This window comes from Nylanderia fulva, unplaced genomic scaffold, assembly GCF_048542155.1.
Source record: "Nylanderia fulva isolate GAGA-0341 unplaced genomic scaffold, ASM4854215v1 Scaffold5, whole genome shotgun sequence".
In the NCBI taxonomy this organism is placed as follows: Eukaryota; Metazoa; Arthropoda; class Insecta; order Hymenoptera; family Formicidae; genus Nylanderia; species Nylanderia fulva.
In genome coordinates, this window is record NW_028190587.1 from 1,793,222 (window position 1) to 1,927,637 (window position 134,416).

At 32.8% G+C, this 134,416-nt stretch overlaps 10 protein-coding genes across 20 annotated transcripts; 5 read left to right on the forward strand and 5 right to left on the reverse strand.

Annotated features, from left to right (window-relative positions):
* Window positions 1-1,541: 1,541 nt before the first annotated feature.
* On the reverse strand, window positions 1,542-69,851 carry Urm1 (Ubiquitin-related modifier 1). 2 transcript variants are annotated; one of them, XM_085486989.1, is made up of 6 exons: window positions 69,700-69,851; window positions 69,551-69,615; window positions 69,410-69,491; window positions 67,414-67,462; window positions 63,982-64,053; window positions 1,542-1,587 (listed from the first exon to the last, which is right to left on the reverse strand). In XM_085486989.1, exons 1-5 carry the CDS (start codon window positions 69,735-69,737, stop codon window positions 63,985-63,987), a joined length of 303 nt encoding a protein of 100 aa, XP_085343115.1. In that variant the 5' UTR covers window positions 69,738-69,851; the 3' UTR covers window positions 1,542-1,587; window positions 63,982-63,984. The 2 variants fall into 2 exon arrangements, with proteins under 2 accessions (XP_085343115.1, XP_029173023.1); XM_029317190.2 differs by lacking the exon at window positions 1,542-1,587 and adding an exon at window positions 63,323-63,879 and having other exon boundaries at window positions 69,700-69,850.
* LOC114941973 (uncharacterized) lies at window positions 69,227-78,099 on the forward strand. Of its 2 annotated transcripts, none has more exons than XM_029317181.2 (6): window positions 69,227-69,562; window positions 70,606-70,984; window positions 71,181-73,555; window positions 73,644-74,417; window positions 74,493-74,707; window positions 74,936-78,099. In XM_029317181.2, exons 2-6 carry the CDS (start codon window positions 70,615-70,617, stop codon window positions 75,063-75,065), a joined length of 3,864 nt encoding a protein of 1,287 aa, XP_029173014.2. In that variant the 5' UTR covers window positions 69,227-69,562; window positions 70,606-70,614; the 3' UTR covers window positions 75,066-78,099. The 2 variants fall into 2 exon arrangements, with proteins under 2 accessions (XP_029173014.2, XP_085343110.1); XM_085486984.1 differs by lacking the exon at window positions 69,227-69,562 and adding an exon at window positions 70,030-70,132.
* On the reverse strand, window positions 75,600-80,931 carry LOC114941970 (uncharacterized). Its single transcript, XM_085487084.1, has 16 exons — window positions 80,661-80,931; window positions 80,415-80,572; window positions 80,217-80,321; window positions 79,910-80,073; window positions 79,663-79,839; window positions 78,665-78,984; window positions 78,339-78,520; window positions 77,813-78,019; window positions 77,556-77,585; window positions 77,262-77,493; window positions 77,006-77,154; window positions 76,805-76,906; window positions 76,495-76,704; window positions 76,256-76,426; window positions 76,037-76,186; window positions 75,600-75,951 (listed from the first exon to the last, which is right to left on the reverse strand). The coding sequence occupies exons 1-16, from the start codon at window positions 80,929-80,931 to the stop codon at window positions 75,769-75,771; spliced, it is 2,811 nt and encodes a 936-aa protein (XP_085343210.1). The 3' UTR covers window positions 75,600-75,768.
* A 1,859-nt stretch (window positions 80,932-82,790) lies between these two features.
* On the forward strand, window positions 82,791-85,310 carry Rfwd3 (ring finger and WD repeat domain 3). The gene is made up of 3 exons (XM_029317281.2): window positions 82,791-83,199; window positions 83,386-83,514; window positions 83,609-85,310. Exons 1-3 carry the CDS (start codon window positions 83,190-83,192, stop codon window positions 85,084-85,086), a joined length of 1,617 nt encoding a protein of 538 aa, XP_029173114.2. The 5' UTR covers window positions 82,791-83,189; the 3' UTR covers window positions 85,087-85,310.
* A 2,139-nt stretch (window positions 85,311-87,449) lies between these two features.
* On the reverse strand, window positions 87,450-90,598 carry Ubc4 (ubiquitin conjugating enzyme 4). 2 transcript variants are annotated; one of them, XM_029317173.2, is made up of 5 exons: window positions 90,289-90,598; window positions 88,710-88,862; window positions 88,320-88,402; window positions 87,976-88,139; window positions 87,450-87,885 (listed from the first exon to the last, which is right to left on the reverse strand). In XM_029317173.2, the coding sequence occupies exons 1-5, from the start codon at window positions 90,349-90,351 to the stop codon at window positions 87,746-87,748; spliced, it is 603 nt and encodes a 200-aa protein (XP_029173006.1). In that variant the 5' UTR covers window positions 90,352-90,598; the 3' UTR covers window positions 87,450-87,745. The 2 variants fall into 2 exon arrangements, with proteins under 2 accessions (XP_029173006.1, XP_029173005.1); XM_029317172.2 differs by lacking the exon at window positions 90,289-90,598 and adding an exon at window positions 89,893-90,267.
* On the forward strand, window positions 89,618-98,864 carry Prps (phosphoribosyl pyrophosphate synthetase). Of its 6 annotated transcripts, none has more exons than XM_029317166.2 (7): window positions 89,618-89,794; window positions 91,705-91,912; window positions 92,564-92,747; window positions 94,395-94,457; window positions 97,284-97,507; window positions 97,599-97,932; window positions 98,070-98,864. In XM_029317166.2, exons 1-7 carry the CDS (start codon window positions 89,728-89,730, stop codon window positions 98,160-98,162), a joined length of 1,173 nt encoding a protein of 390 aa, XP_029172999.1. In that variant the 5' UTR covers window positions 89,618-89,727; the 3' UTR covers window positions 98,163-98,864. The 6 variants fall into 6 exon arrangements, with proteins under 6 accessions (XP_029172999.1, XP_029173003.1, XP_029172997.1 ...); XM_029317170.2 differs by having other exon boundaries at window positions 89,755-89,794; window positions 91,619-91,912; XM_029317164.2 differs by lacking the exons at window positions 89,618-89,794; window positions 94,395-94,457 and adding exons at window positions 91,043-91,434; window positions 95,953-95,976.
* Window positions 98,865-99,158: 294 nt separating this feature from the next.
* On the reverse strand, window positions 99,159-101,176 carry LOC114941963 (metallophosphoesterase domain-containing protein 1). Its single transcript, XM_029317171.2, has 5 exons — window positions 100,986-101,176; window positions 100,618-100,762; window positions 100,210-100,486; window positions 99,622-99,848; window positions 99,159-99,534 (listed from the first exon to the last, which is right to left on the reverse strand). The coding sequence occupies exons 1-5, from the start codon at window positions 101,106-101,108 to the stop codon at window positions 99,407-99,409; spliced, it is 900 nt and encodes a 299-aa protein (XP_029173004.1). The 5' UTR covers window positions 101,109-101,176; the 3' UTR covers window positions 99,159-99,406.
* A 275-nt stretch (window positions 101,177-101,451) lies between these two features.
* LOC114940530 (ejaculatory bulb-specific protein 3-like) lies at window positions 101,452-102,642 on the reverse strand. The gene is made up of 2 exons (XM_029317174.2): window positions 102,403-102,642; window positions 101,452-101,802 (listed from the first exon to the last, which is right to left on the reverse strand). Exons 1-2 carry the CDS (start codon window positions 102,593-102,595, stop codon window positions 101,636-101,638), a joined length of 360 nt encoding a protein of 119 aa, XP_029173007.2. The 5' UTR covers window positions 102,596-102,642; the 3' UTR covers window positions 101,452-101,635.
* A 2,006-nt stretch (window positions 102,643-104,648) lies between these two features.
* On the forward strand, window positions 104,649-108,310 carry Mcad (Medium-chain acyl-CoA dehydrogenase). The gene is made up of 10 exons (XM_029315226.2): window positions 104,649-104,858; window positions 105,206-105,284; window positions 106,215-106,382; window positions 106,521-106,621; window positions 106,827-106,907; window positions 107,011-107,141; window positions 107,222-107,330; window positions 107,423-107,563; window positions 107,660-107,935; window positions 108,050-108,310. The coding sequence occupies exons 1-10, from the start codon at window positions 104,844-104,846 to the stop codon at window positions 108,200-108,202; spliced, it is 1,254 nt and encodes a 417-aa protein (XP_029171059.1). The 5' UTR covers window positions 104,649-104,843; the 3' UTR covers window positions 108,203-108,310.
* A 1,227-nt stretch (window positions 108,311-109,537) lies between these two features.
* LOC146721339 (uncharacterized) lies at window positions 109,538-113,119 on the forward strand. Of its 3 annotated transcripts, none has more exons than XM_085487062.1 (2): window positions 109,538-111,110; window positions 112,869-113,119. In XM_085487062.1, the coding sequence occupies exons 1-2, from the start codon at window positions 110,807-110,809 to the stop codon at window positions 112,979-112,981; spliced, it is 417 nt and encodes a 138-aa protein (XP_085343188.1). In that variant the 5' UTR covers window positions 109,538-110,806; the 3' UTR covers window positions 112,982-113,119. The 3 variants fall into 3 exon arrangements, with proteins under 3 accessions (XP_085343188.1, XP_085343189.1, XP_085343190.1); XM_085487063.1 differs by having other exon boundaries at window positions 112,859-112,959; XM_085487064.1 differs by lacking the exon at window positions 112,869-113,119 and adding an exon at window positions 111,480-111,783.
* The last annotated feature ends 21,297 nt before the right edge of the window (window positions 113,120-134,416 follow it).

Genomic DNA, 134,416 nt, shown 5'->3' on the forward strand with positions numbered 1-134,416 from the left:
CTGTCTCTCTCGCACTTAAGTTAATGTTTTATGATTCGTGATAAGTGTCTGCGTTTGTGTTCTCGGCGGTGTGATAATTAATAATAATCATAGTCGCAGCAGCAAAGTTTATTGTCGCAGATTTTGTTCGTATTCTCGACAGGGATTTCTGCATAATTTTCTACACTTTTATTAACTGTATCATTCCCTAAGAATTATACCGTAAAGAACATCGCGCGTAAAAAGCATTCATCAAGAAAACTTGGCAATAACGTACGATAGATTTTATTGACAATCGGCACTCCTTTTAAATAGCGCTAGTAAAAATTTATTTCACGAGACAGCCAGTATCGCGTCGATCTTAATAGCTTTCTCGAGCAAGAAAACTTGTTATGCAGCGAGCACTTAATGCGCGAACGAGTCAAAGGTACTTAACGATCCATCTGAGAGCGCGTGAGATGTCACGCGCCGAGTGAGAAATGAAACATGATACTGAAAACAGGTCATGAACTAAATGAAATAAGGACAGGAGCAAGGAGATACAAAAGAAAAATCTGGAGAATTCTAAGAACGATATAAATCTGGGATGAACGTGCGAAAATGGAACGCTTGTGAGCATGTAGAAGATATATGTACACGCCCGACATCGTTTTATATATCTTCTTCCTTTTAAGATTTAAATTATATTGTCTCTATGTCTCTATTACACGTAACTTTAAACTCTAAAAAAACTGAAATTTCGTCGGTTTTAATATAAATGTATCCCACCCAAATATATAGATTTATTTTTTATTTATATATTCATATATGTTTCAGTCAAGTCCTAATATATTCTTTATATATGAAAAATTTAAATTCAAAGTTTGATATAAAAACGCGAAATTTAGTGTATCTCCATGTCGAAAGTTTTACTCCTATTTTCAACCTCTATTTTTTATGTTTATTATTTTATGAATCTTTATTCTTTTCAATTTTAAAGGAGTTTGAATTCTATTTGTATCGAAATTGGATTGTATTGAGCTTCTTTACTTTATACATCAAATTGGCAATAAGCGAAGTTTTCCACTTATTGTTAGAGATTTAAAAGAGGAGCTTTTGGCAAAATTATAGATTAAATAGTTTCAAAATAGAAAGTTCATAACAAAGAGTTGCTCAAAGTAGATGTTAGATTAAATATTAAGGTAAAAAGTAGGAGACAAATTTCGACTCGAAAAGATATACCACGTGTCTATAAAAATTTAAATCATGTCCTATTAAATAAATTTACATTTGCCGTAGTAATAAAAGTTTTAGCTAAAATATATTTGATAAATTAAATCTAAAATTAAGTTGCGTTGTACTTTCAAAATATATGCAGAATATAAATACAAGATATAAATAAAACATATAAAATGTCCTTTTGAAAAAGATAAAAACCTCCAAGTTTAGTATATAGACAAGTATCTATATATTTGTATGCAACAAATAAAAGTTGAAACAAGAAAATTTAAAATGATTCATATTAACATCTGCTACTATATACTTGGAGTTTTTTTACTACAAAATAAAAATTTATCACTCACCGATTGATGCATATCAGCGAGAGTTGACTATCTAGACTAGGTTGATCTGTAACATACAAAATATAAAATCTAAATTATGATAAAATTCAAAGTAAATAATATTTCAAAAAAATATTATCGTACGCATCAAATTTTGTATTCAACGCATATAATAATGAACAGGTATTTAATGGAATAATTATACAATTATTTTTGACAAAATTATTGTTTCTACAAGTTCTTACAGAATTCTATACATAAATATTTTTTTTTATTTCTGATTCAAGATATTAAAAAAAAATTAATCAAATAGAGTATGAAAAGAGAAAATAATATCCAAATAATAAATCATCGCAAAATTGTTTCTCTGTTAAAAGACACGATTGATCGATGGAGTCAACGCAAATGAAGTTTGCTCGACTCTTGTCTTCGTGCATATTTACATCTAAGAATGACTCGAATTCGCTTAGGTACGATTTCATATGAGACACCAGGGTGCAATATCATAAGACAAAGTAGACACGACGAGAGAGAAGATTTCTGATGCTAACTTTAGACAATCTGAGAAATGAAAGCTCAACCTCTCGTAATGAACTAAAATCAAGTAATTCAAAGTAATCCAGTCCTCAATGCGATACACGTATGCCACCAGAAGTGAAATGCAATATAGCTGGTAAATGCTACAAGAGAAGACACTCATTAACGACGATCTCAAAACAATCGACCGAATTCTAACCGCTTCAAACCGAACTGCTTATCAGAGCAAAACGTGCTCTCAATTAGCCGAATCTTCAGTGTGAATTCAAAACCGTGCGAACACGTATATGCAGATGTATATGAACATGTATACAGCCATCATCTCGTGTCGCGAAACATTATCCTGTATGTCTTAATGAAATATTCCATTTCGTCGGCGTCGAAAATAGATCGTCGACGATAGTCAACTACGTTATCGATAAAATAAATCTTACAAGTTCAACATTAGTGCGACGTAATAATGCATTATTAAATTAATAAATGATAGTTAAGTGTATCCAGTAGGAGAAAAAATTCGACATAAATTGGATCAAAATAAAAATGCTCCGGAAAAAAAAACACCAATCGCCAATATGCTTCGCTAATATATAAAGTATTTTTTAAATTAAAATTAAATTATAAAATATATTATGGTATTATAAATTTTAAACTTTATTATATAATCATACAAGCTGACAATTGTTCACGGAGAATGTCGCATTTCAAAATAATATGTGCAGAACTTATTGCGAGAATATTATAGTACGTGTACGTAGCATAAAAAATGCTAAAGTGCCAAATCTTTATATAATAAGATCTCTTATTTCGAATTTTTATTATATCTCGGCGCTATATTCCAACGACATAAATGCGGTGCCGCGTTTCTTGGTCGATCGCACATTCGCTATTCCCTGACACGTATTCGATTAAGTTCTCTATTTACGACACGGGTTTTTCCACGAGCTCGTCGACTAGATGAGTAAGTTTATCTTCGCTGTATCCGAGAGGATATCAAATTGCTGAAATAACCAGGATGGTACAAAATCTGGTAAAGAGAACATTGCAAATAACGATCTGTAGACTATAGCTGTTTAAGCTTAACCGGAGTAAGAGCAAACAATCGATATGTTCCATCATTATGATTCGCTGCTCGACTAATTAGTGATTTTTGCTTAGCTATGAAAATCTCAATAATAAAAAAGAGACCATTTTTTTTTTATTTTTAACCAACTTGTAATGAGAGCCCGGCATAGTAGAATACTTATTATTGGCTCTCCAGACTGACGCTGAGTTTCTCAAATGAGACCAGAGAGCTCTATTCTCTTTTCGTCTTTGTCTCCCTTTCTTTTTCTATCTTCTCCATTCTCCCTATCATCCCCCCTATCGAGCTCTATCTTCCACTTTCGCTCTCTCGATGATGGAGATTGAACGTAATTTATTTGCTATTCTCCCAGCCCTCCATTCTGCGCGGCAGGAATTTAATTTTCTGAGCGTTATCCGCGTCCGATGAATCTTTGTACGAAACTCGTGCGTTTGTCGTACGACTTACAAAAGCCACTACGTGTAAAACTAGAAACGCGCGATAATTAGACAAAGGTAGTATATAATAAATAAAGTAAAAAGTATTAAAGAGAGAATTAGAATGATCGACATGCGACAAAATAACGAAATAAAAACTGTAAGAGAGAATATGCCGCGAGGAATATATATGAGATTACAAACGCTTTACAAAACAATAAATATATATTCAATTTCTCCAGATGTACAATTGATATTAAATGTTAAATAACGTTTTCTCGAAACGACAAAAAAAAAATTAAAAAAACTGTGAATAATTCTCTAATTCTCATAAAAATGATTCTTGTAAAATATAAAATAAAAGGCGATTTACAAGAAAGCAACAAATAGGTAAAGCAAGATAAAATCGTATTACATGCAAATAGAACCGCGTTTTAATGATCAAAGAATATATGGCAAAAATATTTTCTCCAAATATATATGGAATCGTAAATGGAGAAATAGGTGGAGATGCGTGTGGCGTTTATGTGGATTGCCTACAGCAGTAAAACGTACGATTTGATAGGAGCCAATACATTCGAGCTTATCATCTTATCGCCAATGGCTATACCGGGCCAGCTAACACTCCACCGCGCGCAGGGGGAGTCAGCCATAAAATACAGAATGAACCCCCTGTCAGGTCGACCGGCATCACTTCACCTCCCTCTTCAACTCATCCCTGGACATTTCGTTCCAACGAACTCATCCCTCACGGTCTGTCTACGACTATGCCGCATCGCAATCGATTTTCACAAACACGTTCGTATATACGAGAAAGTGTCCACAAATACATATATAATTTTGTATACAATCGATAAATAGAGATCATTTTATTTCTACTCTCCCGAAACACACTATGTATTTAATAAGAGATTTTTATCAGTTGCATTTGTCTTCCGTATCTTCTAAAGCTAATAAAAGGCTAATGGTATACATAAGTAATAAGATTCTCTGACAGAAGTAACATACTTAAATATTGATGGTCGTTTTAGGCGAATTGCCTATCGTGGAAATGTTGATGCAACAAACATTTTGAGTAAATTATTTGAGATGATTCATGAGCGCGTTTGCCTTATGGTAACATGGCAATACCTTGAAATTGGAACGACCAATATTGCCTAGTAACTTTGATCTAGAGGAAATGGCATATCGTATGTCGTTCTAATTCCAAGATATTGATGTATCCAACTCCAGTGAATTGCGTTATACAAATGAAGTATGTTTATACTCATTATAATCATCTGCATCATTTTGTATGCATATTTTTATGTATTATTTATGACGACATTATGTTTTAACAATTATTACAAATGTCTTTTCTCTCTGTAAAATTAGCACATCAGCAAATATATGCAAATGACATTAAAAAACGAAAACTGCACAAAATTATATGAAACATTTGTGTAATATTATTATCATAAAAGTTTATATCTGCTTGTAATTTCGGACGACCTACAACAGAACGATCCTCATCCAATGCACAAGTATAAAAAAAAAACAAGATAATGCTTTTCGTTTGATATGTATTTTAATAAATAATATAGTTCTCGAATTACAATAAAACAGGCCTTTCTCATTCCACGCGCGAATTTTCCACATTCTCACGCTACCAATCGCGAGCAGAATATCCATGTAATACAGAAAATCCATGTATGATTAGGTATTTAACACGCGTTTCGATGGATGATCAAATGGACTATTCGCAATCTGGAACGAATGTAAATATTTAATGCGATTATACAAATGCGATTAAAATTCGCTTAATTTATTATTCGGTGGCTGGCAAATTTGTGAAACATTGATTATCTACCCGGATTTTCTCGCGCAACGTCCTTCTCTTTCTCTCTCTCCTCTTTTTCTACTTTTTCATTTACACTATTCGTTTGTAATCTTGAAGACCAATTTCTGCGAAATATTTGCTTGAAGTGCAAAAAACCCGTGTTTAATCGGAAAATGATTGCATTGTTCTGCATTAAATCTAGCCGTTCTCAATATCCTCCAGATCTTCAATATTCTGCCTCTCTTCCCTTTTGTAAAATTCAATTCTTTCGATTGATATAACGAAATGATGATTCTATCGGAAAATTATAGAATATTGCAAAAATCTACAAATTAAATCTTTATTGTGCAAATGCTGTTATACGCGTAAAATTCATGTAATAACTTTAATCACGTCTATTCTGAAAATATGATTTGGAAAATTCTCAGCATAGACGACACTGCATGGCATGCAGTTTATTATGCGCGCAGTTGAAGATTGTCAACAAATAAGTTGAATTCCAGGACATATATAGCAAACTCTTTTGTGTGCGCGCATCTGAAATTCAGATATTCTCAGTAAAATGAATATCGATATCGAAAAGAGGGAATCTTTTCCGCGTAAATTTATTCGCAAGCACATACGCTCGCTCGGTGGTTTGCTATATTAATATATAATGAGCTAGTAAAAGCCGTGTAAAAAGTAAAAGTTTAGTTGTACCGGGTGCTTAAGCGTTATACTTGCTCTAAATTATTGATACTAAAAGCTGAGCCAAGAAGAGTAGCAAATACCGTGACTATTAAAAATTAATGAACCCTTATTAAAAAAAATGATAGAAGATTGTTTATATTAATACCGTTTTTAATGCTAAATTATGTAAAGTTTGCGAAAGAACGGATATTCCAGATAAGAAGTTGAGTGAATTTCCGCGTTATTCGCTGCGAGAGCGCAGAACAACCGACGCGGAAAGAGCACAACAAATACTGTCAAAGTTGATTTCCTCAATTATCGTGCATTGTCCCCGAGCGAATTATCATAATTATCTCCCGGGGTGGCGCAAAGTCACCCCCGAAGGATATTAACCCGCGCGTGCCCGCGTTGCAAAATTTGGAGAACTTTATATTCGCTCGAGCGCGCAATGCGAGAGACTGGAAGTTCCCTCTGTGTCTCCCTCTGCGTACACTATACTACTGATTTTCCGACTCTCGGACGAAGGAAGAGGAACATCGACGTTGGACGATTCGCGCGACTTCATTGTCCGTGAAATTCGACGCCGAGACCCAAGACTCCACATCCCTTTGCGGTTCTTTGTGCAAGACAAAAAAAGATGACGCGGACAAAGTCTCATCGTCATCGATTGACAGGACGTCTTCTGTGTTTACACGTTCCCGGGGGCAATCGACCCCCTAGTCATCTCGCTTCGGTGCGTTCACCCTCAGCCGTTTTTGTGCATATTGAGAGTGTAACACGTTTTCTTCCTGCTTTTACTCTCCCTTCGGTGGATCCGCCGCATCCAGTTTCGCGCTCGAAGATATTGTTTTAAAGCAGAAATCTGTCCCCCGCGAGTTGTAAATTGAGAGAAGATCCCGTACCCTTCGAGATGACTCGGTTCCACGCGGCCGTTCACCCTCGCGACGTGTTAAGGAAAAGTGAAATGGAGCTTGGAGTTTATGGAAAGTGCCCTCCGGATTTTCTCCCGCTATACATATATAGCGTCGAGAATTTATTTATCGGGACGCGTTCGTCTGCTCTCGGGGCGATCGAGCGTCTAATAAGAAAAGAAAACCACCCGATGCACTTAAAAGGGATTACACGGATTGGAGCGAAGCTAAGGCGCATGAACGCGCGGTTTGACCCGACGAGGATCAAGTCACGCGAGAGCGTTCAAAGCTGCACGAAATAATCGACGATCCATTCCCCGGGGTACCGTTGTTCCTTCTCTTTCCTCTCGATTCTCGCATTGCGCCCGGTACGTTGTTCCGTGCTGCGGCTTTTCTGGAAATGACCGCATTAGGTTCTCGCCGTCTTGAATAGATAGTCCGCATAAACGCGGATACTCACGTGGGACTCCGGCAAGAGAAGCCATATTCGCGACCGTGTCGCCGGCGCGACACGTACGTCAAACGTCTCTCGTATTCCGTGGAAAACCTGAGGGAAATCTCCTGCGTTGCAGGATACGGCGGCGGTCCCATTTATCCTTCGACGACTTCCTAGCTTCTCGCGACCGCCGACTGTTCTCTCCCACGGAATCTGGCGCGCCATGTTATCCGGTATATACTCCGATCGTGATTTTCGAAAACCCTTATCACACGATATTTCAATAAGATCGACCTTTCTCGGCTCTCACTTTCGTTTCCTACACCGGGGAAATTGAATTTTTTTGTAGCTTCGCTACAATCTCGTTGATGAAACTCTGTTGCGCGTACAAGTTTAATCTATCGTATATTATATATATATATATATATAGCATCTTATATTGTTTATCGCTTTTATAATATGCGCATATTAATGCGCATATTATCCGCATTTGAACGTATAGTGGGAGATTCATTTAATAGCAAATGTCCCATAAATATTCCCGCATTCTCTAGAAACTGTGGGGAAAGTAGTTATTCATCGCACAGGATTCACCTTGCGGAAGGATAACACGAGCGGATTACAGAAATTTATGCGCACGTCGATCCTAGCGTTAGATTGCACGAACAGCGGACCGATTTTGAGAAATATCCGTTGTAAGGAAGATCACGTATCTTCTTCTATAGGCAAGAAAAGTCATAGATAAGAAGAAAAGCCGATATTCAAGCCTGCCTCGGAACGAGTCGTTCCTTTATTTCGACGTAATAGAGAATCAAGGACCTCCTCGATTATCCATTATTCTCAGAGGAGTCCGACCTTTGTCTCCACGGAATAAAGTGACTTTGAAAAACTTCCGTCTCTCGTTCACGACTCTTCGCAACGTCTCTTTTAGAAGAGAGTAAAAAAAAGAGGAAAAACTTCTTTCGCTTCCATCCACAATTGCTGCCATATCTTCTCAATTATCTAACGGCACGATTATCATACAAAATGTATTTTCAACTTTGCGCAACTCGTCTGGGCTATTAATTTTCAATTTGTTCAACAGAATCAATCGTGTATTGCAAAACGAATTTTCCTTTAAATACGATATATTTATGCATCAAATATTTATTTATTTTATATCTTTTTTAATAACGCAATTTAATTAAAAGTCTGACAAATTAAATGAAATTTCAATACAACAATTAATTCAAACTACGGTGCGCTTTCGATGGCTATCGATTACGCAATAATGCTCAATATTTTGTAAAAGAATGTAGAGTAATGCGAGTAATAATAACTACTTTCTTTGATGCGTTCGCCTCTGATATAGAAACGTAACAATGAAATGAAGAAGAGAATATGTGTATCGAATATAACAGAAAGGAGCACGCGTCTCTCCTGTCTTCTTGTACAACCAGAACCTCTATTCAACGCAGGGAATGTAGCAACCAAGGAAGGATGAAAGAAAATGGAAAATAATGCGAAAGCCATGCCGGGGCTGCTACCAGAGCGAAGAGAAGAGACAAGAAGAGAGAAAAATAGAATAAAAGCGCAGGACAATGAAGGAAAGAAAAGGATGGAAAGATGTGGAGTCACGACTTTAGCCTGAGACTTTTCAGGCAGGCGAGCCATTAAAAACGCTCGCAAAACAACGCTTCGTTATAGTAAACCTCGTGAAGCACTTCTCATCTTCTCTATCCTAGTCTCGTTACTCTTTTTCTTACCCTCTTCTGAGTTGCAAGTGCAATAACAATAAATGAAAAGAAGCAGCTTTTACGATGTCACTAATAACTTTTTATTTGTCTCAGTGAAAAACCGCGCGACAGTATTTAGCATTTTCAAGGGATCCACTCTTTACAGTTTAGCTTCAGTCAGTGCTTGTAGAAATACTACACGTTGTGTCGTAAATATTATTTCAGCATTTATATTAACAGTATAATTTGTTTACTAAAAACATGACAAACATTATAAAATGTTCATTTACTCTAAAAATGAATATTGATAAAAAAGTTAATTTAAAAACATGTTAATATAAAAATCATTATTTTTTCATTAATATTTTTACATATTGTTTCACATATTGAAAAATAAATAATTTTATTTTTATTATATATATGTATATATATAAATCAATAAACAAATATATTTAAAAATAAAATGCTTTTGTTCATAAAAGTAAACTGTTTTTTTAATTAGATTAAGAGATTAAAAGATTTGAATACTCGAGAGAAATTCAAGTAGTTTGTGTAATTCTAAAATATAATATTTTTTTAAAATCAAATAAGAATTATACAAATAAAAAGCTCTAAATATAATTTTTGCACATAAAATAGAATTCCTTTGCATACAAAACTTGCCGAATATAATTTTTATAAAACTATTAAAACCTAACTTTGTGTATTCCTATCGTTATAATAAAAAAAATAATTATAATTGCGATAGGATAATTTTCAATAGGTCAATCGAGCTTTCGTAATGTCTAAATTATAAAAATATGATATGATACCTTCCACATATCAAAATGGGTCTAAACACTATTTCATTAATAAAATAAGCATACCGCGAAAGAATATTTTATAGTCATAACGCAGCAAACATTGTACAAGTAAAATCGCCAGTGCGCTGCAATGAATAAAGAAACCGAAATGAGCTATAAAAAAGTTTCAAAGACGAACAATATCGGCAAAGAGAGTCCGATCACGTAGACTCATCGCAGTCATAAAACAAACTCGTTCCATCTCACTGTTTTCTACGGCTGAGAAAAACGTATAGCCACATACTTATAGACACCCTAACGCATAATGGCGCATAGGGAGATATACATATATGTAAAAAAACGTATGTACACATCGTGTAACAGCGATGGAAAAAAATAGATGATGATAGAGTACCTTTTTTCAAAAAAGTGCGCTTTGTCGTTTCGGATTGAAAGTGTAACATTATTTTTTTTTAAGTACACAACGCGCTCATGCTTACCGTTTACAGCATCATTAAAGAAGAGTCACAAAGGAAACATCATGAATGAGAAATACGAGGAGAGCAAACGGAGCGCGAGCATTTGGCACAGACAACTGAAAAAGTGGTATTCTCTCTTCACTTTATGTACGATGTTCGCGATATTATCGTATAACGAAATGTGCTCCGACACGGCCGTTCATATCTGTTCATAATACGCCTGGATGCAGGCACCGACCGAGTTAATTTTGCGCGGACGCTTTTGTTCACCATTCCTGCATAATTCCGCGCTGTAGGCTGTGCATTATGTGGTAGCTTTGACACAGCAATAATAAAGTGCAAATAAAATAAAGATATTTTATACGCGAAATTATAAGAAGAATATATTTTTTTTTTATAACTCTCTTTATAATAACACTGAATAGTTGCTCTTTATATGTAACACGTAACCGTAAAATTTTTTTCAGTAGAATATAAATAAATTTCACGTATAATTTTAAATGCAAATTCTATTGTAGTGCTGTAGAAATTTAAAGCAATTTTGTAAATTTTGCAACTAAAAATAGTTATAGTGTGTACTATTATTTTTTTTTTAAATTATTTCATAAAAATTTAGACTCCAGTCATTTAACGTTATACATATTTTATACGTTAATTTTTTGTGATAAAATAATACAAAATAATGTTTGATTTATTATTTTATGTATCAGATTCTTCCCGTCTCAAAAATATATTTTTTTCTTTTTCATCTAGCTTCGAATTAATAATGATTAATAATTATTATAATATCAGTAATAAAATAAAATGTTTAACGAACATTACAATACATTAAAAGAAGATACATTTTTATCACATTCTTTTCGAGACAGTAATATCATAAAGATTCGATCAATGTTCTTCTGCGAGATACAGGCTGTGAAAAATGACTGCCATTAATCGGAGAAAAAGGCGGCGGTCCCTGAGCTTAACGTATCTGCGAAAGTAGGCGATAGGACAAGAGTGAAATATGAATATCATGGTCACGAGGGTAGAAAAATTTCTTACATATATACTAAGGCATTAGGATTCACAAGATGATTACATCTCGCAACTTTGTTTTTCTTTGATGCAGGTTTAACGATTCATTAAATACGATTTCGCAGACAGTAAAGACATTGCACACCCACTGATGCGCAATTTTGCCGGGCTTAAAATACTCGTAATTCCTTCCACTGGCGTGCCTATACACGAGACTATGCACAAGAGGAATATGCAAATATAATAAATAAAATCTCCACAGCGCTGAGAACAGGATACAAAGTCGCGTGACATAATGGAGGAACGAAATTACGAGGTAGAAGGTGGATTGGGACAGGGAGGAAATATGGGTCTCGCGGCCATAGGGATAGGAAGACGGTGGCAGAAGTTGCCACCGAGCAAAGTGTCGCTGCGTGCTAAAACGTCGACCGTATAAATCCGACTGGCTCTCTGCCGAGGCGAGCGGTAATAACTACGCTGTAAGGCACCCAGAGGCGACATTAAAGGAGCGCATCGTAAGCCTTGGAGACACTTTGGTATTTAAATGCCGGCGGAGTCCGCGCCACGCGGACCAGGATAAATGAAATCGGTATACGGAGAGAGGAAAGTACCGCGAAGGGATATAAGGATGCAAGGAAGAACGTATAAAGGGTTAAGGATAGACACGTGCGCGCCGATGAAGAAGGGTCGAGTTCGAGGAGAAGGTAGAGGACCAGCGGTAATTTAAACGACACGACGGAACTCCGCGCGGAGACAATTGCCGGGAGGGTATAAAGGAGTGGCGCCCGCGACAATACCACCTTCGCACCGCACTTCGTCGTTGTTCTCTCCTCGTTACCTATCCTATCTCTTCTATTTACGCTCTCGCTCGGATGCGCTGGAACACCGACGTCGCCTTAAATCCAAGACGAATGATCGCGAAGCTACGTCTACACGCTACACGTGGCGTTCCCTTTATTCGCGCCTTATTTGCAAACCAATTTCACGTGCAACACGGAAGTTATGTCGTAGATATGCATCACGGCGCGACTCTCGTGCCGCCGGCAACCGTCTGGCCAAAGTGACATATACCGCCTTGCACGAGCTTATGGCGATATGCGACTATGCTGCTTGATGAGCTCATAAAGACGTTCGAGTAGCGACGACCGAGGAATGGATGGAGAACGCGGTTTCGAGAACTCGATACATCACGATCATCGCGTGTATTATTCGTAGTAACATGAATGATTTATTATTTTTTTTTTTTTTTTTGTCAAAGATTTCATAAGATACTATTTTTTTTTAACATTTCCTTCGTTAAAATTTCAATAACCAAGATAAAAACTCTTGTTAAAGCTTATTTAAAATCGGTAAAGATCATTTAGTAATTTAACAGTTACGAAATCAAAATTGGATAAAATAATGTATGATATAAAAAATGTTTGCAGAAAATGATTCCTTTTTGAAATATTAGTTGAATATAGTTGATTTTACAAATCAGAAATAATATTTCAAATATATATTTCTCGTTATATTTAAAGATTGAATAGTTAAGTATAATTGAACATTGACAAATTTTTGATTATAATAATAAAGAGCAGTAAAATATTCAAATATGTACTTTCATTTTAATTTTTTTCTTGTCTTACGGTTAGATTTTGTCTCTCATACATCTTTACAGCATTAAATTATTAGCAAAAAAAATGATGGTTACTTTTAAAACATATAGATTTGATTTATTATTTTTTCAATTATTTCGCTTTTTGCTATATAAAATAATATTTAAAATGATCAAAAAAAGTTAAATTGATGCAAAAAAGTTTGAAAACCTCTTTAAATATATTATTTCAGATAAAAGAATTTGATATTATTTATTATAAATTACTTTACATTTAATTTCAAATTATTATTTCAATTTAGTAATTTTAATTATTTTGTGAATTTCAAATAAATTTGAACAAATAAATATTTAAATATGTTCTGCCTATTTATTTATATCTATATGATCTCTCTCTCTCTCTCTCTCTCTGTTTTTCTACGAAAAACAAATTTTTAAATATTGTATTCAAATGTGTAAGATGTATTATATATAAATATATATATATATATTATATAAATTATTATACTTTCAAAAGCCTGCATTTTGAAATATGCGCCTTTTACTATTCGAATAAAGTTAAAAAAAACTTGTTCACAATTTCCAATTTGATTTTGTAATTGAAGGAATCTTTTAATAAAGCATTAACTCGAAATTAGCGAAACAATCTGTGTTTGAAAGCGTCATTGATCTAGAAAATCATGTAGTGAATAGTGGATGAAATGTGACGTGTCAGTTTAACAGCTAGTTCTGAAACGTGTAGCAAGGGCGCGATGAATCACGATTCCACAATACGCGATCGCAACATATCCACAATATTCGCAGATTGAAAGCAAACAGGTAATATTTGCGGGCGCTTCGATAAAGTGCGCGTGTTTACGAATTTTTACGCGGTGGGGTATATAAACAACGATGTTGTTACGGGGATGGGGTTACACCTCGAGCCGCCCTGCCGGCTGATGACATTTTCGTATCGGTTTTCTGCTATTTTCCGCGTTCAGTTTCCGCTTTATTCCCGCACGATAAATCCGATCACCGAAGAACTGCTGCTCGCCATCGATCATCCTACATAATCATCACGTACGATCGTTCTGTTATTCCGGATACCGACGAGAGACGCGTAGAAATTCAACGAATCGCTCTGACGTACGACAATGTCGTGACTATAAAATTTCACGAGATAGATGCGTGTCGCCATTTCTCATTCGGCAACTGCCGAAATGGTCCAGTTAACGTCCGATTAAAGAGCCACGCCGCGCCGTTATTTCAACGGCAATACTTTAAAGGTGCGTTTCATTGCGGATATTTTTCACCCTGCACCGTTCACCACGCTATAATGAATATTAGTCTAAACGACTGATGAAAGCGCCTTTAATGGCTATGTGCTTCGTTAAGCAACGGCGAGTCATAAATTGCGAGCTTTAGTTTCATTATCTTTCGGAAATTTATAACAAAAATTTATTTATTTTTCATTCCTAACTAATTGTTAACTGATCTACAGGGAGTAATAAAAAAACCTCGTTAAACTCGAATCAAAGTTTAACATGAAAAATAGAACAGAATTTAATTGAAACAGAGAAACATGAAACAGTATAGATTTATTTCATATTATTTATGTAATATTATATTTATAATATATATTTGTGTATCTCAACATAATTTATATACAAAATAAAAAATTCGATTATTTGTATCGAAATATTATAATATTCTTAATTTTGAAATTGTAAACACCTTATTAGATTAGTTTTTAATAATTAATTTATAAAAAACAAAATGTATTAGTCTGTTTTATAGACCTTTTTACTACTTCAATATATAAATTAAATCTTAAATTTTTTCACACAATTCGGTGCAATAAACGATTCAAACTTTTCGCATAGATATTCCTCATAGTTCATCATTCATGCTACTTTACTATTTTATACGAAAGTTCCTGAAATCAAGAACGAGAAAAAGAACGAGGAATATTTGACAAAGACCATTCACCATCTCACAGATGACGAGATAGAGAGAAATGCAAGCGCATGTACAGGTGCACGTGACGTGAGACTTTCTTATGTGACACGAAATATGTATAAATGCATATATATATATATATGCATACGCGTAGCATAAAAACGTGAGGCGTGTTTAAATTATCGGCGTGATGTTGCTTTATAGCTTTTCTATCAATACTGTTATATGTTCTTTCGATTTTATGAGAATACGTACGGATGCCAAATATAGATGGGAATTATGGGTACAATATGCTCGCAAATTCAAAGCGAAAGCTTTTAATCAAAGACACCGTCCGACTTCTCTGCGTTATGCGGAGAACCGGATTAACGAAAAGCTGCTAAGAGCCATCGATATTCGTTAGAACCTCTTCGCGCATACGTTCTATAAATTAAGCAGATTTGTGGCCGAATTCAGCGGAATTTAACGGTGGTCACATGCTGAGATTATATCAGGCGCGAAGAGAAGTTCGGGATTTGAGATGCAAGTTCGGCAGACCGAGAACGTCTCGCTTAAAACCGGATTTTGCCTCACATCCATGCAAAGCACAGTCATCCCGAGATTAATACTAGCTTCTGCGACTATTGTTGTCAGAGGAAAGCAACGTCGATCCTCGTACCAATCCTTACTATTTTCAACATATTCTTTTCAGCTAATTAGCCAAATGGTATTTCGCGTGAGACACGAAACTCAAGTTTGCCTCTACGCGACTCAAGGTTAATTAAACTTAAAACGCATGAGCTAAATACTTACACTTACCGCGGAAGTGCGTGTTGACACGAGTGTTAGATGTATGAGATTAAGTGAAAGTATTGTGGGTAAGTAATGTTGGATAATTTATACGAAAGGGTATACAATCGCATTTCAAAGAATCATCGCTTCATAATGTTTGGCATATTACAAATTTATGCAAATTTCTTTTCCTTTAGATTGAAATCCAAATATGATTAGTAACACAAAACCTAAGCAATGACAAGAACACATATTTCTAATGCAGGCTTTTAAAAAGAATTATTGAAATAATATTATTTAAACATTTATTTCCTGCAAAATATATAAATATACATATTTTTAATGGAATTTGAAACGTAACTCAAACTATCGTATTTAAAATAATTTTGAAGAAATGATTAGAAATCGCGGTAATTTCGAGTTTTTTTTAAACATCATTTTTTGCATTAACATTATATTCCAAATGTCATATAATGATGATAAAATAATAATTGGAGAAGTGAACAAAATAAATATATGTTTATTTGAAAAGTAACCACTTGGGGGTTCAATACTAATAAAAACAACAAAAATAAAATATTATATGATTAATAATCTGATTTCTAAAATCAAATATTTTATATACAGAGAATTTCTATTAACACACAAATATAAATAATTACTTATATACATTAATTATTTATAATTCAATAGAAGAAGTATAGAAACCGATACGTACATAGTATATATAAATATTAGTCTACATCAAATATTATTTCGTCCATTTTCCCGATTGGAAATTTCTCTGTAGTTCTATAAAACAAACTTATAAAATATTTTCCAGTTAGCTTTTAATCTTTCCTAGTTTCTAGCAGGGTAAACATTATAATATAAGAGAAAAGCGATCTTTCCATTTTGCCACAACAGTTGGCCAAACGCGTTGTACGCTTCTCGAGAATGGCGGAAAGGCCGATAATGGTCGTTGGATGGACTCGATGGCCCTGTCTTCCTGTTCGTTGAACCCGCGAAAAACGCGGGGATAAGGTGGGACACGGTGCGATTTCCGAGTGACCGAAAGCGACGACGATTTACCGGAGAACGGGCCACGCGTTTTTTCCGTCCCATCCGAGAGCGCGCGAATAAGAGGAAACCGCGAATCGACGGACCAAGGATAACCCGCATGCGTCTCCGCGTATTTTCAAGCATTGTCGGCAAACAATGAAACGGTTACGGGACGCGTTAACGGCGGCCATTGTCTCGCGCTCGTGACAGGGGCAAAATGTTCGTGCACAATGGCTTCCTCATACGTCTGACTACGCGCATCCCGCTGTTCCTGGTAACCAGGAACACACACACGCATATAGAGAGACACACATACACATTTCTCTTTCGTGCTCTCTTCCACGCCCGTTTTCGTTTCTCTTTCCCCTTGCCTTTTCTCCGTTTTTGCCCGATCCTCGTTTTCATCGGACAAAACAGACCACTGGCGCGCACACGAGTTTGAGATAACGATGATTATCACGGACTTCGCAATCGTATGCATTCGACATTCTTTCTTGACATGCAGATGCGCGCACTATTGTCGGAAAATTTTCGCAGACTCAGAGTTTTTCATAAATTGCTTTATATACATATCATTGCGGAATATTAAATTATACAAGTATGTTTAAGTATAGAGATTAATTGTTTATTTGATGATTTGTATCAAGGAACTTACCCTTATTCGATTGTGCGAATTATACAATATTTAGATCATCGAAAAATCGAACGTAATAAAAGGATCAAATCGCAGAATCGAATAATAAGGATATTCCGTGATACATAAATTGACAAATGAGTAATTAATTATATTATAAAATAATTTAATATTATGCGTATATATATTTTTGCAATCAAATTTTATAAAAAAAAGTTATATATTACCAAATTTATTCTCTTTTGTGCAATTTATTAACTTCTACGAAATATTGTTGTTTTTAATATATAATTCTTCTTTATACCATGAAAACCAATCAATTTTATCATGTTTTATATTTTTAAATTTTTTATCACAATAATGTACGTCAATATTGATTAATCAATTTTATAAAACTAGATTTTATAAAATATAATTCTATACACATATGTATGTACACATATATGTATGTATATTTTTTATTATATAAAGATGTATGATGTCTAGAAATTTCTATCTACTACTACTATTCCGATAATATTATTAACGCAAACTCAAATCTTTATACATGAACTATGTACATACGTATATGCGATATGTTCTCCGAGGTATATTAATCGTGTTTCCCTAAAATTTGGGAAAACTACTTAATTTAATGCGGAGAAAATTACGCAAGTAAAAAGTTCGGGCTGTTTTATCATGCTTTATTTTTAAAATTTTTGATTACAATGTACGTCAATATTGATTAATCAATTTTATAAAAATAGATAAAATGCAATTCTACACACATACATATATGTATGTATATTTTGTATTATATAAAGATGTATAATTTTTTAAATTGTTGTCTACTACTGTTATTCCGATAGTATTATTAACGCACATTCAAATCTTCATAAATAAACCATACGCGACATGTTCCTCAAGGTATATTAATCGTGTCCGCCCAAAATTTGGGAAAACTACTTGATTTAATACGGAAGAGAATTACGCAAGTAAAAAATTCGGGCTATTTTATCATGCTTTATTTTAAAATTTTTTATCACAATGTACGTCAATATTGAGTAATCAATTTTATAAAAATAGATAAAATGCAATTCTACACACATACACATATGTACATATACATATATGTATGTATATTTTGTATTATATATGATGTATAATTTTTTAAATTGTTGTCTACTACTATTATTCCGATAGTATTATTAACGCAAATTCAAATCTTCATAAATAAACCATATGCGATATGTTCCTCGAGGTATATTAATCGTGTCTGCCCAAAATTTGGAAAACCTACTTAATTTAATACGGAAGAGAATTATGCGAGCGAAAAATTCGGGCGGTTTTATTATGCTTTGTATTTTTAAAATTTTTGATCACTATGTACGTCAATATTGATTAATCAATTTTATAAAAATAGATAAAATGCAATTCTACACACATACATATATCTATGTATATTTTGTATTATATAAAGATGTATAATTTTTTAAATTGTTGTCTACTACTGTTATTCCGATAGTATTATTAACGCACATTCAAATCTTCATAAATAAACCATACGCGACATGTTCCTCAAGGTATATTAATCGTGTCTGCCCAAAATTTGGGAAAACTACTTGATTTAATACGGAAGAGAATTACGCAAGTAAAAAATTCGGGCTGTTTTATCATGCTTTATTTTAAAATTTTTGATCACAATGTACGTCAATATTGATTAATCAGTTTTATAAAAATAGATAAAATGTAATCCTACACACATACACATATGTACATATACATATATATATGCATATTTTGTATTATATATGATGTATAATTTTTTAAATTGTTGTCTACTACTATTATTCCGATAGTATTATTAACGCACATTCAAATCTTCATAAATAAACCATATGCGATATGTTCCTCGAAGTATATTAATCGTGTCTGCCCAAAATTTGGGAAAACTACTTAATTTAATACGGAAGAGAATTATGCGAGCGTAAAATTCGGGCGGTTTTATTATGCTTTGTATTTTTAAAATTTTTGATCACAATGTACGTCAATATTGATTAATCAATTTTATAAAAATAAATAAAATGCAATTCTACACACATACATATACCATATGTATATATATTTTGTATTATATAAAGACGTAGATTTTTTAAAAAATTGTTATCTACTATTACTATTCTGATAATATTATTAACGCAAATTCAAATCTTCATAAATGAATTATATGCGACATGTGCCTCGAGGTATATTAATTCTGTCTGCCTAAAATTTGGAAAAACTACTTGATTTAATATGAAAGATCATACGAGCGAAAAATTCGGGCTGCTTTATCATTCTTTGTATTTTTAAAACTTTTTATCATAATGTACATCAATATTAATGTACATTATGATTAATCAATTTTATAAAAATAAATAAAATATAATCCTGCACACATACACATATGTGAACACATATGTATGTATATTTTGTATTATACAACAAATATATAATTTTTTTAAATTATCTACTACTATTCTGATAATATTATTAATGGAAACTCAAATCTTTATAAATAAACTAGATGCAATATATTTTTCGATGTATATTAATCGTGTCTGCCCAAAATTTGGGAAAACTACTTGATTTAATATGGAAGATCACGCGAGCGAAAAATTCGGACCGGTTTATCATGCTTTGTATTTTTTACATTTTTAATTACAATGTACGTCAATATTGATTAATCAATTTTATAAAAATAGATAAAATGTAATCTTACACACATACACACATATTTGTATATACATTTTGTATTATATAAAGATGTATAATTTAAAAAATTGTCTACTACTACTATTCCGATAATATTATTAATGCAAACTGAAATCTTTCTAAATAAACTATATGCAATATATTTCTCGAGGTATATTAATCACGTCTGGGCCAAATTTGGGAAAACTACTTTTGATTTAATACGGAAGAGAATCACGCGAGCGAAAAATTCGGGCCGCGCCGAAAACGTATATGAGCATTTGGAATCCCACTCTCGCGTGTGCTAATGCGAATTTCTGGCATTACGGACATGAAACATGGCTGTGCCACGCCTGATTCGGGCAGATTCGCATGCACAACTCGCCGTGCTGCCGGCAGGGACACGCGGATTTAACGAGGACCGTATCGGGTGCATCAGACGCAGAGCCGGACGGCATTAAACACATTGAGCCAATCGATCGAGTTCCCGCCCGCGAGAGCAAAGAGCAATGTGAGAAATTACAGGTGGCCTCTCGTGGTATGCTTCTGGTATTAATAATGTATCTAAAATCCCGGCGAGAAAAATGTGACAAATCGACCTATTTCTCTCTTTCTCTCCTACGCTGATATTTTGGACAGTCCGCTACGTAACGCGATAATAAAATGCAAAAATTACAATACAATCGTGGAACACGTGTGAAGGCCCGGAATTTCAATAATATTTCCGAAATGAGATTCGCGCGCGAGTATTGGATGCGTTTATTGAATTCTCTCATTAGTATCATTTTAGGAAGCGACATGGAAGTCATTGAAATCTCACACAATAGAATGAATATTTTATGAACATTTCTGGAGCGATTATATGCTCAATGAAATATTTTTCAATTAAAAAGAGGGAAATAAAAGCGGCTGTATAAAACGCGACGTTTATGCGAATAAAATGTATATGCTCTAAAGCACATACAATATATCTATAATAAAACCGCAAAAATATATATAGCTTTCTATATATAATCATATATTCATATATAGGTTTAAAAAAGAACATAGAGATTAAATATGTTGGTTGTGTCGAAAATTATTCCGCAAATACAAAAATCCTCTGTTTAATGATACAATGACTTTTATGTTCGTAAGGGTATAAAATTGAAAAGTTTTCTTAATACTTTTCTGTAATATACGCAGTGCGCAAAGATTTCGTTGAACGCGGCACCATATAAAAATTAAGACAGCGTTCTTGAGAACTCGAGAATGCGAAAATACGACAAGCTCCAGCAAGTAAATAATACCGTTCCTCGGCAAGAGTCACGTAATTGCTTATTGTCGCCAGGTCGAGTGGCACGAGTTTCTCTCTTAGTGGAGGTCATAAGATTTCCCGGAAAATACGAAAATGAAGTCGCTTAGACGTAACTCTGCTCTCGCATCGTCACGAACATCTCGACTCTCGTTCTCCCGATTTCCCTTTTCGCTCTGTATCCGATCGTGCTCTCCTACGTTTCGTAAATTGCTTCGTTACTCACGAACAAATCCCACGTTAATTAATACCGACTGCTTTTCACGCTGACAAAGTTGTCGCTGATACGATAGGAATTCGTAAAGCCGCGGAATAAGAATATAATTGCGAGGACAAAACATTCTCGACTCTTTTTAATTACTGTGACTTATCACAGTAATTAAAAAGACGTACGTCAATACTTCATATAAATATAAATTTTAATTTTTTATCCGGAACAAAAGCTGTGACCAAGTGATATTTTCTTTTTCACTCGAATTTTCAAACAATCTACCTGTTGCGGATGTAAGAGTCTATCTGCGAAAAAAATTATCAGAGATATTTTCTAATAACTCATCTGAATTCTATTGTTCTATTTATTGTTGTGTTACAATCCAAGTTGCATACGCATTTGTATACTTGGTGACACAAATATACATGTATGTATATAATATATACACACCCGTCTATAAATAAAGGAAAATATAACGGTATATGTATATACATGTGTTATGTATATAATATATAACATGCATACAATATATGGATAACCGGGCGTTATTGGGAAGCAGTTGGTTGAATCGGTATAGGATAGGAAACAAAATATATCGATGTTGTGGCAGTACATGTAGGTATGGGACTGGCCTCGATCTGTCACACAAATCATTCGCTTCGGGTCGCCGCCATGACATATACCTCCACCAGGATACATATCCTGGCACTTCGCATCACTACTTTTATCCTTTATACACGTAAATATACTGTTCCTGAATATTATATATATATATATATATATATAACATGCTGCATGCATGAAACAAAATGATTAGTGATGTGTCTCGCTTGTAATAATCAGTGGACACATTCTCAAATGTAGATTATTGAAAATAATTATTTAAATAATTCTGCTTATAAAAATAGAATATATTACGCAATAATTAAATTGCAAAAATATTTAGAATTTTGAAATTAATTATTGTATATCAATTATTATTTCTTGAATTTTCTCAAATATTTTTTCAAATATTATTCTGTTTGTTTAATATTAATTTATATTAATCTTGTAATTTAAAGAATGTTATTCAAAAGAGAGGAGAGAGATCTTTATTTACAAAGTAATAATCTCATTTTCTTCAGAAATATCACGGTCTTTTATTGTGGAAAAAAACAGGCTATATTGAAGGGTCGCGTACTATCGCATCCTTATTTCACATCGTTCTGGCAGCCTCCGCCAAAACTGTAATCAACATCAACAGCAATGCAAAATGACAAGCCAACGAAAATTATTTTTCTTGGTCGTTATAGCGCATTCTGATAAATAGTTGGTCGTTTCCGTGATATTTTACGTTCCAAGCCAGTAAGGTGCGATGTTTTCCAGAACCATTGCGCTTTTATCGTCGACGAATATTAGGGTCTATTCCCTCTCACACTCTCTCTCACTTCCGTAAAAGCAATAACACACAATTCAGTTTTAACAGCTTGGCTCCGTGTGAGATAAGCGCGTGCCAAGCTGGCACGACTCGTGTCTAGATTCTTCAAATTTTCGAAATCGAAAACACCATCTCTGGTAAGCTAATCATTCATACATTTTTTCATTCTGTTATAAAAATTTTGTCTCCCAATTTTTTTACACGCATACAAAATATTACGCTAAAAAATATTTTATCAAAAAATATTGACACCGTGTACTCTTGCATTAAAAAAATTAACTATTTCTATCTAACGACTATGTGCGTCAATAAGTATTATATTCTAGGTGCAATTATGTTCATATAATGTAAACGGCAAATGTGCGAATGTAATGAAAATGCGAGCGAATTGAAATCTATTAAAGACAAGCGCACAATTCGGAACTTACATCGAATGTCGCAAGAACGAATCGTCTAAAAACCGTGGATGCCTGTTTCTGCGAGATGACTGGCGAAAGAAATAAAATTGCCTCAGACAAATGTCGCGTATCGAAAAACGAAGCGTTGCAACTGAATTGTCAAATTTGACGTGTTGAAAAAGACGATGGAAAGGACCAGACGCAAAAGGGAAGAAACGCACGGAGGATGGACGACCAGAGACCAGGTCACCCGACACAAAGAACGATGATGAATCGCGGCTTGATGATTGTAAGAAACCGCGACACGCACACAAGTCCGGAAGTCTCCGGTGAAACTTCCAATGCATTTTACCTATATCGATCTAATGTATCGACGACCCTAGCAAAAGGATAATAAAAAAATATAATGTATATCCCCCACACAACTGTTGTACGTAACACGTCTCCGTAATAGCAAAAAACTTGTTTTAAACATTTCAAAATGATATATACAATATAATGGCACAAAAAATGCAAGATATCAAAAACCAATACGCATTATTATTTATGGCAATGTAAAAAAATTTAAGAAAATTTAATATATTTTTCTAAAAAGGAAAAAAGATATTACATCGTATTAAAATATTGCATATTATATTTGTATACTAAAAGATGCTACCATAGTATTGCGAAAACTGTTTTATATGTTTCATTTCTTGTTAAAAATTGAATGTAAAAGCACTTTATCCTATTCTGTAAAAACTTGGCCAAACAAACATATCTTTACTATTTGAATCTATAAACCTTATACTATTCACCCGTTCTCTTTTGATCTTTGACGATTTGTACAAATGGTCTACTTCGTCGATGATCCCCGATGTCCGATATTGTCGAGCATCTCGAGCAGAAGTGACATCGTTTGCGAAATTCCGCTTGAACTCGCGCCGACATTCCCCGATAACGAAGGAGACATCTTTCGAGGATAGAAACACGAGGACGGAGAAAATGCGTATAGAGACTACGAAAGAAGAGAAAGAAACGGGGAGCGATAAGAATAAGGGAGAAACGATGCGAGAGAAACTGGGCGGAGGAAAATGAGAAAAGGAGGGATCATTTCTGGTCGATTTTTCAGGGCAAAAGGGAAGCGTCAACCTCCTTTTGAGAACGTCGTTCCGTAACCGGAAGTGAGAACGCTGCGGTATGCCGGTTGACGTTGGAAGAGAAAGATATAGGATGAAAGAGCGCGAGAGAGGGTGGAAGCGAAGGAGAAAGGGAGGTCGAGGTCGCTGAAGGTGCTGGAAAAGTGAAGGAGACGGGGAAATTGAAGCATGGCCGCGTGGAGGCTATGCTGGAAAGGGAAATACTTTATAATTGAAAAGCTTCGCTTAAAATGGGAACGTTTCTCTCTTTATGTCCCGCCGTCATATAAAAGTGAGAGCTCGCCGACGCACGTCGGCCGAATAGAGGGGGATAAACGAATTTATTACGAACAGGTCCCTCTGTTTGTAGACGTATGTATATGTGCGTACGTGCGCGTTAACTTCTCACGAGTACGGAAACGATTATTCCGGCGGAACGGTTTTTCGTGTAATTAAAATTTCCGCGTTTAATCTCCGTTATTGAACAAACGCGGGCGTGAAGTCGGTAACGATTATCGTTCACGCTTGTGTAATTGTAACATCAGCATCAGCAAAACCCAGATTGTAGATTATAAATCGACTCAACAGTTTCCTCAGAGTCATGAGTTTCATATTTTTCTTGTATGTAAAAGTTGTCATAAAAGCGCCAATTTTCGCACTTCTACTCTCGACTGGTTATTTTTATGAAACCTTTCGAGTGATGTGTACAAAGTTTCAAGAATCGCATACATTAGTATCAAAACTTTTTTTTCTTCAAGTAATTTACATTCACTGCTTTCTTAGCACAAAAATTCAAGCTAAAGCTTAATTATCCAGTTATCCAACATCAAAAACTTAAGACTTTTAAATTAAGTTTCTCAAGAATAAAAGGATAAACCTCATTTTTCCGTTCATTGGGGATGGATATTTTCCTACAAAGATTTAATTTAGACCGTAATTACCAAGTTATCTCAAGTATAAAATGAGTCATAAAGTTCCCAGATTAAATTCATACTAACAACAAGTACATGTCATATTTCTTGAATAATACGTTTTACAAACGATACAGTTTCCTTTTCACACATACAATATAAAGAGAAAAAAAGAGTATAATATTATTCTATATGTATTACAAAAGTACCATAATCTTCAGATTCACATATATTGTATTAAATATACATATATATATATATTTTTTTTTTCTCTTATATAGTATATGTTGTTTATAACTCGAGATTAAAACATTTTTTTCCAACAGAAGCACACATTTCGCAAAAGCAGCATACGGTGCCGCAATTATTCCTTCGCAGAATCCAAATTAGTTTCCTGTAATTTGCGTTCGTAAAAACCGCTAACGATCGCTTTCAGCCGGAATCAAATTACCCTAATCAAGTTCGGAGAGAGCAATTCAAGCCACACCATCATCGGCCACGTGTCCACTGACAAATTCAACTATTTTTACTTCTTCCCGACCAAGATCTCGCACCGAGAAGCTCTTCGTCACAAGTATTTTTCCACAAATCTAGTATCACCGGAGACGTGCCATCGTCATCATCGACATCGTCGTTGCCTTCCTCGTGAAAGGAAAGGATGAAGTGAAATTGATTGAACCGGTGACCTCAGAGCTTATATCATCATCTTTGACCGGAATAAAGAAGCGCAGTTGTGTGAGTAATATATTACGTAGAATAAAATTAAGTGCGTATCTTCTGCGATAATTCACTAACTTTTTCATCATTTTTCAAACGAAAAACACGGAGTTAGTTTGAATTTGATCTCGTCAACATTTAAATTTTTGCCATTTATAAATGTTCTATTTTCTCTTAATATTAATGATTAATTTAATTTAATGGTATACTTATTTTAAGTTTGCATATTTTATTTTATTTTAATGCATAAGAAAAAATCTGTGCATGTGCGTGTATATCTTCAAATTATCACGAAGTTACTTTAGCTCACTATATATATATATATACGACTGAAAGAGGTGACAGCAAATATAAAGGGATAGGTAAAGGGTGGCTGGGTTTTGTCTGTTCATTTGGCGAGTAATGAAGTTAGAGCCGAAGCGGCTAACCCAATCATTCGACCACTACTCTCTGCCCTCTCTCTTTCTCTCTCCAACATCTCACCCTTTTCTCTAACCATCCTATCTATTTATCAATCTGTCCATCTTATTACGAATGCTGTCCTATTTATATCTTTTTTTCTCCAATTACTTGAAATTAGAGAACTAAAATCTATTTTTATTCTTGTATATATTTGCCATTCCTGTAATTTTTATTCTACTCAATTTTCCTATTGTTTTTGGTATGCAGAAAAAAGCAAAGCATAATAATACGAAACGAATAGTGTCTGCGTTGATTGATCCGCAATATAAAGTTTATGAAGATTGTAAAAAAAAAATGCAGAAAACGTAGAAAAGAGAATAAGATACAATTTGTAATAAATTTATCGATTATATAAATTGACTCTAGTTTGGAAATGCGTAATTCGTTAACATAAAAAAAAAAATACAATACGCCGCAGAAAAAGCAAAATAAATTTTCGCGAAAATATAAAATATTGAAGTTTAGTGAGCATTTTTTACAGTTATTTATCGTAAATAAACAATATAAATAAAATAAACAATATAATGTATTATATTGTATAACGGAAATGAAATTTTTTTTATAACGCTATTGTGTAACTTTTACTAGATTTATTAATATTAATTCAATAAAAAACACGAACTGAAAAACAAAATTTACGTAACATTTTACAAGTTTTCTTTAATTTAAGCAGTTTTTTTATGAGCATACATGATACCAATATATCATCGTCAAGGCATATATTTGTAAAACAACGTATTCAGTCATGTCAAGACGTGTTATCGATCGAGAGAAATGGCAGGATAAAAGATCGATAATATAAGAAGCAATAAGTCCTTTGACTCAGCTCTTCCTTCTCCCCTAATTTACTCTGAATAGCAGTTGATTGATCAAGATTGAATAAGGCGAGGTAATATTATTACGGAAATATCGATATTAGCTGGCGGATACAGGCCAACTTTTCAATGTGTCAATTTTATACTATAGTTTATAGCTCATGATTATTGAAAATAGTGAAAATAACTGAGGATAAATTTTTTAGCATAAAAATATGCAACTTTAAAATATGTAAACTTATGTGACAATAATATACTAAAAACAAAATTATAACAGAAGAACTAGATTAAATGTTATAAGCATCACAGTGAAATGGAATTTTTGGAGCTAAAAGTAAGTACATTATAAATATATACCTAAATATTCAATAATGATTAAAAACAATTTTTTAATAACTTTTATTAATTAATCTTTTTTTAATGCAAAAATTTCAAAATTCACCCTTGGCCGACGATAATAAAAATTATATATGAAATTTTTCAGAATGTTCAATGGTGTTGCGTAAACAGTGGCAAAACGATTGAATGTCTCAGGCTATGATTGTCCAAACGCAATTCTTGTCTGCATGATAAAAAATCAAGAATTGTGTGGGGACATCAGCGCTCGGGGCGCGAATCAACTGGGCAAGTGAAAAAAGTATATAAGTAAATTATTATATATTATATATAATACCTATATAATTTATATAAGAAAAATTTATATAAACTATATACTTATATTATATCTATTTTACTATTTATTCTAATGTGTTCTGTGTATACGATATAATAGTTATAAGATTATATAATAATAAATATGATCATGTAATATATAATAAAATTATCTAACACCTAATTTATGTATGAAACATAATCATAAATAAAAAATAAATATTTCTTAAAATTATAACTATATATTTAGAGAAATCTTCTTTTTATTAAATCTATCCATTTTTCCTTCTTTTCAGGTCAAATCTTTAATAAAAGAAAACCCATAAGAGTATATGTATTTCTATACATATATCTAATTATAGATAATATAGAATTTTTTAAATCTTTAGATTTTAGTTTAGTTTCTGTCAAGTGCGATAAGATTATATATATATGTGTATATATATATATAGGTATATACAATATACAGTAAACGAAATAATATAATGGAAATCAAATGTTACCGTTAACGTGATACATTTGCTGCAGCTAAAAGAAAAAAACCTGGAAAACGGAAAGAAATGATCTCACCACGAGAGAGACTTTCGCGGGAACGTCAACTACAAGTGTATAGGTTTGTACGTATGAGCGCACTTACACACGCTAGTTACGAGGGATGGACAAATGGCGTCGTCAGCACCTCCGTTTTCAGCAGGAACAGAATCAGAACCCATTCTTCGAGCGGGACCATTCTCTTTCCCTTTCATGCACAGGGGTGTAATGTCCCGACGAAAACAAATGGACGAAAAAATCCACCACAGACAATATCGATTTTCGGTTATCACAATAGAAGGAGCACACCAACAATACGACCATGATCTCAAAAAGAGAAAGAAAAAGAAAAAGACCCGTTATGATATCCGAGTACATTTGCTATAGAAGTTTTACTATAATCCTTATTAAAATTTTTAAAAATTTAGTTGAAAGTACTGTTAGTTTACTACTGCAAATATTTAAGTTTTTAATCATCTTTTTAAATAATTAGATCATTTTAAGTTATATTATTTGATTTACATTCTCTCGTGTTTATAATTTAAATTAATATATGTATGTATAAATATTTAATCTCTCTATTTTAATGTTATAAAATTCATGGTCTAAAATTCATAATAATTGATATCTAAATTTACATAAAAGGTGCTGATATAAATTTAATTAAATAATGCTACTAGAGTAATTAAGAAACTCGAAATATAAAACGAGAGTAGGTTAAATCTATAATTTGTAGAATCATTTACATATATATGATTTTATAAAATAGATTTTGCAAGTTATAGAATTATTTCAGTCCTGTTTTAAATCTTTCGATATGTAATGTATACAGAATGCAATATGTTGGCAGTATAATATGACATTTCCATCGCTTTCAAAGCGCATGATTGCATAATTGTCGTAACACGAGGCAAACTCGTCCGTCCGCGAATGTTCGCATACGTGTTCTGGAAACTCATGCATTCACGAAACAACGAGCGAACGCGACGTATTCAAATGTGAGCCGAGTGATTTGTAGGCGCTAAGGGAAGAAGATGAGCGAAGTGAGCGACGCGCGTCGTCTTCGTGAAAGTAAGAAGATGCGGTACGGGCAAAAGTGCGTCTATGCATTAAAGTATAGGGAGACATTCCTATTATAAGAGTACGCATGCACACGTGTATACGTGTCTACTCTCTCTGGAATCGCGGTGTATATGTGAACACGGATAAGTATATGTAACGGTAGTTGGCACAGATACACGAAATACATTATGCATCGCGGATTTTACCCCGTATAATGCACTTGTTACCTATGCATATAACGGTCGCGGCAGGATGAAGTGTCGAGGGCTGGAAAAAGAATGGAGGAATGCCATAACGGACAGATTACTTTTTCGAGGAAAATAACCCGCCTCGCAAGTCGTCCTCCTCGTGTTTATTCGCGCCTAAGTAAAAGCAGAATTCATCCCGGGTGCAGTAAATTACGTCGCAAAAAAAAAACGAATTTTCATGTTGTTAAGCACTCCAATAAAAGAGAAATGCACGTTCCGCGTTGTTAAGCCACGTATACTTCTTATTCGTAAACCGATAATCAGATCCGGTTTCATAAAGAAAAAGATCTTTGCAAACTTCAAAAAAAGTTAAAAATGGAAAAAATTAATGCAATAAAAAGGCTAAATATCCCTTGTTAATATATAATAAAAATGTAAGAATAAATTACGTATAAAAATATAATTTTCAAAAATTAAGAAAAAGAATGAAAAAAGATATCAAACTCTAGAACTCTTCTTATTCCTCGGAATTAATAAACTTGATGAATTTTCAAACTAAGAAAAAAAGAAAAAATCAAACAAATCAACACTTTTTCCAATTAAATTTTAATATTCTAGAATGTAATGTCTTAACGAGGAAAACCAGATTACGTGTACAAGTTGCATATATTTTATATTGCTTTTGTATTGTTTGTAGTATCTATTGACATTTCAATGTTTCAATTATTCTAAGCTAAGTGAATAACAGCGAAATTCAATGGAAAGCGCATTACGTTATGCATGGATCTGACAATCTATTAGACGGTTAAATCATCATTTATATTGATACGTATGGCACGAGATAGCTCAAGATAAACGGCATCGGACATACATATCTAACAAAACGCCATTAATTGGAGAATACGTGGCCTGACGATTATGTAACGTGAAGTGTGTTCTAGACGGCGCCAGCTGAACATGTTTAATCATAGCGAATCAATAGCTAAACAGTTCCAACGATTAATCGCAAGGTTAGAACTGCGTATCTTATATTCAGGCATGAGAAATATCAATCATTCTCGATAACAATTAACACAAATGCGATATATATCTTAATTATAGTAAATTTTACAAAAACTCCAAAACATACACATCCAGGCACTACGCCTTAAATATCCCCTAACTCCCCAAAGACATTCATTAGTATCATTATCATTCGTTAGAACTAATGCCGAATCAGCGTTGGAAGAAGCCGATAACGTCGGGCAAGCCGCAACAATGAAATCACGGTACAAATGGGAAATGACTCGGCCTATAAATTCCTACTAATGAATCCCCCAAGACGCCGTAACACGTCACGGGAAAGTACGATGTACGGTTTCGGGAAGAAGTGCAAACGAACATCTCTCTCGTGAAGGTTGAGAGGGAAAGCGTAATTGTGTTTCGAAGAGAGTGGACGGCTTTTCCGGCTCAACACGTACGTTATGGAGAACGGGAAAAAGAGAGGGGGTGGCTCCTCTCCATGGAATTTTAATCAGCGTCAATTACTCGCGGGAGTGGCACGTTCTCCTTACATCCGCACTTTCCTCCTCGAGACACAGCGGCAGAATTCAATTTTCCCGCCCTTCAGCTCTTTCTGCTCGAGTCGACTTGGCTGCGAAAACGTCGTCGTCGTCGTTGCAAGAAGAGGAAGTAATAGGCAGGTATTACTTCGAGATGCGAGAAGGTTAATCCCTCCCGAAAGCGCACCTTTTGTCAGTGCTTCCTGCTTTTTGCTTATTCAAAAATATATAAAGTTGGGATTGAGCGCGCGGTTCGACTCGAATCGGATCTTCCATGATACAATCCGGTAATTACCGACTGTCCGAAATTTTCCACCGATGTAATTGGTCATTCAATTACTGCGCCGCGACGAGATTACGGTAATCGAATTACGATGGCTCGTATAATTAGTGCTTCATAGACCAATCGAGCGACACGTCGAAACTTGGAACGCATTCCCTCTAATCCAAACTATTCATCGACTATCACCCCTTTTGAATTCGCTCCCATAATGTCAACCTGTACCGTTATATTCATAATCTGACCTTTCCTCGAGAAATTGTAACATCAATCAGGCTTAAACTATCCGTCTTCACGGTTTGTGAATAACGTGACTATTATAAATATGTATGCCGCATTCTAATAATAAAGTCGAATTAACTCTTAAATGAGTTAACTTTTGAAGGACTTTTCTTCGGGGTAAACTCACGCGAAATCATTGTAAGACATTTCGTTGACGTCAATCTTTCATATCACAAACAGCATAAAATAATAACTAGTAACATCAAGATTTTCGTCACTGTCAAGAATATAATAAAAAATAAACTCTGAAAAATTGCTTGCGATTATTTACATTTACGGTAAAAGATTTCGATTTTAACATTTAAATTGTATTTAAATTACTATATTTGAAACGCTCTAAATAATAAGAACTTGGCTTAAACAAGTTGAAGAGTTCGACTCGATTATAAGCTGAAGAAAAACTGCCATGTTGATATAAAAATTGGGTGAAAACTATTTTGAATAATTGTTCCAGTGTTAAAATCTGGAGGATTGTATGAAATACAATCAAATTAACTCTTAAATGAGAACTTTTGAAGGACTTTTCTTCGGAGTAAACTCACGCGAAATCATCGTGAGACATTTCGTTGACGTCAATCTTTCATATCACAAACAACATAAAATAATAACTAGTAACATCCAGATTTTCGTCACTGCCAAGAATATAATAAAAAATAAACTCTGAAAAATTGCTTGCGATTATTTACATTTACGGTAAAAGATTTCGATTTTAACATTTAAATTGTATTTAAATTACTATATTTGAAACGCTCTAAATAATAAGAACTTGGCTTAAACAAGTTGAAGAGTTGTTCGACTCGATTATAAGCTGAAGAAAAACTGCCAAGTTGATATGAAAATTGGGTGAAAACTATCTTGAATAATTGTTCCAGTGTTAAAATCTGGAGGATTGTATGAAACTTACGTGCGGACCGACGAATTCAGTTTACGATGCCATGAAATAAGAAAGAAGAAATAATACCGCGATGATGCTTTCGCCGAGAATCACAGAAGGAAGAAAGTACGGCCAAACAGGGCCGGAGACAAGCGCAAAGTGGAGGTCCGTGATAAAAGGTTGAGTCCGGAATAAAAGGATCTCGGGGCATGAAGGTCGATTCGAGGCACTTAGAGGCGCCCGTTTCTCGTCGGACACGGCGATGATGTATGGCTCTCAACGATAGAAAATGTTATGGCGGAAGGACTACGACCTCGTTTCCCCTCGTTTCCCCCGTTAGAAGCCCCGAGGCCCTTCGTCGAGATGACGGTAAGAACGGAAGAAGGAAGGAAGGAAGGAAGGTAGAAGCGTGCAAGGGTGAGGAAGCAAAGATATCTAAAGATGGCCGTCATCTCTCATAACTTCTCGAGATACGGTTTTTTACGCGAAAAGGTACGGGAAAGGATATACGGAAAAAATACGCGGAATCCTGCGCACCTGTGCATGTACGACACATAAATATATAATATAAGTATAAATGTATTACGTAACGCAAAATGTATGTACAGATACAGATACGTGTAAAAAAATATATTTATAGATATACAGATAGAGATACACAAATTAAAATGTATATATAGATACAGATATTCAGATACTTTTAAATTATATTTTATCATAATAATGGTAATATGCACAAAATGTACTGAATAATTATTTTACCCTTATTAATATTTTTGTTATATTACGACTTTATTCGTTAGTCTTAACACGTGAAAAATGCCTCAAAGATATCGTCACTCAAACTATTATTGACGATATGTTGATACCTTGCAGTCTTGATCTTTTAAAGATTTAAAGAATTGGGCTATTCAAAAAAATATGTGAAAATGTATCTGCAAATGTATCTATCTGAGATATATATATATATATATACATACATCTTGTAATCCATAGATACCGGTTCGTCGTCGCTGTCTCCATGTTATTACAAGGGGATAAATCCACCCCCTTTCTTTTTGCCTCCCTTTTTCGCCCTCTTGTTCCCTTTGCGCTGGCGACAGTGCACGAAACGAAGAGGATGAGACAAACTAACCGATGATTGGTACCTTATGAAAATTTGTTTGCCCTTGGGGCGAAAGATCCACGATGAATCGGGGATGAATTGGCTGCGCGATATATCGAAAGACGTGTATTTGTAAAACTGGCGACATCAAATATACATTTCGCATGCAATAAGCCGAGTTAATTGGAAAAAAATACGTACACCGTGTATGTAAAGGGACATCGACAAAAAAAGATTAGTTCGTTTTCCGAGTATCGGAGAAAAATTACACATATCTGTAAACGGATATCAATAAAATGTACCTATATACCTCACATATGTATGCATGTGTGTGTGAATAAATATATACATATATAAATTCGTTGAGAATACTTAATGAATTCATGTATACATAAACGCTTACACATACACGCATGCACATGTTATATCGAGTTATCGGATTTTTCTTCCATTTCCACTATTTCATCGAGACTCGTGTATATTCTTTTTGTGCTGTTTTCATACCCTTTCCTTCCCTACAAATTTTTCTTTATCCTATCCTGTTTTCCTCCCTGTTTCTACAGAAATCCGGAGAAAGGCGATTAAATCTCAGCCGACGGCAGTAGACTCCCCACAAATTCTTCGGCTTATGATAAAAAGAAACTCGTTTTGTGATCTCTCGGTTTTGCATCATCTTTCCATTACGATTATCAGGATACGGTTTACGCGGTCGCAATTCTTTGTAAATGGATAAAAGGAAAGAAAACAACGCGCACGAGCTCTTTTCAAAGCGTCCGAATAATCCTGTCTTCACGAACTTATTCCGCTATTCCCTGAGACGTACGAGCTCGACATAAAAGACGTGTATAAGAAGTACGCTATGTGGACACCGTTTCCTTAGCTTCCACTCTTTTACGCGTTACGACTGATGCATATAACCGATCAGCTGTGCTGGCTTTTCGTGCAAACGCGGAATCGTAGATAAGCTCGCACGTGCAAGAAGCAGCAGAAAGCAGTGCTTTCTCTCCGCCTTTCTTCCTACTTCTCCAGAGAGATACGTACAAGAGCCGGGACCGGGTTGCATCGACATCCCCGTCGATACGAGTCCTGAAGAACAGAGACACACATGCCGGAAATGGCTCGAACGGATTCGACGTGTGCGGAGAACGAAATAAGCAAATAATACGCGGAGGCGTACACAGGAAGAACCGGAACCGAACGAGAGATATATAGAACGAAGGGTCGCAGCACTCACATATATATATATATATATATATATATATATATACATACAGCGATTGTCCGAAAACGCCGGCTGCTGCGCGGCCGATCGTGAATGGGACGAGTCGAACCGAATTCTGGCACCGTGCCAAATAAACTCGAACGAGGGATGAATGCGCATAATGTCGCGGGCACACATATACATACGCTCGTATATCACATTCGTTGAATTGTTAAAGTTAAATCCGGAGATCGCAAATCCTTTCTCCTTGAGTTTTCCGGTTGACTATATATACGTTGCGTTCACTCTTTTTTTCAATATCGTTTTATCGCGCTGTAAAAATTACGTTTATTCGGAGTGACAATTTCCGATCGAATGGTAACGATCTAAATTCAACGTACACAAATTGTAATTTATACACACATAGTTTTTAGGAAATTTTCTAAGCTAATTAGTCGGAGATGTTAAGCTTTCAGCGATCTACAAGTACAATATTTACTAAAGATTTAAAAGCTCGATGAGTCGAGGGTAGACAAGAACTCACAGTGAATGAAACTCTAAGACCTATGACATGTATTTAGAAATCTCTTCGTGAAATATGACATCAGTAGGATTTGTTGCGCAACTTCCGTAAGAAACTTATCGCTACAGTTGCATGATGTGTATATATGGTATATAGCAATACTTGAGCAACTTCATAAAACTACGTGTGCGCGTCGCGTTCTTAAAACGCGTTTCCGGGACAAATCCTTTGACGTTCGAACTGCACTTTTTAACAAAGTCGCGTATTCAAACTCGAATATCTGCACTTCGCGAGAAATTGCATCAATGCTCGCGGATATTACAGCTGTGCTCGATGAATGCCGAATGAAAACGGAGGGGCTATAAGATCGCTTAGGACGGGACAAAACGGAATAGGATAAGCGAGCGTGGAGAATACGATTGGACGGCGATATCTAGCATGATTCCAGAATGGTCCCCTATTTCTGCCTCGATCTCTACCATCCGCTTCAATGATAGTATATACGCGACCTGCATTACCTAACGGCAACCAACGCAGAAACGCGTTCCGCAGATAGAAATAAGATTGGCTGACTCCGGCAATCCTTCCCATACGTGATTGTATCACGATCGGTAACAGTCAATACTATCGGAAATTGCTCAAATATATCTTTATACGCTATTGTATCAACAATATCCTGTAGTTATATTAAACTTGTTCTAATCAAACGAATCAAAAGATGTCTTAATTCTTTTACAAGCTCTACAACACATTTATCTCACACTCATTCATTTTCCTCCGTTTAAATCCTTTACTCTCTCAGATTTCAATTATGCAGTACTAAAGAATATTAAATTAAAAATGTAAGAACAAAACAGTAATTCTTATTTTTATAATTTAATCTATATATCTTTATAAACCTTATAAACGTTTCAAACCTTAATTCATAGTTTCGTGAGTCTCTCTAATAAAACAATCCTTTCTTTAAACTTATTTTAGAATAAATTATTTATTTAAAAAATATAAATTAATTATGCGTTAACAGTATAAATCATTTCTCATAAATAATTTAATGAAAACGTGTAGATATATAAATGTGTTTTACACTTGTTTTTGTAAAAGACTAATCATCGTACAACTTGTACAATAATTATCGTTATTAATATAGGAAGAATCGACAAAATATCTGTTTAAAATAAACAGAAAATAATTTCTACTTAATTTCTCTTTCTCTTTAAAAAGCTAATCCGAAAGATCGATTACAGCTGACGCGAAATCTTGAAACGTATTACAGCTACAAGGTTATCGTGTCTCAGGATTAAAGCGTTACACAAAGAATACGCTAGCAGTGAGCTTTCTTATTGCGCGATACAAACGGCGTTATATTTGAGAGAAAAATCGAGCAGGTAGCGCACTGTCGATCCAATATATAAAAGCAAGAATATTAACGGCGCTTGCCGTCGCAACGCATTGAATCGAGCGTGCATCGAAATGTAATAGGAATGGGATTTTCCATTGCGAGAAAGAAGGCACTGCGAGAAGGAAAAATTTCAAATGTTCCGTTCAAGTGCACATAAAGGCATTAATACACTTCGCTGATGTAACACGTCGAACAGCATGCCGAACGTAACAACAGTAACATCCTTTTCGCGTACACATGGAGAAGAAAACTGAGAAAAGAAACATTTCTCGCTATCAGAAAAGGTATAAGCGTTTACATAAGCTCGGCTTGTGAAAGCGAACACGTCGCAAATAACCAAGTTCAAGAAACAATGATTCTTAATTCAAACAGTATTGCAGAAACCGAAATTTTCTTTGCATTTATTTAATTACGATTACGCGAAAAACTCAGAATTAATTTCACAATAAACACAGTTGAAAAATTGATGTCAAATTTATCACATGTCCCAAAGGGTTCATAGAAATTTGTATGTTAATTTCACATAACATAGATATGTTAAATGGAAATACAAAATAAATGTAAAACTTTGAGTAATTTAAAATAAATTTTATGTAAAATTAATATAATTTTAATGTAAAAATTAACTAAAAATATATTAATTTTAGATTTTATTATTCTCACTTATACTATAAAATCAAAAATCAACATTTGTTCTGTAAATTTTAACAGATAAATCTTGTCACCAATAAAACAGAACATATTTATCGTGTAAAAATAAAAATAGATTGTGTTATTTTTACATCTTTTTTCAGTTGTTTTAATAATGTAACATTTATAAGTACAATTAACACAACAGCAATATGTTAAATTAACACATAAATGTTGAATATTTAACATCAAAATTTTAATGGTAAACGTTTTTAACAAGAAAACACAACTTGTTCTACTGTGAACGAATCTAACTGAGTTTAATTATGAGATTAATAAAGAAAAAAATTAAAAATGAGAACATACACAGACAAATATTCGAAATCTGAACCTTATAGTGAGGAGGACGCGATTTATGCGACTTCTCTTTTTCGAAACAACGTTGATTGTGCAATGAATAAAAAGGAAACGTGCTTACAAGCTACGCTCGTGTTGAGCGCCGGCGCAGGTCGCGCGCCAGGTTGCGATAATAACGTGATTTCTTCGAGAGGAACATCGAGAGGAAAAATCGAAGAGGCTGCACTGCCGTCGAGTCCCTCAACTTTTTCTGTCGAGGTAGCCAGGTGTCGAGACACGAACTGTAAGCGATATAGATTGTCGAAGTTCGGAGAAACTGTTAGCCGCAGAAGTGGTGGTGGAGTTTCGGAGGGTAACTTTCGCCCTCTCCGTCCACTCCTTTCCAGCTTCCATCCCCTCTCGAGGAAACTCGCGACAGCGGCCACCAGTTATCGGCGCGACATTCGTTGCATCCAAACTTCATTTCCACTGAATCTGAAGTCGTCTCTACGAAGACACTTCTCCGGTCGATCCAGCAATTCCACAGGCAATTTAACGACGCCTAAAGTCGCGCCGATAAAGTCCGCAGTATCGCGAATCCGTTTGTCAGATTCTATTCGAACGAATTTCTCTCTTTACCGATATTTATCGGACCATTTATTTTAAATGCGAGTTTAATTTTAAATTTAGCTTCTCAATCGGATATCCTTTGTGTAAATATTTAATTCGACATAAAAATGTGATTCGAAAATCTTTCGATAAATAAAATGTCGTATTAAGATAACGCATCAATATATTTAACGCCATTAAATTTCATTCAAAGATATACTTACTATTAAAATGTTGGGATACATTTTTTGTAACAAATTCCTATAGTCAATTTTATTTAGAAAAATCTCAGAGTAATTGCACTGCGCAAAGTCGTCTAATTGTTCAATAGCCCGCTTAAAAATTCACACGGATAAAATGAAAAACGATAAAATGATGTATAATATTTTTCATATTATATTGCTAATTATGTTATTTACGCGAGTAATAGGGGATCAAAGATATACATGATGTCTCCATTTTACGATACCGGTCCTGGATTGAAGCTTCCGACCAGTAGAATTTACGACGTGACGGAGCAGCGGGAAAATGAAAATGTATAAAAACAGTCACGAGTTTGGTACGTGTCGGTCTCTATCGTGTCGTCGGGTTTGCCTCGCGCAACCTGATTTTCACCGTCGGGACGCGATGGAGGTCTTTTTTCCACCTTAGCTGTAAGAAAAGCAGATAAAACCGGCGACGTACGAGCGAGCGTAAAACGACATACGTGCAAAGTCGCGCGACACGTATGTTTACGCGGGCCGCAGTAAATTCCGTGCGCGACACGGCGCAAAGTAAACGTTATTTAACGATTGCGCGACGACCAAACGATTTATCAAAATTCATCTTCTCCGAGAAGCTAACTCGGCTCCACGGGGAAGGATAAGGGTCGCGGCCGTCCGTAAGAACGGAAACGGATATGGGAGGATATCGCATAGTTTACACAGCGATAAAAATCCCCATAAAAGTATCGTAAATTTCAGAAACCCCCCCTTGCTATTGCCGGAACGTTATGGCTTTATAGGCTACGGAAAGAATGAACGCGCCATACGCGTGTATATGTACGACAAATGCAATCGTCTATGAAAGGAAGAGAGAGACATTGTTTATATATTACGGGTTATATTTACAAATTAAATATCCGCGCGGATATTAAGAGATGAAAGCTACTGGTTAAATTATCTATTCAAACATTCAGAGCTGTAATCGTTTAAAGTACAGTGATCAATTTTTATTTCAATTAAAATAAAAACGTTTTTATAAAATTCTAAGACAAGTCAGAGTGATGTGATAAAATAAACTTATATAATATATGCAGAGGTCTTCGATTATACAAAATGGAGAGATTAAATCGAGAAAGAAGAAGTTGAAAAGATCAACAAGGATAATTTAATAAAGATCGGATATCGAGTCAAGTAATTGAAAGAGCTTCTTATTATCATAGAAATGACACTTTCTCGATCCCTAGGATAAAATAGCTATAAAGTTCTCCTACGTCTTCCAGAGCTGTAGCCTGCGCGAAGAATTGTGCGAAACCACAGGAGAACCTCTTTTTACCGTGCATGCTCGAGAAAAACGTGAGACCACGGTAAAATAAATATCGACAAAGCAGAAGAAAGCGCACGTGTCGCCGGTGACAGGCGAAGGTCCTCTCACGCCAATACCAAAGAAAAACATTTCCTGTCCTCCCTAGTTCGTGACATATAACGGAAAGAAGCCAAGCGTAGAATGTATCGCATTATTTTTTGAGCGTCTGTTCTCTTTTTACAAACTGTACAAGATGTCGCAAGGTGGATGCGTAAACAGATTATTATTCCAATAACTTGCGCGTACGACTTCTCCTCTCTGCAAAAATTTCATTTTTGACGCTGAGAAATTGCCAACTCCAAAAAAAGACTTTTCGTAAAAACACCAAGTTCTTCTTTAAATAAGTTTTTGCCTTGTGTATCGAGTTATCGATATAAACCGCACTCTAGAGAAATACGCTATTTACTTGCAGCAATTTTTCCATCGCCAGATGCTACTTAGTTTGTTCATCAAGTATTGGAATATAACCCGACGAATTTTGTCGCGTCATCTTGCGCAAATGCGCTCCACTCATGAGCAGGAGAAAAAAAAAGAGAAAAATAACGTCTCGAAAAAAAGAGGAATCATCGTATCAAAAAGTGATACGGGATGGCGACAGCTCGATGACGATGGAAAAATGCGCGCGTGTTCACTTAAACTTCCGCGAAGCAAGCTGTCGAGGGAATCTCGCCTTCATTCTTTATTACGTACTTCCCCAGTGTTTCTTATTCTGCACGTCGCGCTGTCTCGCCTTTGCATTTCCGGAACGTAACGCAATGACGACGCGCTAGGACGGAAACGTAAAGGAAAATGGTCGCAGGGAGGAAAGCGCGAGGCGAGGTTTCGGCCCATTTCCGGCGAATGGACATCCAAGATCTAATAAAGAAACTTGGAACGCCCAGTGCCTTTCTCTCGCACATTTTTCTGGCGCTGCCGCAAACTCCGTCGCTAGCTCCGATAGTCTAGGGTTGGTTGCCCTCCGGGAAGGATGAGAACCAACTTAGCCCAACGAAAAAATAGCTTTTATATATATATATATATATGTATACACATATAGAGAAAGGGAGTATATATTATATACATTCTCTGACGAGATGATAAAGAACGAAAAAAAAAAAAAAAAGGAAACTCTCGTATGGCAAAGTGCCGAAATGCGGCACATCTTGAGAGATCTGACTCCCTATCGAGTTCCAGTGTTTTCACGCGGCGTGCCTACACACGAAGCACTTTGGCGCGTTGTGTCATCGGAAATGGAGTGATTCCACAGAGGAGAAAACCGTTTTCTCGAAAGACGAAGGAGGAACCTCGCGAAAATGATACGGTCGGTATCACACGTCCGTGTTGAAATCGGAGCTTGACATAATTAGATTGGGGGAAAATACTTCATTATATAACTATCTAAATGCCATATAAAGTTGTTGAACAAACATAGAACATCATAATGTAACAAGCAAATTTTAAGGAAAAAAAATTGAAATTTTCTCTACATTTATTAATCGATGTGTGCCGCCTCTAAAATAGATAAAAAATATATCTTCTTTGTTTCCAAATTCAGATATAAAAAAAATTAATCAAAGCTAAGCACAGATATTAAACGCAATAAAATTGTTTTTAAGTTCTTTTTTAATTATTTTGAACTTTTCAGTTCTTCTTTTGGATCATCCTTAGCATATTAATTAGTAAAAAATCCGCATTTCTACATCTCTGCTTCTCACAACGAGTAAAGACGATGGATGATATGGAGAGAAAAGGAGTGAACAAATAAATAAGCAAATAGTGATATGTGAATAGTACAAATCAGTACTATTTGTTTAATGCAAAGGTTCGCTCCTTGTTTTCCATTTCATCTCATCTTTGCTCATTGTAAAGTGTTACTAGCGGCGTAAGACGAGAATGCAAATCCATACATGTGAATTTTTTACGAATCAATATGCTGAGGATGGAAAGATCGAAATGTTCAAAATAATTAAAGAGGGATTTAAAAACTTATTTTATTGCACCTAATCTGTGTTGGCTCTTATTATTTCTTTTCATACCTGAATTTATGTTTATATAAATATTTCAAATCCTTTTCAATTTATTAATTTATTTCGTTATTTTATATATACATGGTGTTGCAAGTCAATGATATATTATATATTTTAAGAAAAATCTATCGTGTGTATGTCGATCAAAATGTTATATAAACCATTATTCGACTAAACTTCAATTTTTAAGTAAAGTCAAATCATATTTTTCCAAATCCACATTTTCTCTGTTTACATAATGATATTAGAAACTGAGTTTACTCACGCGCGCAGTATTTATACTATAATATTTGCTATTAATTAGACTTTTTTACATGTAACGCGTTAATCACGATTCTCTATTTCGGTTAAAAATGATGAAATTCTTTTCGAAATGTAAAATCGCTTTATACCAAATCATCCTGGCATATCTCCGCGAGACAGCCTTTTCAATTCTTCGCGTTACTTTCTGACGCTATTGCAAATAGTTTTTGTAGCAGTACGCTATTTCATTTCTATACCCCGGACTTTGACATTTCGCGTCGAGGAATCTTCGAAGCCGCTATCTATATAGGATACAGTTGCCGAGCGTGTTGAAATTCAGACAACTATAGATGCAAATGTCGGCGCAGCGCTCTAAAAGATGAAAGCAACAACTTTGAAAGCAAACTTTAGAAGCTAGAGAAAGGGATGCAGAAAATGAAAATAGAAAAAGGACGAGGCAAATGAAAAACAAAATAGAGATATAGAAGAAAGCAACAAAAACAGAGACATGAAAGAGCTGAAGATGATAGAGCCTTTAGCCGAATGGAGAATTAATATCGCAAGAATATAATTTGAAAGAAAAGCGTGAAAGAGGATTATAACTGTTAGAAACAAGATTGCATCTAAGCAGAAGAGAAATTCAAGGGAAGCATTGACAGGAAAATTGTAGAAGCAAAAGAAGAAGAGAGAAAGAACAATTGCGGAAAAGCCGAGAGAGATCCTGATGATCGACCGGCTCGCTGGCAGACAAATTGCGAGAATTTCAATGCAGCGTTTTGTGACGTACGCCGGATCAACAAATAAAAGAAGTAAGAGCGCAGTAAATTTCTCGTGCACTTTGTTCCCATGCATCGCTATACGCCACACGTACACTTCGATCGCGCGAAAGAGCGTCGACGCATACACGTCAAACGCGGAATGTAATCTGCGTGTCTAGGAAATGTGTATGAAAAAAATGTCAAGAAAAACACTGGCAAGTCTGAAGCAAGACACGTGCGGGGCGAATAGGAAATAATGTGTATAAGATGAGCGCACGCGTGTGCTCGCATGTGCGTGCGCACAAAGGGAGACGTGTAATAACGACACGTTCGCATGTAGGTATACGCAAAATAATATATGGGAACAAAGCGTACATATACATGCGCAAGTGTGAGCGTTTTCGCGCTCGGCAGCGGCCTGTCACCCTGGTATTAACCGGCAAAACGGGAGAAAGGAGGCGGAAAATGAAATTTGTGGTGGGCAGCTTAATAAAGAGAAACAATCCTTGCCACTAACCAGCTGAACACGCTCGTGCATATGTCGTACACGAGCCAAGAATACACTGCCAAGTTGCACGCCACGAGATTAGTAGCGGAAGAATTTAATTGCTGTACACGAGAGTTTAATAAAGCGTCCGAATCCCTTGTATTTCTAAAAATGTCGATTTTTAATTTTCTGACTATGAACAGAGAGAATTTTCTCTTGGAATTTACCCTGAAAAGCATGCATAAGAGTGCATCTCTAATTAATATTTACGACATTAAAAATATTAATATCTGCTACAATAAGGTATAAAATATGTTCGATTAATTTTACTATGTACATATTAATATTTACCATAATTCTCGAGATAAATTCTAAGGGAAAATTCTCTCCGCGTGTTCTCAAATGTAGAACATGTACAAAATTAAATTATTCTGTTGTCAAACAAGTGTGATGGTAGAAAAATGTCAAAATGTAGAAACAAAAATGTCTATGGAAAATCGCTCGATCATGAACAGTAAGGAGTAAAATATGATGCAAATCGCCGAGTGCTGTCGACTGCGAGATCGAGCGATGATCGCGATCGAGCTCGACGCGAAAGGGACGTGCACCGCTCATAAATCGGTGCCCGATATAGAAACAAATGTAAGACCAATACTTTCGGATATTGCCACGCCGAAGGTGATTGATGGTCTGAGATATTCAATATCTGCAAAAGTTCGAGCCCCGCTGTGCCTGCGCTCACTTCCGTCCTCGAATACCCTGACGCGACTTACTCTCGCCACCCCACTTCTATCTCCTTCCCCGACAAGAACCTTCGGACTCTACCATTTCCCTTATCCCATCCGGAATGCATGACTCGGAATCCCGGACCGGCAGAAACTTATCTTAGAAAATTCAGTGTCATCTCTGATCGCGCACCCTTGCGCTTCTCGAGAGACTAGAAAAAAGTGAACTGCGACGAACAAATGTCAAAACCCGGAGAGAAATGACCTTGTTTCAATCGCATTTATTTCTCTTAATGGTTATTATTTCCATGAAATTGATATATGTTCATATATGTAGACTATTAATATTGATACAAAGGAAATTATGTATAACAATATAAATATATATATTTATAGAAAAATATGATGTATAAATATTTGAAAATTGTTTCATCTAAATTGCTAATAGCAATGTGAATAATAACATATATGTATACATATACATGTGTGTGTATAAATATAAATTTATGAAGAATATCTCATTTGTGAGTCTCTGAAAAAAAGGGACGGATCGTAAAAAGCACGGCTTAAGAAGAAAGAAGAGAACTCGAGACGGAAAAGTAAATTGGAGAAGAATCGCTGACTGACTCTACGGCTGCGTACAGATTTGGCAACTGGAATTGTTTTTTCAGCCAACTGTCGCGTTCTCTGCGGAGCCATTAAGCCGACTTTTGCGCCACTCATTCTCAGGGAATGAAGGAGAAAACGATGGGCAGCCGGGAGATGAGCGAATACTCGAGAAAACGCGGTCGGGACGGACCGCAATGACGAAAGAGCCGAAAGGGGACACCGAATCCCCTTATGATGATTGCCGTAGGCTTTCCGGGTAGCCTTTTTCCTAGATTCTCATCTTCCTTCCCCTTACACCACGAATCTTATCGCCCTTTCACGGTACGCGTTTCGCCCGACGATAATGTCGACCCACCGGCTGACCACGAAAAACCGCAGATAAGCCAAAAACTCAATGGTACATATCTTTTTTCATAATTAAACGATAATGCTTAAATTGCAATCTTATATACATTTGAAAATCCAAACTCTCGAATATACTGCGAGTTTGTGTTCAAGAATACAGATTGAATTGTCAAATTTTCCCCACAATTAATAATATTAATAAATATTTGTGTGTTAAATTACATGATTTTTGTTTCTAAAATTCCATAGTTTCCAAGCGCACGTAATAATTAACAGTCTTGAATTTCCAAACCTTAAACAACAAACTATTACGAATCTGAAAATTGTGTTACTCTGGAATAATAAAATCTCGTCGCTCCTATTTTCTGTACTTTGCACTTTAGCGCAATTTATATAGCATCGGAGGATATAAAGCGCAAACTCTATTTGTCGCGCCGGTTCCCAGAAAAAGGGATCGAAAGTACGGCAAGAAACAATATTTCTCCATTCGGAGGCGAGGAGATCGAGTGCGCGCGCACAGACAGACACGCACACTCGTATCTCGTAGAGAGAACAGAATTTACTCTCCTAGTCACTGTCTCAACGGACGATCAAGGCGTAATGCGAATTTCCTTTGCCACGGCACGATCGAATCTGCTTAGACTCGCGGCCGGAATAATGTAACGTCGGCAAAGCGAGACCGGAAGATGGAATATCGCGACGTTGAGTGCTCATCGGTTTACGCGGCCCCCTCGTTCAAAACTTGGCGTTTCCCAAGGTCGAAATTGCCGCCGGGTACGTTTGTTCGTTCGTTCGAGAGCGAAAGAGAGAAAAGCGCGAGGGACCGATCAAAGGAGGACTGATAAGACAACTAAAGCGGGAAAAGTGGCCGAGGTAGCCGCGGAACTGCAACAATATTGATTCTTCTAATGAAACAAATTAATTAATTTTCCAAGTCCCGCGACCAGCGAGTTCTCGAGCTGAAGCACTCGCGCCGCGAGTCCCGGGACGGACTTCGAACGGAGGGTTCACAAGTTCAGTCGCCAGATGAAGTCGTTAACTCGAGTATGTACTCACTCGAAATGGAAAGGGAAGAGCACCCGAAGAAAATTGGAGAAGCTGCCAGGTGAAAATGAAAATTGAACCGATACAGACCGATTCGAGATGGCCTCGTTTTACGCCGCGAGCGAAAAAAAAGAAAGCGGAGGGTGCCTGCTGCTTTTTTTCACCGGGGGAAAGTGCCGTCGTTAAAAAGGAAGTTCATTTCGCGACGGTGACTGCGAACTGGATTCTAAAAATCATCGCGGCACCTTATTCTCCCTCGATTATTTCAGCTGCCAAAATATACCGGGTGTGTCGATATAATCAATCGAGATTGCAACGTGTTCTCGTTACGAAAGTGAATTTGTCGACGTGTAGATGACGTGTAATGTAATCAAGTCTCGCGCGAACGATGGAGTTACATAACGGCCGCGATATCGGTTAATTTTCATTGTTATCCGATAAATTGCTGCCAGAAATTCGCATCCAACGACTTGCTCCGTGAGGTAACAGGTTGTTTTAATGCAACCACAACGTCGAAACAAGAGGGACCGACGTAACGGATCGCGGGTGTATCTAACGGGATGCCACATGGTAGAAGGGTTTACTGTCGGTTATCCTTACTAAAACCAGAACTGTGTTTAACACCAGCGACCGCGCGCTGACCAGCCATTAAGGACAGCTCGTGTGATTTATTTTCCAACGTACCGTGTAAACGATATGCGCGTATTATATACCTTCCGGCAGTCTCGTCTCTTTGCATTTCGCAATTGATCACGTCATGCGATCGTAGGATAATGTATCACGCTAAAATATCAGGAGATATTTTTAACGTAAAAGTGTGCTTTTCATTATGCATAAAATTGATATGTTATTAAATTAAATGTGCCAAATTATTAACTGTGATATATCGTAAAATGTTAACGTTATTCAGAAATAAAAGACAGTTTATAATAGAAAAAATCTTTATAAACTAATCCATCATAATCAAACTGCATGAATGCATTTTTAATCAAAATTAAAGATACTTAATGTGTCCACTTTTCTTTTCTGTATATATCACAAATATTTTCAGATGATAAAACATGCTCTCTGTCTACGCGACTCCTCTCACTCTCTATTTTAAATGACAACTGCGCTTTGTGATTAATGTACTAGAAGAAATGACAATATTAAAATAATATATTTTGTTCAAAACGAGCGATTCTAAAATATCGATTCGCTCGAGTAAATAGTGCGTTATAATTAACCATACGTTTCTATACACTATCGCTATTTGAATAGCACGATATTCGCGAGATCAAATACTATCGGAAATGAACAGACCGGAATTATCTTCGGGGCGGAACAGACGAAGCGGCAAATGAAAGCGATAGACGCGAGAGAGAAATTAAGATCTGTAAAATCGACAGGGCGCAAAGAAGAAGCGGAACGTTCGAGAGTACGCCGCACGTCGAGCCTCGGTGCTATCGAACGCGTACGCATTGAACCTGGCCGTCTACCACCTTCGGCTCTCATCAACGGAAGCAGGGTAGTAACCTAGCAACACCCCCGATACCACTTCAACCTCTTCTGCCGACACCTCCTTAGGTTTCAATTCGCCTTATCTTCGGCAACTTCCTTACGCCTCTACCTTTCCCGCCGCCGTGCAATCCAAGCGAGTAAGAAGATATTCCAATAAAACACGCGAAAAGTGGAAACGTTAAGATTCCTATTTGAGTAAAGAAGTTTCAGATCGTGCATAGGATTTCGGGATGGGGTTCCGGAAACTTCACGGTCTATCCACACTTAACCCATATCGTAAGTCAAATATAAACTTCGTTTATTTGAATTCGTCAATAATTCGCGACAAGACGTTGTATAGCAGTTAGCTATAAACTTGGTTAAAAATTAAAAAAAAAAAGCACGCTATATCTAAATAGGCTACACAATAGATTCTGCAGGAATAAACTACTTTCGTTTTATCTCGTAAAGCACGAAGCGCGAAACGGAACTGTAGCAACGTGGTGTAGCAGAAGAGGTGAGTGGGTGGTTGAAAAAAAGAAGTAAAGCTAGAGGCAACAGGACGCCTGGTCTACTGGCTTTATAATGAAGTTTAAATATTGTCCCCCGACAGAGATTGCGCCTCTTTTATCGTGTCTGTTGGCTTCTACCGCTTCTTTCGTCACTCTGAGCAAGTTAATATCTATATAAGATTAGCATTATTTTATTATTTTCCCTCAAAGTTACCCGTAGCTCGTCTATTATTGCTCGATATTTTCCTTATCTACTAAGAATACTTAACGCGGTGTTTCACAACTCTCTTATAACTTTTTAACCATTTTCAGTCTTCTGCAGTTAGATGAAAGCACAAATTTTTGATTCAAATGCAATATTAAGAGCAGCAGGACTTTACTATAGCACGGTACTCAAGACAAAATTCATTTGCTGACAACGTCGCTGTTATTATCGCTGTACAGCAAAAGTTCTCTCACAGCACGTCGTCTTTAGACCAGTATTTCATTGTAAGCACTATAACTTACAACTTTTAAAGAAAAAAGTCTTTCTTAAAATACAACTTAATTTTATATATATATATATATATATATATATATATATATATATACTTGTTAATATTTTTCCATATAAAATCATACCACAAGTAATTTTGCAGTTATTGTTCTTGATTATAAAAATGTCATTCAATAGCGAGATCTCGATAATTCGATTCGTCGATGAAAAATATAAGAAAAGAAAGTATCTGTGATGATAATCTAATGTCACGAACAATTTGTAACATAAGTCATGTCGTTTCTCGCGGTTTATTATAATAAGGCCACAGGGTAGCTTTACAAGGGCCTCTGGCACCCAGCCTAGCAATATAACTACTTCTCGTTTCGCGCCGCGCCTTTCTCCTTCCCCGTGTCTCGTATATATATATATAGTATATAGTATATATATTGTATATGAATGGCGAGAAACGAAAGGAACAATTATCTCCAGCTATTATTCACCGCTTTCGCTGTGAAGAAATCCTTCGTATATTTTTTTCCATTTTTATAATCCTTGCTTTTCCGAATTCAATAATTTGATGTCCTCAACATTTTAAGTGAAAAAGGAAGTGACCGAAAAAAAATTTATCGCAAAGTGAAATCGATATTATGTGATTTTTAAAAATATAAAATATTTAAAAAATTGATATAATGCAGATGAATAAATGCAGAAATATTGCATAAATATAAATATAAACGTCCATTGGAATCTCCATCCAATGATTTAAATTACAAATTTTTGCTAGTTTCTTTCTCTCTTTATGTCAGTCGAGTATAAATCCAGTTGGTTAAGCATGTTCGCCCGATAATATTGACGTGATAGTACATCCCTATTTACGCTCCATCGAGTGCGAGGGACAATGCAGGATCAATACGACGATCGAAAGATCGTCATCAAATACGAGTACGCTATGTCTGCAAACACGATAGGTTTGCTCGCGTAAAAATCGAGTTTCCCGGCGCTTTTATTCCCTCTAAAAAACACGACGGACACGGATAAACTCGAACGGTGTAATCTTCGTCAATAACGTATTTCAGCGCGAATAAATTTTTTTTCTCCCATACCGTGACGTACTTGCGTGCGAAATAATTATCGCATTTAGATGTCTAACCACCGCACCGTCACGGTCCGTCATTCGTTCGAAAAGTTTCGGCAAATTTTTGCGGTGATAGTGACGGCGCGAACACACGACGATAGATAATGCACATACTCCCGCAATTTCGGACCACGCGATTCCGAACGAATCCGCGACGAGGTGGCACGTTAATTAAAGTTTGAATTTAACTTCCAGCAGGGGTCGAAGCGGCTGCCAAAAGTATCGCGGTAATTTTGCGCCGCGATCTAAATGTACGCCTATACGATTCGGAAGAGAATCGAATCCGCGTCTCGACGTGAATATCGCGAAATCGACGTTAAGTATATATATATATATATATATATATATATATATATATATATATATAGTAATACGTACGGATGCCTTTCTGTCGTTTCCACATGCACTGGGAATACGACGTACGCATAATAGCTATAGTGAACAGTTTGAATTATAAGATTGCCATGGACACTTGCCAAGGTAATATCAAACTTTAAGCCCCTTCCCAGGATCATTTACCCATCTATGCGCATGCACATGCACAATATATACGCACACGCGACAATCACGACGGTAAGCTTCGTTATCACGCACGTCCACGTGTGAGCCGATACGCTACGGCTTAGCTCCTTTACGCACCCTCGACTGGCCGGCTCTCCCTTCAACGACATGATCCTGATTATGGATCGCCCCGAGACAAATTAATGACTGGCGCCACGGGAGAGTGTCCACCTTCGTTTCAATGGTAACGTAATTTTGTGTTATTTTCAAAAAAATCACCTCTTCTCTAGAAATAGTGTCTCTCTACTTAATATTATACGTTGAAAAAAATGACTAAATTAATACATATTTAGTTCAATACTGTCAAATGAATCATTTATTTGAAACAAATAAATATTTATTGGTTTTAAAAAAGATCTTACATCAAATAAATATTATTAGTTTTAAATAAATGATTTATTTAATAGTATTGAAATAAATACTTATAAGCATTAACTAAATTTTTTTTCGGTGTATATATGTATATACTTTGCATGTATTATATTTTCGGATAAAAGCGAAACTAGCATTTTTAGTATCATTTGTTTAAATCTGCATACGCATACGCGAGATTTCTTTCAAATCTTTATCACACTGGAAAAAAATTTGGTTACATTAACAAAACTTCTGTTCGATAATGGACGAAACAGAATTACTAGTTGAATCTATCAGAATTCCTTTTAATGCAACAAATATCTTTTTTGCACAAAATAACTGATTTATCATGCAAACAAGATGCTTGTTGCATTAAAAGGAATTCTAGTCGATTCAACCAGCAATTCTGTTTCGTCCATTTTCGAACAGAATTTTTGTTGATGCAACAAAATATTTTTTCCAGTATACGAATGTAAAAAAAAATGGAGACTGATTGAATAAGTACTGACATGATCATTATCATTACGCTGAATGGAGTTTTGCACGTAACAGCGATTGCCATTTCCTCATTGATAAAATCTTAACAAAAGATATTTTAGCAAAAGGGTGACACGGGTATTTTTCGCAGCAGTTGCCTCATAACGAGAAGAAAGCGACCTGCTCGTTCGTCGGAAACGTGCGCAAATAAAATTGAAGGGAAGAAGAGTCGTTCTCCGTCCGAGGAAACGCGTGATTACGATAATTCGATCAAGGATCTTCGTTCTGCAGTTGAAACGACGACGCTAGCCATCGTCGACGACGGCGGCTATCGTCGACGCTGAAGAAAGAGACTTAAAACGTAGTTTGTTTATTCCAGTCACAATGTGAGTCACTGCCAAACCCTCCATCCCTTCGACGTTGCACCCCGACGACGTAGTGACGCTAATGCATATTCAATGTTGCGCCCATGCTCAGAATTTCTAGCGTGGCACGGTAACTCTACCGAAGCGAGTCTTCTTCTCGAAGAACGATGTCTCGCACTTATCGATTTATTCAAGAGCATTCGTTAGTATGAAGTGTACGTAAGTTTGCTGCGCATGTATATTGATGAATAGCTCATCACAGCCTTTCGGCCACAGATTTGTAAACATAAGAGATTGTGGAATTAACTTTCGGTACATTTAACGTTGCAAAGTTTCAGACATTTTTCTCGTTTATGTATTTTATGATTATAAAACGAATATTAAATTAGTTGACAAATGTTGCAAATGTATCGACTGACTAATTGCGGAACAAACTTTTTCTTATAGGAAAAATATAATTACAAATCATTTTTTCACGCTTCTTATTTTATTAAATTTCAATATTTAATATTTTGGTAGTTTAAATTTAAAAACTCGGCTGAAATAAATTTGAAATTAAATTAAAAGAATAAAATTTGTTTTTCATCATTCATATAATCTAAAGCTTAATTTTTGCAAAAAAACTATTTTTAATCATTTATAAGTTAAAAGCTGTTAAGCCTTTTCATTGAGAAGAGAAATTAACTTTATTTAACAATATAAATTTTTAGTTATTAAATTCTTTTATATTATTTAAATATTATTGATACAATAGCAATTTGGCGCATAAGCTGCAAAACAACTCGATTTAAAAGTGCGTGATATGAAACGTGATAGAACGGTTATTATTATTATAATTCACGTTTTATTTTGTCGATATCGCAGCTTTTAGTAAAGGAATTCTTTGCAATTTCTCAATCGTATTATGGTCGCTTTCGGAATGATCGATTTCTCTCAGAGCTGGATAAAACGCCTTTTTTAGCGAGTATTCTTTCACACGTATGCGCATGCACATTCAATCACGTTTACACGCGGAGTTCTTATTTCTTAGTATTCTTAAAACGTAGTATATAGATGCTATGTAAGCGCGATTGAATAGGTATGATAAGCGCTTTATACAATTCCACACTCTCTAATCTTCAGTATTATATGCTCTATACCGCCAAATCCTTTGACACGATCCGTAAATGCACTCTGAAGTCGCGTTTTTATTTTTTTTTTATTTTAATAAAAATTCAATATAAATCTATTAAACACGAACAAAACCGATAAGCCGCACTAATATCTTGAAAATTGACAATATGACATTCTGTTCAGAGGCAAAGAAAAAAAGAGCTATTACACGTATAGATATATGACTCGCAATCATAAAAGAAATCAGAAGATCAATACTACATTGTACAACAAACTTATCTTTAGACAAGCTGCTGAAGAAGCACTTGCACAAGTGTTTATTATATCGATGTAATATTGCCTCAATTTTAAAGACATTGGCGCGCGAACCATTTCTTAGTTCCTCTCAAAAATGAATCTTCGCTCTCGAGGCAATTTCATCCGTAAATGGCCGTATTACGTCGTATTCTTCGCGAAATAGCAAAACATCGTAGACATTCGTTGAATAACTCATAGAAAAATAAATAAAAAAAGCAATAAAAATCTATGATCGAGCGAATGCAGTTAAACTCTAGCAAGTGCCAACAGTTGACAGTTTCGCCTGTCATCGTAATATCGTAAATAACATTCATCACGCCGTTAAATAAATGTATTATTTTCTAATGTTTCTATCTTACATCCTCTTCTTCTTTCTTCTTATAATAATAACAACTAATAATAATAAATAGTTATTCATATAACTAATTATAAAATTTATCACTAATTTATCAAAAAACATTATCAGTTATTTAATCAGAAGTACTAAAAAGAACGAAACCTAATAAAAAATTGCTTCTTTGCAGCGTGTTTTAAATAGTTCAAGAATTGTATTTACTTTTTAATTAAAAATTCATACGAGATCATTAAGTACTAATCCTTCCAGGTTCCTACAATCCAGTCCTGTCCCAACATCGGAAAAGAAGCGCAAATCTTTAGCAGAAACGTTTCCTTGCTGGCCGGATTATGTGGTGTAGGATAACGTTCCACAATCACGCGATGACTCTCCACCTTTTAACCCCGGGGTTAAGTACGTCTTAGTTTTCGTAAAAGCTATCTTTTTTCTCTCTCTCTCATTCTATCTCTATCCTTCTCTATGCGGTAATTTTCTGGGCTCGTACATCTTCATCCGCTTCGTCATCTCTTAAACATTTTAGATTTTATCACGGAGTGCACCCTCTTGTACATCCAAAACACTGTCATAATCAACGAGCTTTCGTCGCGCCACGTAAAAGCATGTCAGTATAAAATAAACTACCACTTCTCACTTTTACTGCGCTTTTCACGGACTGATGTTCTTAGAATGAAATTTTCTGGCGGCAAGTACAACGAACGCGTAAAAACTACACACCAAAACAAAAAATATCAAGTTATAAGTTATAACACGAAATGATACTGAAATTCTTCAAAAAAAAAAAAAAAAAACTGTGAAAATATCATTACAATGCAACTTTAGCCTCACCCTTTAATCAATATATTGTTCCGCAAAAAAAGAGAAATAAGCGAATCGGTCGTTGCAAGAAAGTCATGAATAAATATCGTTCATGAATGAGCAGAAAAATTCATTGCTTGTATTTCTGGAAAAGTATTGTATATAGAACACAGAATGACTTGAAATATCAAAATTCCATATTTTCTATAAAAAAAAAAAACAAGGTTTAACATAACTGATTAAAATCGTTTTCTTATTTTTGAAAATTTGTCTCTTTTATGCACAAAGTACAAAATAAAATAATAAAATAATAGATTACTTTTCGAAGTAACAAAACTAGAATTTATGCAATATTTCTCTCTTTAAACATTATTAGAGATAAAATTCCCGCAATACGCCATGTAAAGTTTAATATCGCTGCACGACAGACTGAAATAGCATTGAGACCGGAAAGAATTATCACCGCGAAGCACGTTAAAGTTCCAACTTCGTGGGAGAAGCAGCCGCTTCTCTCCTGTGGCGCGGTATCTCTCATCTATAAATTATAATATGTAAATTGGCGGTAACGGGAGAGAGCGGTAGAGGAGAGTCGGGGTACTCGATACGCATTTACGATGGTAGATAGGTGGTCTGGCAATTACAGCGGCTTACTGTACATACAAATTGCGTTCTCTCTTTAGTACCATTTACCACCCTCTCTGGCACGGCCGCAGCAACCTCGCACACCGAAATTCACCGTACCGAAAGTCGTAGTTATATGAAACCAAGCACTACCGAGGAATTACCGAAGTAAGAAGTCGCCCTGATAGTGTCTGACACACAATTTTCTTTTTTTCCGCCCCGTACCAACCGGGCCCATCGCTTAAACTTCTCGTTTGTCCTTATGGAATTATTCTCCTACGGTATAACGAGCCGAGGAATTTTCCGGCCAAACAGGGTGCAACCGTTGAATAAAATATTCATATTTTCGTATGCATAGGAAATTTGTTTTTATTATAGTTTATAATCGAGTCTTACTCGACCGTTAGAATTAATTCATTATATTATTATGATAACTTTTTCATGATTATACAATAAAGTTATATAAAAAAATGTGTGTATATATATATGTGACATTTACAATTTTTTTCATTTTAATCTTAAAATTGCTAAACAATGTATATCTTTGCTATTACGTAAGTTATGTAATTAAATTTTAAAAGCTTATATATATTATTTAGTAATGATTCACGAATCATAATAAACAACATATTTAATATTATTTCACAATAAGTAACCAAAAAATCAAATCCTTTTAAGACACGTGAAAGAAATGTGTTTAATATAGAAATTTTTCATCGATTTTCCTTTTATTGTATTTTTTACTCGCTTCTATTTTTAATAAAACTTTATTGAATGAACACGAAAAATAAGACATATTATTACGTGATATAAAAAAAAAATTGCGCGAAGATGTAATATAAGAACGGAATATAGAACGCAATACGGAGAGAATAAGATTTTATCATAAATAAAAATATTCTTTTTTCTCTTAATTACTTTTCAGAACATTATTTAGCTCGAAAGTACAACAGCTTCAATTCTTTATAGTACAAGTATATCGTGCGTTGTTTTCGAGAAAGGCAATAAACTTCGGAATTTATCGTGCGGTAAATACGTTAAATGAAATTACGAATAAAACTGTAAGAACAATATAACCGAATTTAGTCCATAGCCAGCTGCATCAGGCACATTATTTAACTTGTGTATGAAAAGTTATAAGTGGAAAAATTCATCCTATTATTATTACATTTTTAAGACACCAACGTTGAATTTTAACGCATAAAATTGTTAAGCACAATTGCTCAATTTTTATCATTGAATCAATTTTTTATTTTAAATATATTTTTGAGATGTTTAAATATATAAAGTTGTTCAATATTCGCGCGTTTCACATTGTATGCGGCGTCAGCCATATGTATTATTCAGTACACTCTATATATATATATATATATATATATATATATATATGATTTTGGTATTGCGCTGATGCAAAACTGGCAAGATTCTCGCAGCACTTCGTGCCGCATGAGAGAATTGTGTGATACTGGAAATATCGAGTAGCGCAGAAAATTGATAGCCTAAATGCACCCTGGATTTCGCATGCACCCGCTTTGGCAATTGTTCACGATCGCTCACAGAGCATACTAAAACGCGCGTGCGGTAAGGTAAGCGTACTAATGCTCGTACATGTTTTAGTCAATTTAACCATCCAAATTTATATAGAAATACTTTATTAATTATTTAAAAAATCTGAAATATAGTATATGTTTAATAACATAGTATAATGTACGTCTGTTCTTTTTATTTATCGTATATAAAATATATTTTTACGTGAGAAAGATCATTTAAAACGCGAGAGAATTATTTGTTAAATGTTCATCCATCTAAAACGACCGTATTAGTACATTCTCACCGCAAACATTGTCGCATATTACCGGAATTTGTTACGTGTCGATATAACTAACATAGACATAGACATCTAGTTGAGATTCGGGTCAGCGGCGCAGACTTGTCCCCATGCTTTTCCTGAGTATCGACGAAACGTCGACGAAGGGGTGGTAGAAAGAGAAGAAGGGACGAAAGAGGGAACGCTGGACAAATTATCTGCCATCCTTGCCCCTCCTTGTACTCCTCGTCCTGCTGCAGGATGGCTGTCCTGCGGAGGAAATCCCTCCACGAAGACCTCCGCACCCTAATAGCTGCCCATGGGAACGCGACGGGACTCCCGATGGACCGGACGAAATCTTGTGCATTGTGCAATCCGCCGCCAACTACCCCTTCCCTTCGCTTACCCTTAACATACACCCCGGGCTGTCGAGAGGTAGGGGGCACACTTCTTCCAATTTGCCAGAGTTGTGCATTCGACGGGAGATGGGAAGATATTAGGGAAAGAAAATTTCTTCTCTCTTTTTTTCTGTCTTCTTCTACCCTCGAATCTTTCTTCTATTATCCTATCTTTCCTTTCCACCGTTTACCTTTTGGAGCACACAGGTGCGCTTTCGGTCCCTGGACCGTGTGAAATTATACGTGTACGTATTTGTGCAAAATGAAGAGCTATATTAGTAGCTAGCTGAGGTACTGATAATGAAAGAGTTGATTCGATTCGGATCTCTAATGTCATTCACGGAATGTCATTCCTATATATTGTGCTATTCCTATGTAATATTCCGATTATCGAAAATATAGTAGTATAATATATTTATTAGTTTAACTTACGAATATATTTGTGCGGCAAATATTTCTATACTTAAATATTCTTGCATTTCAAAGTCACATAAGGAAGTAAATTTAATTAAAATGAAATTACCGATTTACTACGTATTTAATAATAATGAAAAAATAAATTTTTCTTAAATTTGCGAAATAAAGTTGTACTTGAATAGAACTATTTTAATTAAGCGAAGCGAATGGAATTTAATAGAAAATGCAGGTCTAATGATCGAGACGTATAAAGCGTATGTGAGCGGAAGGAAAAACGAGAGACGTTAGCCGCTAGCCTCAACGAAGGCGTTTCCCTTTATAGGACGAATTAAGTCGGTTTTACGAGCTATGTGTCAAGATCCCTTTTTACGATCGACTGACTCCCGTAAACCTACCGATCAAATGATTCCACGAGATATTGTACTCGTAACCACGCCCTTTATGAAACATATCACCCAGAAAACGATACTATATCGCATATTATTTTTTATATTATTGTTAAAAAGTGTCTTTGATCTTATCTATTTACAACATAAAAAGTATGCTAAACGAAAATAAAAAATATTTTTGTTTCATTGACTAATTTATATAATCGTAAAATTTAATGCTTCATAAAATTACTTCTAATTCATCCAAAAATTAAAAGACTTATCGAGTAAAAATGTTAAATTACATTAAAAAAGAAATTATATATTGAATAATAATCTAGGTAATAAATATATAAGAATTAAATTTCAAACAATAATTTTATAAAATTAAAGATGTGCAAATTCTATTAATTAGAATCTTTCTGTTAAAATTATTCGTAAAATTGTTTCAGCTTCCATAATTTTAACCCAATTTTCAAATATGCATTCGTGCATATAAAAAAAAAGTACGTGTCTTTTATATTAAGCTATCCTACAACATGTGCAAAGCTCATTAAGGTCGGAGAAAGCATTTGTAAATGTTTCTTTGTAACAGGTTTTTTTTACGTTTTCCTCGAGTTGAGAGCAAAAAAAAGGGTGTCTTTAAAAGAGCCATCGTTGAAGTTCTTAAAACAGTCGGTCGAGGTGAGTCTGTGATGATCAGCAACAGAAATCGCAGAACGAGGAACAATGCGGGCGTCGTGCTTCAAGAAAATGTAACGCGATAGCGTCTATTCGCTACTGGTTGTAAAACTATTCGCTTTATTCCGATGGTCCACGTTTCGGAGATATTTTTACGAAAAAAAAAGGAGGAAAAGCCACGAGAATATTGGTGAACACCGATAGATAGTAGACAAATATCGAACGAAAAAACGCGAAAGTAGGAAATCAAATCGGAAATAGATCTCGATCCTATCGAAATGATTTTGGGCTCGTAGCCAAGCGTGAACCAGCAGATGTTATCTCCGTGCAAGATTATTCGTCTTTACCAACAAATCCCCCCCGGATCTTTTATGGCAATCTTACTACTATACATCTCTTTTCCTCGTCTGACGATCTACGTGTCATTGGAGCGAGCTTGCAATTTTTAAGCGGTTGTTCTTGTTATCGCAAAAATATCAAGGCTATCAGCATAAAAAACGATACACAAACTGTTTAGAGAAGTCTTTATGTTAAGAAGATAAAGATAAAAAAGACTCAAAATAAAGTGCTTATCGCAGCACAATAATCTCATCTCTCTTCTTTCCTATTTTGAAAGTTTATTAGTTTTTTAAAAATTCATGGTTTTAGAAAATTTAGAAATTTAGAATAAATATAATCCTCCCTTCCCATGGAAATACAATTTGAAAATAACGTGTCGTGTATAATATAATAGATAAAATTGTAATGCTCTTTCTAATATATAATATTGTTTTGTAATTATAATAAAAATAGAAGAGAAAAAATCTGTTTCTCTTCGAATATATATTTATAATATATTGCAGTTTTTGGTAAATAAAAAGTACATTTTAGTACGTTTAACAACAACTTAATTGTGGTGTATATGCGCAGAAATCAAAATACAAAAGCCGCGTACCGGAGCGGCGCGCCAGATAGGAAGCAACTAAGAGGATTAGTAGCCAAATGGCTGGGTAGCGGTAAACTAAAACAAATATTACCCGCGAAAGGGAATCGCAAGTTAAATGTAATTATGCAACTAAATACTACATAATTACCAATGCTGGAGGAAAAAAAAATACTCTCGGTGCTCTGGATTTTATTTCAAATATGCAATCATAATATTTCAAAGTGATTTCATTGGATTTTCAATGTATAAAATTGCGAAATTCAGCCGTCTAAATTGCACAAGAAATAGCAAAAGGGATACAAAATATGAGACCGGGCCGTTAAAAGTTGAAGACGCGTTAGCGCCAAACTGTTCGACGTAATGGCCAAAGTTCCCGTCGTCCCGTTCCCGTTCGTCGTGCCCTTTTATTATTTTATATTTCGCGGCATCGCGCGGTGCACACCACGCCAGTTGGAGATAACAGAAATTATCCCTACATTTAAAAGTGGAACAACTGTTAGAGACGTCGCGAAACTTTAATACTGCGGTGATACCGAGCCGATTTCATCTTCGCGCGAGAATCCCAGGCCTTCACCTTCGGATCTAATTCCCCGGTAAGTTTGTGCACGTGTCCAACTTTAGTCGAGCCTCGACCAAAAATGTTGAACATTTAAAGACCGGTAAAAAATAAGCGGATAGCGAATGTATAATTCTTTCGGATGGTTTTAAGAAAGAGTTTAAATAACTCATCATATCAGAGAAGAAATGACAGCTTTCCTGAGTATAAGAAGATATAACTTTCACAGAGTTCAAATCATAAAAATCATATTTAAAAATAGTATATACGATTACGATTACCGTATAAAAATACAGAGAGAATTTTTTTAAAGAATTTATTCTGAGAATCGTGTGTGTGATAATCGTAGGACAATATGGTATTGGAAGACTTTGACAAGAGTTTCTCTGATTAATATTTAGCGCAATAATATATAAAATATGTTTGATTAATTTTACTATGTACATATTAATATTTTTGTTGTGCTAAATATTAATCAGAGAAACTCTTATAAAATTCTTCCAATACTATATTATCCCACGATTACCATATGATTTTCAGGGTAAATTCTAAGACAAAATTCTCTCCGTGTAGATCTTGTATACATACAACGAGGTAATTATTCTTATAAAAATAATATCTCAAGAAAAATAGTTACATATTGTACAAATTTTGTGCAAATTAAAGCGCAAGAATAAAAATGTTGTTAGTTAATTTCACATTTAAATGAAACTTGAATGAGAATTATCTATATGCACCTTTTAATTCACGGAGGGATCTTTATTTTCCATTACAATCTACGTGAAAACTACTCTTTCATAAGATTTTCGTTTGACATTTAAATAAGGAATTTCTCTCGGTTTCATATGCTACTCACGAACCACCCTGGTAGTATAGACACGCCGTATGTATAGATTATGGACTGTGAAGTACATACATACGTGCGTGCGAGAGCGCTCTCAGACGGTTACGAATATCAACGAGACGGCGTCACGAGTACATAAATACGCACACGGAAACGGAAAGCTCGTGATATCGCACAACAGCGAGCATTAGCGAAGCGTTTCTTCGCATGCGTCATCGGGGTACACCTTGCGATTGCAGATTAGCGCGCGCCGGACGTTTCCGCTGGGACGCACGTTTCCCGCGGCCTGGGCGACTTGTTACAGGCACGTACGCGCGCGTTTCCTCGTGCAAGCATGCAATCCGCCCGCTACATGCACGTATACGGCCGTATATAATATAGTGGATCCGCAGCGCGCGTCCGTAATGTAATCATGGGTGACACAATTAATCACTGGACCATCCAACCCCACCAGGCCATTAGCGATTGCGACACACTCAGGCTCTCGTTGATAGGAGGATGCGTTTCGCATACTCGCGCGAGCAAACGGATATACGTGTAAACGCACACACGTGGGAAAAGATCGGAAAGCACGCGGGGAAAGAGAGGCTGATCCGCTATATATTGGTCGTTTATGATCGACGCTCGTTAGGATCTTTTTCCCGATTTTATGCGGAGCTCATGCGCGTGATTAATTGGCGCCATTGTGTATCGCTAGATTATTATACTAGATGCAGGTGATGGTGGATCCTATCGATCCGCCACCAGCGACCGATTGCTTTCCCGGATATATCGTGAAATCTATTTCGTAGATTTATGTCCTAATAACTATGATTTCGATATATTAACGAGGTGTAGCTATAATTTCGCGATGCGAAAATTTGCATAAATGCAGCTGTGCGCTTTAATTAGAAATCACTTGTTTGAATTATTTGAAAAATCAAATCGTTGTGTCTTTTAAAAACTTTTAAAAAGAAGAGAAGAAATACCCCAACACAATTACAACTAAATATCAGCGAATATCCGAGAAGTTTTTCATTTATAATTTTATAAAAAATTATTTTATACATTTTGTAAATTTTATAGAGAATTATTTTAAGAAATAAAATATACATTAATAATTAATGTCTTTTCAAGCTCGTTCGCTGATATTCGTTTGTGATCGTTCGTGCTCGTTCACCCGACTTTATGCTACCAAACATTTTTGCACCATAAAGCTACACACACATGGAATATATATTAATAATCTTTGTGTAACATATAGGTTACAAATTTAATATATTATTGGTACGCATATTTTTCTTTTAAAATAGCTTTAAAAATTATTGTTTAATTCTAAAAATATTATATTTTTTTAATAATATGATTGAGCAAAATAATTTCTGCTTATATCAATATTGTAAAAGAAAAAAAATATTTTTAAGTTCTTAGTATTTTAAATTTTTAACTCAGTATTATATATATATATATATAAATGTATTCTTTTCGTATATTAATAAACGTATATAAAAATAAAAATCAAAGAAATAATAGATTGACCATGTGACAATGAGGGTAATGAGATATGTACGCATTATATTCAAATTTTAGCCAAAAGGATATTATGTCTTATTTGTACACGGAAAAAAATTAGTTACCATAACTAAAATTTATCTATCTTTATATTACAACCTGCAATTTAATTATTATCATGCCTAAATTTTAGCTATGGTAACTAATATTTTTTAGTTATAGTTTAACGGAGAATTCTATAGCTAACAAATATTAGTTATCATAGCTAACATTTAAGCATGCTAACTAAATTTTATGTGCGATATAGGGACAGCTAAAATTTAGTTAAAGTAGTTAATTTTTTTTCGTGCAGAAATAAGACATAATATTTTGAAGTTTTTGGCTAAAATTTTAATATTATGCGTACATCTGTTTCATTGTCAATATATTATTTCTTTGATTTTTATTTTTATATACATTTACTAATATAACCAAATGTGTAATAGACGGACAGTTACAATTTAGCTATACTAGCTAATTTTTTCCATGTAATATTTCTAACATTTAGAACTATCAAACATATTTGCCGTTATAAAACACATAATTTAATGATTTCACAAATTTTGTGATAATATTTTTCTATTTATTTCTTATCACAAGTTCACAAGTTTTTCGATTAAAAAAGAGAGCTGCGTATTATTGCGCGCTATTACACAATTGACAATATATATAAAGTTTTTCAAGTCTATAATATGCATAAGAGGTTTGCATTGTTCAAAATGCACAAATAAAAAATTAAGAAGAGGATCAGTAGTTTCAAAGGATAGTACTTACGTTATTTCAGGTTTTTCTGACTAAAATGCCTCAGTGAAAAAATAACATGTTGATAAAAATAATTCGATACAGTTCAAATACTTTATGTAGCATAAAGTATATATAAAAAATTGTTTATTTATTTACAAAGTTTCCCTGGTCATCAAAAACATTTTTTTCAGGTTTAAGCGTGTAAATTTGCCTTTAATTAAATATCCATCAAATTGCATATCCAATTTTAATAAACATAATAGTAATGAATATCTCATTACGTTATACCTTTTTATAAAATAAAAACATGAAATCAACAAAGGAAATATGCAATCCACACGTGACCGAAAATAAAATTAAACTGTATATGTTACTAATTCATACAATTAAAAAAATTTAATTTAATATGCACTTAACGTATTTCTTCATTTATTATGATAATTCATAAATTAATATCATTATATTAATATAAACTAAATTTCAAAAAAATCAACCAAATCTAATAATATTCAAAAAACTATTTTAATAATCAAATTATTACAAGACAAAAAAAATTATTATTTTTTTTTATAATCTAATATCATAATTATTATTTGAAATTTTCATAGATGGATATTTTATGGAAAAAGACTTTTATTTTCTCAGTGCGATGATCTGAAATATATATATAGAAAATTTTTTATATACTATGTGAAAATGCACGTTATTCGGATCGCACTTATCCTTGTCGATTTTCAACATATTGGAGATTTGTACCTTTTATCCTCCATGCAGTGTTGAGATGAAAAGTATTTTATCCCGCGGACACAATTTATAATCGCCTTCACCCTGAAAAAAAAGTTATATTTCTAATCAATCGAGAGAGGTGAGAAACATGATTAAAATTTGGTACGAAACTATGTGACAAATATGAATAAACTTGAAGAAAATATTTTATATCAAACATATATTTATACATTCTTCTAAAAATTTGAATTTTTATATTCATTGAGTTTAAAATATTTCTACTTTTCTTTTTTAATAAAAATTACATTAAAGAAATAGAAAAAGTAAAAACTAATCTGCAATTTTTAATATTTTACTTTAAAAAGGAAATGAGAAAAAAATTATAAAGTGTAATATTTGATTTTCTCAAATAAATTCAATGTTAAAAATTACGACTTAAATATCTATTAAATTTATCTAGTTAAATATTTCTACAATTAATTCTCAAACTAAACCAAAACATTTACTTCTTCTGTCAAAGTTTATTTAAAATAAATTATAAAATTTCTCTCATAATTATTCGCAATCCTGAAATTTATTGAATGTAGGGGACATCTTATACATTATGTGTATGCCATTAATAAAAGATAGATTTTGACTTTACGAAGACTTCATTCTAAGTTCGCGCTTTTATCTCTTTACTATCGATAGCAAGCACGTCGATCTATTGTGCACAGTTCAACAAATTTTAGCATGAAAAAACTCGCCTAGAATATTCATCTAGAGCGCTTATATAGCAGAGAGAAGCAGATGAGAGTGGCAAAAGAAGCAGCGAAAGGGAAAAGGCAGATGACACGTATAGTATACATAGTATGTGCGTCTTGAGAAGATGGCCAGAACGAAAAGACGCGGAAACGCAAAAGCCGAAGCGCTTCGTGGAGAAGCGGCGGTATTATCATAATAATGGCCGGAGCCATCATCTTATCCCTCGTTCCAACGCACCCCGACGTCGCAGCATCTTCCCGCTCGAGCATGAGAGAACCGCGTCTCTCTCCACCTAATAGCCGCGACGTGTACATTTACAAATTTAAAATGATAATTCTCTCCGTGGGTGTGGCAAACCGAGGTCATTTGCGCCCTTTCAGCGTCCGGAGTCGCTCCGTTATCCCGCATCCCTCGCGTATCCAGCGCGTAAGCGACGACGACGACGACGACGACGACGGCGGCGGCGACGGTCGACAGACCGATTATGCCGTTTGTAAAAACCGGTCACGGGGTATCCCGTTTGTCAGACGCCAGGAGCAGGCCGTGCGTCACCTACCTACCCTGTCGGGAAGGTTGGCGAGCGGGAAAGAAATATTGCGCGACGAGGGGTGTCGTCTGCCTCGGTACCGCACACTTCTTCGCGCCTTTGAGATTAATATTTTAAACCGCCGCTCGGCAATCTCTCGGCACTCACAGACCGCAATCGAGTTCTTGGTTTTATTAACCGTAAAGCCCAACTTTAAAAGCTCCACGATATTTATGCACTTGTTTTCACGATATCATCGTCTTTCAATCGCGTCTTTTTCTTCTCTGTAGCAATTTGCAATCTTATTCTAGAATTCAACAACGTTGAAATTATATTTTTAAATCTTAAATATTTTTCTGTGTTTACAGCAATTTATTATATGATTTTTTGCATTTTGGGAGAGAGAGGGAGTTTACTTGAACATAAATATTAAATTTTTTTATTTAACAGAAGTAGATATTAAACTACTTAATTTTTTTAAAAATGAAGCTATATATATAGCATGATTATTGGATATATTTAAATACTTCAAAAATACATGCAAGAATAATATCAAAATCTTTGTAAAATATTCTTCTATGTATAAAATCGTGTTTTTGGATATTTATGTATTCTTTTCTCGAAAATCATTGATTTTATTTTTATTCTGTTCAGAAATAAATAAATAATAAAATGATTTAATCGTTCAATCGTTCAATCTAAAAAAATATGACATTTTATCAAAACAATTTTACAAAGTCAAAGTTATAACAATCAAAGTTGACAAAAGAATCGATTAAGAAAAAAATATAAAAAAAGATTTTACTCTAAAAAAATATTGATTAAAATGTCAACTCAGTGTTGAGAAAAAAATATAAAGATATAAGTAATTTTGCCATATGATTTCACTTTCACAACTCTGCTCTCCTCTTGCAATGTAACGTAAGAAAAAATAAGACATAGAAAGTTATATAAACAAAATAAATATTAAAATAATTCAATCATCTGGTCAAGTTTATAAATTTAAAAAAATTTAATAAATGCATTATATAATAAATGCATGACACTTCTTAAATATATCGATATTATCAAGCATGTTTTAAGCATGTATATTTTTTCTTTATTAATACATTTTTAATATAACTAAAAAAATTTAAGAATATAAATATTGTCTGTGAACATGGTGCATTAATTTTCGTATCAGTATGATGGTTAAAAATTGCGTAGCTGGTTATAATCTATTCAAATATTTTTCGAATTTAAATTTGTCATTCTCATTAGTTCTTTAAATCTGTATTTAAAATTTGTATTAAAAATTTCCTACAAAAGAATGAGAAGTTATAATAACTCTAAATATAGTTTTGAAGTACACAACAACTTGTCTTGAAAATTTTATATAACAATTAATAATAAAATTACAAATAAATCGAGTATTTAAGTTTACAATAAAAAATACAAAAAAACCGTTAAAGAATATAAATCTAAAAATTTTTTCTACAACAATTATTAAAAAATCGAATAAATAATTTTTAGTTTATTCTATCCCTTTCTTAATAATAATATTATTTTTTATAATTATTTATAATTTTATTCTGATTATTTCCTATATTAAATATTCTAATAACTTTTCTACTTCGTTTGTGAAAAAGTGTAAAAGAATCAATTAATTAATTAATACATAGATTAATATATTATAAATTAAATAATACACTAAAAAACTGCTATTGATTTCAAATAAATATGTATTTCAATAGTGCCTTTAACACTATTTGTTTGAGACAAATAAATATTTATCTGTTTTGAAAAAGGATTTCTAATATCAAATAAGTATTTTTTCATGGCAAATCAATATTATTAGTTTCAAACAAATGGTGTTAATGGCACTATTGAAATAGATATTTATTTGAAATCAATAGTTTTTTTCCGTGTAATAATTAAAAATGTTTTTCGATTTTCATATCAAAACAATTATTTTTGTATATATTTTCATTTAAAAAAACATTAATTCCAAATTCTAATAGAATGCATGGTCGAAAACATCCGATGGTTTTAGAAAAAGTAACATATTTAACAAGTACAATATTTTACACGAAACTAAAATATTGATATGCTCGCTAAAAATTTACGATAATTGTATAAGTTTTCTTTTCGTTTTACAAACATTTTTAGAATGTCCATGAAAATATTCAAACAGAAATGCAACAAACACTCACCAGCAATTCCCAGTCGGCGTCGTTTACCAGAACCAGAATGCCCGGCCTCCTAAAACAAGCAAGATAAACTTCTTAAATCGAGTTTACGATTTTCCTACAGCTAGCGTATCGTGTATTAAAAACTTACGAATTTCGCATTAACGCTCTCTCCCAATTACGGAAAGTTAACGGAACGAACGGAAAGTTAACGAAACAAGAAACGAAACACTCCCGTTCCCGTTTCACGATCTTTTACCGCGCAAAACACAATGACGAGAGAAAAATTGCAATATGGCTGATCGATCTATATAATTGCAATTATTCGACACTACTGAGACAGGCGTATTTACACAATATGTACCGTTCATTACCGCATATACCTACACCGCTATACATACACTATCCTTCGAACACTCAACTGCGTTAACGAAACGAACGAAAATTAACGAAATAAACAGCGAACAAACTCCCGCTCTCGTTCCGCGAACTTTTACCGCCCGAGACACGATGAAGAATGAGAACTTTTAATATGGCGGATCGATACGATCGTATATCGATATAATCGATACTCCAACTCGATGCTATCGATATGCGCGGATTCACAATACTTCATACAATGTTCATTACTGTGTTACATATACTATATATATTTCGAACATTTTAGGGCCAATTTCGCACCAAGTCCAATTAGATAAACCGATGGCTAAAATTAACAGGATGGCTAAAACCAAGCATAATATTCATATCTATGTCATATGAATACTTTCATGTCTATTAACCATCCTAATTTTAACCTCGAATATCGGTTTAGCGGACTTGATCAAATTGGCTTCTATATAATGTCTTTGATGAAACGAACAAAAATTAACAGAATAAGAAACAAACAACTCTCGTTCTGGATCTTCTTTATCGCGCGAAACACAATAAACACGAATGCGAAATTTCAATATGATTCTGATCGATCGCGTACCTGTATAAACGCAACTCCACATTATGCGGACGCGCGTATTCACAGTATTTCACACAATATTCATTACTGCTATATATATATACTGTCTTTCGAACACTTGAATGAGTTAATGAAACGAACGAAAATTAACAAAATAAACAGCGAATAATCTCCCGCTCCGCGATCTTTTACTGTGCGAGACACAAGATGACATAGTATAGACATATCTATACTCTATGACTATGATGAAAATGCGATAGTTCGATATAGCGGATCAATACGATCGATATAATCGAAAGTCGACGCTCTCGAGATGCCGCGTATTCACAGTATTTCGCACAACCTTCATTACTATTATATACATATATTATTTTTCGAATACTTTATTATAATATGCTTAGCTTTGCCGATATATTTGTTTAGATATTTCTTATTAAATTTTTCCCCTCTTAATTATATTATTCTTAAATGTGACGGCCATCATGCACATACAGGTTAAGATAAAATGTATAGAAACATTTTAACTTTTGACGAATATGATAGCATTTTAATCAGCAAAGTAAAAAGAAAACTAAAACACGTTTTTCTTACCTTTAATAACTTACTAAACTCTGACGTTTGTGTTTGACATTTGACGCTAAATACGACTGATTGATCTTCTCAACTCAAGGTAAAATTATTTCGTACGAGAGGCAAAATGACTAATGATGAAATGCAAACCTTTCCGTTCGAAAATTTACTCATCCAGTACATCGTTCGATCGACCAATCAGAGCGAAGAATTCTGTCGCTTCTGATTGGTCGATCAAGTGTTATCCAGGCGCTTCTGAATGCATTTCGAGCGCCAAAAAAATATAGTGTCGACATCTGTGTTATCAGACATAAACAAAGGGAGCCATTTTGGTCCGTGATATCGTCGACTCTGCGCGTTGTGAAGTAACGTTTACGCGGACAATTACGTTGCATTATAATTGCAAGCTCGACGGCGCGGATGTTAGAGGTTCAAACAGACGGTGATTAACGCGATCGTGACGATTGATAATATGATAATCGGGAGATATACACGTACACTGTGTCACCTTGGATGAAGAGCTCCGGCCGCTCTGTCAGGAGGTTATCTCGCAACCAGAACAGCAGTCGTTTCAAAGTCCCTGCGGATTTTCGTATTATTAATAAGAAGATAGATCTTCCGTCCCTTTAACATACTTACATCCATCGCCAGGTAGGTTCAACTCGTGTCTCTTCTTTTTATCGAACAATAATTCCGCCCCGCCCCTGCAAGCACACGATAGCAATCATTTATCGTCCCGCTTTTCGATTTTTTGACAGCGATAGAATTTTTTATTTTTCCAGACTTACCCAAACTCTATTGTGACAGGTAGTCCGCTCGAAGACATCGTGAAATGTAGGTTAGTTTTAGATTCCGCGCGCGCGTTCACGGCGTGCTTCGACAATGATCGGCGCTTTCGACGCGGCGAAACGTCACAGTGACGTTTGTTCCACTGTTTATCGCGCGCTTAGAGGGTCATCGACATAGAACGGAAAAACGAAAGGAATTTGACGAATTTTTAATTATATGTACGTCGAGATATATATACAATATATATATATATATGCATATATATATGTATATATATGCTAAGGTAGGATCGATTGTTGCAATAAAATAAAATCACAAAAGAATTTCTATGCGATTTTCCGCATCTGTCAACACGCGCATGCGCGACAGTGGCGTTTTAACCTCGCCGTGTATTTGCTGCGAAATATTTGTACATAGTGCACAAAGATAAAGGTACGTCTTCTGAAATTGGAATTGTAATTAGTTCAACGTGATTTGACTTTCGGTTATCTTTAAAATGACAGTTCTCAAAGAAATTTTCGAGCGAAGTAAAACGTGATTGCTCGGCTTTCGCTTTATATGTACAGCCCTGCAGGTCATTAATCTTGCGAGGATTACGATTCTGTATTGAGAAAAAAAATTCATCCGGTAGTAAAAGCTGTTCCACGTATTCAGAGTTTGTCCTGCCGAATGCAAAAGCGTTCGAAAGCGTTATTTCACGTTGTAAAGTAACCGAGTGGGAATATCGTATATTTACGAACGAGATATATCATTCAGAGGGTGTTCCGCGTAATGGCGGCTGGCGAAAGAGTGTCTTCCATCGCACGCGCTACGTATATTCGCCGGTCCGGCGTATAAATCGATCGGGAAATAAAAACGTCGTCTGCGATTGTGATTATTCGCTAAATCCCGTGATTCCTTCGCAGCTTTCCACAATGTCGGAGAACAGCGAGCACTCGCCGGACGACAACGAGGCGGAGACGAAAACGATAGAGGATCTACCGAACGATTCGTCCAAGAGCGAGGTGAAATTGATGAATCGAACGGACACGGCCATGCTGGAGGACGAGGAAATGCCGACGTACATCAGCGTCTCTAGCACGTCGAGGCGCGACGACTCGGATGCCGTCAACGCGAAACAGCAAGAGAATATGTCTCAGGAGGTGGAGGAAGATTGTAGTCCAAGTCCTTGCCCTAGTGATGGTCAAGCAGCGAACAGTATATATGTTTTATCATCCGAAGAGGATACTGATCAGCAACCTTACAATGATGAGGATGACGAAGTTGAATATGGCGACAGTGATGGTAATTATCATTAATATGAAAATATGCAGAATGACAAATCAATCTTGACATGTATTAAGTTACCTTCGATAAATAGCTAGTTCTGTAACATTGATATATAACTTTTGTGTAGTTTGTATCCTTATAGAGTTGTGATATATATGAAACAATTAGTATTATACATACATATACAATATAATAATTATTGTATTTATAGATATGGAGAATTTAGAGCTTGACAATGAATATGATTCAGAAAATCCAAATAATAAGCATTTAATGGATGAAGAAGATGATGACGAGGATGACGAAGATGAGGAAGATGAGGAGGATGATGAAGATGATGAAGAAGGTTATAGACAAATGCCTAGAAATGATGATGATGAAGAAGGTTATAGACAAATGCCTAAAAATGACGATGATGAAGAAGGTTATAGACAAATGCCTAACAATGATGATGATGATGATGATAACCTTGATCTCCATTGCGATGGAAGATCTGATGATTTTCTTCTAAATAGAAGAATAAAAAATCGAGACAAAGAAAAGAGCCTTTCTCTTCAAGATTTGAGTGTGTACAAGAATAATACTGCATATTATAAAAATAGTCATTTATATGGTTTAAGGCCGAATTACATAAACATTCCACAAAATCCTATAATATATTCCATGTTATCTAAGAAGCAATCAATGGTAGGAAAATATCATCATGTAGAAAGCAAAGTGAAGCGCTATATTAAAGATATAAAAGAACAAAATAGACGTTCTATAGAAAAAAATATGAAGCAGAATCAAGAAAATAACCATAAAAGCAGTAACACTAATAAAAACAGTGATATAAGAAAAATAAAACCTACAGTAGCAAACAAGACAATAAAGGATTATGCCCAAAGAACAATTAAAGAGTTGGAAATTGCAGAAGCGTGTGAGGGAAATAAAGTAACTTACAATGATTTGCCAATAATATTAAATGGTCAAGATAATAAAAATGGCTTAGAACCAATACACGAGCAATCTATACAAAATGAAATTGAAATAAATATATCATCTGAGTCACCGCAAAATGAAAAAAGTCCTGTAAACATAGATAAAATGCAAAAACAGAATGGAACAGTTGAAGCTAAACAATTAAAGTTTAATTTTGATGAAGAAATTTTACATTATGGAAATGCTGTGCAACAATCTGTTATCCCAAATGGTCATCAAGAAATACCAACAATACTTTACGATTTGCGAACATTAAGTTATGAAGAATATATGCATGGCGCTCCTAATTCTGAAAAAATTGATTTAAATAAAAATGCACATGTTGAACAAAAACATGTTCAACCTGAGACATATAATAATGCAGAATTGATGGATGTATCTACAGATCTTGATGATACTGCTTGTTCTTTAAAAATTGAGAATATTAAGAGCATTAAGACAATGACTGATGAAACTAAAAACAATGAACAAGTAAATTCAGACAAAGTAAATGAAGAATATCCTAAGCCTAAGTTAGTAAGCTGTCTAACTTCGTATACTTCAGAACTTACCGCATTGAAAAATCAGTTGGATCAAAAAGATGAGAAATATGCTAAATTATATAACACATTACGAGAACAAGTTATGGAAAATTTAAAATTGAAATACACAATAGATGAGCTGACAAAATCTTTAACAAAATATGAGAAAAAAAATAAACCTCGGGAACAAAAAGTTGCATCAATTCAAACAGATATTGTTGATACTGCAATTGAAAAACATCAAGATCAAACAGAATCTACTCAAGTGAAACAACTTAACAATAAAGTATTAGGTAATAGTGTCGCCTCGACATTAAGTTCTATAGATCAATGGAGTGACAGTCCTTGTAATTTATCTATATCTATGAAACCACCTGAAGTAGTAAAAACATTACATTCTGATGATAGTATAATGTTAACCAATGGTACACCAGTAAAAACAACACGTTCACTATCTCGCACATTTATTACTTCGTCTCGAATTTTACAAACTATTTCAAATATCACACAAGGGAAATCAAAATTAGAAAGTCCTTTAGTACAAAATTCGAAGAGAAGATTAAGTGAGAATACATCGATGGAGCTGCAAAATGATGATGGTAGTTGTCAAATCGTCAATAGTAGTTGTCGACCTTCTAGCTCTAAGAAGAGGAAGATTACAGATACTCTTCAACCACCTAATTTTCTACCTTACAAATCTTCTCAAACTACTACAGAATCGCATCTAAAATTAAATGAAATGCTTAATGACTCACAGCTAAGACGCTCATGCGGTTTAGTAAATGAGAAAATGGAATCACAGGAAAATTCATCTAATATCAACACAAGCCAATTAGGAACTGCTACTTCTACAGCAGAAAACGTAACAGAAACAGCGGATGATCAAGAGGACAATGTAAAATGCTTCGTATATCATGAGAATGAAAATAGTAAAGATCATAGTTTTCTAATTATAGCAAAAGAGCCTGGAAAAGAAAAGGCTGTTAATAATGAAAGAAGACGAGAAGGTGGTCCATATATAGTTGGCAACATAGAAGTAAGAATGTCTGAAATAAATGGAACAATCAACATCTGGGGCAAAGAAGTAAGTAACTTTATAAATTAAAATTATGTTAAAAGATATGCACACATCCTAAGATCTTGTCATATTTATCTTAAAATGTATTTTTCAGATCAGCCAAGAATCCACAGCTGAAATTGAAAATGAGATAGAGACATCGACTAAAGAGAAAGATGATAAGAAATATCACTGCTGGCAAAAGACACCACATACTAGATTTAATGGCAGTAATTTAGTATGTTCAACAAGTAAAAAATGCAAAACTCCCCCTACATTTGACTTCTCTTCAGCTGCATCTAATTTTTCATGTGCACATTCACCTTCGTTTAACATTGCAAAAGCATCTTGTTCAACAGATAAAGTACATGCGGATACTTTACTTAGTCCAAACGCATGTATTTCCTCTTGTGAAGATTGTGAATCGTCAAAAGATCGTAAAGAATGGCTAAGATATAAGCGACGTAGCCAAGAGAAATTACATTCCTGTTGTATTCATAATGTAGATGTGTTAGAACAGAATTGTTCCTTACATAAAGAAAAACAGAAATTTGAAGATAATTTAAATCGTAGCAAAGAAAAATTAAACACCAGGGAATGTCGGCGAAGTTTTTCAAGAAATTTAGAACCTAACAAGCATAAAAATATTAAACCTTCCACAGAAGAAACCACATGTAAATGCCACACATGTCACGACACGCTACACGATCCAGGAGAAACTTGCCAAGAGAACCACAAATGTTATAATACGTTAAAAGGAACATGTACATGCGAACCGTTGTCGACGAGTACAGATCGAGAGTATAACGAATCATGTAATCACCTTTCTCCTAATTTACATGAAGAAGAACCATTAATAGGATTTAAACAATGTAGCGAAACACCAGAGGTAAATTGGTGATAATTCTATTCCAATATTTTTTAAGAATTTGCGATTATAACTATAACTATTTTCTGCTTGTAGACAAGACGACGAAGATTAACTGGAAAAAGAGTACGAGGAATTTTAATGGATCTTTTACGAGGATGTGGAGATTGTTACAATTCCAATTCATCTAATAGTAACAAAAACTGTATGCACAAGAAGGAAACTCATTTAACGAATTGTCCTCCACAAATCAAAATTACGCCATGTACATCTCCGGAACCATCATGTTCAAATCCAGGACAACCTGGAAGGTGTGTTTTTATCTACAAATATTTCCTAACAATTTTTTCAATCTATATATAATTTTCCAAAATTATATATATGATAACATGTAAATATGTAGCATTATTATTTATAAAATTCATAATCAATTTTTCTTAGCAAAATGTTTGAAATTTTGTGCTTTCATAAATATTAAAATATTATTTAAAATATAAAATATTTGAATTATTAAGATCGTTTTATATATTGGTTCACAGATGCTGTCATGCTTATGCACAGCGAATTGAATCTCAGCTGGAAGAATTTCGAGTTGAAATGGAAAGAGTGCGATCGCGTTCAGATGCTATTCTTAATATGCTCAATATGCTTCATTCAGATACAAACTAAAGAATTCATATCTCCAAATGTTAAGTATTCCTTTTTCATATGTATATATATATATATATCATCTTATTTGAATTTTTTAATTATCAATTACAATATCATGTCACATTCTACTTTATATATCATATTTTTGTCATTTTTTCAACATATTTTTCTTTAATCGATTATTACAGTACTATCTTATGCCAAAATTTATTTACTTCATTGCTTATAATATAAGTATAGTCAAAGATTGTTAAATAAAAATACATATATAATGAGAAAGGTACATTTGCATTCAATATGTGCATTTCTAATAACATACATGCCATTTTTTGTTAAAATTTCTGATATAAATTAATGCTTTACTATATCTATTTATATAGCAGTTTTTATATGAAAATAGTCCGTGAAATAAATGTACGTGTATAAAGGAAATATCAAATTGAAAATTGCTATATAGTGATATACATAGCTTTTGATTTTACTTTTTATATTTTATGTACCGTTCATAATTTACACATATATTTATAAATATAATGATAATATAATTATAAATCAACTTTATCAATTGTTTATTAAAATGTCATATTATTTAGAATATAAATGCACAAGACTTGTATGTTACATGGAAATAGTATATTTTTAATTTCGTTGTGTTTCGTTATGAACAAAAATATATCATTATTATTGAAAGATTATATGTGTATACACATTTTTATATAGTTCAGCAATCACAGGAATCGTCTCCTGGCAAAATACCTGTTGGTGTTTCTCCTTGACCAAGAAAGATATTACTATAAGAAGTCTTGAGATAATTTACATGACCTTGTAAGGATTTTATGCGGCCTTGCGCGTGTTTAAATGCCTCGTTCAAATTATTTATTTGACTCTGCATCTTTTGTCTGATCTACATGCATTAACAAAAAAAGCAGATCGTAATAAATATATCATTGTCCCCGTTAAAATTTTCACTTTATATTCGCAATCGTTACCTCATCTCTATCACGTTGAGCTGCGCGTGCTGTTGCTCTACATTGTGCTAATTGTCTTTCCATTTCAGCGATCTGGCCTTGCATCGATCTTCGCATAGTTTCGCATCGCTCCTTCGTTCTTGCTACTTGCCGAGCGGAATCCTCTCTTATCTTAAAGTTAAAAAGGAAATCCAATTTTTCTCCTTTTGTCATAAAGTCAACACATGCAACAACATATACCTGCTCCAACGTCGATGACAACTGCGTGTTCTCGTGCATTTTTTCGTCAATTCGTTTTTGCAACTGCGCTTCATGTTCCTCAAATCGTGTTAATGTGTTTTTCATTCTCTCATTTTCATGTCGCAACTCGCTACATTTTCTATCTATTTCATCCGACTTAGTGGAGTCATTCTATGTAAGTTGATTAATTATTTTTTATTAAAAATATTGAAGTTTTTATTAGGCTGATAAATGACAACCTGAAGTGTCTGATGATCGGTGCGCAACACGTCCAATTGATTTTGCAAAGTTTGAACCTTATCCTTACATTCCAGCAATTCTCGTGATAGATCCTCGCAGTTGCGTTCGGCGACTAAACGCATCTGTTGTGCTTCCTGCATCTTAATTTGCATTTGTTTCAGGATATCGGGTAATGGCGCAAGTTCGGCTAATTTTTCTTGAAATTGATTCTGTCACATTAACATATATATATATATATATATATAGAAGGAGAATTTTGCTTTAAATAATCTTAATAACAAATCGCAGTAACATTAATGTTTGATATACTTTAACTCGTCCAATTTCCAGAGTAACGTTCTCATTCATTCGCGCATTATCCATTTCCATAAGATCCAGTTGTCGACGCTGTTCTTCAACTTGTTGCTGGGCCTAATTTAATTTAATTATTTCAGATTTAAAACTGTTTACGTTGGGAAATAATTAAGCCGGATAAAATTCAGCTAGATAAATTGAAAGGCTAATACCGACTTGCAAATATTTGTTGCGATAATCCTCCAATTGAGCAGCTTGATCCTGAATCAAAGAACGAAGCTCCTCTAGCTCATCCTGCGCTTCACGAAAGCGTTGTTTCGCTACTATTAAAGCCTGTTCCTGTTCGATTAACTGTTCTTTGTGACCTGTTTCGAAATTAATTTGCATTTTATACTTTGTGCATTCAATTAGAAAAATCTATTCCACTGTTATTGGTTCTTTAAATAAGAGACTTTATAACACAAAAAGTTACCTTCAAATTTTTCTTTTTCTATTTCTAGAAGTTTCAATCGTTCCTGAGCATCTATCAACTTTATCTCCATTCGTTCTTTTTCTTCCTTTGCATCGCGCATATCCTGTTTGAACTTCTCTGCATCTGTTCTCATGCATGATACCTCGCACAACTTGTTCTTATAATCATCCTGAAGCCGAGCATATTGTTCGCGAAGATCGCGTAATTGCTGTTGAGCGGAAACACTGGTGCCCTGTGATCAGAGATACTCTACTGTGATTTTATATAATTAATTTTTTTCCATTATAGTCTTACCATGGCTGCATTTGTACAGGAACCAGTCGCCTATATTCGATAAAAAAAAATTTTTTTTCTCTACTAAATTAGTAAATTTTTCGCATGACGAAGAAAACGAATAACAAAATATCATAGCTTTTAATTATGCAAATTATAATCGCAGTACAGAAATATATCAGCAAAAATGAAAAATGTGTAGAATCTCGTATATGTTGTTAGAAACACGAGAATCACTTAGGGAATTTATTAAATAAAAAATAATCAAAGAATTGTACAGGTATCTGAGCGGAAGGCACAGCAGGTCCTGGCGTGGTGGGTGTCACGCATGTCGAGGGCGGAGGTGGACAAGGACATGGTGCACAAGGTCCGGTGCATTTAAGCAATTTACGTTGCTGTTCTAGTTGCTGTCGCTCTCGTTGCACGTTTGCTAATTCCATCTGCATATTACGTACCTCGGTTTCTATACTGCCTAATTGTTGTTCCTGAAGAAACATGAAGCGATATCTTTAAATTTGCTCGATTAATGTTTTTTTTACACATTAAACATTGACTGCAGAATATATATTATTATCTTATATACATATTTGATACATGGGCAAGGACTGCAATAGAATATATTTTAATTGCAAAAGAAAGAAATAGAAATTTATCTAGAAGTATGATATAATTATCATTTTATTGCATATTTTTTATAAAAAATATTGAAATGTCTGAACAAAAATTTTCTATTATTTTTCTTAGATTTTCCTCTACTTACTACCTTGGAAAAAATCACAAGATTTTTCACAATTTAAGACTTACCAATTGTTTAGAGCTAGTACCGTAAGTGGCAAGTTTATCTTCCAATTCTGCGGGGCACGTTCCTCTAGGAAGCGGTGGCCTAACGACAGCTAGACCACGGGAAGTCATCACGGTTTGCAAAGAATTATCTACGAAATAACGATCGTCCGTTTTCGAGCCACCTCCTGTAAGTCTTGGTGAATCTGAAGATTAAACACTCAGTGAAAGAATTTCTTAAGAATTCTCTGCAAACTTGATTTTTCAACATAATTATAAACTGTCTCGACATATATTGGATTATTTCTCAACTGACAGACTATATATTCGATAATTATATACTGTCTTACTGCATGCGGTTTCCGTAGTCGGTGATAAAGCATCAACGAACTGAAGACAGCATTTGCATCGATAGTAAACGTCTTCTCCAAGCTGCGCACTAACATGCGGACGGAATGACAGCGGTGTTGATGGAGGAGACGAAGCAACACCTGGACAGGTGTAACAGCAAGTAGGTCTAATCACTAGTTGATTCAAAGTAGCCAATTGACGACTCAGCTCCGTATTTTCTTTGACAATTATACGCATTTCTGCCTGAAGAGCGCATACCTTCCTCTGTAAACTCTCTAGAGCGGTATCTTTTTCCAACAAGGCTTCTTCTAGTTTGTACCTGTTTATATATGGAAAAACAGGGCTTTCTATACAGTCTTTATATAGTAGTTCTCTTCTGTCTGCTTTGCTTTAAAATTGGACAAAAGTATAGAATATTGAATTAAAATTTAATTATAAAATTTTTTCTAAATGAAATAATCATTTTATTATTATGAGATCAATATATCGGGTTACATTTAAATGACGTATGAATATGAATGACATTGCTTCAATGTCTGAAATCGTCGCCGAGGGAACGGTATAACTTTCAAATATTTTTCGACCTTCTATTATTCCACTATATAAATATAAAACTATTGAATATTTAAAAATAATCTTTTGTAAGCCGAATATTCTGAAAAGATTGATCGGAAAAATTGTTCTTTTTATTTTATTTAAATGTATAATCATCCTAAGTTAGATTTAATTCTATATATGTAAATTTTGTTTTTAATTTATAGATTTTTATCTAAGATGTAATTTAAAAATCTTGACGTTTTATATTTACGCTATTATCAAATCTTTCGATATAATCAAATATGAGACATTTCTATCTTATGCATAATAATGATTTTATCTATTTATGGATATAAATTTTTATACACGCGTGTAAGTGTGATATTTTTCACATACAAAGTATAATCAATTTCCTTTATATTTATTTAGAATTTATGATATAACAAAAAAATGAGCATACTTTCCACCTTCCAGTTGTGCGTTTTCCTTAGCTAATTTTTCTTGCATTGTTAAAGATTCCGTCAGTTTTCCAGTTAATTTTTCAAGACACTTTTCTTTCCCTTTTCGTTCACCATCTGCTATGACGATTTTTGGAAGCACATCTTCCGTATAGCCACAAACAATTACTCTGGGAAGCCTAATTCCACGACAAAAAATACACGATAGAAAGTATTTCACGATATTAATTAATAGTATTTTTAACTTACTTATCTTCAGGATATTCTATTTGTGGTAATTCAAAGCGATCTTCCTCTGGAATCTTTTTTAATGGTTCTACGTCTATTTTCTCCTCAACTTCTTCCTCTTTTTTTATTACAATTTCTTCTATCTCGCCATTTGAATCTTTGATCCGTTCTACTTCTTCTCGCGCCTGCAATATGTGTACCCGTATTACATCTTTTTATTAACACGCGTTGTTATTATATAGAAGCGTATTTCGTGTCAAGTTTATATCGCGAAAATATAATTATGTGTAAAATAATTTAATACAAAATTGTACTAAATTTATAATACTTTTTGAACTTTTTGTGTCAATTGTTCGAGTTCGGCTATTTTTGATGTAAGAATATCTTGCTTCTCTTGAATAATTAATGTGTCTTGCTCTGTTAGTTCGGGTTTCTGTAAGATAAAAAGAATAAATAATAAATTATAAATATTATTAATTAATATAATCTTTCAAATATTAATATATAACAGTGAAATATATTATACATCTGATAACTCGATCACTTCACGTTTTAGTTTTTGAATCTCATCTGCTAATATAATGCATCTCTCATTCATTTCTTTTAGTTCTGTAATTATATCATCATTTAAAAGAGGCGAGCTGATTATTGACTCTGTAATGTCGTCAAATTTTATTTCATCGTCTAAAATTTTGAATCATACTTGTACTATTTTTAAACAATCACGATATATCTATATAAATTTTTTTATTCTAACAATTAGAATACATACCTTTTACTACATCAGATGGAATAGAATAGGATAAAGGTTTTTCTTTCAAATCACTTTTATCTTCAACTTTGTCTTTGTCATCAGTCTTATCTTCTTCAACTCTGTCTTTGTCTTTATCTTTACCTTCTTTTTCTTCGTTTTCATTTTTCTTTTCAATTTTGTTTGTATCTACCGCAAGATCTATCGTTGCAGTAGGTGCTTCGTCTATGATAGCTTCCTTTTCAGGTTGCTCTTCTGGTATTTCGCTGTCTATTATTTCATTTTCGGCCATAGTTCTGTAGATACATTATTGTCTTATACTTATAATTAGAATATTAATTTGATATAAAAGTATTATGGGAAAAAAATAAATTGTTACACTGGATTATTTTGTTGATTGTAAATTAAATCGTTTTGCTGTAATTTTCGTGATGATTTTGATACTTTTGTCTGGAAATTTTTATTTGTTTTTATTTGATTTTTTACATTCTCTTCTTTTGTTCCCTCATGTTCTTTAAACTGAAAAGATTTTATTAATTTTATATTACGCGAAACGTACAAGTTATCTCATCTTTATCTTATTATTATATTATATTGAATGATATTTTGACTGTTGTGAAATTAATTCTCCTTTAGAAAAATTTAGAAGTATAATCAATTAAATAATTAAAGATTAAAAGTAATTAGGATTTTATGTCATTAAGATATTAATGACATATTATTACCGATTTGAAAATATGTTCGTTGGAATTTGTTTGTTGCGAAAACGATTGCAAAAATAACGTTTCTATAAGAAGAGGTTCTGATTTTGTAGTATTAGAAACTTTGAATAATTTTTCTTTACAGAAATTTAATGCTAATGGATACGCATCGCGCAAATTCAAAGATTTTTTTAAATCGAAAAGAGATTCCAGCGATCCAAACACATCCTCTTTCAAGCACGATGTATTGCCATAATATTTATTATTTTGCTGAAGTTTTGGGTAGTTTCGTTTCGAATTTCGTCCTTTTGAATCGTGAATGCTTTTCGCTCTAATCGGAAAACGTTCGTGGGTATAACACTTTTGTGAAAGAGAATAGCTTTTTGCATGCAATCGTCGTTTCTGCAATAGTAATAATTTTTAGAAACATCTTATTCATAATTTTTATAATATTTTTATGTTAATAATTATTAATAATTATCTCCTAATTAGATTTAAATGTATATTTAGAATAAAAAGTAGACATATTTTATAATTACAAAGCAATATAAAATATAAATACGTATTTTTAATATATATTAAATATAATTCGATTTATATAAGAAAGAGCACTATATATACAAATTTTTGAAAGAAAAAGCACACGTAAATATTTTATTCAAAAACATTAATTTTACCTTCATATTTTTACCTTCGAATTAAAATTGTTCTCGATCTCACGAAATATATTATATTTACGTATAGTGTGAACAACCTACAAATTCTTCAGTACCTCCCGTAATAAAGTTACATATTATATTATCAAACTGTGGCAATTTAAATATATTTGGAAAGAGTATTTTTGCGTGACTTTATCAGAAAGATATATTGTAAAATATAATATAATCTTATTAAACATATATAAAAATTAAATGTCATATAATGACATCATATATTTTACTCACTTCAAAATATTTCATACTCGCAACGCGTATTCAACTATTTTTATTTTTATTTAAAAATATATTTAAATATCTTTTTTTCATCTCTTTTTTTAAAATATAATAAAGAGAAAATAAGAAAAGTGAGAAAAAAGAAAAATTTTTTAGATTTTTGAATAATTTTGAATTTATAATATGATTCCATTTTTATACACTAATTATGTATTCTTTTATTAATTTTTTTCTAGTTTAATAATTTTATGTCAATCAATTTTTATTCGTACATATATTTATTTTTTGCTTTATTTGATATATATATTTTTTTTTTTTTCGCACGTATATATATATATGTATATACATAGACATATATATTTTTTTTAATTTCATGAACAAGATACGTACTTTATATATATATTATTAATATTATTATAATATTATTATTATTTTTTATAGATACATAAAAATAAAACTATTCTTTTTAAATTTTTTATTTTCTATCGAAACGCGCGCAATATACATATAGCGCTCCATTTTGCACATGCTTTCATTTCATAAGTTTTGTTGCATTTTTTGGTTATCGCATTGATATATTGATTCTACTAGTTCTAATACGCTTTTACTATTATATATGTATTTTAACTTGTATGTGTATTATTCAATAAATTGTGTACTTGTAGTATATTGACAAAATCATTCGTATATACTTTCATTCATACATGTGCACTGCCAGTTAATGGAATATATAGCCAATGCGCTATATGTATTATGTGCCATTAAAATAGAGCAATTAAAGAGCAAAATCTTAAAATAGAGAAAATTAATTGTAATTAATTATAATTTGACTTATCATCTTTGCCTGCATAAATATTTTACAACCGGCTGATATTCTTCTATGTTGTTGTTTACATCTCGATTACGAGATAAAGGTTATGGAATACAGTAAGTATAAAATATACAAATATATTAATATATATATATATATGAAAGTATATATATTAATTATACATGCAACTAATAATTATGGAGTTTAAAAAAGCAAGTGATTTTTTCTCCTTTTTGTTTTTAATATTTTCTATTTAGAATCAAACTCTACTTATAACTACAATTATAACATTATTATTGTAGACGAAAATACAATGCAAATAGAAGAAGAGGAGCAACAAATCGTAGAAGATGAACATGAAGATGAACAAGTTTCTCATAATGAAGTGCAAGATAATGAAAATAATGTTCCAACTAACAGTTCACAGTCAAGTATGTTTTAATAATAATTATATTGTAGGAGTAATATTTGATATTTATATCTATGTTTATAGTTTTATTTATATAAATATGTTTAAATCCACAGCAAATGCAATAAATGAAAATTTGGATATTTCGAATATAGACTCTGATCAAGCATGCCCAATTTGCATGGAACAATGGACTAGTTCAGGAGAACATCGCTTATGTTGTTTACGCTGTGGACATTTATTTGGACACAGTTGTATCCTGAGATGGCTACAATATTCTTGCAATAGTACAAATCGTCGTTGTCCACAATGCAACAAGAAAGCTTTAGTAAAACATATTAGAATGTTATATGCAAACAAATTGACAGCACTAGATACTGTTGAATATGACAAAGTGAAGAAGGAATTACTTAATGTAACAGCTGAAAAGAATCGTATACAAATGGAATTATCGCAGTATGATATCCGTTTGAAAGTGTTTGATCAGCAAATGGCTTCCATGAAGAAACGCATTTCCGAACTGGAAAGTCAACAATCTGAGATAGATATTCATGTGAATCAAAATACTTCGAATCCTTCCACTAGAAAATTTCATCTGGAACGATCCATAGAGATTTGCAAAGAGGGTGCATGTCGTGTTCTAGATTTTAATCCATGGTATAAATTTTTGGCTATTTCTCAGAAATCAACGAACACACTGTTCAATGGATATGGCATAAGGAAGATTGAGTGTGAATACTTCCAGTCACAACAATTTGTTTTCTTACACACTCAGGCCATAAGAGATGTAACTTTTCATTCTACACAACAAATGCTTCTTCTGAGTGTTGGTTTTGATAAATGTGCAAAACTAATGGACATTCAAAATAATACAATAGTGCACTCATATCAAACAGAATATCCACTTTGGAGTTGTTGCTGGTCAGGTGACAATCCACACATTTTCCTAACTGGTGCACAAAATGGATCCATTACTCAATTTGATATCAGACAAACTTCTGGTGCTGTTAGTGTCTTAGATGGTCAAGGTGACAGATCACCAGTTGTATCAATGGCAACAGTACCGCCAAATCCTAGTAGTGGTATCAGTAGGGGTGGATTTATAGCGTGTCGCTTTCATACGTGTTATACATATGAAATTAAAGACACTATATATTTACCCAAACAAGTATTTTTGGAAGGTCCCTTTGTTTCAGTACGTTATGACGACAAAAATCATCATTATCTCATATCATCTCGTCCTAATGCTAGACAACCACATACAAGACATGTAGTGTGTACTATTGAAAAAAATTTATCTAATGAAGAAGTAATTATGTGTAATGCTGTACATACATTCCAAGCTGGTAGTTCTCAAAATCTTTTATCTCGACCATGTCACTTATATGCAGAAAATGACACATTAGTTGCAGCACATATGGAATCAAGTAGTAATATATCATTGTGGAGTACAGCAAGTGGCAAACAATTACATAGTCTTCCTGAATCAGATGCTGTTATGGATCTATGTTCGTTTGAAGTTAATAAGTATTTATTTTTAGCAACACTTTCTGCAAAAAGACTTAGACTTTATAATTATGGACAATTAACATAAAGTACAAATATATACAATATAATATATACAATGTCTGCCTCTCCATTTGCTGTGTGTGATACTTTGCATGAGACAACCATGTCTCCTTGTATAATATTATGACAGACTGAATTGTTAAATATATTTTCTTTTCTTTTTTTTGTACTGTAATAATATTATATGCATAAAAACTCTTTAATTAATTTAGAAAACAAATATATAATAAATTTGCTTACAATATATAATTTTTTATTATTTCTATAATGCATTTTATCAAATTCTTTCTATATTTGAAATCCTTTTGATGTGATAATTTTATAAAATATATAGGGATATAATTCTTAAAATATTTGAATTAACCTAGAAATTACTTGTGATAAGGATCATTATTTTTAAATTAATTATATATTGCAAAAATTGTAATATTTATAATAATATAATTAGAAAAGAAATTTTTTATAAAAAATTTTTACTATATTTATTGCATGCATGTTCTGCTAAATAATAACTAAATTTATTGAATATTCTATTTTACTATAATAATTTATTCCATTTTTGTATACAATATTAAGTTATATTTATGTTCAAATCAAGTTAAACAATGCTTTATCAGAAACAGAAAAAATCTTTTTAGTAACTTGAGAACTAAGAACTGTACAATAACAATAGCAACTTTACACAGAAGTATTTTCATGTACCACTTTATTTATATATATAGAAAATATATTTGGAGAGAAAACCATTTCCAACCTATGTAGTTAAATTCTGAGATATTTTATATAATTTAGTATTAAATGATAATATAGAGGAATGAAAATTGAATATTAATCTTTCTTGCCAAAAAAGAAGAAAAATTAATATAATCAGACTAGAGTAAAATAACACTTTCTATATTTTTCAGAAAATATATACATAATATATATATTATATACATTTATATATATATATATATATATATATATATATATATATATATATATATATATAAAGAAATCTCTATTATATATATAATAAAAGGAAATCACTTTGTGTTTGAAGAGACTAATTTAATTAGAACAATGAAAAAAATGTATTTATTTTTTTATCTTATATTGAACATTACAATAATTAAAACATCAAAGAGTGAAATTGGTTTTCATTCATAACTCATATATAGAATCATATTCTATTAGCTAAATGGTTAAAAGAAATAGATAAAGAGCACAACAGTCTTTGTACAATCGACTGATATTTATGATTTTTAAACGGTGAATGTTGAAATGTGACAATTAATATAACAAATTAATGAATCTATGATTAAATTTTTATCATCTTAGTACAACGCATATGATTTAACATTTGATTGTACAAAAAACTATGCATTTATGCATCATATACATTATTATACAAATAATGAGCTAATTAAATTTTCATTTTCTAGTTATTCCTCTTATTTTATGATTTATTACAAATTAGTCGTCAAATTAATCATCTGTTTTGGATTGAATATAAAAATCAGAAATAACATGCTTAATTTATTTCAATCTTTTCTAATTTTTTTTAAGTTTTGTAATATAAAATTTAATAAAGATTAAATAAATGCCTGAATTTGGAATGTACACTGCATGATACTGATATAAAAAGAATGATAGGATATATGTACCTGCAAATACATATATATCCGTAACAGACAATTTCACCCCATCTCATTATAAGCCAACACCATTATAAACCAGAAATATACAAATGTAAGATATTAACATTGAAGCGATTAAGTGAATCTTTTTACAAGTCATATACTATTTCAATAATATACAATTGGTTTTCTGCTAAATTATAGATTTTTCTATTCAAAGAGTTTTTTTGCACATATGTATAAAAAAATTCAATAATTCAAAATATTGTGATCAATATATGTATATCCAAATGTATATCCTATATATAAAAAAAAAGAAAACCATATTTTTTTTCGAATATATTTCTATTATAACATAATTTCTGCATTAAGAATATAAATGCATAAACACATGTAGCTTGTCAGCAAAATTTACGCATTATTGATATCAAATTATAAATTAAAGACGTTGCAATCAAATACTTAAATACACATTTGAAATACATCCAGTATCGTGAGAATATGTATACTAGACTTTACTGAAAGTTCAATATCCTTAATACCTTAATTTCAAGATCTGTAATGTAGAACATCAAAAGCTGACAAAACCATAAAAAATTTGACAATACACAAAAGAAATAATATGCATTTATATCAAATTTGTGATATACTATGAATTCTTATGTATATACAAGGAATTAAAAATATATTATTTTTAATTTTATATCTCATATGTTATATGACTGAACAGATTTTATTTTTTAAACAATAATATGGAATTTCAGCAGAATATGATAAAACAATATATTATTAAAAAAATATTTGAAATTTATTTAACCGATTCATATTATGCTTTTTATTAATTATTTCTCATGCCTATGTTATAAATTAATTAATTAATGACTATTGGTGGATATTGAATAGCTTTCCTGATGATGTTTTTTTTAATCAGATATTGTCACTGTTGGTGCAAAATACCAATTGCCAAATCACTAATAATATCAATATCCGAATGATTATTACAAGAACTTCTTAATGACAAAATGAATGGTGCTTGGATGTAACAGATTAGCTATGCAGTTATCACTAACTGAAGAGGCAGTGCTCGGTAGCGCGTTCTAAGTCCCAATTATATGAGGATAGAGCAACTCTCGCATTATGTTCTTCGATTCCCATATCTGTTAATCTTCTTATTTTCTCATCTAAATCAGGCATTTTTGCTGGTCCTGAAATTGACATATATAAATCATATTTAGATTCAAATATTATATATATGTGTATATATATAAATTTATGTATAGAAATATATCACGTACCACCTGCATATACAAATGTCCAATGTGTAGCAGTTTGACGAAACATTTCGGGATGTTCTTTATATTGTTTAGCAACTACTGCATCTTGAGGATCGTCAGGTTCTGCTGCAGATAATAATGCTTGTAATGACAGTAATACCGTACGCAGAGTCATTGCAGCAGCCCTTAAATATGAAAATAAAAATGTAAGTGTACATTGTAGTCTTAATATTATATATAAAAAAATGTTCTATTAATATTATAAATATAATCCTAATACTTTTACTTAGCATGAAAACGGATGTAAGATAGAATGATAATAGTGACTACATATGTCACATTTTAAACTTGATAAAAATACATACCATTGATCTTTCAAAATGTCCAAACAAATAGCACCAGTGACAGAAGATATATTAGGATGCCATATTTTTGTTATAAAACGCACCTACAAAATAAGAATCTTATTATTTATGCTATGTAAAATTTTTAAATAAAATCTATTAAATATCTTTTATAAACATATTTATATTTTTTTAAGAAAGAATATAAATAAATAATAACTTTATCTATTATAATAGTTTAATAGAATAGCTAAAAATTAATTATATAATTACTAATTAAGTTTGTAATAGATTCATAATATTTGTATTATAATTTAACTTCTTTTATATATTGTATGTAATAGAATTAGAAATAATAGAAACATTAACTGCACAAATAATTTTACAGATTCTTCAAAAATATTAACTTACTTTGGGAGGATTGAATGGATATGTCTCGGGAACTTTTATTTCGAGCACAAAATTACCTCCTTCGTATGGTGTATCTGGTGGACCAGCAATTTCGCCCTTTAACTCGGTAAGACTATCGTTGACCAATTCAACTTTAATCGCACATTTCGCTATCTATTACAGATATTAAATAAAGCATTAGAAAATGAAATTGCTACAAATATTTATTGTAGTTTTGCTATATATTAATTTGGAATATTGTATATGGAATATCAAAATTTTTTAATATATTTTATATATGTTAGTAAGCATAATTAAAAATAGTTTAAAAGATATATTATATTATGGAAATAAATTGAATTTATATGCAATTTCTTTAGTCAAAAAATTAATGTAAATATAGACATACTTTAGAAAAGATAACAAACACTAATGAATCAAAAACCCAGTAAGTAAATATAGAAAATAATTTTGTAAAATGTTGTTTAATACATATATATTTAAAGAACACAAAAATACATTATAAAATACATTAAATATATTGCACAAACTGTCGAGAAGTATACAAAAAAATTGATAAAAATGATAACGATGTCCTCATGAATCTAAAAACAATTGAAGTTTAGGAAGCCCTCAAATCATAGTAGTGTAGCAATGCAATGTTTTGGACAGTTTCAACATGACACTTGTTTTTTAATCATCTGTTTTTCTGTGAGTAAAATATAAAAAATGATTACACGTCATTGCAGCATGGATGAAAACTTATGAGAGAGGGATCCAACATATTGCCAAACTATGCTCTTTCAAGATAAAGTTTGTGTGTGATCCTACGTCATAATTTTCGTAATAATTTTCTAAATAAAAACATGTGATCATAACCTATGACATTTAGTATGATAAGAGAAATCTCGACTGCTCATAGTGATAATTCACAAAACTGTTACGGTATGGCATTTGTGATGCCTTGACGTAATCATCTTCCTGAAGAGGCACATGCGGATACATTTTATCGCAACAAACTTTCATGTGAGCACACAGAATGAGCAATTTGAAAAAGTGTAAAGCTACTCAAGGATCACAATGCAATCGAGACTTTAGACAGCATGGTGAGTGAACACTTTTATTCCTACATTCATCATTTAAATAGATTATTGATGTACAAAATAAGATGATTATCGTACACACTCGACACATGAATACATACATGATTCATAAACACATGATGCTCTCTACATAAAAACACGCATCGAGAAGAAAACAATCCAATAGAAATCATTTAATTGCTACGAAATTAGTTTTAACAAAATGTTTTGGAGACGCAACAGACAATCAACATTCTTTCTCTGTCTCTCTCTCTCTTATCGGATATTTATATTTATAAATGACAGTTGACAAGGCACGACACAACAGATGATCGGCGATATTTTTCTTCGATGATTGATCGATGGAGATCGCGGATTACAATTTTGCAATACGAGACTCTCGGCCGCAAAAAGATTGCATAACCGCGATACGGATTTTTTTATCTCTCTCTCTCTCTCTCTCCCTCTCTACATTTCTGTTTCTCTCCATGTGTTGACCTTTTCGCCGAGTCGCTTACCTCCTCGCTTTTTATAACCTCTTTGAATTCCCGTTTGATTCGCTGCGCCGCGATGTTCGCCATGGCTCCGGGATCGCCTAGGGACGGTTAGCACGATATCATTGTCGCTCGCGAAATGAATGAACGCTCTCGCGTCGATCACGCGTTCTCTCGCGCAGCAGCCGAGAATCGTCGCGGCATACGAAACGTCGTTTCTTTTTTCGCGCGATGCGTAAATGAAATATCCGCCTGCGGAATTTTTGCCTGTCACCCCCGTGAAAACGGCCTTCCCTAACCCGTGGCCGAGAAAACTCACGCACGCCGCCGCGTTACTTACATACACATGCAACAATTTATCATCATCGCGATCAGCGCCGCCGGCGCCACATTGATAGGCAAAAGTTGACTGTCACCCGCTTCTCGCGCCCGCTCGTTTTGAATTTTGTCTAGATTCACGTCGCGCCGCGCCACGGCGCCCTTGCCGAATCGCCTACAAATATGTAGATTGCGATATACGCCCCGATATTTCGGCGGTTACATGTGTACTCGCCGAATTAGATATTATTTTTATTTATTTTTTTTTTAGTTTTTGAAGGAATTTTTTTTTTCGAAGAGATTAATAGGAATAGAATGAAATTCATAATAATAAATTTATTAATATAATAATAATAATATAATATTATAAATAATAATAATAATAATAATAATAATAACAATAAATAATATAATTAAAAATGTAATAATAATGTGAAATAAAATTATCTTATAGGTTATAAAACGAAAAAGGAAATATCCCGAGACATACCGCGTGTCGAATAATTTACAAACCGGAATATCGAAGAGACGCTGAAAAATAAATAAATCAAAATAAAATAAATAACGCGGTATATATTGTCGTTTGACAAAGGACATCCGGCTCGCGGGGAGCGGAAACACGTGCGCGCGATCTGTCGCGAAAATCGCGCGTCCGCGCAGGTGATTCGACGCAAACAGGCTGAATAAAAAACGCGAAAAGGAATCCGAGAATGCGGACAAAAAAAGACGGAGAAGGCGCAAAAGAACGCGAGAGAGTCCCCGCGTATCGATCATTGACGACGCGCCCTTCGCAAGAGCCGGAGCATCGAGAGTGCGCGCGCGCGCGCTCAGCTGATGTCACAACTGTCGGCGGTGAATATCTCATATATATATACGTATTTTTATTCGCGATACGTAAATCGCTCGAAGACGTAAGCGCCTTTATCGCAAAAAAGAGAAAGAGAGAGAGAGAGATAACGGCGTTTTCGCTAGTCTTTCCGCCGAATTAAGCAGGGAAAATTCCTCGATAAGCTAATATAACCACACGCGCTCGTAGGCGGAGCGTGAAGCTGGACGACGTCACGTCCGGTACGGAGACGGCGAGCAGCGATTGGCCGACCGCCCCGGTGCTTTCTGTTTCAGTGATGCCCGTGTCGCAGCCAGTGCGTGCCAAGAGTTTGTTACGCGCAAACTTGGAAAATTCACGGGTGCGTGGCCTACAGAGCAGAATGCCGAATATCAAGGTCTTCAGCGGGACCTCGCATCCTGATCTCGCCCAACGGATCGTCGATCGACTCGGTATCGACATCGGGAAGGTTGTCACAAAGAAATTCAGCAACCTCGAGACATGGTAATATGGCCCTTACTACCACGTTATCCCGCGCCTAACGCGCGCTCCGTCTCGAATGTCATGTTTTTATACGAGGTCTTAGCGAGGTAACCGTGACGTGTCATTTCGCGTGGATCGCGTATCTTCTCCTCGGCGGAGCTCCTCGAGCGAACCCGCCGTGACATTCATACATTTCTCCGTTTATTTCCCGTCTCGGAATGCTCCGAAAAAATTCCAATCGTCTAACACGATGCCCACGTGCGGCGAGTATCGATTCGCGCCGCAACGTCCCGTGACACGAATGGAAGACGCGAGAGCACGTGCATTCACGGTATTATTCATTTTCCGGCTTTTGGAAGAAAGACATGTTTTCTGCAGATCGCGCATAGATTACGCGGGATCGAAATGCGCAACGTTGAGAGTGTGACGATACGTGAGAAAGGTCTCATCATTTGATCCCTTTCCGCATCTTAAGGCGCACTTTAATTAATGCGCATTAATATTCGAATGTATTTTTTTTGTTTGTCGGAAATTTTTTTGATGATCGTAATAACATTGTTTTTATCTTATATTTTTATGTTATTCGAAACTTTATTTGAATTTGGCTTAATACGCTTTATACCACATTCTTCGTATATTGGTAAAAATTTTTCAAAATTTAATCATATGTAGCGTGGAGATTGGAGAATCTGTCCGTGGAGAAGACGTGTATATCGTGCAAAGCGGAAGCGGCGAGGTGAACGATAATCTAATGGAGCTTCTGATTATGATCAACGCTTGCAAAATTGCTTCTGCATCTCGAGTGACAGCGGTTATTCCTTGTTTTCCTTATGCAAGGCAGGATAAAAAAGATAAGGTAAGAGAAAAGGGTTGTATAATGATTATTTCTTTAGCTAGATTTAAGTTCTAAGTAGTTTCATAAAATAGATATAGTATCCAAATCGATAAATAATACTAATTTTTATAACGATGCTTTATATAGGTCAATTATTTTTAAGAATATTTGGGGGGGTATTACCAGAAAGTATCATTAAACATTGATGTTAGTACGAATGTACTTAAAGTACATCTTATGTGATCAGTTTTTAGCTGAGGAAGACTTGAGTAAGAGTCAAAATTAATTCTGTTGCCTGAAAGCGAATTTCTTGTGATTATTATGTAATGTGGACTTAAGTGTTATATCATACGAATATCAATGCTTGACAATGTTCAAACTGGCCTAAATTCTTATTCAGAAAATTCTTAATGCATTTTCTAAGAAAAAGAGAGGAAAAATGAGTCAATTTTTATTTATTTCAATTATTTTTGTTTTCTACTCTCTCTATAGATTAAATATAAATATACATATATATACATTTCTGTATTATTATATCAAAGCATTCTTTTTTAATAAAATAGTATTGTTTTTTTTTTGTTTTTTTTTTGTTTTTTTATCTTTAATGTATATACTTACATATCTTAGTCATTGAGATTATACTAACAATATATAAGGAGTTATTTAAAACAGTATAGTAATAATATATGAAATAATAAATAGCAAATATGCATGTGATATATGCATTAAATCTGCATTTGTGGTCAAAAATGTGTATGTATGAAAAATTTTATTCTCGAAATACTTTTGAAAGTTATATTTCTATTGCAAATATTTTTGTAAAACAATAATTATATTTATCAGTAATTTTTAACAGTAATATTATATCTTATCAAAGACTATGCCATACATCATATGCATATATATACATGTATATATATCTCTCTTTTAATATATATATATATGTACATACAATATTTATATCTCTTTCTTATTCATAAAATTTGCAAAATCTTAATACTTTAAAAGATGTGTTTATATATCTTACATAATCACTGGTGTACTTGTATGTATGTATATGTGTATGTGTGTATATATACATATATGCACACACACACACACACACACGCGTGTAAATATATATGTTTACAAGCTAGAATAATTTTTGTAATTATAATTGTTATATGTAATTATATAATTGTTAATATGTGTTCACCAATTAATATAGTCACAGTCTACATTTGACTAAATAGATATCAATTCTATTAATTTTCACACTTGCATAATATCTAAAAATGACATTTTTAAAAACAAAACATATAAACTTGCAACAATCTTTTCAACAAAACTTGGAATAGATAGTTGGTTCACATGTAATTAATATATATATATATGTATATAAAAAATTTATCATCTCCTATTTTACATGATTTTTTGTTTAACAATGTGTCATTTTTATAATACATATGACACAAGCACAATAATTCTTTATATTAATTTATATATTATATTATATATATGAATACACAAATCTGTCTTTTGTAAAATATGTTTTCAGTTTCTATTCTATTTAATATTAACAAAACTTGAAGTCTATGTTTTGATAGTAAAAACGGCAAATGTGAAATAAGGAGGAAACGTTATCTTGAAGAAGAAACTATATTTCTTTAATGTACTGTATCTTCGCAGGGCAATGATGCTGGAGACTCTAAAAGTCAGATTATCATGAAGTCGAACGAGTGGAAATTCAGGGTAACTTGTGGCGGTCCATTTTTATGTTACATCTTCTTATTCTCTCATAGCTTTGTAACAGACCAGTGGAGTAATATCATTTTTGGAACGCAAAACTTGATTTCATTGTCATATATAAAATATGCTTATATTCTGCCGGCTTTCGTCATTGGGCTGCACCAGATAGGAGAGAAATACACTTGTATATTACTGGACTTTCATCATTCGTTGATTATCATAATTTTTTTTATAATCTTTAGGGATATATTTTTGCTTTTTTGATAGGCAAAATTATAACTATAATAGAAATATTAATCCTTGATGAAAGTAGATATATGTTATATTGGCTGTCTCAATTTATAATTGCAAGTGTCAAATGATTTCATATTATAAGAACAGGTAGCTTTTATATAAATGATATAAAACTCAAAAATTTAATCAGCTATACAATGTATGTAAAAAATATTGTTTTCTTTTTGAATCATATTTATTGTTAAATGATGAAACTAATATATAATTTGAAAGAATATATATGCAAAGATAATATTAACAATGTATGTGATAATAAGTGAAATTTATAATAACATTTTAATATTGTGTATATTATATAAAAGTCACATCAAAATTATTGTTATAAATAAATAAACTATATCATTTATATAATCATGTAAAAAGTGTGCAAATCAAGCATGAGTTAAACTTTTATAAGTTGTGTTAAATCAGACTTGCGTCATCAGAATTTTTTGTTGAAACAAACACTCGTTGCTTTTAGTATCAACATTTACATATCATTTTAAAACATAGACAAAAATATAGATAGAAATATGATTGTAATATTATAAATATTATGCATAAAGTTATAATTTCTAGCAGTTTGTTATTACCAACACAATCATAATGAGATAATGTTTGCAACAAGGCAAATATTTTAAACATCTGAGCACTGCAAATGCATACATTTCAAGCATGTTGTTCAATAATAACATAAGGTTATCACATTAGATAACCCGGATGGGTATTGCAAAACTCGTGCTAGATTTCTCTTTGAGGGGGGTCTTCTGTGCTCATTTTTGTTGTTATGTCAATAATAATCACACATAGTTCATCAATCTTTGATGCACTTTATTTAATTAATGTTATATATTAAATATTTTACAAATATATTGAATAATATAATTCAATATATTTATTTTTTTAAGTAAAAATTTATGTAAAATATGTGCATGATATTTTTATATATTAATTTACAACAAAAATGAGCATCTTTTAAATATTAATTGGGTATTGCATGAGATTAATATATGTATATAAGATAAAACTAAAAAAATTGTATAATTTTGAATCAGCTGTTGTTAGACAGTTATCTAAAAGTACATAATTTTTTTAGTTTTATCCAGCTCTTGTTATATTTTTAAATCATATTACAAAGTGAAAAGAAACATTTGGCTATAATGTTTATTAAAAAAGAAAACTTGTGTATATCTTTTTAAGATTCTGAATAGTTGGGTATTTTCAGGATATTCTGCCCGACCTGTCTACAGTGAGTATAATAGCAACGAGATTGTCGAGTGCGGCGTTTGCAATGATAACTCGATGAATCAAATTTGTAATATTGATTTTTGAAATTAAGATGAAAATTTTCTTTGTAGGACTAACCAAACTTAAATAATATCGTTGCTATACAGCACATTGGTATCCCCGTGAATGAATGAATGAATGAAACATTTGGTCAAAGCATATGATATCCGAATGAGAGGGCAAAATATTAATATAATAGCAGTACATTGTTCGCAATTAGTATAATGGGGTACGCGTACATGTATGTTTCATTAGATACTAATTATTGAGGCTTAAATCAGTGTTATTGTCTGAGTGCACTAATCAAGTATCGCCTATTCTTATTAATGCTTAAATAGTATAGGAATGTGTCAATGTGTTTTTTTTTTTATTTCCGTAATAACTTCTCCTGTCAATACAGTAATTGTGAAAAGATCTTAAAATGATTAATAATAGTCTTTTATAACTCTTATATATATATGTACAACACAACTGATTACAAGTATTTATATGTTAAAAATATTTCATCATTTGCACAATGCATTTCTTTATTGAAGACAATCGAAGACAATGTACTAATTCGGATATATTTAAATTTACAATTATAAAATTTTTTTTACATAATTTTGCACATAATGTCCAGAAATATGCACTCGCGAAATACTGATGTATCTACTTATTAAAACCTATTTTTTTATATTTGTGATTTATACTTACACATATTTATCTGTAAATGTTTGCCCTCTTGTTCATCTCATGCCATCCTTTGCTATATGAGGGTAAGGGATCGAGATGCATTGTGTTTCGTTTTGCGTTCATAATTTTAGATATTTTGCTTCACTTACAATAGTTATTTAGAGTCTAACTGGGGTGCATTTGCAACGTTGTTTTTCTGTCAAAATATATTTTCTATAAATATATATTTTTTGAAAAAAAAAATTTTATTACTTAGCCATTATATTTATATTTTGTCCCCTCTGAAAAAAAGAAAATCTCTTTGGACAATTTGTTTTCAATATTTAATAAATCAAATCTTATATCTGTTTTTTAAAGCCCTCACAGTCGAGATAAATTAATATTGTATCCTGTGAAAAATTCTTGTTTAGCTTAAAGGAAGCAAACAGACTGGGGCTCATAACTTTTTCCAATTTTTTGTAGTATGTTTTCGGCGTGTTTTTATAAGATTTTAATAGCAATTTCTTTAAATTGCAGGATATTTCCAGTTGCAAATGGACTTGAAGGACTCGTCCAAATTTTCGAAACTTATCTTATTAAAATGTGTTTTTACAGAGTCGTGCGCCAATCTCCGCAAAGCTAGTAGCGAATATGCTTTCCGTAGCAGGTGCTGATCACATTATCACAATGGATTTGCATGCTAGTCAAATACAAGGATTCTTTGATATCCCAGTAGATAATTTATTTGCCGAGCCAGCTGTCCTCAAATGGATTAAAGAGAATATTGTTGAATGGCGAAACAGCATTATCGTCTCCCCCGATGCGGGTGGCGCCAAAAGGTAAGTAATCGAAAAAAAAAAGAAATATTTTTAATTAAAGATATTGATCTTGACATCAGATATTGATATTGAGATATTTTTTATTTTACAGAGTCACATCTATCGCAGATCGGTTAAATGTTGAGTTTGCCCTTATACATAAAGAAAGGAAAAAGGCAAATGAAGTCGCTAGCATGGTATTAGTCGGAGATGTCAAAGACAGAGTCGCAATTCTCGTAGATGATATGGCTGATACCTGCGGTACTATCTGTCATGCGGCGGAAAAGTTGTTGGAAGCTGGTGCCACAAAAGTTTATGCAATACTTACACATGGTATATTCAGCGGTCCTGCAATTAGTAGGATTAACAACGCCTGCTTCGAAGCTGTGGTAGTGACTAATACTATTCCACAAGATGGTCACATGAAAGATTGCCCAAAGATTCAGGTAACTTATTATTCTTCTCACTCAAGGAATTGTATATTAAATATAATGAAATGATTCTTATCACGATAATAACAATAATGATAATATTATAGATATTAATTTTTAATCATAATATATTATTGATTGTTATTTTTCAGTGCATTGACGTGTCGATGATGTTTGCTGAAGCCGTAAGGCGGACGCATAATGGTGAATCCGTATCATATCTGTTTTCAAATGTACCGTATTAGATGAAAATCTTCCTACTTCAAATTGAGATTTATATTAGTTCTATTTTTTCATGAATTTCTAACAGTAAATTTGACTAATCGATAAATTCATGATATAATCGTGATAAATTTTTAAAAGATTAGATTTATATATATATATATATATATATATATATATATATATATATATATATATATATAGGTTATTTTTTTTCTTTAAAATTTAGTAACCAACTATTTTTCGAATTTTTGTAGACAGTAGAAAAAATACAAATGTCTTTACCTTACTCGAATTTCGTTGTGATCATAGTTGCAACTTTTGCTGTGTATAACTTATAGCATCTTTTCACATGTCTCACTTAAAAAAGAAAATAAATTAAAAAATGATCGATTGATCTCTTATGACAAGAGATTATTAGTAATTTAATAGATCGGAACTTGTAAACTATGATTAAAATGCCCTCAATGTGCCCGCACGTATCATTTAGGTAACATAATTTACTAATGCCGAGATCCCGTATTAAATAAAAATTTTTAGATCTGTAATATCTCTGCATAGAAAAGTTTTTCATATATTGATGCTTAAAATTTCGTAATTATATTAAAATTATCATTGTGTTGTGATTATCATATAGATAATAAGAAAATGGCACAGTCGTATTTTTTAATACGACTATAATCTAATACCTCAGCTATATTACAATAAAAAAGGTTTGTAATGTGCATTGTTTTTATTTGGAAAATAACCTCGGACCAACATACAAATTTAGCTTAATATGTTTATAATGATATACAATTGCAAATTTTTCTTATTTAATAAAAAAATATCTATTATTCAAGCACAGTAATAAATGTATAAAGAATAAAAAGTAATATATATTAAGAAAGCATATATGTGTGTGCATCAGATGTCACAAAATGTTTACTAAAAATTTGAAAAATAAAAATTTAACTTATATTAATGAGGAGACAATAGAGGATAATAGAGTACATAATTTAAAAAAGATTACAACACAATTTTATGGATATTATATTTTTAATATTATTATGATATTAAATCATTACAAATTGTATGAAAAAAAAAAATAAATTAATACTTATATCATATGCTTTATACATATACCATGTTTAAATTAAGGCAAGAGAAACTTCTCTATGTAATATTGTATCTCTATATATAATTGTACATTGATTATGTACGAATTTTCCTCAAGCTTTTCTCAAGAAAAATTTAAGTGTTCTTTGGTGTTATCTAATTTGATAGCTTACGATTTTTGAACACCAGGAGGTAATGTTATATCAAATACGATTGGTGAATTATTTGGCAGATAATTCAAATCACAAGTAGATGCATTGATGTATATTATTTTGCCATCTGATGATATGCCATATCCTGTAAAATAAAATTAAATAGATAGAAAACTTGCAGTATATTTTTATACATATATATTTAGATTTTACAGTTAAGGTTTTATCATACCTTCATGTATATGACCAAATACATGATATTTGGGTTTCACACGATTTTGCACTGTCGACAATAACTCTACGCATCCAGCGCGTACTCCGCTACAACATAGGTCTCCATGACCTACAGGAGGAGTGTGCGTTACAAGAATATCTGTATCCGATGGAATCAGTTCCCATTTTGACAGGCATGGTTGTCCACGTGGCACGTTAAACGCCCATTTACAAAATTCTGGTTGCCTAAGATTTCAATGAAATGTCCTTCAATAAGAAATCTCTTATATATACCTGAAATTATTTTCTACAAATATTTTTCATAATACAATATTCAAAATATCAAATTTTTAATATAATTTTGATGAATTATCTTTTACAACATATCACAACATATAGACAAGCCACATGTTCTGTATATATTGTTGAATCTTGGAACCTAAATATATGAAAGATCTTTTTCATAACATTTTAAAAACAAATGTATAGGTAAAAGCTTAACTTTTTTAATTCTGAGTTATATAAGTTTTTACTTAATGACTTAATAAGCCTATACATATTTATTTACTACTAAATTTTTTAGTGAAACTAATTTGATAATATTTACCATGGAGTACCATATATCTTGATTCCATGTATTACAATTTCGGAATCTTCCAAATATGTACAGTTTGTCAAATAATCTTTAACATTAGTAGTTTTAATAGCTTCAGCAAGAGTGTCTTTTGACATACCCAAAGTGGGTATATTGTCGAGTATGCTGGTTCCAGTATGTTTCTGATGATCCCCGCTGGTATGCACAGAAAAGGGATGCGTAAATGTGGGATCAAAGCTAAGTTCATGATTGCCAGCTATAACTATTTTATGTTTGTGTGGTAAGTTACCTAAAATCACACAAAATGCATTAATATTTATACGATTTAGATTTAAAAAATTCAAGTTGCTATTAATGAATAAAAATATTGTTTCTTTTGATTATAGGCTTTCCTGATTTGTTATTATTAATATAGTGCACCTATCCAATTGTTGAATTCTATGACTTCTTGTAAACTACCACATTTCGTAAAATCTCCGGCGTGGATGAAGACGTCCCCAACAGGTATATCAAATTTTATAAATGGTGTGAGTGAGTGCGTATCGCTCATACATACTACACGTAACTAAAAAATTAAAATTTATCGTTTTAAATTAAATATACATGTAGATAGAACTATTTATGCGAACAATTGTAAAAAAATAAGATATTTAATAAATTCTGCTTATACATGTATAATTAATAATATGAAAAATATATAAAATAAGTGAAGGCTACTTTTTGAGGTTAACATACATATATCTTTTCGTATAAAAAAGCATCAGAACGATAAAAATTATCAGACGTACTTTATCGCTTGGTGCCTCGGTCGTCGGCAATTTTGCAGTTATTTTAACAACTTTTTGATACTGAGATAATTCGCGCCAAGCTGCTGTCGGATCAGCTGTCAACGGATGTATAGCTATCTTCATGCTGAACAGCTAAATATGACTCTGCGCCGACACATGAGATTCATTGTTTAGCTGCACGTGTTTTCTTGCACGTTCTCTTTTCACAATTAAAATTTAAAATATGTGTTTTTTATCACATAATAAAATTAATAAAATATTCATTTTGATATTTAATATATATTTACAAATTTTTATTTAAACGCAATATATATATATATAGATGTGCAAATATATATAATATGAATATAAAATGCAGCATATATATATGCATGATGTTGATGAATAACACATATGATTCATATTGAAATAAAATACAATAAATATGTATACATCAATTATAAATAAAGAAAACAAATTTTTTAAGTTATTTTTAAAAGCTTTTATTCGAACACAAAATATATAATACTACATTTATATATCATTATTTAATAATATATAATAGAATATATATAATTAATGGAGTTTAACTCTCCTGAAAAAATAGAAAGATTTTCCAGATGCTTTTCCGTGATTTTTTGTTCCGTTTCGTCAGCATTTTTCATGAGCAATTATTGTTTATCGGTTTTCTTTCGCATATCTTCTATACTCTTTGCAACGAGAGCCTGTAGTCCTTCGGGATTATTTTTTGTATACCAATCCATTACATAATCCAAATTTTGCTTTTGCTTTTCAGTACATTTCCTACATTCGGTGTTCAAAGCTTCACCAATAATCTCTGGAAGCAAAATATGAAAATCAATTTATTAATATTTATTAATTTTATTTAATTTATATTAATAATATATAATTGACCTTGCATTTTTTTATAAAACTGTATTAATCTATAAAAATTATTATATAAAAATTTAAAAAATATGCAAGAAAGCTTTAATAATAAGATATGTGTATATATATACACACACATATATTTTTTTATATATGGCAAATTCTTTAATTATAATAAAAATATATACACTTATAATTGATTTTTTTCTTAGCGAAAATTTAAATGCTATTAAAACACATTGTTAAATTTTTTAAATAAATTTACAGAATTTTTAAGATCATTATATAGATGTATAAATATAATACAGACACAATAAACCTAATTAAAAATCTATAAAAATTAATTAAAATTAATTAAAATATTACATTGTTACTATAGTTTTTTAATACATTTATATAATCAGTAAAAATGCTATTCTTTCAATCACCAAATATTAGACAATTGTCCTGACTATTATTAATATTAAAAAAAAAATTAATTTAAAAAATAAAAAAATTTGCAAATGAAAAAGAAAGTGAGATGCACTGTGTATATTATATAGATATATACCTTTAAAGAATTTTGAATCAGGTGTCTTGCACGGTGCTAAATCCATAAAACATTTGTAATATTGTTCTCGCATTTTCGGATTATTAAAAATTGCGACAACATCAACATCGTCGTATCGATCAGAATAAAGTGTCTCTGCGAAAACGCATGTTAGTGCAACGATAATCGCTACGATGAAGCTTAGCCGAGCCATTATTTTTTCACTTTTACACTAACTCGCCTAATAAAGATACTAAGTACTCAATGGAGACTGTCCATCCTATTTATACGAAATGGTCGAGACAAAAAACTATTATGTATGAAATGGTCATAGTACAATTTTCTATGACAGTTTAACGATGACCATATTGCTTATATTATATTCTAATGATCAAAGTAAAAAAAAAAAAGAGAAGAAGAAAATTGATTGACAAAGATTCAGAAAAATACATCTTTTAATTATAGTGTATTAGTGTTGTATATATGCTATATAATTGACACATTATATATTTTTGGGAAATATTTATATCTTGTCAAACAATACTGCAACATCAAATACATATAAATGCATATATGATTTGTTATATTTATATTACTCGTATAATAATTTCATCTTATTTAGAAGAGAAAAGAAAAGAATCATTATCTAAAAGAGAACGAAAAGATATTTAATAAGTATAATAGAGTACATGGGAAAAAAAAAGATTTTTCTTATAAAAAATATCAATAGTCAAAAATAATAAATAAAATGAAATTTTTTTCCCCTTTAATTTCTCAAAAATCTTTTAAATAAATACATATAATCTTATTCTTTGCATAACTTATTTATATAATTTTATTTAATTTTAGGCTTTATTTTATGCTTAGTTTTTCTGTAAGAATACTTATTAAGCAAAGACAAATATTTTTTAAAAAATGTATAAGGATCGATAAGATGAATTTTGTGAAAAATTTTATCGAGTTAGACATACTAATGAGTTATATCTTTAACTATATATATATATCTTTGTAATAATTATTAAACGCTTGATTGATTATTTTCTATAAATTAAATATTAACGAGTTTGACACTGCAGAAAACACATTAAACAGAGATATTGTTAAAGATGCAAGACAGACAAAATATATATTTATTATATATTTTCTATCAATTTTCCATCAATTATTCATGAGACAGGAAATTTTCTGAAGATCTTATATAATATAAATAAGTATACTTTTGCATAAAAGATCGTGAAATATGCGTATTATAAAAAAAAATCGCGTATGTCATAATATATCCTGAATGAAGTGTGAAGTGTTTTCAATCAAAGATTATTAGTAAGATTATTTCTCAAAAATTCTTAAATAACTATGATCGCATACTTATCGTGTTATATGCACAATCAAAATGATACTTCGTTTCAGATAATAAATTTCACGTTATATAGGCCGGTTTATCTTAACATATTCTATTTTATAAATATTACAAAAAGCGCGCGACATTTGCTTATATATATATTTCTTGTATATCATATATATATATATATATTTAATATTTAATTAAAAAATAAAAACAGAAATATATCTAATAATAATAATATATAAATTTTAAATCGGCCAATAGAGCCCAAGCGCGAAAAATTAATTCTTCGGAACTGTATCTCTTGGTTTGAGATTACTAAGTTCCATTTTTCTCGCCTATTTTTCTCCATATGTAAGTTTGAGATTAATTTATATATGGAATTTAGTAATCTCAAACCAAGAGATACAGTTCCGAAGAATTAATTTTTCGCGCTTGGGCTCTATTGTCCGATTTAAAATTCATATATTATTATTATTATTAATATTGAGAGGCGACATATATTTCTTATCTGAGAAATATATCTGTTATTATAATACAATTGCCATTTACTCAACGATTACTTGAGAAATATATATCTGTATACACAAAAAAAATCTCTAAATATATAAACAAAATTTTATATACAATTGTCGATACATAATTTTGTGATATTATCAACAGTTGATAATATCAATCTCTTCAATTATTTTCTACTTTATCGATTTGATAAATATACATGTGTGTGTGTGTGTGTGTGTGTGTGTGTGTGTGTGTGTGTAAAATGTGCCACATCATATATGCATAGTTTATATTTAATAAAAATTTAATTAATAAAAGATTTGTAACTTTTGCTTGAACATTCATTATTTCGAATTAAACTTTAATAATTTAATTATTTTTAGTTCTGTTGAAACGTACTTTGTACTTTGTACTTTAACCAACCCAACCTGATCTGAACTTATTCCACTTGAAATATAAATTCAGTCTTCAGTCCCCTCTTCTTAGTTGATATCTGTGTATCTTATTTATCTAACTTTGCAAAGTCATATTAATTTTCAAATAGTACAATAAAAACTGTTGAGCCAACAGCAGGAATCTAGTATCTGTTCTTTAGTCTGTGTAAAATTAAATACTCAACATGATGCTTAAAAGGGTAAGTAACAAAAGAACAATAATTCCAATTTACTTGCTTTATTGAAATTACGTTATGCGATTTTTATAATTTTGTTGCATAGTATTTTATCTATAAATAGAGAATCGGTTATTTGTTCTTTGTATTTTCTGTATTATTTATCTTTTTTTCTCCAACAATAAGTATATATATATATAGATACATACATCCATACTTCATCTCCTTTTGTATATGGAAAATGCAATATTGCAGCTACAAAAGAGCAAAAAAACAAACCTTATGACAGTTAAAATAATTAGTATGCGATTTTTTGAATAAATTTTTATATGCTCAATATCATGCTCATATATTTGAACATCAATTTTCAGATATTCACTCCAAGAATGTACCAAAAAGTGATACGTCCATTCTCAACAGCTGTTGAACCTAATCAAGGATATAATTTTGGTTAGTATGAGATTAATCTTTTCAATGAGAAAAAGAAAAAATCTTTCTTTGTTAGTAAAAAAAAAAAAAAAGAAAAGTTATTCTCTCAAAATAAAGTTATTTTTATTAATTTGAAGCAATTTTTCAAATTAAAAAGAATGTATTTTAAGTATTGAATTGTATCCTAGCAAACACCAAGTAACTATATTATATAACTGTTAGTTATAATTTTTTACTCAATAATGTAAATGCAATATAACATACGTCAAACGCATATGTTATATTGCATTTACATTTTTAGTGAGAAATTATAACACATGCGTTTGACGTATGTTATATTGCATTTACATTATTGAGTAAAAAATTATAACTAACAGTTATATAATATAGTTACTTGGTGTTTGCTGGATAAGTATAAAAGAAGTATTGATTTGCATCAAGTATTTCATCTTAATTTAAGAAATTAAAGTATTATCAATTATATATAATGTGTTTACCACCATAACCAATATAACCAGTTATATATAAACCTTTTAAATTTTTTCCAATTACTGTTTCAATACCATACACACACACACACATTATATTTGTTTTAGAATAAATATACATAAAATATACATATCAACACAAAGCGAATAATGCATATAAATAAGTACATCTAATGAAAATATTATACTTAAACACTTAAACATTATTTAGAAGCATACATTTTATTATTTTGTTATTGTTAAAAGTTTTATTATATATTTATAATCATTTTTATTTAAAATTATGTAAAAATAAATAATACATTTATTTATATTTGAATAAAAAAAATTTTATTACTCTTCTCTTGCATAAAAATGGTGTACAAAACATTGCAACTTAAGATTTGCATATTTTATATTATACATATAGATATTAGTACATTATATTATCTAATTAAAAAACAATTTTTTATTGCATTATTAGAACTTTCTGACACCCAGAGAGAAATGCAAGATTTAGCACGGAAATTTGTCAGAGAAGAGATTATTCCGGTAGCTGCAGAATATGATAGAACTGGAAAATATCCATGGGAACTTATCAAAAAGGCATGGAGTCTTGGTCTTCTGAATAAACATATCCCCCAACATTGTGGTATGTTTGCCTTGCGTGATATATTTATTATATTTATTATTTATGATTATATATATTTTTAAAAGATTATAGAAAAGAGAATAATGTTCAAGAATATTTTTCAATGCAAAAATTGATTCAGGATTATTTTTATCGCAGGTGGTTTGGAAAGTGGTATTTTCGATGCTTGCTTGGTTACAGAAGAATTTGCTTATGGTTGTACAGGATTAGCAACTGCAATGGATGCTTCAAGTCTTGGAGTCAGTTTTATTTATTATACATATTTCACTTCTGTGTCATATACAATTTTTAACAAGAATTTCTTTGATAAATTAAAATTTTTTTTTTTTTTTTTTAAGAATTTATTAGTTTTCAATTTTTACGAAATTATAAATATATATTAATCAAATTATTTATTATTATTGAGACACAAGATATTGGAACTTTTTGCCTTTATTTATTTAGCAAACTCCAGTCATTGTAGCTGGAACTAAGGAACAACAAAAGAAATATCTTGGAAGACTCGTAGAGGAGCCACTTGTTGCGGTGTGTCAAGTTTGCAAATATATTTATATTTAATCTAAATATTTTTTAAATGTAATGTATAACTTATATATATTTTTTTATTTTTTAATATAATTTTTTACAGGCATATTGCGTTACTGAACCTGGTGCAGGATCTGATGTAGCAGGTATTAAGACTAAAGCTGAAAAGAAAGGAAAAGAATGGGTAATTAATGGCACAAAAATGTGGATTACAAATGGCGGTGTTGCTAATTGGTATAATAACACGGTTAAATATCTGACATTAATTTATAAGGAAAATTCTTAAGTTTTTTACATACTTTTTTATTCTATAGGTATTTTGTTTTGGCAAGAACAAATCCTGATCCAAAAGCTCCAGCTGCAAAGGCTTTTACAGGTTTCATTGTAGAACGTGATAGTGATGGTTTAACTCCAGGTCGTAAGGTAATCTTTGATAACAATTTTTTATCTTATCTTAAATGTGTTAATTCGAATTTTTTAAATCTGTATTAATTATTTTTTCATTTCTTTCAAAGGAAATAAATATGGGACAAAGAGCAAGTGATACTCGAATGATAACATTTGAAGATGTTCGTGTCCCTGAAGAGAATGTATTATTGGAAGAAGGGCAAGGCTTCAAGATAGCTATGAAAACTTTTGACAGAACTCGAGCACCGGTATATTTCTATTCATGACATTGGATATTAAATTAGATAAACCAAATGAATTTAATATAAAAGGTATATATACTGATATTTTCATATTTATTACAGGTTGCAGCAGCGGCTGTTGGTTTAGCTCAGAGAGCTCTGGATGAAGCAACGAAATATGCAATGGAACGCAAAACATTTAATAAACCAATAGCAGAGCATCAAGCTGTAGCTTTTATACTTGCTGATATGGCTATTAGCGTTGAAACTGCTAGATTGTCATGGATGAAGGCAGCTTGGGCTGGTGATAGAGAATTACCAAATGCTACAATGCTCGCGAGTATTGCAAAATGTTATTCTGCTGATATAGCTAATAAATGTGCTACAGACGCCGTACAGGTAAATGCAATAATTTATACAAAAGACTTGTCTGCTCTCTATCGAAGATTAGGTACATATATATATATATATTTCTTTTTACAATTTATCACATGTGATAATTTTCTATTTAAGGTTTTTGGTGGTGCGGGTTTCAATTCTGAATATCCAGTAGAAAAACTTATGCGTGATGCCAAAATTTTTCAAATATATGAAGGCACTTCACAGATTCAAAGATTGATTATATCACGTACTCTTTTTGCTGAAGCTAAACAAAAGAACAATTAACGTGAATAATCATTGTAAACTGAATTAGATTATAAGATGTATAAATTTTTTAAAGATTTAATATTTTTTATAAGCTTTGAAATGGATAAAGTTTTATATAAGATATAACTCATATAGTATTCTCTCTCCAATTTTATGACATTTTAAAGTGATAAATTTTATAGATGAATTTGAAATGTGATTATTGAGATTTTATATTCTTGTAAATATAATTCATAAATTTCATAATTACAATTTTATGTCTTTAGATAGTCTATATACACTTTTTATATGGATTTTTATGCCATAGTAAGATTGATTTAATTCAATACTGGGATATATTGTAATTATAAAAACGAAAAAAATTTTACTATGTGATTGATATGTAATTATGTTACAGAAGGATAAGATTTTTATAATACAGGTGCTGAAAAATTACATAAACATTGTATTCATTTTATATTTTTTAAGGTATTTAATGTCTATATTTATTTAATAGAGAAAGCTTTATTAGATCACTTTGTATCATTTTTTAGTACATTAATTTCTCTCTCTCTCTCTCTCTCTCCTCCATTAGGTATTTTCGTATTTTGTAGTAATTCATTTGATAGTTCATTAAAAAAGAAAAGAAGAGAGATTATGTTTCAAGTATATTCATTTGTTATTTTTTGATAAACAAGTTTTATTAGACCACTTTATCAATTTTTTAGTATTTTAATTTCTTTCTCTCGCTTTCTCTATTAGGAATTTTTTAATAATTAATTTCCTAAAAATTTATTAAAAAAGAAAAGAGAGAGTATGATCCTAATTAAATCTACTTTTCAATATGCGCGTGCCAGAAGGAAGGGGATTAAAAAAAATGAATTTCCCGTTCAATCGAGCAGCTCGTCGCTCAAAATAACACAATTTCAAATCGCGCGCGCTCCCGCGGCAGAGGGCGCCGGCGGCGCGGAACGCGAGTGCGTTAGTCAAGTGCATTGTTCGTTGAAAAACGGATTGCACCGCATTATGTCTGTCGGTTCGTAGTTTTTCGCGCGGTTATATTCGGCGAAGTCGCGCGGTCCCCAAGTTATGCAACGTGCGCCGCGGAAGGGCGGCCCGCGCCGGCCGATCGGACATCGCGGCAGCTGACCTACTTAGCCTCAGCTATCGGTCGTATCCGAGACGCGGCGGCGAATCGAGGCGGCGGCGGCGGAGGAGGAGAGAAGAGAAGAGAAGAGGTAGGTGGACAGAGAGCGGGCGTGCGAAGCGAGAGAGCGGCCGAAAACTTTTTCGCGGCGATATACGACGATACTCGGCTTCGGCACGTGGATTCACGCGGAACCCGGGGGAGGGGGCAGGTTGGGGGGAGGGGGTTGTCTTTTGGAAATTGCGTCTTTCCGCCCGCGAGAGACGAGCTCGAGACCGCAGGACCGTAAATATGGCGGGCGATGGCACCCGGAATTATGTCATATTGCTTCTCTCTCACGATTATTAGAACGATATCTCCCTCTTTCTCTCTCTTTCTTTTGCTTTCTCTTTCGCGCGAATGACGTGACGCGCGAGCAAGCGAGAAAGCGAGCGCCGGCGTCTGCGAGATTACGTTTCCGCGATTAGCTTTTCCCTTTCGTTCGCGGCCACTGCCGTAACGTATTCGTGTTACGTAGACATATATATGTAGATATAGATATAGATATATACTGAAGTTGGCCACGTAAGTAGGCGGCAGGTCTCGCGTAATATCGCTCTCCCTGCGATAACGAGCGATCGCAAATCGCGCGCTCACGTGACACTTCATTCGTTCGTCACTTCAGACTCGTGTAAAATCGCGTGCGCGCGACTCGAATCGTTTCCCGCCAGAAACGCACTCGCGGAAGCAAAATGGAGGCTCCGGACGAGAATTTTGTCCGCGGGACGTAATCGAGTCGCGATAATCTCCTCAGGGAAGGTACTTACGTCGGAAGAAACGAAAATCGAAAGACCCGGCCGCTTTGGGATACGCGCGTTCCGCGTATGACAGGTCTCGCTACGGCCCTGACAGCTCTCGCGCTGTCAGAGCGCGACAGTGCGCCGGACGCTCGCTTGACTAAGGGAGTGCCCGTGCCGATGCAAAGTGTAAGTGAAGTGGCCTACAGACCTACATTTGTCTAACGTCCCATTTTTTCGCGGCCCGACAGGCAGGAGGTTGACAGATACGCGCGCGGATATTCCTCCATTTTTTCGTAACGCGTGGCGTGTACGTACGTGCGCGGTCCCGATGCTGTCGTCCCGTGATACCCCGACGTACGACGGCTGACGACGAGCTGGTAGACGAAGAGAGAGAGAGAGAGAGAGAGAGATAGCGAGCGACCTAACCGAGGCGGCGGTGCAGTTTCGATACGCTGACGGACACCGGCGCGGGCGAAAGAGACAGAGAGAGAGGGAAGACACGTCGCGAGCGTGCGCGAGTGCGACGAAGTGAGAGTCCCGGCGCGAGAGGGAAAGCGTGAGAGAGAGAGAGAGCGAGAGATATTGAAAGGGAGCACGTAAAAGAGTGTAGGTGTTCTTTGGAGGATAAGTGCGTACGCTCTTGGGGCCGACGTGGAGGAGAGAGGAGGGACCGTCCGTCCGTCTATCCAACTGTCTGCTGGCATCCACGGGGGCCGAATGGCTACAAGGACGGTGGAGAGCGGGGGTGAGTCCGCGGCGACGATCCTCGACAACAATACCGGTATCGCTACGACGACGGGCCCTCTCGCGGAATCGTCGTCGTCGTCGTCGTCGTCGACGTCGTCGTCGTCGACGTCCTCGCCCGCCGCCGTCAATGCCGTCATCCTGACGGAGAGTGCCGCCACGAGTGCCGGTAACCTGCCCTTGACTGGATCGTCCCAGAGCGGCCTGCATCAGGTGCAACAGACGCAGCGACAGCGAGTCAGCCTGATCGACGACGTAGCCGCCAGTGATGTCCCAGGTAACCTCAATGACTCTCTTTTATATCTCTAGGGCCTTTGTTAATGAGCCGCTTGCAGAAATCTTTCTGTCTTTCTTCCGTCTGTCACTTTCCTTGTCAAGTCTATCCATCTCTTTCTTTTTAGTTCTCCCGCTCGCTCTCTCTCTCTCTGTCTGTCTGCCAGTTGCTCTCCTCCCTCTTCTTTTCCCCTTCCCTTGCCCTCTTCCTCGTGTCTCGGATCTTCCTCTGTCGTCTGTTGCATCGCTCTGCTCCGGATGAATGATTGCTCCGATCCAGTTCGGAATCCGCGGGTGTTTATGAATATTTGAGGAACTCGTTTCTCTTCTAAGATAAATTAGTTGAAATAATCATATTTTCTTTTCTCCTCAGATAAAACCCGAATAAACTCGCGCGAGTCTTTTTGAAGAGGAAAATTTATGTCGTAGCGTAAATATGCCTTGAGCGAACGTTCGATACGATCGAAAAAGATCTGTAATTAAAGGTAATTCGCTTAATGCGCTCGTCGTGCGATTTCATTCGACTCCGAGTGCATCTAGTCACGATTGCGCGAACCAAATTGTGCGTTGCAAATTGTTTCTTAGCAGTAGATAGACAAAGAGAGTTTTCTCTTTTAGAGTTTTACCCTCAATATATAGTATTTACTGGTAATTAATTGTGAAACAATATATGGTATTGGAAGAATTATATAATATTAGTTTCTCTTATTAATATTTTTTTATCACAATAAAAAATATTATTTACATATTAATATTTTTTACTGTAGGAAATATTAATCGGAGAAATTCATAAAATTCTTCCAATATCATATAATGTCTCACGATTACCGTGATTTTCAGGGAAAATTCTAAGAGAAAATTCTCTCTGTAGATTTAAAAGTATTTTTTACTTTGGGAATTAAAATCCAATTACATAATTTCTTAAAATATGCAAAAATATGTAAAGAGAGAGCTTTTAGCATTCGTTCTATACACAGAGTGAATCTTCTCTCAGAATTTACCCTGAAAATCGTGGAATAATCATGAAATAATATAGTAGAAGAATTTTATAATCTACCACAATAAAATATATGTTCGATTAATTTTACTATGTATATATTAATATTTTTTATTGCGGTAAATATTAATCAGAGAAACTCTGTTAAAATTCTTCTAATTATTATCCCACGATTACCATAATTTTCGGGTTTAAGTTCTGAGAGAAAAATTCTCTTTGCGTAAAAACCGCGATGTATAATCTCGTATAATTCATTGCCTACGTTTTAATTAGCGCGTTATACGGTAGCTGTTGTGTCTTAATGACGCAACAGGCGTCTCGGAACAAATTTCGAGTTGCTCGCGAAATCACTCGCGAGTGAGTGTCTAGGCCTCCCTGTTCGGTCCTCGTCTCGAATTTAGAACAGACAGCCTTCAAACGCTTTTTTATGAATATTCTACTGCTGCTCGGTTGCATCGACCCTTCGCGGGCAAAATAGCGGTTTCGTCGAAATGAGACTCGTCTTTATTTACGTCGACATTGCCCCACTCCTTTTTCTCCTCCCGCTTTTTTGCTTTTTTTTCTCTCTTTCTCGGTTGTCTTTACGCCTTTTCCGTTCTTCCTTCGTCGAGAGCACGAGAGATTGCGAGACAAGTTTTTCTGACACAATACCATACAGGCACGATTACCTCTTTACAGGCCTCTTTTCTACTCTTCTTTTTCTTCTCTGTTATATTCATTCGGATTGTATTTTTTTTCTATGTTTATTTATTGAGATGAAACTAGCTCCGATATTCCGCGAAGCTCGTTTACATGAGTATTCATCATCATTCGGACACGAAGACTTCGCTAAATATTTCAAGTCGAGTAGACTGGGACAAGTGGCAAGCCGGTTCTAATTCATTTGAATATAGACACTCTGTGCAGAAGAGCAAATATGAAGAGACAGAATTTGATAAATTTCTCGATAAATTATTGGAAGAAAATTTAAGATATGTAATCTCTGTCTAAAGTTATAAATAAATTTGTCAAAACTTTTTTCTTTTTTTTTTTTTAATATCCGATACTTCCATTTGTCCCAGCTTATCCGTCCATTTATATAATCATGCCCTTGTTTGATCCAGTAAAATTTAATTAGAGAATTACATGTGTTGAACTGCTCTTTACTGCTACTATATATATGCTTTTGGAAAAAGATTATTAGGTGTTCTAACTTAATTATGTAATAAAATCAAAATATTTTCTTTATGTTACTCGCTTTTTTATTATTAACATTATGTGTGCAATTTGATATAATACAATCTATATATACGATTGAATAAAAAAATTCTAATCTATGATGTATGGCCACTATCGCACAAATAATGCCGTAAGTATTTAAAGATTAAGTGAAATCAGCTGATTCACAAAGATGTGCCGCACAATCCGCATTCTCTATAACAATATTTACACGTTATTTTGCCACGTGCGCTGAAAAAAATTTGTTAATTTGATTAAACCTTTCAATTAAATATTATTTTGTTAATTGAACATATATATATACAATTATTTAAATTAAATATAATATATTAAATCTACACGGAAAGAATTTTCTTTTATAATTTACCCTGAAAATCATGGTAATCGTGGGACAATATGATATTAGAAGAATTTTATGAGTTTCTCTGATTAATATTTATCACAATAAAAAATATTAATATGTATAGTAAATTTTACTAATATACATAGTAAAATTAATCAAACATATTTTTATTTTTTATTGGTAAATATTAATCTTTTTATTGTGATAAAAATATTAATTAGAAAAATTCTTATAAAATTCTTCCAATATCATTATAGTCCCACGATTATTATAATTTTTAGAGTAAATTCTAAGAGAAAATTCTCCCTGTGCAACAAAACGTATATTTGACTTAAATACTAATATATGTTCAATTAACAAAATAGTAATTTAATTGAAAGGTTTAGTTAAGTTAATTAATGTTTTTTCAGTGTGCAAAATTAACATTGAAATAAAAATGGATAATTAATCTCACGGAGATGCCGAACGGCCTCCAATTTGTGAGACGTTTCCATTATTTAAATTATTATCAAATGCAGATTTTTTCAAGTGTTTTCTTTCAAGAAAACTAATTTATCATACAAAGATATTCAATATTTATGTGTAAATTTAATGGCATCACGGTTAAATTAAAGAAGAAAAGTTAGTTGAAGTTCAAATATTTAAAAAAAATTCATTTTTTACTCATTTAAAATGCATTAAAGATATTTATATATTTTTCTGTCATTTTTTTTTAGAAATTCTCTTAATTCAAAAATAATTATAAATTTATTATAATTGGTTTTTACATAAAATATGTGTACCGTTTTAGTAGTAACGCAAATATTTAATATCTGCAAAAATAGCTATCGAAATTTGTATTTATACGATATGGATTGTGGAGGGGTCACCCCAAATTAAAGGATCATAATGATTTTTTATTGTTTCGCGTGCGAAACTTGTCAAAATAGGTTGATGCATTCATCATAATTCATGGAGCCGACATCTTAGTAGTTGCGTTATGTGCTATTATTGGCTTCGCAATGCGTAACAAAGATCATTAACGCCTAGCTTTCCGTTACGACGCGTCGCCAAAGTAATTTATAACCACAGCAACAATTGTGTATTTTTCACGTAGTCACCGATGACGTGACAGCTCTGCTATAATTGCCAAACCATACCCGGAATTATTGACACGCAATCGTCACGTTTCCGGTAACGATGGTAAACATTCGACAAATGATAAATATCGGTTTATGAAGTTTGTTTTATGTCTTAAATATAATCACACGAAATTCTAAGACTTTAAACATATCCTTTCGCTTAAAGATTTATCGGAAAGATTTTTATACGTTCGCATTTTTTAATTATAAAAATTATTTATATATTATTTATGCACTCTTAAAAGTCAACTGTTGTCATAACAATTTTCGTGTTCTATTTTTAATCTTGCGCGTTTGACTCGACATACTACTACATGTACATCCGAGATATATATGTCAAAAGTAAATTAACGAACTCGAATCTCATTTACTTTCGAAAAGAAAATGTTCGATACTATTTTATATTGAATATATATCTATGGATTTTTTTATCGAGTAATCTCGATAACAGCGTTCTTTTTTTAGACGAACTGAATGAAACGCGACTGTCTGATACTTGATAAATAGTACGAGTGTCGATGTCGCAGGACGAATATCGCAATAGATAACATAGGAAGTGACATAAAATTATCAGCAGGAAGTATCGCGCGCTGTTTTGCTCCTGCCAATTTGATAATAAAGTGTGTGAGATTCCACCATCAGAGATATTCCGCGTTGTCGACCGGTCGCAATTTTGCAATTGCTATGCATATGTTAAGGAAGCCTTAATCTTGACATTATCATTCTAATGCAAATGTGCAAATTTGTCATTATCTTTGTCCTTTGAATAAAAGAATGTTTCTATAAGGAACATTATCACATGAAGCGAATAATCAAATAATTATAATTAACAAGGTGCAAGGCACGATTGATAATTTAAACAGTTTTATAATAGATATGTCGGATTATTAGAATAGCATAACTGCATATTAAGCTTTTGAATTTTTTAAAATATATTTGTATTTTTTATTAATTATTTTTGTAACTTGTTGAATGGAATTCAAAGGTTTAAGGAACTTATTTATAAAATTTATATTTTCACAAAATAGTGATTGTTAGTTCTGAATTATATTGTATTATTTGACAAAAGGAAGAGCTGTGTGTTTAAACGAACGAAATTTCTTTAAATATATATTAAATTAATTGAATATTAAGACAATAAATTTCTAATTGATTTAATGTTTAAGATTAAAGTATACATATATATGTACATATATAAAACATTATTTATATTGATACATTAATATATTAATATAAATAATGTGTTATATATGTATATATATGGATACGTCAATCTTATATATTCTAAAGATTAAATCAATTAATAATTTATTGTCTTAATTAATATTTAATCAATATTCCTTTTATTAAATAATATAATTTACAACTAACAATTGTTATTTTTGAAATTATAAATTTTATGAATACTTGCATTCTTAAACCTTTGAATTTTATTCAATAAGCTACAAAAATAATTACGTAAAAATACAAATGGATTAAAAAAAGCTTTGAATGAAAGATCAGCCTTTAAGAAATGTATTTGATTTAGTGACTTCAAAAGAAGTGCATTAATTTTTCGAGGTAATTATTATTTAACAATTTTGCAACATATTATATGTTTTCTGATCGCGCTATGATTTCTGCAATGAATATGTTGAACGGAACAGACTTAAATTTTTTGAATTGTTTCTTGTTGTTTGTATATGTTTAAATTTGATTACTGCTTATATATTCCCCGGACCATTAGTTCCGTTTTACTATCGTTACAAACGTGACAGAAACGCCATTATGTTCGTATTTTCGCGATTATCGTAGTGGTACCACTTGAAAAAAAATTTAGTTCCGCATATATTTACTGATATTATGACAAAAGTCATAGATTTTCATAGTCAGATATTTTTGTATTTTGGAAGACACAGTGGCGCATGCCACTAAGAATTGTGCATGATGAGCGTCCATAGATACGAAATTACAGAATGAATAGGTTCGATAAAGCAGGAAATAAAATAAGGGTACAATATAGCATCTACCTGCTGTGCCAGAAATGCACTTGTTGCGCATATATAACTCGACGAAACGTCGTAGTTACAATAAATCATGATAAATCTTGCTCGGTTGTAAAGCAGGAAGCAGAGAGAAATAAAAGAACAATCCCACGGTAGGCCTAAGTAGGGTATGTATAACTAAAGAGGGTTGCTGGTCAAAGAACTTTACGTGAGGGTAGATTTGAATAGCGGATATCAGGTGTAATAAACACAGTAACGACGATCGTGTTTTCTTGTAAGTTATTGCGAAACAGCAGAGATGAATAATTTAATTATGATTATGTAACCACGCCACATTGTTTAATTATTTTTCTAAAATTTACTTTGTTAACAAGTTGGACAATTTGTCTTTTATTATTAATGTTATGCTGAACTGCTGGGATAAATGCCTTTTATTATATTGCTTTGAGAAATAGGACATTAGAAATTAAAATATTGCTGCAACATTTTTTATTGCGTAATTCTCTCTCTTTCTAATTTTATATATGTAAATATTGATCATTTCGTATATTTATTTCGGTTTCTTAATTTTGGACAATTTAATAATTTAATTAACAAATATCAAATATAGATAAAATAAATCTTACGAAACGATTATCGACTCAAAATCGTATAAAAGAACTTCATAAGATTTATTTTATCTGTATTTGACAGTTGCTGATGACGATTCGAAATTAGAATTAAAACATACAGAATAAATAATATTTAACAAGAAAGAATATTTTGTTTGCCATGTTTGGTTTAATTAATTCGCTATCCTTTGCTTGTGGATATTCAACATCAGAGCCTTTTACTTCAATTTTATATATGTAATTGTGTGTGTTATTTGATTCTGAATTTGATTTAAGTGAATCTCATTCTATAATATTTATTTTAAAGATATAGCAAAAAGTTTTTACTGTACACCCGAAAATGGAAAAATTAAAGAAACTGTTGCACGAAATTTTCATCAATGTAAGATTTTATTCTTATTTAAACACAGACACTGAGAGAGAAAAAAATATTAAATTAATAAATATTTATTTCAATACTTCCTAATCAATCATTTATTTCAAACAAATAAATATTTATCTGTTTTGAAAAGGATTTTCTTATATCAAATAAATATTTATTACAATAAATTAATATTAATAGTTTCAAGTAAATTATTTATTAGGCAATATTGAAATAAATATTTATTCGAATTCAGTAAATTTTTTTCAGTGTAAAAATATCTATACAAAGAAATATCTAGCATTTTAGCTCACTATATTGTAAGGATAAAAACAATATAGGCACATGTCTTATACATGAGTTTTTATTTTAAACGCTTGAGTATCTAAGGGGTTAACGTATTTACCCTTTTTGATTTGTAAAGAAAACATGTTTCTTCAAACTTTTGTTGCTACATTGCGTGTTAATACACAAAGAAAAGAAACGTGTTAAACAATACGAGGAAGACAAACGCGCGTATCTCTCTTCGACACGCATCTCGATGATGCAATATGTAACGGGTGATAACTTACAGAACATGCGCGGTTTCCCTTTGCTCTCGATGGCTTCGGAAGTAGAATTTTTCAACAATAGGCGGTATAGGCACGCGACACGACCCTTTTTATTTTCCCGTTTCCGTGTGTCTGTCAACCTTTTCCGTTTATAACCGCTCTGTCCCTCAATCAACACTATTTTGACAATGGTCTTCATGCTGTTAACGAAATATTGTATGCAGGTTTTGTTTCGTCCATTCCGGTTTTTTTTAATATACCCTGAGAATAAAAATAGACAAAGAAATTTTACGTTTTTTGGTCCTTATTGCACAATTGATATTGTTAACCCAACTCGCTCCAGGAAACGAAAGACGATCCTGTATCTAATTGACAATAAACTGCTTATTTGTATCTGTCACCGATATCAATAGAGAAGTTTATTTATTGTAATACTTGTACGAAAGAGTATTATTATTTTGCGCGTTTTAAACCAAATTTATTGATTACATATTATGATTTCTATAGATTTTTTATAAGCGTCAAGGTTTATTGGTGCTCATAAATAATCAAATACAATGATGATGCAATAATATATTTACGAGGAGACTAACGATTATTATAGATAAATCGTGCTGCACAAAAAATTCTGAACATTTAGAAATTTTTTTTATATTTTTCAAACTTTTGACGCACTTGGTAAATTTCGGCATTAAATTTATCTATACAATTAATTCTTGTTCCATTAAATTCTAAATAGAACGTTATTTTAATTTCATAGGAAATTCAACGTCAACAACAATTCTCATTAATATTAAAACGTAAGTAATGTGTTCAATTAAATACAAAGAAAAAAAAGCGAAAAGAGCGCGTCGTAGTTACGATGATTCCGCCTTCTTTATTCAACGTAGGTGTAATCGAGGAGATGGTAAATCAACCATTTCTTAATTCGCTTCCACGTATGATTAAGAGAAATGGGTTAATGCCTCCCTCCTGGGACATTTCCGCCGATTTTGACGCGTCAAGACTCGAGGGATCGATTCTGTCTCTTTCTCTTACTCGTTTGCTCTTCCCTTTCCCTCTTATTTGATAGGTGTAGTACTAGTGCGTAAACATCTCTCCTACGTGTGCGCTTTTTATTGCACCGCGTAATACACATCCACACACCACCACCCACGTCCACGGTTAAAGACGATGGGACCGTTTCGCCTTCGTCTCGGTCGCTATTGAATCGCTTGACCCACTTTGATAAACTCGCATCGGAATAACTCAATAACACCGCGCCAAGAGCCAACAATAGTAATTATTATTATTCAATGTTCCCAGCGCGCGACGCGAGCAACCAAAGTGTACGGTACACACATGCGTGGTATCATGCGGCGTATATGCGTTCCAATTTATCTAAAATAAATGCCCGCGCGTCCTGGTGCACTTGACGCAATTCTCGGTCTCGCGAAATTAAACGCGACATCGTCGCGGCATTATTTTTCGCGCACGGAGAGAATTTTGTCTTAGAATTTACCCTGAAAATTATGCTAATCGTGGGACAAATTTTATGAGTTTATCTAATTAATATTTATCACAATACAAAATATTAATATGAATATAGTAAAATCGAATATATTTTTTATTTTTTATTGTGGTAGATATTAATATTTTTTATTGTAGTATAAATATTTCAGAGAAACTCTTATAAAATTCTTCCAATGTCATATTGTCCCACGATTACCATCATTTTCAGAGTAAATTCCAAGAAAAAAATTCTCTCTGTATAGCGATTCAAACGCTTTAAACAAAATGCTTGAATTTTACTAGAAAGAGAAGATTGTAATATATAAAAATATTATTTCTAGGAAACAATTTAATATTGTTATTTTAAGATATTTGTAATTAAAAGATTCTATATTTTTATAACTTATCCAAGTCGGTTCGAAGTAATTTTCTTCAACTAACTATAGCATGCCACAAAGTGCAAGTGACAAAGAAATTGCATATCTTTATTGCGTTTTTGTAATCGTGCAAACATTTGTGGTCGGCATAAATATTGCATATTTATAGAGGAGAAACAATATAGCTCTCTTGACAAATTGATGCTTTAAAAGATATTTCAAGTATACATATTTGAAATTGTTTCAATAAGTTTTTCTTATTCCTTATTATTAAACATTTATTATTGTTTTATGTCAGAGACTGTTAAAATTTTCGTGTAAACGTACATATCCTTATTTTATTATAAATATTTAGTAGAAAATATATTACAAACGCAAAACATTTTAATTAAATTTTAATTAATGAAATATGTGTATAATAAAAGACATACAAGATTTCTAGGTTGATTTTTCTTGTTTTGTAACATTACAAAATTTGTTCTCGGATATACGTCATGCGGATAAAATTTTATCCACCGTCGCGTGGCGCCCTCACGTTGTTATCAATAACTAAGATCTAGCGTTGATATATCAGATATAAAACCAATAATTATGCAATTATATGTACGTATAAATATTGTAATAAATTTACATTTTTTTCAATAGCTGTATAAAATTCAGAATTTTATTACATAAAATTCGATCAATTTTCATTAATGCTACGTCATTAATACTACTCTTGAAATATGGACCATGCTTCCATTTTGGAAAATTTTGAATTATGCGTAATGCATGTGTCACAAATGAAAGAAGGCATCGTTGAAAAGAATAAGCTGTTAACAAATTTAGCACGGTGGTATGTTCGATTTGTTCAGCCATGCGTATTTAAAATATGGAACGAATAGAATGCCATGAGAATGCAATAATTGACAATACACACACATATATCATAAATATCCAATTTGCATATAACTATTTTAATTTTTATTTCTCACCCGCATATTTTATATAATCTTTAAATGATAAATGAAAAAATAAAAATAAACCTGTGCGCGGTATTGCTTTCATATCGCTTTTGAATAAAAAATAATTTACGTTTTAATTTTGTACATATACAAATTTAAACCTAATTAAATTTATGAATTATACAATTTTTTAAACATGCCTGTTTTAATTTTAGATTTGATTATAACTCTTATATATACTTTCAATTAACTGATGTTTTTCTAGAGAATATTAGATTCTTCGCTCTTATTGAATTCAATTTTTCTTTTATATTTGTTTGATATATAGATTTATTTCTCTTTTTTATGCATTTTTCAAAAGAATCACAATCTTCTATATATAATCTAGATAACGTTAAAATATATTGTTTTTAGAGATTTCGAGTTATATATTTTATGTATTGTGTGTGTGTGTTTATATATAAAAATTATAAATAGTTTAGGAAACTAAATAAATCTCTGTTACAGTACATTGACAACTAAAATTCCTAGAAATATTAAAGTTACAATCAACGTTTAATTATTGTTATATACAATTATGTATATAACATGTAATTATATACGTTAAATATATATTATCTTTTTTTTTCTTCTAATTGTCTCTGCAATTTATAGACAAATTGTGCACTTCTAATTGACAAACTCGGATAACAGTACATTTCTACGTTATTATTCCATGAAATACGCTTTTACGTCGTTACGGTATATACGTCGTATTCGCGAGCGTTTCTAAATACAACGCTCGATCGGCCTTGTTGCACAAAGAGCCAAGGTTGCGTCCCAGATTTTCGCGAAAATTAATCACGCGGGTTTCTGTCGGTGCCATCGAGATTTTGAAAAAACAAGCGTGCGTGCGATTGATTCGCGCGCGCGCACTTCTCGGCGCTTCCTTTCATCACCTGTAGGACGGTGCTCGCCTTTGCGTCACACACGCGTTATCAAATTATATATATATATATATAAATTATTTAAAGTGAAGTCACATTTATGTTAAACGAAACTATGTGCTGGAAAAGCACGACGAAATATTTCTTTCAACAAAACTTCAGAGTTATTATATTTCTCTATAAGACAAGCTTTATTTTTTTTTTGACGTTTGTGACAGCTGATATCTATATAGCTATTTAAATTATATACAGGAAGAATTTTTATTTTAATTTATTATAAGAATTTCTGTGATTAATATTTACCACATTAAGATATAAAATATCGATTAATCTTATTATGTACACATTCATATTTTTTATCGTAGTAAATATTAATCAGAGAAATTCTTAAAATAAATTAAAATACAAATTCTTTTAATACCATATTGTCTCCCCATTATCATGATTTTAAGGGTAAATTCTCTTTGTTTAATAAAAATAATTGTATATTTGTAAGAGAAGATTTAGAATATTTGTTTTGTTCGACATAAAAAATTGAAGGATGTGTGATTAATATTTACCACAATAAAAATATTAATATCTACCGCAATAAGATATAAAATATGTTCGATTAATTTTACTATGTACATATTCATATGTTTTATTATATATAGTAAATATTAATCAGAGAAACTCTTATAATAAATTAAAATATAAATTCTTCCAATTGTCTCACGATTATCATGATTTTCAGGGTAAATTCTAAGAGAAGATTCTCTCGGTGTACTGAAAAATATCTGTTTAGCTATCGGCTGTCACAAACGTCAAGATTAATTCTTTCAATATTATTCTACGATCACCATGATTTTCCGAGTAAAATATTTAAGAGAAAATTCTCTCTCTTTATAATAAAGCTATTACATATTTATAAGAAAAGGTTTAGAGAATATTTGTTTAGTTCGAGATAAAAAAAAATAAAGGATGCGCATCGTCAGATATATCGCAACCTCTTACAAAAAGCAACATTGTACTTGGCGCGCAATTAAAAGTAGCGCGCGCGTTTAATTTCAAAGTTTCCGGCGATTACCGCGCTAAGGCGCTGATCGCGTCTCGAAGCGAGATCTCGCGATCTTCGCCTCCGTCCTCGCCTCACTTCACCGCGGTAGTAACCCATCAACCTGTTCGATACACGCATAAGTTTCTCGTGCCAGTTATGATGAATTCGATTGAGTAATACCGGCGCACCGCGTCGAGGCACAAGAAGTGACGCCATGGGACACGGTCTGTGGTTTTTAATACGCGTCCTACTTTCCGCTATCTCTGCACGGCTAGGCGGCAAGGTGCGGTACGGGGTGAAACGGGTCGACTGAGCGAGGTAGGTATCCCTCCCTTCTTTCTTCTCTCTCGCGAGAGACTTTTATCCCTGCGTCGCGTCGCGGCGAGCCGCGATTACGCTCGTGCGTGAGGAAGCGTGACGCGATTGGCGCGTGTCGGTACAGCTTCTATATCCCTCTACCATCCTAGTATGACTTTGCTCCTCTCTTTATCTCCCACCCCGTCGTATGCACGTCATCAATCGCGATCGAGACAGACAAACATGAGAGAGGGAGAGAATAAGATTCGCGCCAGGTAGACGTATAGAGAAAGAGAGATATCCGCGGAACGAGACAGAGAGACAAGAGGCGCGAGAGATAAAACGACGCGCGCGCGACCCGGCGCGTTATATACGGCTAGAAGGACTGAAATTGAAAGTGGTCGTCCCACTGGCCCACTGACCTGATTACCCACTGACAATGACACAAATCCTTGCCTCCCACTGCACTCACCCCTCTCTCCCTCCGCGTCCTTTCTCGGCCGCGTACGCGGCGCCTTCTCGCATCTATCTCGCCCCGCCGGCGCAGGCGTCGTCGATGTGGACGGTACGGATGATATTTCTTTTTTATCTCGCTCGGCGAGCGTGCAATATCCATAAATCGTCGCGCAAATGGAGGTCGCGATGCGACTGAGGCCGCGCGAGGGATACGCAGCTAGTGCATTTCTCAAATTATATGGAAATCGCCGAAAAAGGGAGCAAACCGAACGTGACCCTCAACTTTACGATTGTAATATGCGCGAAAGATTTTCAGGTCGAGAGATAACGCAGATTAAATATCTGGGGAAAATTTATTTTTTTATTTTTTTCGTCGAAAATTTATGAGGTCTATTAGCGAAAGGCCTTTTTATTGAATATTGATAATTTGGATATTTTCTTCTAGAGTTTACCCTGAAAATTATGGTAATCATAGGACGATATTGGAAGAATTTTACGAGTTTCTCTCTCTGTGATTAAAATAGAATATTTATCACACGGAAAAAATTTATTGAATTTGAATAAATATTTATTTCAGCACTGCTTAATAAATCATTTATTTGAAAGTAATAATATTGATTTGTTATGAAAAATATTTATTTGATGTATAAGAAAATCCTTTTTAAAACAAATATTTGTTCCAAATAAATGATTTATTGGGTAGTATTGAAATAAATATTTATTAATTTAATCATTTTTTTCAGTGCACAATAAAAAAATTATATTAATAAAAATATAAATATCTATTACAATAAGATATAAAATCTGTTTTGATTAATTTTACTATGTAAGTGGTAAAATTTACTATGTACTACATATCAATATTTTTTATTCGCAAAATTCTTCCAGTACCATATATATTTTCTCACGATTATCATGATCTTCGGGATAAATTCTAAGGGAAAATTCTCTCCATGTAGATTTAAATATTTTCTACTTTGGGAATTAAAATCCAATGATATACATTGTTTAAAATACGCAAAAAAATTAAATTTGAAAGAGATATGTACAAATTCGATTTTATTCTATATATACTAAGAATATTGACTAAATCACAAATTCTAAATACTACAAATTACATATTTTTAGATAGATAGCATACAATACATAATCAAAAATATAAAAATAGCAACTGATTTTATGCAACTACGAGCTAACGGCAATTGCAGTGATTAATAAAAGATCTATTCAACAACTTACTTTGCGATGTTAATGATCCGGGTATGAGAATGCATAATCGCTAATACACGGAATTCCCAATAGTCGCGTAATCAATTTTATTACGCGGAGCATATCGAATCGTGAGCATATCGATTATTTATTAGTGAAGTGAAAACGCGCGTTTGAAAGAGGACAAGCTCTCTCGTGAGAAACAAACGATATGAAACGTTGTTCCTGACGAAACGTTGTGGTACTTTCTCGGGAGAGAATCGAATTGGGACAACCGAAGGGCCAGACGAATTACATAAACGATTTTAAGTGTGCCCGACCGTTTTCATAATACATACTCCGACTTTACTCATGCGTAGAACTGGCGGCCTCCTTTTTGTTTGCCGACTTCTCTCTGTCTCACACTTCATTAAACGCTTATTGAAACTCTCTCACGAGGCGTTTTTTTACTGTCCGACGAAATCGCGTCTCACATTTTAATTAGCTTATGTGAGGAAATCAACGCTGTAACAATTTGTCATTTTTAGAGAAAGGGCTTCAGCCCAAATAGTGTCGAAACCTGTGTAATAAGGACGTTATAAGTTTGAAGAAGCTAAAGAGTGAGTACACATTTTCTAATCTTGAAACATCTGTTTCTTCTTTTAGTAGGAGAAGAAACTTTTCAAATATTTACAAATCATATCTTTTGTAATATTCTATTATATAATTTATTGCATTTACACTGACAAAAAGTTATTAACTCGACTAAATCGTTCAACTAATAATTATTATTTTGTTAATTGAACTATAACTATTTAAATCAAAACACGGTATATTAGATTTAATATGTTGTATTTAATTTAAATACTTTTTTATTTTTCATTAACAAAATAGTAATTAGTTGAACAATTTAATGAAGTTGACAACTTTTTTTTCTTAGTTTATAATATACCATATAGAATATACAAATAAGAAAAAAGTAGAATATAAATTTGAGGAAAATATTGGGGAGGGAATGTCATTTTTGAAAATTACTTAAAAATTAAGAAACGAGGGAGAGAAATTCTCTTCGAAATATTTGAGAAACGTATTTAATAATCGAAACCTATTTCAAATGCTGTCTTGAAGTGTATTAGGTAATATTCACAAGCAACGTTTTGAACCCTTCCTATCTTCTCTCAGACAGAGAATACAGGGTTTGTCCGGAAAGTAATGCGTCGCATTTTTTTAAAAAAGAATTTATTGATCGCATAGGTAAAACAACTTAAAATTGTTCGAAGTATGACCCTTCTGCGTCAATACATTTTTGCCAACGCGATTTCCATGCGTCATAAGATTTCTGGAACTCCTTGACTGGGATGCTGTTCAGGGAGGCCGTCGAAGTAGCTTGTACGTTGTCAACCGACTCGAGCTGTTGTCCTTTGAGCTCCCTTTTCAGCCGAGGAAATAAAAAAAAGTCCGCCGGAAATTGGGATTATCTGCACAGAGTTGCTTGAGTTCTTCACAAACTTCCACTCGGTGTTGCTTTTGCGCATCGGTCAACACTCTGGGCACAAGTTTTGCGCAAATCTTCCGCATGGCCAAGTCTTCCGATACAATCTCGTGAACAATCGTTTTCGGCAAGTTCAATAATTCCGACATTAAGCGAACATTCATTCGACGGTCTGAATTCAATAATTGGCGCACACGAGTCACATTGTCGTCCGTTCGCGATGTTGACGGGCGTCCTGCGCGGGCCTCGTCGGCTATATCTCATTTAAACATCCGCATAAGAAAACAGGATGCGGGCCCCTCTTGATCGTTCATTGCTCGTTTAATGACACATTCTATTGCTCCCAAGATTAATGAAACATGTTTTTACACAAAATATTTCAAGAATACTCAGAATGAATTTTCGTATCTTATATCAAATGTTTTGCCTAACAGAGAAATGTGATTTCAACGCTAAAATCATTGTCCGAGCATATAATGTTAGAATTCTGTTTTTTTGTTAACTCTATTTTATAATTTTGAAATATTTATAATTTTAATAAACATTGTTGCTTTATATGGATTTTGATACTCTTAAAGATAATCTTTAAAGAAATTATTTTAAAATTAGTTTTATAATATAAATTAATATAAAATAATTATATAATTAATTTTAAGTATAAATATACACACAAGAAAAGATTAAAAATGATACTTAAAACTTTTTTTTTGATGTTTTTTTATTCTTATTGGTGTTTTGTAATTAATTCTATTTTTTCCGATTTTTATGAAATACCGCATAAATTTTTCTTTGAATTTGATATATGTAGCGGATTCAAATTCGATTTAATCGGCGACTTGGCGGGCCTGGACCGGGCCTCTCCACTCTCGCTTTCGGTGCGAAGGGAGCGCTCTTTCAACGGGATTTCGTAATCTTTTTCCCAACTCGAACGAGTCGCGACCGACTCGCAAAGCGCACACACGCGTGTTCTCACGTGCCTTCGTTTCTCTTCGTGAAGTACGTGTCACGAGAGTCATCTGTATATGTCTGTGTGAGACCAAACGGCTCTCGCGCGCCCGTCTACTTTCGCTAGTTTGCGTAAGAAATGTACGCTTATTCGAGGGTTAGAGTATTCGTAATACGCACGACATAATATATCTAATAACGATTTTTTTTTATATCTTAAATATCTTACTTTTTACAAAAAAAAAAATTAATACCCCTTTTTAAACGCTCCATTACAATGAAATCAAATTTACATATGTAACATAATTTTTGCTGATTTATTGTTTTCATCCCAAATTTATTGATCAATTAGCAAATTAATATTAAAGATGAAAATGCTTTTTTATGTTATATTAGCTTATACTTTTATTTTTAAAAAGCACTTTAGCGAATCATAAAAAATAAGTAGGTACATCTAAATTAATTATTAATTAATTGTTTAAAGATCTTATAATTTATAAATAATTTTAAAGACTTTTACATTATTTTAAAGACATTTTTTTTATGGATGCGCCAACATTGAATATACTGTAACTATATTGTCAAGGATGAGACATTAATAATATTAGTTTCAAATTTTTGTAATTTCGAAAGTTTAAAAAATAATCGACAATGCTTCAATGTTCTTATTGCTACAAAAATAAACTGTAGTATTTTTGATTATTTTTTAAACATATAGTTTCCGATCAATAAATTGGATTTAGAACGATAAATTAGTAATAAACTGACGATGAGTTAGAATATTAGTAAACAATTAATTTTGCAAATAGCACAAATTAATAATAAATTAATAAAATTATATATTATTATATCTATTGTTGCCTGACTCTTCATATTCTTCTTCTCTTATTTAGTCTTTGTCTCTCAGGCACTCACATATTTATTCGAGAAAGCACGATAAATTATAATTATGCGTGTACTTATTAAAATACGATTGCGAGATATTTTAGCATATCACTTCCGATATTAATCACGTACGATATGCACTTTGCTTATTTATATTGCGAAATATTGGAAGAACGTGAAAATCGTGGTTACACAAAGTCCTTAGTACTGAAAAATTGTGCAACTGAATTTACATAATGCTCTCTTTGCTAATAGATAATATATGTATATACATATATGTATTTTACGAAAATTTTATATTATCTGCTACATGAATAAAAAATATAGGTATATACAATGTAAAAATAGATCCATGGAATAGAATATCCAAGAGTTAGCCAATGATTTTCAATCAAATTAGGTAAAATAAGCATTTTAATAAATCATCGATATAGTATCAAATTTATGATACATAATTTACATATATTAAATACACAGTGTCACAAATATATATATATATATATTAAAACGCAACTTGTTTCGTATCTGCTCTTTTTCTTTAATAGAAAAATATGAAAAAATTTAACTTTATTCTAATACTGCGAGTTAATAGTTAATAAAAATTAAAGCGATAATCGCGAAAATTAATTGCACGCATTAATAAAATAGTTAATAATAGTTAATAATAGTATAATCATGTGAATAATTTTTTAATATACTTGGCATCGTATTTTGTATTTTGCATCATGAGAGATAATATTATGACGCGTACACAACAAAACAACATTTTTTGGTCGTTCGAGTTTCGCCGCGCGAATGACAATAACATTATCGCATGTAAACAATAGCACGCTCGAGTCGCAGAAGCAAAATTCGGCACGATAGGCTTGTTATCATTCACGCGATGAAAGTCGAATAGGAAGAAGATGCAGGATGTTCTTCGTCGTATATTATCTCTCGAAGCCCGAATATATAAGTATTAGGAAATTCCAAATATGATTGAATAATTAAAGTGTCAGCTCATGTTTTTTGTAATTATAATTACAAAATTAATTAACATTTCAGTTATTATCATGTCTCAATTCACGCAATATTACTTAGTATTATGTTAGATTAGATTAATTGCGTGGGTCGACAAAACAGTGTCTTGGATCTTGGATATTGTATTTTTCTGCAGATATCAATTTTTAATTTTAACTTGTATTTTTATATAATAATAGCTTAAAATAATATCTTGAGAGATAATAAAAATATAAAATGCGTACACACATATAGTATTTATTAGTAACCTTGATACTAAGCAAAGATAACATTGCGTGAATTCGATCGCGTGATTTTTTTAGTATTGAACGGATTGTAGCTTTGTACAACCATTTTATTTTTATGTTCTTTTATTGCAATATAAAATAAAATGCGCGATTAATATGGCTATATATGTAAAATGTTGCTCGATCGTTTCGTATTTTGGTAATTTAATGTGATCATAATTGTGATGTTTTCGTAAATGAACGTGTCATGAAAAAGCAGCAAAGAATAAACGAGAAAGGAATAAAATCCGAGAAGATATCAGATATCAGGCAATAGTGGAGTAACTATTATGGAGTAATTATTAATTTATTATTTATAAGGTTTTTATAAAAAATTAATTGTTAGCTTATTTTCGAATTTTACGAATCTCTTCATAAATTACCGAACTTTCTCATTTCAAAAGTTCACGCGTTGAAATCGACGCGTTTGATTTTCGACACAATCTACGAATGAAAGTGAAATTGTATATATACTTTCCCTTTATATTACACACAGCACGTGTGGTTTCTTGACAACTATATCTCTCCTTTTTAATTGATTTATATCTTTATAATCTTGATACTGTGAAAAAAATATCTTACAAAGTAAGCATACCAGATTACACTTGGAAAATAATAAATTGTATAATATAGGTATAGAGAGTTAAAAAATAATTTTTCAAAATAGAAATAATATTTAATTTTATATTATTTTCTTATATTTATATTGTATTTATAATTATTGCTTTATTTTTACAAATGAATAATATTAATTCTTAATATAATTAATAATTTATTTTTATAAATTAAATAATTGATATTTTAATCATTGCTCATTCTAAGAAATGTATTATTCTCTGGATCGACTTTTTTCGTGAAATCTTGATTTTTGGAAAATATAATTAATTAAATCTTAAAATTGAATCTCTCTTAAATTTGTCGAGTAAAAGAGGGAATTTTGTATTATATAATTTATTATTATAGGAACAATTATTCAATAGATATATAGATCACGAAATTGTTTGTATTAATTCATTAGATGCACAGTGCATCGTATACTTTTCCAACGCGCGCGCTTAAATCCGAACGTGTCCGACTTAAGTAAAGGTCTTCCCGTATGAAAATCGAAGGACGCTTGGCTCACGGCCTCTCGCTTTCCGCAGCATGCGCGTTACGTGTACTCGAAATAAATAAAGAGAGAAAAAAAAGAAGAATGCGCACTATACACGCACTATCACCCCATCCATGTCATTTCGATGGAGGTCACCCGGTGAGTTAAGTAGGTCTCGACCACTTGGTTAGTGTGTCACGGCGTACTCGTTGCTAAATAAACTTAATCTCAATACTGCTGTTAATAAGGCAATTCACGTCAACTCACGCCGAAGCTTTTTTTCTTTTCTCTCTCTCTTCCCCTTTTTCTCCTTATCTTTTTCTTCACTGTTTATTTCTCTTATTTCTCGCTCCACGTGGACCGCATTTTTCGCAAACGTTTTTTCTCAGGGGTGTCGGACTGTCACAGTCGAGAGAATGACGAGCTATTTTAATACGAGACATTAAAAAAATCAAAGGTTTCTAGTGAAAACGATCCAGCGAATTCATAGCGATCTGTTTGTTTCAAACGTAATACCATTAATCTCTTTCATTAAAATTCTCGATTTATCTAGAGTGTAGAAACTAGAATAATGAATTTACATTGAACTTTATTCATTAACTATATTTAATAGGATTAAAATTCAAATTTAGTCAATTTAAAAATTTTCAATTAATAGGTTTACCAAAGACTAAGGAAACATTAATTAGCGTGTTATAATGTTTGCTTTTCTTTATAATATTAAAGTTACGGGTTCTTTAATATGTTGATTTTCCGAGAGACATCTAATTATGAAGGTATATTGAATTAGAAATGTATAGCTGAATGTATATAAACAAAATTTTCTGTTTTTCGATTAAATTTAAGCTGTTTTTATTTTCATTAAATTTAATTAGAATTTTAATTGCAATGTAAAATTGAAAATATATTAAAAAGAATGAACAAATTTGTGATAAAAAGAATTAACATTAATTTCTTTGAAAGAGCTAAAATTTTTGCATTAATTCATTCAAGTGAGTAAATTAAAAACTCAAACAAAAATAATAGTTATTAGCATTATGAAAATCATATTAACAGAGGAAAATATGACATCAATGGTGCTTTTTTCATTATTTAATAATATTAATGTCATTTTTTTACATTAATAAAGCAATGATTTTAAAAATAATCTCATAATGTGCTATCGATATGAGATTCAGTCTTCCATTTCATATTCCTGACACGCAAAGCTCCTTAGTGTCTGTATATTTGAGCTCTTAACCAGGAAATAAGTTCCTTAATTGTAATAATGTGATCCAGACATGCAATGACCGATATATCTTTTGTCTTTCTTTAGAAGTACATTGACGTTGCGATATTTATTAAATATATGATTATTTTTGAAAAAAAACACATTCTCTTTTTCTCGTGCAAATAAAATTAATTTATATAAAAAATTGATTATATACTATAAAATTGAACTAAAATGGCGTAAAACACTCTCTCTTGCGTATATGTAATATAATCAAAAACGAAATTGGGTCATGGTGATTTCGCGCGACTAATTACGTTATATACGAGTCGAATGTTTTAAGGATTGAAACAGGGGAAGAAAGATAAACGAAATATATTGAACATATAATATTTGAGAAAAGTACAATATTTGCATCCGTTGCGTCATCATAGAATAACAGCGATTAGTCATTCAAGCGAACGTTTTGTAAAATCTATTTATTGGAATTTTATAAAATTCAAGCGCCCTGCGCATTTCTCTTATCACCGTATCCCATCCATTCCCATCACCCATCCACTTCGATGACCCCGTTTCGCCCACCGACAGTCGATTTCGTGAGCTCGCAATTTCTGTAACATGCGCACACTGCTATCGATTATGGAAGACGGCTGATTGTTCGTAAAAAACACGCGTACAAACAAGCTTATAGCTATAATTTGAGACGTAAATGGTATTTCGGGGCAATTATTTTATTATAAATCAATCATATGTTGCTACATATAGTCTCTGATAAAACGGTGATATATTGATTTCGGCAGCATTACAATGTTGTATTGCCTCGGATATTTTTAGTAGGGCGAATTTATATCTCCTTGGAATGACGTATGTAAATTGTAATTGTTAAATTAATAATACATGTAAAATTTTTATCAAAATAATAGATTAAACTAAGATTGATTTGATATAGTAGAAAAAAATATAATAATTTCGTGAAAGATTGAATAATTTTATTAAGCTGCGATATATATGTGAAATAAATATTTCCATGAATTATAATATATATTATTTCATATTTTGCTATTTAAAAGACTAATATCTATAATAATATCTATACTTAACAAATATTTTATAAAAATATTTCTTATTGATCTTTAAAATTAATAATATTTTTTACATGATTTCTAACTTATGCGTGGGTATTATATAAATTGTTATATAGAAAATATGAAATATTTCTTTCTGTTCTTTATGGGAAGACATTTTGTTGTATCTAAAGGATTAATAATAGACATGACGTCTGCGTCGAGGCGCGTTAATGATCATAACTGCCGGTTTGGATCGAGAACCACGACCCAGGGCAAGAAAGAAAAATTATCCATAGCTATGCCCGCCATGTCAGTTCGCAGCAGGTTGCTTCAGTTTTGTGTTGTTTGAGATACTGAAAAGATCGGAGAGTATAAAAAGGAATGGGTGTATATGTGGTAGAAAAAGGCGGGGACCAATCGAGAGAGTTTATGACAATTTTAATATGGTGTTTCGAAGGCAGGTGTGATCTTGTGTAATTTTGCTTCGATTCATTTTGAAGATTATGATTTTAAAAAATCATGAGATAAACGTTCAAAATAAAAAAAATGTATAATTATTTAACGCATGGCAGTGTTAGAAGGATAACGATTTTCAGAATCTATATGTATCAGGTAATTTTCATATACTGTAGTTAAAACTTTTATAAATATATGTTATATTTTTATATAAAAATGCAATAGATATTCTGATTTTTTATGAAAGATTAAATATAAACATGCAGCAAACAAATTTTGCCGGTAAATAAAAAGTTTGGTAAACATTTTTTTGCATATATAAGCTCGATTATTTTTTTCTTTCTGCGAAAACTTTTCTGTTTTTATTTTATTTCTAAAAAAGTTTCTAAAGCGATAAATGCACATTAAAAGTTTGAATAGCTGCCCTTTCATGCTGCGTTAATTTTACGGGAACTGTATTACGAGGATCTCTTGCGTATCTGGTACATGGTCGTACTATCCTTTATTGAATTGTTGTGGCCGAAAGTAGAACGTCGCCAGGAGACTGTATTCAGTCAGTTTGATAATGAAATATTCACCGAGATTTTTCTTGCTGCCATTTCATAGGGAAGCGTTGTAATTGATCGACGGTTATTTCAGACGACGACTTCAGTATGTCGCATAGAAATATAGAACCGCGGAAGAGCATATTTATGGTATTGAATAAAATGCGAAAGCTGACGTCGTAGCAACTAGACGTTTAACTTTACGCTCCATAAAATATCGTCTGATTTTTTCAAACTTCAATAGAAACCAAACAGTAAATAATTCTCTCATTGTCAGTTAATCGCGATTTGTTCGTGCGTCTCGTATCATTGCGAAATTATCACCCACCCTCGATCGTACTTAGCTCGTTTTCAATAAGAACGTATTTGATGAGTGTGACGTCTTAAGAGTTCAATATTTCTCTTTAATATTTTGCAATAAAATATTCTCGT

What these genes read in the sequence shown, in the direction of transcription:
- LOC114940530 (XM_029317174.2), bottom strand. Translation starts at nt 102,595, where the DNA reads ATGGCTCGGCTAAGCTTCATCGTAGCGATTATCGTTGCACTAACATGC. An exon ending in TGATTCAAAATTCTTTAAAG is followed by an intron (nt 101,803 to 102,402) that starts GTATATATCTAT and finishes TTTTGCTTCCAG; the next exon opens with AGATTATTGGTGAAGCTTTG.
- LOC114941973 (XM_029317181.2), top strand. Translation starts at nt 70,615, where the DNA reads ATGTCGGAGAACAGCGAGCACTCGCCGGACGACAACGAGGCGGAGACG. An exon ending in TCAACATCTGGGGCAAAGAA is followed by an intron (nt 73,556 to 73,643) that starts GTAAGTAACTTT and finishes TGTATTTTTCAG; the next exon opens with ATCAGCCAAGAATCCACAGC. An exon ending in AATCCAGGACAACCTGGAAG is followed by an intron (nt 74,708 to 74,935) that starts GTGTGTTTTTAT and finishes ATTGGTTCACAG; the next exon opens with ATGCTGTCATGCTTATGCAC.
- LOC114941963 (XM_029317171.2), bottom strand. Translation starts at nt 101,108, where the DNA reads ATGAAGATAGCTATACATCCGTTGACAGCTGATCCGACAGCAGCTTGG. An exon ending in CCGAGGCACCAAGCGATAAA is followed by an intron (nt 100,763 to 100,985) that starts GTACGTCTGATA and finishes TTAATTTTTTAG; the next exon opens with TTACGTGTAGTATGTATGAG. An exon ending in AGAATTCAACAATTGGATAG is followed by an intron (nt 100,487 to 100,617) that starts GTGCACTATATT and finishes GTGTGATTTTAG; the next exon opens with GTAACTTACCACACAAACAT.
- Urm1 (XM_085486989.1), bottom strand. Translation starts at nt 69,737, where the DNA reads ATGTCTTCGAGCGGACTACCTGTCACAATAGAGTTTGG. An exon ending in TTCATCCAAGGTGACACAGT is followed by an intron (nt 67,463 to 69,409) that starts GTACGTGTATAT and finishes TGCTTGTTTTAG; the next exon opens with GAGGCCGGGCATTCTGGTTC. An exon ending in ACGCCGACTGGGAATTGCTG is followed by an intron (nt 64,054 to 67,413) that starts GTGAGTGTTTGT and finishes CTTTTTTTTCAG; the next exon opens with GGTGAAGGCGATTATAAATT.
- Ubc4 (XM_029317172.2), bottom strand. Translation starts at nt 89,964, where the DNA reads ATGATTTCTATTGGATTGTTTTCTTCTCGATGCGTGTTTTTATGTAGA. An exon ending in ATCCATTCAATCCTCCCAAA is followed by an intron (nt 88,403 to 88,709) that starts GTAAGTTAATAT and finishes CTTATTTTGTAG; the next exon opens with GTGCGTTTTATAACAAAAAT. An exon ending in GACATTTTGAAAGATCAATG is followed by an intron (nt 88,140 to 88,319) that starts GTATGTATTTTT and finishes TTCATATTTAAG; the next exon opens with GGCTGCTGCAATGACTCTGC.
- Rfwd3 (XM_029317281.2), top strand. An exon ending in AACTAACAGTTCACAGTCAA is followed by an intron (nt 83,515 to 83,608) that starts GTATGTTTTAAT and finishes TTAAATCCACAG; the next exon opens with CAAATGCAATAAATGAAAAT.
- Prps (XM_029317163.2), top strand. Translation starts at nt 91,293, where the DNA reads ATGCGGACAAAAAAAGACGGAGAAGGCGCAAAAGAACGCGAGAGAGTC. An exon ending in TTCAGCAACCTCGAGACATG is followed by an intron (nt 91,913 to 92,563) that starts GTAATATGGCCC and finishes AATCATATGTAG; the next exon opens with CGTGGAGATTGGAGAATCTG. An exon ending in AAGATTGCCCAAAGATTCAG is followed by an intron (nt 97,933 to 98,069) that starts GTAACTTATTAT and finishes GTTATTTTTCAG; the next exon opens with TGCATTGACGTGTCGATGAT.
- LOC114941970 (XM_085487084.1), bottom strand. Translation starts at nt 80,931, where the DNA reads ATGGCCGAAAATGAAATAATAGACAGCGAAATACCAGAAGAGCAACCT. An exon ending in GTACTAGCTCTAAACAATTG is followed by an intron (nt 78,020 to 78,338) that starts GTAAGTCTTAAA and finishes ATGTTTCTTCAG; the next exon opens with GAACAACAATTAGGCAGTAT. An exon ending in ATCGCAACAAATATTTGCAA is followed by an intron (nt 76,907 to 77,005) that starts GTCGGTATTAGC and finishes AAATTAAATTAG; the next exon opens with GCCCAGCAACAAGTTGAAGA.
- LOC146721339 (XM_085487062.1), top strand. Translation starts at nt 110,807, where the DNA reads ATGGCTACAAGGACGGTGGAGAGCGGGGGTGAGTCCGCGGCGACGATC. An exon ending in AGCCGCCAGTGATGTCCCAG is followed by an intron (nt 111,111 to 112,868) that starts GTAACCTCAATG and finishes AGATGAAACTAG; the next exon opens with CTCCGATATTCCGCGAAGCT.
- Mcad (XM_029315226.2), top strand. An exon ending in TAATCAAGGATATAATTTTG is followed by an intron (nt 105,285 to 106,214) that starts GTTAGTATGAGA and finishes TTGCATTATTAG; the next exon opens with AACTTTCTGACACCCAGAGA. An exon ending in GTTTAACTCCAGGTCGTAAG is followed by an intron (nt 107,331 to 107,422) that starts GTAATCTTTGAT and finishes TTTCTTTCAAAG; the next exon opens with GAAATAAATATGGGACAAAG.